The sequence below is a fragment of the Pongo abelii genome, chromosome 5 (genome assembly GCF_028885655.2).
Source record: "Pongo abelii isolate AG06213 chromosome 5, NHGRI_mPonAbe1-v2.0_pri, whole genome shotgun sequence".
Lineage (NCBI taxonomy): Eukaryota > Metazoa > Chordata > Mammalia > Primates > Hominidae > Pongo > Pongo abelii.
In genome coordinates this window covers 135446134-135590312 of record NC_071990.2, presented here as the reverse complement: position 1 = coordinate 135590312, position 144179 = coordinate 135446134, and the positions used below count along the sequence as shown (strand labels likewise).

The following is a 144179-nucleotide window of genomic DNA, read 5'->3' as shown; positions in this document are numbered from 1 at the left end:
AGGCATGAAGTGGGGGCGGTGTTGAGGGACTGGACTCTTAACCTATGAAGTCTGCACCAATTCCAGGAAGATAGGGTCAGAACTGAATTGTAGGACACCCAATTAGTGTCTCTAAAATATTAGAGAATTGCTTGATTTGGGGAAAAAAACCCACACATCTGATGTCAGAAGTGAAGAAAGAGTAGTAGTAGCAGTAGTAGAGGAAAAACAGATTTCCTATTCAGCAATGCATGCCTGAAAATGCCTTTATTTTGCCTTCATGCTGGGGTAATGGTGTGGGTTGTTATATAACTCTAGGTTGTCTTAACTGATGACAGTAAATATCATTAACATATTTACAAGGAAGTCTAGTCAAGGTCAATCATGCCCCCCGGCCAATGTCCCCCCAGGGGAGATAGGCCTCATTCCTGCTGTTAACCTTTCCCTTCTCGGTTATCCTTCTTCATCTTATCATGGATAACCTATCTATGCTGCTATCTATGGCCAACCTTTTCCCTTGGATGCCAGATCCTGTTTCTTCTTATTTATTAAAAGTCATTGCTCCAGCTATTGTCCCCTTTCTCTCCTGTATGACATTATTTTTTGCTCCTTCTCTCCTGGATTATTAATGCCTGCACACAAATGTGCAATGACTTCTCCCATCTTAAAGAATCTCTCTTTTGATCCTGCACCCTTGTCCAACACTGCCCCATTGTCTGTGTTTCTCATAGTAGAAAAACTCCTCCAGAGAGCTCTCCATAGCTTCTGACTCTAGTTGCTCTCCTCTCATTCTCTACAGAACCCCCTCTAAACAGGCTTCTACTGCTAGCATTCCACTGAAACTGTTCTTGCCAAGGTCACAATTATTCCACGTCACTAAATTCAGTGGTGAATGATCAGTCCCTCTCTTTCATGACTCATCAGCAAACTATAGTTTTAACATTGTTTACCACTTCCTCTCCCTTGAAATATGTCCATTACTAGACTTCCAGGATATCACACTACTGTATTGTCATTTTCTCCTTACTTCAAAAAAAGAGGAAATCTTATGGGGCATGGATTAAAGGGGAGAAAAGTTTAAAAATGAAAACCAGGTGCATAGGTTAGGGATGAGGGAGGTGACTGGGAGACATGGGGTACAGTATATACACTCCATGGTGGCCCTTCCATGATTCCTACCTCCTGGTGTTCATACCCTTGTATAATCCCTTCTTCCTGAGTGTGGGCAGAACCTGTGACTTTCTTCTTTGCTGTACTTATTTATAATTGACAAATAAAATTGTATATATTTATCATGTACAACATGATGTTCTGAAATATTTAAACACTGTGGAATGTCCAAGTCAACCTATGTATTACCTCACATACTTAAGTTTTGTGTTGACATTTAAAATGTACTCTCAGTACTTTTTTTTTTTTTTTTTTTTTTTTTTTTTGAGACTGAGTTTTGCTCTTATTGCCCAGGCTGGAGTACAGAGGCACGATCTTGGCTCACTGCAACCTCCACCTCCCGGGTTCAAGCGATTCTCCTGCCTCAGCCTCCTGAGTGTCTGGGATTACAAGTGCCTGCCACCACGCTGGGCTAATTTTTGTATTTTTAGTAGAGACAGGGTTTCACCATGTTGGCCAGGCTTGTCTCGAACTCCTGACCTCAGGTGATCCACGTGCCTCGTCCTCCCAAAGTGCTGGGGTTACAGGCATGAGCCATCATGCCCGGCCCACTCTCAGTAATTTTTAGGAGTATTAACTATAGGAGTATTAACTATTAACTATAGCCACTGTGTCATATGAGAGATCTCTTGAACATGACTTTCTTCTATTTAATAGATTGTGACAAAGATGATAGAATGTCACTTTTGTGATTATATTACATTATACAAGACCCTTTCTCACTAGAAGACTAGAGCTAAGGATTCCCTCTCCTGAGCTGGCTTTGAAGAAGTGGACAGCCATGTTGACAGGCCCATTGGCAGATATCTGGGGGTGGCCTCCAGGAGCTGAGGGCAGCTGCTAGTCAATAATCTACAATGAACTAGGGCCATCTGTCCTGTAGCTGCAGGGAAATAAAATCTGCCAAGCTTGGAAGCAGATTCTTCCCCAGTCAGGCCTTCATATAAAACTGCAGCCCAGGTTATATCTTCATTGCAGCCTTTTGAGACCCTCAGCAGAGGACCCAGCTAACAGAAACTGTGAGACAATAAATGTGTGTGTGTGTGTGTGTGTGTGTGTGTGTGTGTGTGTGTGTGTGTGTGTGTGCATGTTTTTAAGCTGCTAAGTTTGTCATAATTCATTATGCAGCAACAGATAACTAACATATGGAGGATCAACCCAAAATCTGGTCAAGGGGAGTTCCAGAAATAGAAAATAAGAAAATAAAGGAGATAAAATAATAAATTAAATTATACAATAACATTTCTAAAGTGTGAAGAAAAATCTAACAACTCATATTGAAAAGTATTGAGAAAGATTAGTAAATGGGGAAAGATTAATATCAAGATATGAAATTTCAGAATACCATAGATAAATAAAATGGCTTAAGATATTTTGAGAGTCAGAGCAGGGAAGGTATATAGTTTTTCTAAAAGGAATGAAAATCAGATGGGCATCAAATTTCCTGTCCTTATGGCTAGATGCTTGATTTCAAAGTTCTGAGGAAAAGTTATTTTCAACTTAGAGTTATATGCCAACCCACATCATTACTCAAACATGAAGACAATATAAAGGTATTCTCAGAAGTGCATAACTCAGAAGGTCTTCTACCAATCACTCTTCTAAAAAAATATTGAGCATCTACTTCAGCAAAACTTAAAATGAATCCAAAGAAGAAGGTATAAGAACAAGAAAGGGGAGACTAACCCATGATAAAGATTATGCAGCAAATCTAAAAAGCAACCTGCTGAAATTAAACAAGAAGTCAAAGAAGATCAGTGGATTCACCTTGACAAATATCACTAAGAAGCTAAATGACATTAGTGAAAAGGTAAAGCCCTATGCTTCTCCTAGGAAAAAACGAAGGCAATTAGAAACTATAAGAAAAGCAAACTTATCTAAAAGAAAGTCAGCGTTCAAATATAAAGCAATCTATTATAAAATGTGGCATAATTCTGTACAATTGATACAGTATAAGAAAATATATTGTTTTGATTTTAAAATTTGGACATATTTTTTCTTCTAGTGTCACAGCTTTTAGTGACAAGTGAGTACATTTCTTTATTTATCCAACAGCATTACTTCAGTTCTGCAGTGAATCCTAGATTTATAATCATACTATTGTAAATGCTGCATGGTGAATCCCGGTTTTAAAAATAAATATATATACATGACATGAATAAATTAATTAGAGCTAGAGAGACTAAACACATAAAGGCTATAAACATTGAGAGTATAAAAATAAATTTAGTTATAGAAGTCAGGAGGTGGTATAGTGAGAACTGGAGGCATGTTGAAAAATCCCGCAGAAGAATAAAAAATAACTCCAATGAGTTGGGTGGAGAGAAGTTGGCTGATGAGGTTTGTGTAAGTGAAGGATTCAGTGGGAACAGAAATCTAGGCTTCACTCCGCTCACCCAACCCTGCGTGTGAGGGGGCCAGCTTAAGGCGTCCCTTTCTAATTGCTACTAGGACTGGGTGAGGATTGGAGGGGCAGCCATTCTGCATGAACCCGGAATGCAGTCCTCTGTGATTCTGCCATCCTCCATCCCCAAACACTCAAGATATGTTGGGGAAAGTGTTGCTTCTCTAGGTGTGGAAATCACAGAAGCCCCATTCCCTTCTTAGTTCCAGAGGAGAGCTCTTGAAAACCTCCCTTCCCTGCAGCTTCATGGGTCTTTTCAACCCTGAGCACTCACTCATTCTCTGTCCCTCTCAGGCAGCACAATTCCCCTCCAACAGCCCAGGCCTAGGCAAAACAAAAGCCAGGAGGAGGGGTGTCTTCTGGGTGCCTGGCAACGGATACTTCCTGCAGAGCCACACAAAGCGTCCCTCATGCTGGCCGGGAACACAAAGGCCAGGCTATCTTCTGGGAGGGAGGAGAGGAAAACGTACTGTAGCAGCAAGACCTAAACGCAAACTGATATTTTCAAACAGAGATCTCTCATCTTTCCCTCCCACTTCCCAAAGGATCTTTGAGTCTCTGAAAAGAAAATGTATTCCCCACTCTGATGTCCCTCCAAGAGGGCCAGGCCCCGGTTTCCCAGGATGCTCACCCCCGCCACCTGAAGCCTCCTGTTGGTTGGTGAGGGATCTTCCCCAGATGTCCTCAGGACCAGGCATGGGAGACAGGGTCTGCAGCAAGTGAGCCGAGTCCCAGATTGGGGAGGCAACCCCTAAACTCACTGTGCATCTCAGTCTTGGAATCTTCTTAGTCTAGTCAAGTGCCTAAAAAGCCCCAGCTTTTGGGGAGCAGTGTTTGGTTTCAAGGCATCAGGAGAGGAAAAACGTCAATTTTTGACCAAAATAAATCTGGTCCTCTAACTAGGCCAGTGCCCTCTTCCTTTTCACCATTCTCCTCCCCATTTTAGGACTTCTGTAGTTTGGAGTAAAAGGGAAAACTAAAGGAGCCAGCAAAGCCTCATTTGGAGTGTTATTTGGAGTGTTTCCACTCCCTGCCCCTCCCTGATTTTCCAGGATCACCATAAACACACCTCATCTCCCCGATCGAGCTGCCGGTTCATCAGTGGATGCAGTCTACCATCAGAAGAGCAAAAACAAGGCCATTGTGCTTCTGTAAACCTTCAGTGGCTTGCTCTGAATCTTCCTACTAAACTGGGCTCCTGGTCTCCACTGGGACCACTGGAGGCCTCCTCCACGGTGCAGTTGCTTCACTTGGGTTCCAGGCCACTTTTTCAAGGACCAAGTGGGATTCACATCTGGGCCAGACCAGAGGGTACCCAGCCTTAAATGCTCAGCTTCCAGGCCTATGGAAGGGTGTACACATCAAGCTCCCCAAGACCTGCACAAGGGCAGTAAGGGCTTTTTGTTGCTGTGGTAAATTCCCATCTATCACAGCAGGCAAGACATGGACTACTGAAGTTAACCCATCCATGTCTAGCTCCTGTATTCATGGAAGTGAGCAATAGCTTCCTTGCCCCACTCTTCCCACTCTCCTTCACCTGCTTTGGTGGAAAGGAGAGCCATGGGGGTGGAGAGGGAATACATAGAGTTGAGGGAGGGTGAGTGTGCAGTAGAGTGAGACACTCAGTGTTGATGAGCCCATGCCTGCTTTACACAAGCCTGGTCTACAGCTCCTGGGCCAGTTCCTTCTGTACCAAAGACTTGAATCCGAGTGTAAATACAGACCCCATCCTTTCTGAAAACCTTTTAGGTAGATGCTTAGGGAGGTGACCTTAAGTGTCTTCTGGTTTTCAGTTGACCCTAAATCCTCTTCTATTTCTAAAGTTCTCAGAGATTCAGGTGCAGTGTCTGAGAAAGATCGTCCTAAGCAAAGACACTCAAACTGTGTCTCTGCAGAATCCATACATTGAAGTCTGATGCCCAGTACCTCAGAATGTGACCTTATTGGACATAGAATCTATATAGATACAACTAGTTAAGAAGAGGGAATCACTGGATTAGGGTGGGTCTCTCATCCAATATGACTGATGTTCTTAAGTAGAAATGTGGAGATAGACACACGCAGGGAGAATACCATGGGAAGGTTGGAATTATGCTGCCACAAGCCAAGGAACTACCTGAAGATGGGAGAGATCTGGAAGCCTTCCTTAGCACCCTCCAAGGGAGTGTGGCTCTGCTGACACCTGGATCTTGGAAATGTAGCCCTAGAACTGTGAGACAATAAATTTCTATTTTATAAGCTGCTCAGTTTGTAGTGTTTTGTTACAACAGTCCTAAGGAAACTAATCCATCTGAGATATTTCATCAGTTGGCATCATTTCTGGCCTTAATTATCTGTCACTGTGGTACCATCTACTTAATATTCCCACTTCTCCCAGCCTGGAAGCTGCAGTGGCTTATTTTCTGATTGATTTCCACCTTGGGCTTCCCTGACCACAAATTCCTGCTGCTTGGCCTGTAACTTGAACAGCGTGCCCATGTTGGAAGACACTGGGGCTGCCCTTGCATTCCTGGAGAAGCGTTCATTTTTTAAGAGACATTCAGAATCTGAGACAGTGGCCTTAAAGATCGCCCCTGTGTCATTTCCTTTTCATGATGCTCTCCTGGGATAAATAGCAAAATCACTCCAATAAACTCAAGTAAAGTCGTCTTTGGGTTTTCTGACATGTTTGTTAATATCTCACTCAGTGTTTGCCCAGGAGTCCTAAAGCATTTTACAGGTTTTTAAAAAGTGTTGTTTCAAAATCCACTGGTTTGTCCCAACTCAACACTTAAGAAAATCCTAACTCAGCCCTGTCAATCAATTCTCCGAAAGAGTTAAGGCCTTGTCAAAACAATCTATGGCATACAATTTTATGGATTTTGACCAGCCACGAATTGCCCAAGAATGCACATAAATCCTGGAACTATTCCTCTTGTGTAGTTGTTATGAGTTTTGTTCCACATCATGTGGTGTAAGAAATGTCACATTTCTTGAATTCCTATAAATCAACCATATAAACTCTGGTTGACAGAAAATTCCATCTCAGCCATCTGGGGCTCTGTTTCTCCCAGGTTTGGGGAATGATGTGGAGGTTTCACATGGTTCACAATGTTGAGAAGTAGCCTCTGGTCATGGGTCTACAGCGGTCACTGTGGAGCTCACTACATTACATACCTCATGGTCCCTTTATGGGGTGGTTTTGCTTCTTTGGTGCCATACTTCGGCCCAGGGATTTTTGCTGAGGTGGTAGTCATGTGCTTTGTGTCCAACCCCCTCTAGTGCACCAGATAGCCATGGTAACCCAGGCCCTGGCACCTCCACGGCCCCATGGGGGACACGGTTGGAGTCCTTGGAGATTGTGGTACCACAAAACCCTTAGTCTACTTACCTAAATCCTCAAAGCCCCATTTGTCAAGGGGTTGCTTCTGACTCTTTAGCTCTAACACTGGATTGAATCATTGTATTAGTCTGTTCTCATGCTGCTAATAAAGACATACCCGAGACTGTGTAATTTATAAAGGAAAAAGGTTGAATTGACTCACAGTTCAGCATGGCTGGGGAGGCCTCAGGAAACTTACGATCATGATGGAAGGGGAAGCAAACATGTCCTTCTCACATGGCAGCAGCAAGGAGAAGTGCTGAGCAAAAAGGGGAAAAGCCTCTTATAAAACCATCAGATCTCATGAGAACTCACTCACTCTCACAAGAACAGCACGGGAAAAACCCACCCTCATGATTCAATGACCTCTCACTGGGTCCCTCCCATGGCATGTGAGGATTATGAGAGCTACAATTCAAGATGAGATTTGGGTAGGGACACAGCAAAACCATATCAATCATGTCCCCTAGAATTCATGTGTTTCCTAAAATTTCAGAATAAAACCATATTTAGAAATTGGGTCTTTGCAGATGTAATTAGGTAAAATGTCATACTGGAGGCAGGTGGGTTCTACTCCAGTGTGACTGGCATCCTTATGAGAAGAGGAGAAGAAACAGACATAAGGAGAGAAAGCCAAGTGACAACGAAGGTAGCAATTGAAGGGATGTGTCTGCAAGCCAGGAAATGCCAAGGACAGCCAGCAAACACCAGAAGCCGTAAAAGGCAAGGAAGGGGTCTTCCCTGGGATTTTCAGAGAGAGCAGGGCTCTTCTGACACCTTTAATTTATACTTCCAGCCTCTAGAATCATGAGAGAATACATTGCGGTTGTTTTAAGACACCCAGAGTGTGACACTTTGTTATGCAGCCCTTGGAAACTAACACAAACCCAAGCACTGGCCTCTCTTCCCCCTGTCAGTTGGGCAATCCAGAGCAATCCCCCTCCATCAGTCTGGACTTTGGCAAAACAAAAGCCGGGAGGAGACGTGTTTTCTCAGCACCAGGTCACTGCTGCTTCCCATCTGCTTCTCAATGCCCCGAGGCAGGTCACACTAAGCCCTGGTTTCCCCGTGAGTCCGGGAGGGCAACACACTCAATGTCTACATAAACTATCCATGTGGAATTCATACAATATTCGTGAAGTTGATGAGGGAAAAATGTTCTTGGATGAGTCTTTATATTCAAATGTTTCAATCTCCAGATATATTTGAACCCCACATGTCTGGTGCTGTCACCCACTCATGAAAGACCTGAAATCAGAAATTAAGCAAAAAATATTGCTTTGGCCACTGAAAAGTGCAAGTATGGGTCTGTGTGTTTTACTCACCAGGGGAAGGGCTGACACCCTTTCCTCAGGCACAGAGCCTACCTAATTATACAGGTGATTTTGATTTATCTGTCTTTCTTTAAAGGCCTTATGTTCCTACCTAGGTTTCAAGTGGGGACTGGGGAGTAGACAACATGGAGTGTAGGAAAAAGAGGGATGAAAAGCTGCAGTCTGTGGGGCCCTTCTGTGAGTCAGTGGGCTGGCCAGCAGGAATCACTTACAGAGGAGGAGAGAGGGCCTGCCCGGAGGCCCTTCAAGGCAAGGCAGCTGCTCAACTCTCCGAGCTTTTGTCCTGAGGACCTGCACAGACCCTTGCCTTACCTCCATTTGCTTTGGCAAATCTACATCCAGTGTAGACACAGAGAACAACTTACAGCAGCTCTCAGTTCAGAGACCCAGGGCTGGCCTCATGTTACCTTCCCTGCAGCCACTCGCCTGCCTCCACGTCCAGGAGCCAGCTCCTCTCACCGCTGGGCTCCCAGCAGCAGTTCCCTGGGCGAAACCTCGACCCTGATTCTTGAACCCTTCTTCTTTAAAGTCCCAAAGAATGAAACATTTCTCTCCCTTCCCACCCAGTTTCTTCCCACAACCTTGACATTTTCATTTGTGCTGTTCAGATCTGCCCCTTCTCAGGATGATCATGGGAATTGCCACTTGCTGCATGGAGCTGCATCCCCAATCCAGAGGGGTTGGCCTTCTTATTTGGTGTCAGCAAGACGATGGTGTCTACTATGTACAGCAGAATAGAGAGGAGAGTATACTGAGTAGTCTCCTGTGATAGACACCATTGTCTTACTGGCACTATAGTACATTATTGTAGTTCCCCAAGCCAGAGTGATTTACTCTGGTATCACACCACCTGCAAGACATTGATAGACTAGTTCAGATCGAGCCTGGTCAAATCTAGTCCAGTTTTTTTGTTTTTTTAAATACACTTTATTTTTTTGGAGTAGTTTTAGGTTCACAACAAAATTTAGCTAAAAGTACAAAGATTTTCCACATACCACCCACCCCAACTACACATGCACAATCTCTTTTATTAATCTCCCCCACCAGAGAAGTCCTTTTTTTTTTTGAGACGGAGTTTCGCTCTTGTCGCCCAGGCTGGAGTGCAATAGTGCGATCTCGGCTTACCGTAAACTCTGCCTCCCGGGTTCAAGCGATTCTCCTGCCTCAGCCTCCCGAGTAGCTGGAATTACAGGCATGCACCACCATGCCCTGCTAATTTTGTATTTTTTAGTAGAAATGGGGTTTCTCCATGTTGGTCAGGCTGGTCTCGAACTCCCGACCTCAGGTGATCCGCCCACCTCAGCCTCCCAAAGTGCTGGGATTATAGGCATGAGCCACCATGCCCAGTCATCCATTTGTTAACATGAGTGAGCCCACATTGATGCATCATTATCATCCAGAGTCCAGAGTTCATATTAGGGTTCACCCTTGGTGTTGTATATTTTGTGGATTTTGACAAATGTTTAAACACATGTATCCACCATTATAGTATCATCCGGAGTAGTTTCACTGCCCTAAAAATCCCCTGTGATCTGCCTTTCCATCCCACCCTCCTCCCTTGTCCCAGCAACCACTCATCCTTTTAACCTCTCCATAGTTTTACTGGATCCAGAATGTCATCTTTGGAACCATACAGTATGTAGCCTTTCCGGATTTGCTTCTTTCACTTAGCAATATGCACGTAGGGTCTTTCCATGTTTTTCATATATTGATAGCTCTAATTGCTTTTTCACCATTTTTCAGTATAAGTTGAGGATTGGGCCTGCTTGCTCCTCCCGCAAACTTCAGGTCTCAAATTCTAACTCATAGCGAGTCTCCCTCCCTCCCTCCCTCCCTCCCTTCCTCCCTTCCTTCCTTCCTTCCAGCTATAATCAATTTATTTTAGAGTAAGAATTCAAAAATGAGAATACTCTCACAGAAGATGCACATGTATGTTTTTATCTGAACTTAAAAATTTGCTAGTGGAAAATAAGTATTATTTGACATTTGGTTTGACACTGAGGCCAATTAGCATATGTAGCAGATGTTGTCTACAGATTGGATCTGTAGTTCCTTGCTTTGATGCATATAATAAAGGAATATGCATTATACAGTACCTTGGAAAATACAGACTCTGCAACTATTTTAACTTATGGTAAAATATTTAGATGCCATCTTTAAAATGTGTGAAGAGGTGTGGAGTTTTTAAAGAGTTTTTTGGGGCCAGGCGCGGTGGCTCACGCCTGTAATACCAACACTTTGGGAAGCTGAGTCTGGCGGATCATGAGGTCAGGAGATCAAGACCATCCTGGCTAACATGGTGAAACCCCCGTCTCTACTAAAAATACCAAAAAATTAGCCGGGCATGGTGGTGGGGGCCTGTAGTCCCAGCTACTTGGGAGGTTGAGGCAGGAGAATGGCGTGAACCCAGAAGGCTGAGCTTGCAGTGAGCCGAGATCGCGCCACTGCACTCCAGCCTGGGCGACAGAGCAAGACTCCATCTCAAAAAAAAAAAAAAAAAGAGTTTTTTGGCCAGGTGTAGTGACTCACGCTTGTAATCTCAGCATTTTGGGAGGCCGAGGTGGGTGGATCACTTGAGGCCAGGAGTTCGAGAACAACCTGGCCAACATCATGAAACCCTGTGTCTACTAAAAATACAAAAATTAGCTGGGGGTGGTGGTGTGTGCCTGTAATCCCAGCTACTCAGGAGGCTGAGGCAGGAGAATTGCTTGAACCAAGGAGGCGGAGGTTGCTGTGAGCCGAGACTGCACCACTGTTCTCCAGCCTGGGCAACAGAGCGAGACTCCATCTCTAAAAGAAAAAAAAAAAAAAAGAGAGAGAGGAAAAAAAAGAGTTTTTCAAGTTCTTTCATGGTGTAAATGAGCACAATGTTGAGGACTGTATTAGTCAGTGTTCTTTAGAGGGACAGAACTAATGGAATAGATATATATAAAGGGGAGTTTATTAAGTATTAACTCACATGATCACAAGGTCCCACAATAGGCTGTCTGCAGGCTGAGGAGCAAGGAGAGCCAGTCCAAGTTCCAAAACTAAAGACTGGAGTCCAACGTTTGAGGGCAGGAAGCATCCAGCACGGGAGAAAGATGTAGGCTGGGAGGCTAGGCCAGTCTCTCTTTTCACATTTTTCTGCCTGCTTATATTCTTGCTGCATTGGCAGCTGATTAGATTGTGCTCACCCAGATTAAGAGTGGGTCTGCCTTTCCCGGCCCACTGACTCAAATGTTAATCTCCTTTGGCAACACCCTCACAGACACACCCAGGATCAATACTTTGTATCCTTCAATCCAATCAAGTTGACTCGCAGTATTAACCATCACAAGGACCATCAGCCAGAAGCAACTGAGAGAAGGAGCAAAGGTGACTGTGTATTTGACACATCAGTTACTCTTCAGGACATCATTGTATGACAACACAATATACTCACTACCCAGAGTAATCCAGAAGATATTCATTCTGGTTCCTACCATATTGTAACTAGGCATATTAATTAGGATAGTTAAAATAAAATTTCAGAGTGGTCATCAAAAAATTTACTCATTATCTAGTTCGCTGATGGTGACAAATGTGGATATACTATACATTTTTAACTGCCTGCTATGGTGTACAAATGTTTTGCCATGTACAGAAGAAAATGGAAAGTATCATTGAGGATAAGGAATGATAAGATTATATTTTATATTTAGTGGTGTTTGATATTCATCTTTGTCCTTTTTTTTTTTTTTTTTTTTTTTTGAGATGGAATTTCGCTCTGTCTCACCCAGTCTGGAGTGCAGTGGCATGATCTCGGCTCACTTCAGCCTCCGCCTCCCGGGTATAAGCGATTCTCCTGTCTCAGCCCTCCGAGTAGCTGGAACTACAGGTGTGTGTCACCACTCCTGGCTAATTTTGTATTTTTAGTAGAGACAGAGTTTCACCATGTTGGCCAGGTTGGTACGGAACTCCTGACCTCAGGTTATCCGCCCACTTAGGCCTCCGAAAGTGCTGGGATTACAGGCGTGAGCCACCATGCCCGCCCTTTGTCCTATTCTTCACCAACCCCTCGAACTTGGACAAGCAGATTCCCTTGTCAGTCCTTTCTCAGGGTGAGGCAATGTGAGAATCGCATCTGTAGGGCCCAGGCCACAGCAGCACCTGATCAGGTTCTGCAGCACCAGTGATACAGACTTAACTAATGTTTTTTGATAATTTTAAAAATTAAAGATAACACGAAAGTAGTAATTCTACTACCTAATAGTTAGCGGTTCACTTTGTAAACTGAAGCCACTGAGTAAGTCACTATGTGGCCAACCACTTAACCATGGAGGGTGCTCAATTTCTCTACCTGTCAAAAAGGGACACTGCACTAGACGGTCTGTGAGGTCACTTTCAGTCCTTACATGTTGTGATTCTTAGTGACATCATTATAAAGCTGAAGAGAAGAAATGATCAGGAATCATTTTATTTATTCAATTATGACTGCACATCAGAAAAAAAAGATATTTCAAAGCCCTAGGGTGGTTAGGCTGTGGGTAGAAGACTTTAGAAAAATGCAAATCTCCTCTTCCCAGAAATAGTCTTCTGGAATCCAATCAAGAAAGGTATCTGAATGTTGCACTTCTGAAAAGTGCTCACTCTTTGATTAACATGTTTACTAACTCCTTTTTCTTAGGTTTCTTGGACTTACCAACCTTTGAACCCGGGTTTTCTCTTCTTTCACTCTCAAATGTTTAATTAAGGGTAGAAGGATCATTTTGAGAAGAGGAAAGTGCAGTTTGCATGAGATCAAATTATTATCCATTAAGTAGATCTAGAGTTGATTGGGTTGTGGAAGGGCTTAAACTGAATTGTGATGAAGGTGAAGTTTGGGGAGAGGCTAGACTCTGGTTGCTGGTGAGTTTGTTGGTGGAGCACTCAGGACAGGGTCTAGGGGAGGCCACTGCCACTGCCGAACTGTCCAGCATGGTGGATGGGTCCCAGTTCTTCTACCTTTTTCAGAAGGCAGATATAAGGTGTTGCTTACAATAAAAAGAACTGTTTTCATCCAGCCAGTGAGTCCTAGATAGGAGCTCCAACAGTAAGGAATTTAAAAGGCTCACCTGCACATCAGAGCTTCCAGAACCCCAGAATCAGTAAGTTGTTTTGAGAACAGATTGCGAGAATACATTCATTTCCAAGTGCTCAGGATAACAGAATTTTTTTTTTCTTCTACCACTTTACTTCTCATCAGTAAATACCATATATTAATGACGACTGAAGCGGCAAAGTACCTCAGCCTCTCTAGGCCACTCTGTGTTGTTCTGAAGTGGGGCAAGACTCTGGAATTAGGAAAAAGTGCTTAATTGCCACTTACAAGTTGCTGTAAAGTTAGAGCAGCCAGGAAAGGGATGGAAGTGCTAAAAACTGCCTCATGACATTTTCCTTTTTTTCTGCAGAAATTTTTAAGTGTTCCATTTCTTGTGAACCATCACAGGATAATGACAGCTCTAGATATTAAGAATTCCATTAAAATTTCTTCCCCGAGTGAATACCCTTCCATGCCCAGGGTAATCCAGAGTGGTGTATTCTGTGACACAGTCTCTGCCTCCAATGTCAGCACAAAACAGAATAAAATAAGAATTCTGGACATAGTGAAAATATGAACCTGAAGAGGTCATTTATAACAAAAAACACACCAAAAAACAAGTGTCTTTGCTAAACAGAATTTGGGATCTGGGAAGCTGTGAAAAGTTGGTTGTTGGATGTGATGTGATAAGAAGAAAGCAATCTTAGATCAAAGACTTCAGTCTTTAAGATTCACATTTAGAAAGGAAGAATCTTAGAGTCAAAGAAAGGTCAGGCACGAGTGTAATGAATATAGTCAGCCTGGAAGAGGGTCTGGTCCTTCCATAAGAATGCCTCACTTATCTTTCTCTTTGTATCACCCTGCATTGCACCAGGCACATGGTAAGCATCCAATATTTGGGTGGAGGGATAAGTTTCTAAATGAACGCCTGTGCTCCCTTTGCTCTAGGGCCCAAACACATCTGGGCAGGCGTAGATAGAGTACAAACAAGCAGCTAATAGGTCACAGAAACTGCACAGAGCAGTTGACAGGAGCAACTCTGAGGATTCAGGTGACTCTCTCTTTCCCTAATAGACTCTGTTACCGACTTGCAGGCTCCCTCTTCTGTCCATTGCACAGGAAGCCTGCTCTTCCCTCTATCTATCAAAAGGGGGCAGCAGACAAGAGAAAATTCAGGTTCGTGGCCTGCTGTGAGCTGAGCTACCCCACTCCCATGAACGACTTAATGCAGATTTCCCAAACTGTGTTCTTTTAAACGTTAGCAGCTTTTTTTTTTGGGGGGGGGGGAGGGGAGGGCAGGGAAATTGAGAACCCAAAATTTAAAAGTGTGAGGAAATCTACACTAAAACTGTTTACACATGTATACAGCAAAATTTCTTAGACATGAAACTTTTTTTATGTCCTGAGAACAGCATATAACGTGAAGAATTTCTCAAACTTTTTGAATGATGAAACAGCCTCCTCATTTTTTAATTCCACAGAATATCTATTAACATCTCAATGGTCATACAAGCTCTGCAGAAGATGAGTTTGGAAGCTCTGTCCTAGCAAGTCCCGTCCTATTTTCATGCTGAAGTTGATTCTCTCAGCTTTCCGGTATCAGCTCTCTTTCCCAACAGGGAGAGAAGGATCGCGACTTTGACAAATGCCATTTCATGGAGTAGACTCTCTGAAGATGGAGCCTGAAGAATGGAAATATACCTCAATCCTTTACACTTGCCCTTTCTTCTCCTGGTAGCTATCTCACCACTCCTGGGAGGTAAGGGCAGCCCCCAGATTTTCACCTGGGAATTAAAAGATCTCACCAGGGGGCTCCAGTTGTGTATGGGCCTCTATGAAATGCTGAGTCAGGCCATGCTATTGTAACTAGAGATGCCTGGACCTTTCTGGTTTTTCACCACTGTTTCAGTTGCCAGTCTCCTGTCATATGCTGCTTCTATCCTTATTTAGAAAGGGAGAGCATGGTTTGAATGGATAAACAAATGGACTAAGCATTAACTTGATTCTCTTCTACAGTTGCTATTGCTGTTGCCTTGGTGAACAGTTCATATTTATATAGCACCTTAATAGTTTTTAAGATGTTTTCAAATACTTCAACTGATTTTCTCTTAACTAAAATCCTTTGAGAGAGTTTATGTTAGGGAATCTTTGCACTCTGGGTAACACTAGCTAAAAATGAATTTGTTGCTTGGCCTTTGGTTCACAGAACTGAAATAAGAGGAACTGTCTCGGGGGAAAAACAGAATAGCTCAGGAGAAACACGTCATAGAAACACGTCATAGAAAGACCATAGATGGTCTTTTTTGAGTTCTGCCATTGGGAATGGCTGTTCTGTTCAGGTGTAGTCTAATGCTACCTCTCAAGACTCACATTTTGGGGATAGAGTATCTAATTGTCATTGCAGGTAGAGGCTGGTAAACATTAATTGGCAAGTACATCAAATCTGCATGCAATATGCAATCCCCCCCTGCTCCGACCCTGATAAAAAATTACAGGAATATTGCCAAGAGGAGAAAGGTTTGCTTCTGGGCAAGCAGTTGACAGATTTGTATGAGGCAAGTATATGTCTCCCTGTCTTAGAGATGATGGAACTGAACCTAAAAGGATTATAAGACTTGCCCAAAGTCATGGATAATAAAGTTCCAACATTAGAATTGATATTCTCTTACTCCTGAACCAATATTTTTTCTCTTTCTCTCTTTTTTTTTTTTTTTTTTTTTTTTTGACACAGGGTCTCACTCTGTTGACCAGGCTGGAGTGCAGTGGTGCGATCTCGGCTCACTGCAACCTCTGCCTCCCAGGCTCAAGTGATCCTCCCACCTCAGCCTCCGGAGTAGCTGTAACTACAGGCATGCACCACCACAACTGGCTAATTTTTGTATTTTTTTTAGAGATGGGGTTTCACCATGTTGTCCAGGCTGATCTTGAACCCCTGGGCTCAAGTGATCCACTTACCTCAACCTCCCAAAATGCTGGGATTACAGGTGTGAGCCACTGTGCCCTGTCCCAGCATTTTTTCTATTATTACTATATACTTCTGTGGAGTCCCTTGGATGCAGCAACAGCTATCATTTATTGCAGATGACTATGGTCAGATACTGTTCTAAATACTTCCTATATATTAATTCATTTAATCATCACAAGAAGCTTACGAGATGGCCGCTATTGTTGTCCTTATCTATTAGAAAAGAGGAAACTGAGGCATTAAAGAAGTTCTAGAGCTTGTAAGTGGTACAGCCAGAATTAGAACCAAGGCTAGTCCTGGACTAGAACCTGCTTTCAAAAGGATGCTGCAATGAAACAACATAAGGTTGATCGGAAGTTTGATTGTGTATACCCTTTTCTTCCTCCTTTTCTCCTGGATTTCTTTAAATACATATTTAGTGAGCAACTCAAGGTTTCAGACACAGTGCCAAACTATGAAGGAGTATGAACAAGGTGGTCATGACCTTGTGCTCACGGTGTTGACACACGAATAGGGAAAACAGATGAGTGAATTATCACAGCACTGTCTGTTTAATGCTCTGTCTGTGAGAGCAATATGTGCCCTGGGAGCAGAGAGGAGAGCACTTGGCCCAGCTCTGGGAGAGGGAAGGTCAGAGAAGACTGAAGTGCCTTGCAAATGGGGATGCGTAGGGAGTGAGGGGGGATAGAAAAGAGGATATCAGTCAGTCCCTCAGCATAGAAGGGCAAGTGTAAAACACAGCCAGGGCCGGATGTGGTGGCTTACGCCAGTAGTCTTAGCATTCTGGGAGGCCCAGATGGGTGAATCACCTGAGGTCAGGAGTTCGAGACCAGCCTGGCCAACATGGTGAAACCCCGTCTCTATTAGAAATACAAAAAATTAGCCAGGTGTGGATGTGGTGGTGGGCACCTGTAATCCCAGCTACTTGGGAGGCTGAGGCAGAAGAATTGCTTGAATCCCGGAGGCAGGGGTGGCAGTGAGCTGAGATTCCGCCATCGCACTCCAGCCTGGGCAACAAGAGTGAAACTCCGTCAAAAAACAAACAAACAAAAAAAACACCACAGCTAGGCCTCACAGAAAACCCAAAGCCAAGACCCTTGTCATGGGGCCATAGAGTCCTGCTTCTGCTTCATTCTGTGAGTTTCCATTGTCCAGCACTCACCCTTCTTTTATTATGCATGTCCCTTTTGCTCCTGCTATTACAACTTCGGCTTTGGCCTGCTAGGGCCCGGACCTGAAGCCCCAGCTCATATGATCTGTTGACACAAACATTCACTATGATGCCGGATACAGCAGCGTGGCCCTCTCAACTTCCATCCTGCCTTCCCTCCCACTGGAGAGATTGATTAGAAAGCTGCATTTCCCAGGTTTCCTTACAACAGGGGCGTAGATATCAGTTAGATGCACCTGCACAAAGATGAATATGAAGGAAGTGTTTTTGTTTTCTGTTTTCCTCTTTGGGGAGTTTCTGCTATCCTAGGGAATCAGGCAGATACGAGATTTTCCTGAGGTGGCATTCCAGTATCTATAGCTTCCTAGAGAATGCAGGTATGCGAGCAGAAATAGTCTGCTCTCTGGGTTTAAACAATGCATTCCTGAACTCATGGCTCCATTGGGCAGCTTAGATGTAAGAGCCCAGCTGATGAGTCAGCTCTGTATTATTCTGGGAGTCATTCCTGAATGCTTGGAATCTTTCAGGCTTTCCAATGAAAATATAAGCACCCAATTCTCTGTGCTAAATTTCTTCCTACTTGAAGTTCCTGCACTGAACTACGATTGATATAACAAGCCCTAACCTAATCAGAGAGAAAAAGGATCTGAAAGAGAGGACCCTAGCCTGTCCTGTTGGCTCCCTGAGCGTGAGACATCTACTCCTGGTTAATTTAATTTTGCTGGAGGCTGGTGGCGGGCAGGAGCAGGTGGGGAGATGGGAACCTCAATAAAGTGTGAGACAAGACTGTCTAAAAGAATATCAGGTCAAGGAGGCGATGATTGGCATCTCCACCATACAGTTTCATGATGGGACCAGATTGCAGAGGTCGAGTCAGCAAGTGGCAAGAGATGGACCTGGAGGGATCAGCCCATGCAAGACCCTGTGGGGCATTTTAAGCCTCATGAAGAAATTTAGATCAACCCTAAGAACAACTAGAAGTTGGAGAAAAGTTTAAAACAACTGAAAGCCATTTAAGTATTTAGATTTTAGAAAAAAATCTTGGCACCACTCTGGAGAATGGGCTTAGGAAAGCAAGAATGCCCACAGGAAGACCTGTTAGAGGCTATTGCAGCTCTCCCCGCGGGAGATTTTAAGGTGGCCCGGATTTAGAGAGTGTTAGTGGGGATGAGGAGGACTGAATGGAGGTACGAGGTTTTTAGTAAACATGGTCATCTGGAAAGAACTATACTTCTCCAACATATTCATAGGGGCAGATCCAAGTTTTGTGGGGCCTGATGTTTACAAAATTTGGGGGCTCTGTTTTAAAAAATAAGAATACAGGCCAGGCGCACTGGCTCACACCTGTAATCCCAGCACTTTGGGAGGCCGAGGCGGGCGCATCACAAGGTCAGGAGATCGAGACCATCCTGGCTAACATGGTGAAACCCTGTCTCTACTAAAAATACAAAAATTTAGCCAGGCATGGTGGTGGGTGCCTGCAGTCCCAGCTACTTGGGAGGCTGAGGCAGGAAAATGGCGTGAACCCGGGAGCTGGCAGTAAGCCAAGATTGCACCACTGCACTCCAGCCTGGGCGACAGAGCGAGACTCCGTCTCAAAAAAAAAAAAAAAAAAAAGTGAATATTTATTTTGATATATTACAATTTTAAAAAAATTTAGACAGGGTCTATCTAGCTCTGCCACCCAGGCTGAGGTACAGTGGTGTGATCTCAGCTCAGTGGCATGATCTCAGCTCACTGAAACCTCTGCCTCCCACGCTCAGGCAATCCTACTTCAGCCTCCCAAGCAGCTGGGACTACAGACATGTGCCACCATGCCCAGCTAATTTTTGTATTTTTTGTAGAGAAAGAGTTTCACCATATTGTCCAGGCTGGTTTCAAACTCCCGGGCTCAAACGATCTGTCTGTCTTGGTCTCCCAAAGTGCTGGGATTACAGGCATGAGCTACCATGCCTGGCAGTAAATTACAAATGATAAAAAGCTGCCAAGCATTACAAAAATTGCATAATCCAGGAATTACCTGATAAACTTCCATAATACTTTTTTCCCTTCATTTTTTGATTGCACACATTTTGATCTTTTTTTTCATAACACAATTTTTTTGTGACATTACTTTCTATATAGAGAAAATAAAAGAACCCAGTCTGTCCTCTAGCATGGCCCTCTGCCATGGCCCTGGGAGCTGTAGGACAAGTTCACACTGAGAGATAGCCTCTAGCCCTGTGCTTTTCCATCTTTGTGCCACGTGAGTGATAATGTGGGATATGCATGGCATGAGATGGCACAGTGAGGAGCAAGAGAATTCCTGGAAGTCTTTTCTATACCAAGAGAGCTAGTGAGGGCTTAACTGTATATTAGTTAAGTGCTTGTGAGCCATCTGTGAGAAACCAAAACCAGGCCCAGTACAGTGGCTCACGCTTGTAATTCCAGCACTTTGGGAGGCCGAGGCAGGTGGATCACTTGAGGTCAGGAGTTTGAGAATGGCCTGGCCAATATGGTGAAACCCCATCTCTACTAAAAATACAAAAAAAAAAAAAAAATTAGCTGGGCATGGTGGTGTGCACCTGTAATCTCAGCTACTCAGGAGGCTGAGGCAGGAGAACCACTTGAACCCGGGAGGCAGAGATTGCAGAGGCAGAGATTGCAGTGAGCCGAGATTGTGCCACTGCATTCCAGCCTGCGTGACAGAGTAAGACTCTGTCTAAAAAAAAAATACAAAAAAAATTTTTTTTTCTAACTTAACTGATCTTAAGTCAGATCCCAAATATTCTGTGGCCACCCTTATGTCACATGACACAAAGGAAACGAGATGTTGCTGGCCAGGTGCAAAGCATTAGTGGTCTTAACTGATTGCAGTTATTTCATTTCAGCAAATTTTACAAAACATATCATTATATAAATGCATTGCTGGGTGCCTCCCAGGGCCTTGGAAGGGCTGCTGTGAGTGAGGGGCCCTGCAGCTTAAACTTCATTAGCTTCCTGATTAATCTGCCTCTGCACACATGAAAAAGGACTTATCTAGTTGAGTCTGGTGTTATTTCTAGTTCTTGGTTTAAAGCAACAGAAACCAACTACAACTTGGAAACTGTAGTCAAGAATAACTCCCCAAATCCTGCTTTGAGCTAATGTAGCCACCCCTGAGCACATACCTAACAGTGTATATCTAGCAACTCTGACATTAAATATTTTGGCCAGAGCCACTGCCACCATCCTCACTGGAAGGTGGGGCCTGTAGATCCTGCTACTTTGTGCCACAGCTTCTGATGCAAAATCCAGGGTGTATGAACTGCTTGGCAGAGCCTGGTCCTAAGAGAAAAGGGAGTATCAGGCCTTTCCAGCTTCTGTTTAGGAGACAGGTTCGTCCTTGCAGAGGGGGATTCCCAACACAGGAAGGATCTTCTGATCCTGGGCAGCCTAGAAGAAAATAAAAGCCCATGACAAGCTCTAACATGTCCACCTGAGCTGAAATGTAATGAGTTCATCTTAAGAAGCTGAGCACAAGGTTTCACATTTCAGTAAGCTTTCTGCTCCAGATTTTCCCGGAGTTATTCAGATTATTTAAACTTGGAAAGTAGTCATTTTCTGTGCAGTGCCTTCCTTATTGTCTAGCAAACAAGGGACATGTAATGAAAGCAGACCAGAGCTCCTAACCCAATAACTACTGCCTGTTGTCATGTGTGATCAAGCAACTTTTTCTGACTTCATGGTATCAAAGGCAGGTTAATCTCAAGGAAAGGGTTAATCATTGAACAGCTTTTTGTTAATACCCTCCATCCAAGGGTCATGGCAATCGGACTGAGAGAGATTTTTGAGTTAAAAATACTTTATTTGGAAAAATAGCTAATCAAAGGAAGAACAGTGCTCATTCCGTGTAGCTGGGCAGTACAAAGACAGACATAGGCCAAACTAATAGATACGACGTTGATGTGATTTAAAGGGAGATGATAATTTGAACAACCCCATCAGTTGCCCAAATGTACCTTTGAGCAAATTAGAAAAAGCTGCCCTTTCTTCAGGTTAGTATTGTCATATTCTGGAAGATTTGCTTTATAAATAAGCAAACTTCTGCTGTCTGCAAATGAGAATGACCCACTTAGAGTTGTACTGTGTCCAAATTGCACAATGGTATATGGCAGCCCTAAGTATGAAGAAGTTTTCTTCAAATTTATATTTATTATATATACAATCTGATAGAAGCATTAAGCAAACAACTTTTAAGACAGTACTTTTTACACATGATTTACCACCCCAACCTATTAGTTATTTTCAGTTGTTCCAAGTTTCCTTCCAGTCTCTACCAATAGGCGCATATATTTTAAGAAAGTATTGTAATAGTAATGAGTATGCAACTTTCTGTATGCCACTTTGATTCTCCCACTTAAAATAATTGAAAAAACATTTTCTTGCATTGCTACATTGTCTTTCTTTTAATGATTTATCACATGTTATATCAAGCAAACATACCATAATGAATTTAACCACACTTACTTTGTAATTTGAGGAACTTTAATCAACATGTTATGATTGATAATATTGTACACCTAAGGAAAGAAGTCATAATGAAAACTTTGAGATAGAGAAGTTATTTAGATAGTGTAAACAGGTGAAATAATAAACATCCTTCCAAACAATCATACCAAGACGAATATTTTATTGGAATTAGGCTAAACAAGAAGTGAATTTGTATTTGGAATTTTTTTTGTTTGCATAAAGACCATATTTTCCCATTTGTGTTTACACTGTAATGAACCATTGTAGAAGGTGCATTCCACATCAATGTGCACTGCAGGGTGCACTGCAGAGAAACAATAGGGTGAAGTGAAAAGCATTTGGTTTTGGAATCAAATGGACTTGAACTGCTGTGCTCTGAAATGTTATGTTCTGCACAAAAAGACTTGTGCAAGAGTGCTCATAACAGTTTTATGTGTAATAGCAAAAAATAGGAAACAGCCCAGATGTCCATCAATAGGAAAATGGATAAACTGTGGTATATTCACCCATATAACACTATTCAGCAATAAACAAAATGAACTACTAATATGCATAAAAACATGGATGGATATCAAAACTATGCTCAGTGAAAGATGCCTTACACAAGGCGGCATTCTCTGTGGTTCCATCATATGAATTAAGGTTTAGAACAAGCAAAGGTAATCTATGTGGAAAAATATCAGAAAATTGGTTGCTTCTGGAGCTTTTTTGTCTCAAAAAAAAAAGAACCTAGTATTGTACTCTATTTAATAATATGCATTCTGAAGTATTTCAACTTACTTTGATATGTATAAAAACTAATATGGATCGACAGATGGATGGAAGAATTGTTATATAGAGAGGTGAATGAGCAAGCATGGTAAAATGTTGAGTGTAGGTTTTCCTGTGGGATTCAAAATTTTATAATTCAACATTGGAAAATGTTTTGATCTTGGAAATGTTTCATAAACTTCTCAGTTTCAATTTCTGCAAAATAGAAGTAACGGCATTTACTTCACAAGGTTGTTGTGAAGCTTTTAAAAAATTGCCATGAAAATAGGCATGCTCTGTGGTAGATGTTTACGTGCCCTATGAAGCTGCTTGTCTTCTCTTTCATCCCCTCTTCCCTGCTGTGCCAGTTTATAAGTCAGGATAGGTGTTTTTGGATTTGGTAGCATTGCCTGTGAGCAGTGGTCTGAAGTGGTATGTAGCAAAATTATTGGGGTTATGAAGAATGAACTGTCTGCTGTCTGCTGATTATGAATTCCTTGAGCGGAGGAACAGATTTTAATAACGGAAGTGGCTCAAACTCCAGGGAAGAGGGATACCCTGTTGTTATACTTGGTCTAAAGGAATTGGTAGAAACAGAGAGGAAGGACAAAATGTCATAGGCAATCATCATACGGATTTTAACATTTATAAACTAAATAGTTAATTAGTCACTAAAAGCTCTATTTGTGAGCACTCATTTATCTAACAAATATTTATTAAGTGTCTACTGCATGCCTGGCATTGTGCTAGGAGCTGGACGAATGTGCAAGATAGAAAAAGGTGCCTGCCCTCTTGGAGCATACATTCTAGTATTGCTAAAGTTTATTGGATTTACAGGGATCAGTCTGTTAGCCAGCAAATACTTACTGAGTATTTGCTGAGTGCCAGACATGCAGAATACTATAATAAACTAAACAAACATAGTCCATACTCTCATAGAGTTTGCAATCTAGCAGAAAAGACAGATTTAATCGAATCACCGCATTTAACTGTATTAAATACACTATAGTGTGGAAGAGACTGGGAAGGAGAAGTACAGGATTCTTAACAGAATTGAGGCAGAGTTTCCCCCGTCTAGTCTGGGTGAAAAAAATTTTCTCCCCTAAACTTTTCTCTGAGTTAAGAGATTGAGATAAGTACAAACAGAGCTTGAGATAGCCAGTGGCCCAGGTCAGGTCACCAGCAGAATAAAGAACAGAATTAGGAGCACGAGGAGGTGATGTTGTCAGCTGCATTGCTGAGCATTCTTTTTGACTCCTGGTTGGCTTACTATGCCTGTGGATCTCCTATACAGTTTGGCTACACAAAACAGAGTGAGAACTGTTGAACTGCTTTTAACCATAGTAAAGTATTCTGGAATTAGGTTTGTCTTCTGCCTAGTCAAGCACTATAGCAAACACTCTAACACTCCCATGGGGCCAAGAAGCTGCTAGAAACACAGATTGTGGGATCACGAAACAAAGCAATGATGCAACTAACCCATTGCAAGAACATTTTCCCCCTAATGAGGTCATTGGTTCTGAGCAGAAAGAAGTTAGAAGCCAAGAGAATATAGAGAACTTATGGGAAACATATGTGTCTCACAGATAGAAACTGGGACTCCTATATAATTATAATGCACCCTGGGAACAAATAAAATGAGTTGCTTCAAACCATGGTTGCATTACACATTCTTTAGTGGGGACACTGATGTGTGGGATTCTGAACTTCTCACCCTCTTAATCAGAAGGGGTCTGGATTATGCCTGGAGGACTTCCATTTTCCAGCACTATCAGCAGACATACAACAGGTACATAATAAATACTAGTTGAATTATTATAGGTTTGTTTCCATTTGCTACCTGTTTCCCTGAAAGATAAGAAAAATATAGAATTATTTAGTGACAAGCAAAGGAAATGTACAAATAAGTGAATTTAGAGCTTTGCGGTGATTCAGTTAAAATGTTGAAAAGAAGTAACAAAAATTTAGCTTCTGCTTATACAAGTTCAGATTTGTTTTCCTGTCCAGAGAAATGCCTATGACTAAAAGCCATATTTCATGGCATCTTCTTAAAGTCGAGTAGGTGTGAAAGCGTAGGAAGCCAAGAAAATCAGAGAAGGACAAGGCTGGGAAGTTAGAATATAGGAGAGTTACAGCCTTAGACCGCCTGGATTTATAATCTCAGCTCTACCACTGATTAGCTGTGAGACTGTAGTCAAGTTATCCAACCTCCATTTCCTCTTCTATAATGTTGGTACCTGCCTCAAAGTTATCATTTGAATTACTGCGCTTAGCACAATTTCTGGCACATAAGTGCTCCATACATGTTAGTTTTTATTCCAAATGATTTTTAAGGTGAACTCAATTTCCTCTATAAGGTTTTTTTTTTTTTTAAATAAACATGATTTGTTGAATGAATAACTGAGGGTAAAATGTCATAACCCTGCAAGACTTTTTTATAAATATGTTCACAAATCAGAAAAAGATCCTCTCTCATGCCCTGATTTTGTTTGAGATTACATGACCACCACACCCACACAAGGGGCCACTTAGTCTGGCCTCTCTGAGTGAGGAGTGTTCTCCTCCTACCTAGGCAAACATGAAACCTAACAGAGGATTCAGTGTTAATTTGTCTCTTAAAGACAATTCTGCATTAAGAAATGGATTACTTTGCTACAACCTCAGCATATAAAAAGTCTAAAGAATCTGCGCATTCTGAGTTTGTGTCTTTTTGGTCTCGGGCTGCGATTTATCTGACAGGCCTTGGAGAGAAAGATATAGGCCTTTACCTAGATCAAAATCAGGTTGAAACAATAAAGGTATTTTATGCTTTGTGTAAGCTGGTAAATACCATGACTTTTGGAATAACAGTCTTGCTGAAAAATTGACACACTTTTCCTTCTGGTATGTCTTTGCATAAATTGTTCCTCTTTCTGCAAGATTAACTGATACCATCTGTGAGTATTCTATCCCCACTCTCAGCTTGCATTTAAATCTGCATGTTTCCTTTCTCTGCCTCTTTTCAAAGGTGCTGGAATACAAGAGCTACCCTTAGCTAATGGCCAAACACTCCGTCTGAGCTCCCTTTCTTTTAACCCCTTGCTTCCAACTCTGCATCTAAAGGCAAAAACAATCCTCTGACTCACGGCCCTCCCCCTGCCTGTGATAGGCTGCTTGGAATAGCAACAGCCTGTGTCACCGAAAAGGGCAAAGCCTTCGGAAATAGAAACAAAGTTGGTCACAAATCACATTAGCTTTGCCCGAAGTTTTTCCCCACACTCTTCTTTAGCATGCTATTATGGGGAAAGTGACCACTCCTGGGAGCGGGGGTGGTCGGGGCGGTTTGGTTGCGGGGAAGCGGCTGTAACTTCTACGTGACCATGGTACCTGTTGAAAACACGGAGGGCCCCAGTCTGCTGAACCAGAAGGGGACAGCCGTGGAGACGGAGGGCAGCGGCAGCCGGCATCCTCCCTGGGCGAGAGGTAAAGTGAGCCTGCAGTGCTCGGGTGACCGCAGAGAAGCAAGCTGTACTCATCTCCCGAGTGTACTGTCTCTTGAGTCCCGTGTGTGTGTGTGTGTGTGTGTGTGTGTGTGTGTGTGTGTGTGTATGCGCGCGCGCGCATGTGGGCGCGCTGGATGTGTGGAGAGAAGGGGACAGGGTCTGGTGGGACGTGGGATAGCTCGGAGCTGTAATGTTGTGAAGATCGAAGTCTTGGTGGAACCTTATGTGCCAAGAAAATACAGGTTACACATCCACCACTGGTACGATGGGTCCCCTTGATTGTGTTTACATAATACAATGTATGGATGTTTTTCATATTGGAACGGTCCACCGGCAAAGATAGTCTCATTTGTAAACACACACAAGCACACACTTGCCCACACTTTTTCATTTATTGTCACAAATGGACACTGTAATCAGTTGACATTATAACCACTGTTTTAAAAATCAGTATTTTAAACAGGCTTCATAAAATTATTAGTTATGTAATCAATGAGAACACAAACTTCCTTTTTAAATTCCCAGCACGTTTGTGATGAATTTGAGCGTTATTCAGAGCCTGAAATGCTTGCTTTGCTGGGTTCTGCCTTCTTTAAAACTGGCCTTGCAAACTGAGGTTTGTTTGCTATGTTGACCTTCTGAAGGTGAAATTTGGAAAAGTTTTAATTCATTTAATGATCTTTGATAAATCAGAGGCTGGTCTTCACTTCCACATTTACAATTCCCACAAATACATTGTACGCTTTTTGCTGCCTCTTCCTGCTCATTTAGTTTGTGCTGAAAGGAATAGAAAGTAATTGTAATATGAAATGACAACAAACACAAAAAATCTTCTCTTTCCTACTACTTTCCTCAGCTGTGTATTCTTAATCAGATATTACATTCCCAAGCAGCATATAGAAATTTCATGCAAAATCCAATACACTAAATGATACAAAAGACATCTGCCTTTCTCTTGGGAATGGTCCTAATACTGACGTTTGCCTTGTGGGTTTGTCTGATCTTGGGGAATTGAACCTGTGACCCCTAACATCAAGGCATGAAGTGGCCCTCTTCAGGAGTGGAGAAGCCCTCCATCTTCCATGTCCTGATCTCAGCCTTCTCTTGCTTTCACACTTCTCATCAAGAATGAGGCCGGACGTGGTGGCTCATGCCTGTAATCTCAACCCTTTGGGAGGCCAAGGTGGGCAGACCACTTGAGGCCAGAAGTTCGAGACAAGCCTGGCCAACAGAGCGGAAACCCTCTCTCTACTAAAAATACAGAAAAATAAAAAAATTAGCTGGGCATAGTGGCACATGCCTATAATCTCAGCTACTCAGGAGGCTGAGGTACAAGAATCACTTGGAGGTTACAGCGAGCTGAGATCACGACACTGCATTCCAGCCTGGGTGACAGAGTGAAACTGTGTCTAAAATAATAATAATAATAATAACAATGAAAGAATATCTGGGGTCATCTTTCAGTATGGCCTGCCCTCTCCTATGCAGAGGTACCCTTATCCCTAAGCGCTTGGTACTCATTGGCCCACAAGTTCCCTAACAGCAGGCAAGGGAAACTTATATTTGGAGATAAAGGGAAAGAGTTGCAAAGTTCTTTTCTCCAAATTCCTGGGAACATGAGCTTCAGTGTAGACTGTACAGCAAGCTGAGGTGGTGATGTTAACAAAAGGGCTCACTAAATACAGTCAGTGATAATGTCACAAAGAAGATGAAAAGAAACTCTGCCTAGGAAGGGCCTTTGTAGTAACCATTAAAAATGGACTGTTTATTTTGATATGGCTTTGAAGGTACAATGTGCTCTTAATAGCTTATATTGCACAAATTCACAATTATCCAGAAGAAAGATAATGTGTATTTATTTACATTTGCAATAGCTGGTTACGTGCACAAAATTCAACTTAAAGTGCAACTGTTTATGTTGTTGTAAAGAAATAATAAATGAATAAGTACCATAAATTATCTTTCAAATTTAATTTTAAATTAACTTTCATTATGTAGAAGAGAAAGCCTAAATGTTTCCTTAAAATGTCAAATGAATACAACTTTGATTTGTGCTATATATAATATGCATTTAGATGAATGCAAACCTTTTATTTTCTACTTTTGTAAATTTTCTTAACTTATCTTAAACATCTTTTGGCACCCAAAAGCAATTATACATACATATGTATAAATGAATGCATATTGCAGACTTGCTGTATGCTTTTCTTAAGTTACTTAAAGTCTCCATTCATTAATTCTGGGATTGTATCTTCATCTATTTTATGAAGGTGTTGAGATTTAAAGACGTAATATTTGTCAAATACTCCTTTTGGCTTCTTCATATTTTCAACTTCTATAGTTGTTTTCATTTAAGACATTCAGAGTACTTAAATTATGCTCAACAATTATCATAATATGTCTGCATTTGAAGGTAGCAAGCTTTTCTACATTCCTAGATGGAAAAATCAAAGCACAAAGAGGAATGAGTTATATAACTCAGGACAAGGTAATTAAATCATGTGAGATACTGAAAAACAAAACAAAACCAACCCCCTAAGGTCTACAGTTGAACTCCCTTGATGCTGCTGTACACAGTGAAAAATTTTGGCAGGTCTTTCTTGACTAACCCTCTTTAACTGAAAAGAATGCTTTGTTCCAATGACTAGAAGCTAATGAACTTAATTCATTTTCAATAAGCTATGACTCAAAGTGGTTACATTTTTAGTAAATTTTTTCAGCTTTCATGGACATGTTCCAATCCATCTTAATATAGGACAGGATTAAGCTCAGTTTGAAATTCTGGTGCCTAGAGTTGACAACAGATATAAGTGAAGTGAGATACTAGACGGATGGAGCAACTCACACAAGGGAAACCTGAGGTCAGAAGATGTGTGATTGGCCCAAGGTCACACAGAGGATGGTGCAGAACTGACCCTGGTGGCCTCTGGCCCAGGAGATTCAATACTGACTTCTTCAGCTCCCAGGCTTACTTTATTTCATGATCCAAACACTTGGCTGGGAACAGAGTCCTCTTAAGTTTCCCTTCACCCCCATCTGTCCAAAGGTTCAGAAACCAAGAACAATATTTACTGTATGAGTGCAGGTTGTCAGCACGGCAGAACTCTGGCACTGGGACCCAGAACATGAAGAACGGGACTCATGAACTCAGCTGAAAGGACTGTCCTTTATCCCCTCTGAAGATGCCACAGTCTGGAATTTAAGAAATACACACTTCTGCTCAGCAGATGAACATTCTAAGGCAGTTGTTCTCAAACACTTTTAAAGCTGTGAACTCCTTTTTCCTAAATGGAAGCTGGGCAGGTGGTGAGTATGTAAGATGTAACTGTAACTAAGTTCCTACTGAGTGCTGTTTTCCTGAGTTTAGCTTAAACTGGGCCCCCTGGAATTTCGTCAGGCCTGGCTTTCTCAGGCTTCGTCAGTCAGCTCTAGGGGAAGTCAACTTGTAAAAGAGACGGAGACTTGGAAACAAACTCATCCTCAGGGAAGAGAAAGTCAGGCCAACCAGCTTGAGCAGATGTCAGAGCTTTGGTTGTGAGAAGACAGATTCTAGTAAGAGGCCAGTTACCTTGGGCAGACCCAGGCATCTCAGAGTTTTTGATACTGGGCCATTCCCATTTTTCCACACTTTCTATATATTAAAAACAATTAAGCATCAAAACCCGAGACAAAAATTATAGTGCTTTAAAAACATATGTATTTAACAAGTCAACATCTGATAACAATGACTGTGTCTACTGTGATATGTATTTCCAAGGAAATAACAGGTTTTTTTGTTGTTGTTTTGTTTTTTCTGAGATGGAGTCTCGCTCTGTCACCCAGGCTGGAGTAAGATGGCACGAACTTGGCTCACTGCAACCTCTGCCTCCCAGTTTCAAGTGATGCTCGTGCCTCAGCATCCCGAGTAGCTGGCTAATTTTTGTATTTTTAGTAGAGATGGGGTTTTACCATGCTGGCCAGGCTGGTCTCCAGCTCCTAACCTCAGGTGATCCACCTACCTTGGCCTCCCAAAGTGCTGGGATTACAGGTGTGATCCACAGTGCCTGGCTGGAAATGACAGGATTTTTAGACGTGTTCATTTATGGAGGACCACTTGCTCTTCTGTGTGGTCATGAGACCAGATTTAAACATAAACATCTCCCCTTTCAGTCCAGTCAGTGTATCTCTGTGACTGTACATTTAACCTCACTTGGAAATCACATCAAAAGTCTAGATTTGAGGCTTGTCACCACTGTGAGCACTGGGCAAATGGCTCCTCTGGGATCTCTTGGGAAGGGAAAAGGCTGTGAACATGGTGAGAGATGTTTCTCTGCAAACTCTGGGTGCTATGCATCATACGCAGCAGTGGTCTTGCTCCTCTCTAAGGATGTGTCACCCAGAGAGAGCAGAGAGGTTGCCACAGACCCCCTCCCAGGTTCTGAAGCAGCAGCAGACGCATGCTGTAGGAATGCCCTGCCAGGGCCTGGCAGACCCAGACCAAGCCAGCCTGAAAGCAGCCGGCCAAGCGGTTGGGCCCATCTGAGCAGGCTGAGATTAGCTGGTGCACACCAGCATGCCTGAACCAGTTTTTACAGCCATTCTGATAGGTCGGTGCCTCTGTCCTAGTTGTTAAATATTCTCAACATCACCGTTCTCTCTGTCAGATTACCAACAGTTGCTGAGGCAGCTGAAAGCCCAGGAATAGGCCTGGTGGTAGCTGATAGGACCTGAATATGAGCCCAGAGGGTATCTCTTTTGTGAATTCTCAAGAGGGTGGTCTTTAGTGGTCTAGAGCTTACACTAGTTGGTAGAGACAGAACTCAAAATACACTGAATCTACCTTGGAGCAGCCGAAGGAAGCTGAGATTTGCATGTGTATATAAAAGATGAATCTACCAATTTGAAATTGCAATTTTTAATTGCTGTAGGTATGTAGGATTTTATTATTCATTTAAGAATGGTTCATTTTAGAATCATGGTTTCATAGGGAGCATTTTCTTGGTACTATCTAGCCTTTGGGTTAAAAAAGTTCTGAGAGCTCTAAAGGGCCCTCCATTACTATGCAACAGTTGAAACAGCTATTTACTCAGTGTATGAGCAAGAACGGGTTATATAAGATTTTAAAATTGAATAGAGTCAGAGCTCCTTCATTCAGTATTTTTTCTCATGAACAGTCTCCCCCAGAAGGATGAGTTATTGAAAAAAATAATGCAATGGAAGCCACTTAAAAGATACCAAGTTATGGTGATGAGAAAGGAAAAGTTGGAATTGGCTCCTTCCCAAGAGGCTATTTGACCAATTATCAAATGTGGATGATTTTTCATCCCTTCTTCCCTTCAAAAGTACTCAATCTCAGTTAACGTCACTGAATGTGACATCCCCCAAAATACTTCCCAGCTGAAACTGAGTCAAATATATTACCTTTAGAGTAAATCATAAATTCAAATGTTTTTTTCTGTATTATTTTGTTTTGTCTTTGCACACTGGTATCATTTTTCTTCCCATGTTGTAGCACACTTATTTATGCATTTGCTAAATGACTATGCCCCAGTAATATAATGATCATTCTTTTTAAAAATTTAAGACAGAGTTTTGCTCTGTCACCCAGGCTGGAGTGTAGCCTCAGCTCACCGCAACCTCCACCTCCCGGGTTCAAGCAGTTTTTGTGCCTCAGCCACCCAAGAGGCTGGGATTACAGGCACTCACCACCACACCTGGCTAATTTTTGTATTTTTTTTTTTTTTTGTTTTAGTAGAGATGGTTTCACCATGTTGCCCAGGCTGGTCTCGAACTCCTGGCCTCAAGCAATTCACCTGCCTCAGCCTCCCAAAGTGCTGGGATTATAGGGGTGAGGCACCGCTGCCCACCTAATTATTCTAAACAACTTAGTAGAAATAATAATAAGACTAAAATAATTTATTACATCATCCTAGTTTTAGGAGATTTCATTATTTTTGAACAATGATTTATTTTATACTGTTTTGCCAAAATTCCACGGAGAAAAATGCAATTCTTTGTTTGACTTTTAGGAATATATTTTTTAAGTAAAGCAAGTGTAATTTATTTTTAAACTGTTAAATTGTGATTGCCTTGGAAGTAGCTGTTTCTCAGACAACTCATGACTCAGGTCTGCCTGGCATCACTGGGCTCTGGAGCTGTTAGAAGTGCCCATTATTATTTTATACAAAATGTCTTGCTCCCACACACATCTCCACACTTTATGGAAGTTAGAGTTGGGAGTTATGAGTAATGCTAATTAAAAAACCATGACAGCTCAGCTTCAGATGTGCAAAGTTTTTCAAGAATAGGGGAAATGGAAGTTGTAATTAGGGTCAATTTGTGTGGTGAGAGAGCATCCTCACACTAATGAAATGTTTTATTTGTATTGGGAAACTAAGCTGCAGAAACCTTCAGACAAAATCACAAGAGGAATTTTTCATGCTGCAAGCCCAATTATGTAGGTACTGCCAATTTTGAAAGCAAAGGAATTCAAGAATTTATGAAAGACACAATTGTTATGCTGGAAATAAGGTATTATTTTATTTCTGTTGCTATCAGTAAAAGACTGTTTCAAAGCTTTACCTCCATATTATGAAGATTTTACCTTCTAGATTCAGATTAAAGGAGCTTTTGTTGAATGATTCTTGTGGGCCAAGTGGTTCTACTACTGTAATCCCTTCAGATCTTTACAGCAACCCCATGAGGCACCCCAGTTCACAGATAAGGAAACTGAGGCTAAGAACAACAGCTAACATTTACCAATCACTTACTACCAGGTACCAGGGTCTCTTCTGTCTCATTCATTCTTACAACTCTACGAAGGAGGTAATATTATTATCTTTATCTTGTGAATGAGGACACAGAGAGACACAAACCTTAAGGGACTTGTCAAAGTCTAGCCGGTAACTAATTAGGACTCTGATTCCATACAGTCCTTCACCTTTAAGCCCAGGTTCCTCCTGGAAAGAAGCAAAGGGGCTTGTCCTGGGTAGCACAGATATTTAAAGAGGACAGCACAGTGATCTGAACCTTACTTTCCTAAATCCAGTCCAGGTTTGCTCTCTTGACCCACATTACCAGCCAGCAATGATGTTTCTACTTTCCAATCGGTGAATTTGGATTCCAGTTACACTCATTTCAGCACTTGTTTGCATTCTATTTTAGTTAATTCCCTAACTTTTTATGTAACTTGTATTTTTCTATAAGATTATAAGTTTCTGGATAAAATTATATTTCATGCACCTATCAGAGCTCTGAGCTGACTTACAGTGCTTGGAAAGTTCTGTGCAATTCATAATAGGTAGGAATCATGCCTTTTTCTCTGTATTTCCAGCCTACACATGAGGGATCACATCCATGTGGCACAAGTACCACCTTCTAGTGCCATTAAATCCAGATGTAACCTAGGAAACATCTCAACACGATGCTGCCAGCAACCACGAAGGCTGATCGCAATAACCATCAGATGAAACTTGCCTGCCAGACAGTGCTGACACATAGTACATGCTTAATTGTTGAAGGAGTCAATGAGTAAAGAAGCGATTGCTGAACTAAAGAGCATTTTACTTCTGCAAATACATATTGGGCACCTACTACGTGAGAGGCACAGTGCTGGATGCTTCAGGGTTAAAAAAAAATGTATCTAAGACATTATTATTTATTTATTTTTTTTTAAGGCGGAGTTTCACTCTTGTTGTCCAGGCTGGAGTGCAGTGGCGCTATCTCTGCTCACTGCAACCTCCTCCTCCTGGATTCAAGCGATTCTCCTGCCTCAGCCTCCCAAGTAGCTGGGATTACAGATGCCTGCCACCACATCCTGCTAATTTTTGTATTTTTAGTAGAGATGGGGTTTCATCATGTTGGCCAGGCTGGTCTCAAACTCCTGACCTCAAGTGATCCACCCACCTCGGCCTCCCAAAGTGTTGGGATTACAGGCGTGAAGTCACTGTGCCCAGCCGATTATTCTTGTCTATAGGTTTTACCAACTTATCAAAAAAATAAAAATCGAAATAACTGCAAGATAACCATTCAGCAAATACTGAGTGGATAGTAGGAAGCAGATATGATGCCAGGCCCTGGAGTCTGGTGAGAAATGAAAGGTGTCCTCACAGTGCAGGTGCTTATTGCCAATTAGTGGAGAGCGATGAGGGATCAGGAATCCTTTGATGGAGGAGATGGCTTGATATTATACATGTATTATGTGTAATGTCTATGATAGCAAAGGGGGAAGTTCAGCCAGTCCCTGAAGACTCCTGGAAGACAGGATGGCTAAGTTGAGTCGAGCATGTGTAACTGAGGCCAGTAGTTTTACAGAGCATTCTAAGGAGGGAAAATAGCTTGAACATGTTTGGAGAAGAGAGAATGGCACATTCAGGGAGCTTCAAATACTTCGAAATTCTGGGAGCACAGAGTTCAAAGCAGGGAAAGAGGATGACAAAGGAATCTGAAGCTGGCAGCAGGCACAGATTCCTTAGCTTACAAAGGATGTCCCAAAACTTTTGTGAACTAAGTACCATGAAAGCAGGAATTCTTGGGAAGGAGATCATATTAATTTAGAGACATCAAGAAAATTTCTTTTCTTTTTTCTTTTTCTTTTTTTTTTTTTGAGACAGAGTCTCGCTCTGTCACCAGGCTAGAGTGCAGTGGTGTGATCTCGGCTCACTGCAACCTCTGCCTCCCGGCTTCAAGCGATTCTTCTGCCTCAGCCTCCCAAGCAGCTGGGACTACAGGCGCACGCCACCATGCCCAGCTAATTTTTGTATTTTTACTAGAGACGGGGTTTCACCATGTTAGCCAGATGGTCTCGATCTCTTGCCCTGGTGATCTGCCCATCTCGGCCTCCCAAAGTGCTGGGATTGCAGGCGTGAGCCACCGCAACTGGCCTGAGAAATCAAGAAAATTTCTAAAAGTGATGGTAGTGGTGACAGAAGTAGGAAGTTTTAGAAATCCTCATTTACATGTCTCCAAATTCTACAGCTTTATGGGGTCACCATTCTTTTAATATTAAAATAAAAATAGTTGCAGGCCCCATATGGTTAAATCCACATGCCTCCTTCCTCCCCACCAGCCTCCCACCCAAACACACACAGAGCACTTCAGGAGTTTCGTGGTTCTGATCACCTCCTGCACCAACTTCCTGCTTTTTCTGGGTCCTTGCCCTCCACTTCCAGCAACTGGTCTTTTCTCTTATCCCTGCTCCAATCCATTCTTAGATGACAGCAGCCCCCTTTCCTTCATATTCTCGAAACCCATTCATATAAGCTCTTTGTAGATTTTTACTAAGAATTTGAAGAGGGCTGTAGTGCAATTGAATATTAGGTAGGCCCATCCTGAAAATTCTCTTGTCAAATCCACCATAAGGAGTTTCTTTTTTGGGGTGTGTGCGTGTGTTTGGTTTTTGTTTTGTTTTGTTTTGTTTTGAGACAGAGTGTTACTCTGTCGCCCAGGCTGGGGTCTAGTGGCACAATCACAGCTCACTGCAGCCTTGATGTTTTAGGTTCAAGCAATTCTTCTGCCTCAGCCACCCGAGTAGCTGGGATTACAGATGCATGCCACCACACTTAGCTAATTTTTTGTATTTTTAATAGAGACAGAGTCTTACTATGTTGCTCAGGCTGGTCTCAGACTCCTGGGCTCAAGCAGTCCTCCCACCTCAGCCTCCCAAAGTGCTGGGATTACAGGTATGAGCCACCTAACCCAGCCAGGAGTTTCTTGTAAATCAACTTTAAAAAAATCCCACAGGCTTCTTGTCATACTGAGCCTTTGGTGTCTCTCCCTTTCCCCATTCCCCACAACTTGACAACTTGTCCTGACCTTTTCTTCTACTTTTTTTTTTCTATTTCTGGGCTCTCTTAGCCTTTCATTCTCTCTTTCTCTTTCTCTGTCTCACTCTCTTTCTCATCAAAATCCCTCCTTTGTATTCGATAGAGCACTTTAGCCTTTTCTCTCTCCCTCTCCCTCTCTTCCATAGGCCATCTGTCCATTATCAACATGATAATGGTGAACTTAACCCTTAATGTTCAGGTGGCCATTCAGGTATTAATTTTAGTAAATTGCTCTTCCTAAAAGGACCTTCATCCACAGCCTTCACAATATAATTTATGTTCTTCCCATTTCATTTCCCTAATTAAATAATTTAAAAAGCACTACTGGTGATTCTCAACCATTATTGAGTACAGGAACTCCTTTTAAAATATAAAAACAACCTCAAATCCTCACAAAATTGTCTTCACAGTTTTATATTTATTGATTAGAAAATATAGAGTGAGAGAAAGTTGCTATGTACTCACTAGTACATTGAATTTTTTAAAAAACAACTTTCCATCCCATTTATATACATTTGAAATTGAGAAGTACAGATACATCTTTTACTGTTTTTTCAACATTAAATAATCTTCAGTGGCCTGGGGATCCTTTTGGAGATGTCGGTTTTCAAATGTCCATGGCTCACCAAGGCTCACACACATTGAGCATCCCCTTCCTGGAGACGCCAGGGGACTCTAGGAAAGACAGCTGCGGGTTTATTCTCCAGGTTCCCTCCCTCTTTACCATCTAGCATCGAAAATCTCCATAAAAATGCAGACAGAAGTGCAAAATCACCACAGCATTGAAAGCCCGAATATTTGTCAATGAGTTAGGATTTAACAGTAAATAAAATGGGGAGCCTAATGTGTAAGACTGGGCCGTAAAATGTTGGATTCCCATAGACTGCTGCTGTGCATCCTCATTTGACAGAGATGGAACCTTCACCAAGCAAGAAAGGGAAAGAGCTCCTCAGATCCTCAGAGCTGCTTTCTCTGAGGGTCAGAATTTCTTGCCCTAACACTTGATTCTTCCAATCCCATCCCCCATCCTGTCATTATCACTTGCCTTTCTTTCTGTCTCTCTCTCTTTTTTTTTTTTTTTTTGTTTATTTTGGTTTTGTTTGTTTGTTTGTTTGACACAACTTGCTTTGTTGCCCCGGCTGAAGGGCAGAGGTACAATCATAGCTTACCGCAGCCTTTAACTTCTGGCCACAAGTAATCCTCCTGCCTTGCCTCCCAAAGCACTGGGATTACAGGTGTGAGCCACTGTGCCTGGTCATTTCTCTTTCTATGTCTCTTCAGGGACTCCAATTTCCATGATTTCAACAACTCTGGGCTGAATAGGCAAGACAGTGACTCACTGCCTTTTGAAATATGAAACTCGTGTTAAGAAGGGACAAAGCCTATCACAGCCACTGGAGCAATGCACTCTAGAAGTTTGTTTTGCACCCACTGTTTTTGACAAGTAAAGAACTACAGACTGCTTTAAATAATCCAGGAATGATCTCCCTCATTGGTAATCAGGGGACCAAAAAGTGGAAGAAAAAAAATTGAAAAGTTATTTTCTCAGTTCAATGGAACCACACCAGAAAAATAATATACAGACATCAGAAAGTTGGCTAGCAGCTGTGCACATCAATTGCACCTCCAGTGCAAAAGACCTGAGAGGAGTTTCTAACCGCAACCAGGTGGCTAGAATAAGGTGTGTCAGACACTGAATATACCACAGTCATTCCAACTCCCCTCTGATTTTCTACTTTTCCTGCATGGGTAACTAAAAGATTCAGATACACACTTGTCAATCTCTCTCACAGCCAAGTTTGACCAGTCATCCACTGGTTCTGGTCAATGAGATATTAAGTAAGTCTTCCAGGGTGCTTCTTGAAAGTTTTCCTCCTAATAAAAGGAGAGAGCCACAGGAGGATAAACCCTTGTCCCAAGACTCCTTCTATTGTCTCCAGCCTATGGATGTGGTTGTGAGGGAACATAATTCCTGGAGCTGCGGCAGCCACCTTGCACATATGGTGACAAGCCAGGGGACAACAGACAATCCTTTGAGGAAACGGGAACAGGAGGATGGGTACAGTCTGAGTCCTTGGAGACACCAAACCCAACTTGGTCTTTTAGTTAATTAAGCAATAAATGCCACTATGATGTAAGCTTCTGTTTTTCAGGGCTTGGGGTTCTTGCAGTCTGTGTTAGGCTGTTCTTGCATTGCTATAAAAAAATACCTGAGGCCTGGCATGGTGGCTCATACCTGTAATCCCAGCACTTTGGGAGGCTGAGATGGGAGGATCACTTGAGCTCCGAAGTTCGAGACCAGCCTGGGCAACATGATGAAACCCCATCTCTATCAAAAATACAAAAATTGGCCGGGTGTGGTGGCATGCACCTGTAGTCTCAGCTACTCGGGAGGCTGAGGTGGGAGGATCACTTGAGCCTGGGAGGTGTGGAGGTTGCAGTGAGCTGAAATTGCACCACTGCACTCCAGCCTGGGTGACAGAGTGAGACCCTGTCTCAAAAAACAAAACAAAACAAAACAAAAAACAAAAAAAACAACCTGAGATTGGGTAATTTATTTTTTAAAAAGAGGCTTTACTGGCTTACCTTTCTGCAGGTTATTCAGGAAGCATAGTGACATCTGCTTCTGGGGAGGCCTCAAGAAGCCTCCAATCATGGCAGAAGTCAAAGGGGGAGCAGGTACATCACATTGTGAAAACAGGAGTGAGAGAGAGAGCGTGGGGTGGAGGGAGAGGGGCCACACACTTTTAAACCACCAGATCTTATCTGAACTCAGAGTCAGAACTCACTTATCACCAAGCAGATGGCCCAAGCCATTCATAAGGGCCCCCATGACCCAAACACTTCCCACCAGGCCCCACCTCCAACATTCGGGATTAGAATTCAATATGAGAGTTGGTGGGAATATACATTAAAACAATATCACGGTCTTGGAATGGGACATCAATTGTGATGAAAAAAAAACTATATATCATAACTGATTTAGGGGCTAGGTGAAACGATGCTGCAAATCTGGTTATTGGCAAGTATGTTTCAAATACAGAGGAAAAGGATGCATTCTAAGATTTCTATTTACAGGAAACATAAATAAATTATGGAAAGCATCTGATTTCTGTTCTCAATATAATTTTTTAAGATAGACTCTGTGGCAAAAGATGTAAACCACATCTGATGATAAGAATAAACTGAGGTGAAGATAGAGCTTGCTGAGAACTGAGATGCAAATAGATCAATGACGTGTAGAGTGGAAGGGAATGAAACTGCAACAGCAGAATCATCATCTGAAATCTGTGATGTGGAGGATGAATATGAGAAGTTCTTCTAGGATGCAGATAAAAAGGATGAGAAGATAGAGATGAAAGAGGAAATGAATATATTAAACTAACATATAAATAACTGTGTCTAAACAAATAGGACAAAAATACTAGAGGAAATCTTTTCTGAATGGAAAAAGAACTCAACAAGTAGCAGAAAAATTTAGAAGAAAATGCACCAGACTTATCCTGGTGAAAGTTTTGAATGGAAGAAAGGAAGAAAGGAGGCTGGGTGCGATAGCCCAAGCCTGTAATCCCAGCACTTTGGGAGGCCGAGGTGGGTGGATCACCTGAGGTCAGGAGTCCAATACCAGCCTGGCCAACATGGTGAAACCTTGTCTCTACTAAAAGTATAAAAATTAGCCAGGCGTGGTGATAGGCGCCTGTAATCCCAGCTACTCAGAAGGCTGAGGCAGGAGAATCGCTTGAACCCAGGGACAGAGGTTGCAGTGAGCTGAGATTGTGCCACTGCACTCCAGCCCGGGTGAAAGAGCGAGAATCTGTCCAAAAAAAAAAAAAAAAGAAAGAAAGAAAGAAAGGAAGAAAGGATAAAAGGAAGAGCAGAAAGAACCCAGGTGCGGTGGCTCACGTCCCAGCACTTTGGGAGGCTGAAGTGGGTGGATCACTTGAGGCCAGGTGTGCAAGATCAGCCTTGCCAACATGGTGAAGCCCTGTCTCCACTAAAAATACAAAAATAGGGGGCGTGGTGGCCCACACCTGTAATCCCAGATATTCGGGTGGCTGAGAAAGGAGAATCACTTGAACCTGGGAAGCAGAGGTTGCAGTGAGCCGAGATCGCACCACTACACTCCAGCCTGGGCACCAGAGAGAGACTCCATCTCACAAAAAAAAAAAAAAAGCAGAAAGAAAAAGAATGAAAGTAATGCACATAATCAGGCAGAAAAAGTGAACCACAAATCAAAGCACAGGGGAGTACTAACATGCAGATTTAAACAGTGTCTCCTCTTAATACCTCCTCAGCCAATAGGAGTGGAAGAATATTAGTTTCGGGAAAGGATGTCTGTGAAATTGCTACTAAATCAAACCTGGGGTTGGAAAACTAACAAAGAAAGATCGCAACATTTCTATATTTTTTCTGTAGAAAATTCAAATAATAATAGATGTTGAGAGAGGCCAAAGTTCCTTTTTGTCAGAGTTTCACTGTGTGCTGAGGAGAGGATCAGGGTGCGGGGGGTGGGAGATAGTGACTAGATAAGCCTTTTACCCAGTATTTGTCACTACAGGGGTGGCCATGCAGGGTCCAATGCCAAGGAACAGCATGTTGGACATTTGGTGGGCTGGAAACACCACACCAGAACTCTCCCTGGGAAATGCCCTCTGGGAGGTTATAGGAGGTGAGCCTTCTGCTAAGCTCCTGCATCTCCTTCCTGGGGCATCCTGTAACCTCTACTGAGCACTGGCCCCCGTGATACAGACCCTCCTGCTCCCAACATGCTCCCAGTCTAAGGCAGGATACAAACCTAGTGAAATATAATCCAGGGTGCTGTAAAACCTTGGACGTAAAGGCAAGAGACAGAAGGGAGATTAAAGCTAACCTGGGCAGGTGCAGTGGCTCACGCCTGTAATCCCAGCACTTTGGGATGCCGAGACAGGCAGATCACGGGGTCAGGAGATCAACACCATCCAGGCCAACATGGCGAAATCCCATCTCTACTAAAAATACAAAAATTACCCGGGTGTGGTGGTGCACGCCTATAGTCCCAGCTACTCCGGAGGCTGAGGCAGGAGAATTGCTTGAACCTGGGAAGTGGAGAGTGAGCCGAGATCACGCCACTGCACTCCAGCCTGGTGACAGAGCCAGACTCCGTCTAAAAAAAAAAAAAAAAACAAAAGCAAAAAAAGCTAACCCAAGAGGGTAAGCCTATGGAGGAGGGGATATTGGAGCTGGCCCTTTAAAAATGAATAGGGGGAGGCCAAGGCAGGAGAATCGCTTGAACCTGGGAGGCAGAGGTTGCAGTGAGCCAAAATTGCGCCACTACACTCCAGCATGGGTGACAGAGTGACAGACACTTCTTCTCAAAAAAAAAGAAAAAAAATTGAATCGAGTTTCCCTGGGCTGTGAAGGAAGGCGAAGGACCCTGCGATGAGGGGAATAGCCTGAGTCTCAGCACAAACCTGGGAAAGAACACAGAAGATTCTGGAAACAGCTAGTGGTGTAGATGGGCTGGAGAGTTGGTGCCTGGAGAATGTTATGGACCCTGAAGACCTGGTCCACTGAAACGGGGCTGCTAAATACTCTGTCTGAACAACTAGAGAACAATTCCATGCATAGGGCTGAAGTTTAATAAAATATAAATATAGTTGTGACAATAAAACACTTTATGGTCCCTGAAATGGTGCTATATCAGCTAGCTAAACATAGTGCTAAAACCTTCATAGACATGCTAATGGATTGCTATTCAGTTGCTAAATATTTATATGAAGATAAAGTTCTAGATGCTAACCATTATATAACACTACAGATTAACCATAGTCTGTTGATACAATTGTAAGGAGTAGAGGTGTAAGGATCAGTATTCTGGAGGGTTGTTTTCATTCATTCATTCATTCACTCGACAAACATTGAGTATTTACTTTGTGCCAGAAGGCTAGGGGTGAAAGGACAGGTCTCAGAAAGGCAGGGTTCTTGCCTTCAAGGAACTTCCAGTCTAGTAGTGAAGACAAACAGGTCAATCAAAGAGTGCCTTAAAATGAGATGGACTCTGAACACACATTCTGTGCATAGAGGGCCCACATGGGCTGGGGGCAAGATAACACTGAGGACTGAGGAGTGGGCTTCAGAAGTGAGGTGGTACTAGAGATGACTATTGAAAGATGAGTTGGGATCAACGGCGTTCAGGGAGAAAGAGCAGAGGAAGGGCGGGCCATAGCCACAAGGCCATTTTTGGACAATTGCAAGTTTTTCTTGAACAAAATATGAAGTGGAGGTGGGGGAGGGGTCTTTTAAATTTGTGAGGTATTCACAGTTGGTCAAGCTATATAATTACCTGGCAGCCTGCCAAAAAAAGAAAAAAGAAAACACCTGTGTGTGCATGCTTTTCAGCTGGCTGTAGGATTTAGTCAGCTGGCAAGTGTTTATTGCGTGCCCATTATGTCCATATGCAATAAAAGGCGTATGGGGAAGAAAGAGAAGAAGAAAGCAGGCAGAAACTCAAATATTGTGAAAAATGGATTGTTTCGTGTTGAGTGCCAGCTACAGTTGTGGTTTCATCTGACTCACTGTGACCAGCAGACAATGCAGCTATTGTGGTGGTGGCTGGCGCTGCAGTCTCGTGAAGCCCTTGGTGCTCTTGCGCTGCGGGTCTCAGCACCTGTTTGCATAAAGCTGCTTGATTGAATCACAGCTTTGATAGGAACAGTTTTACTTTATCACCTTAATAAAGAATTGTCATTGCATCAAAAGGCAAACTGGAGATCTTCCTCCTACTGCTGCTGCTGCACTTCTAGCAAAGCCATGTGGACAGAGAAAGGTGCGATGCCTTTCCTCCCTCATCAAGGGTCACAGCTAACACTCCTATCACAGGAGACAGAGTGACAAGAGAAAAGCGTAACAATTTAGTTAATCAAAGTTTGATGTGACACTGGAGGCTTTCAAAATGAAGATCTAAAGACTCAGGGAAAAATGTCTGATTTTATGCTTCAGTTTGATGAAGAAAGGATGGGCGTGTAGAAATGTGATTGAACAGAAGGGTATGAGTTAATAGTAATAAACTGAAACAGAAACCCAGCAAGGCCTGTCCAGATTCTTTTGGGCCTCACTGTGTGGCATTTCTTCCTCCTGGGCAGAGGGCAGGACTCCCATGAAATAAGGTTTTCAAGGGAAAAGGGAGAGAGTGACCTTTCCAGGTTTTATGATTTGCTTTGGGGCAGAGTGGTTCTGGTTTGTGTGACCCACCTTGGGGAAAGGAATTCTGTTTTCCATGACTTGCTTCAGGGGAAAATGGGAGAGGGTCAGAAAGACCTTGTTTCTGGCCGAAATCCTACAGCCAGCTGAAAAGCATGCACACACAGGTTTTTTGTGGGTTTTTTTGTGTGTTTTTTTGTTTTTTTGTCAGGCAGCCAGCAGCCTTTCCTATGTTCCTTTGTCTAGTTCAAAGTACTCAGCACACCAATGTGTCATACTTTGGGGTATCTTGTTCCGAGCCCCAACAGCAGGAAGAAGACAGGATAGGCATAACCAAACCGCCTGTGGGTACCACTTACAAGTCTCCAGGTAGTTTCCACTTCTGTGATGTCCACAGAAAGCAATGAATTCCCTATGGCAATTTTTGGGAGAACTGGGGTGTAAAGGAAGGGCCCCTGTGAAGCAAAGCCATGAGTAAAATGGCTGGGAATGCTCTGCTTCATCATTATTAAAGGCAGACTGACTTGAAGGCTGGGTATTTTTTGGAAAAGCGCTAATTGTGAATCTTCATCTTACTCTGTCCTTCAGCACTGGCAACTTCTCAGTCCACGTGGCTGCCCAAACTCTCACCTCTGTGTGTAGACCAACACAAACCCCAGCTTCCTGCCAGTGCTTCAACCCACATTCTGATCTCTTGCTTCCTGTTCACTGCCAGATTTCTTAGAAAAATGTATCTCTACTTTCCAGCATCCAAGGATAGCATCTTGCTCTTGTCATGGCTAACCAACACACAGGAAAAACCCACTCCTTATGCCTCTCTTTTTAAAGTAGCACCAGGAAAACTTCCTGTGATGGAAGTCTTGAAGTATCAGAGCCACAATCTCAGAAGCACTAAGGACTAGCCTTATACAGTGAATTAGAATTCAAAACCCCAAATGGAGAGGCTGAGGATCAAATGGCAGTCCTAAGTATCAGTAGTAAGGGAAGGGGAAAAGCCAGTTTGGGGCAGTATTCCTTAAAGCATATAATAGGGAAGATATTAAAATTCAGACAACTGAGACCACAGCTAAATTCTGTAACATATAACTCCATGTTGGTAAGCCCTCCATGTGGGACTAGGGTTCTAGAATGATCTTGTACAAGGTTTTAATCTCTTAAAGGCAAATTGCCCAGAGACAGGAAGATAGAAAGATGGATAGCAAGAAAGAGATATATGTTATCATATAGAAAATTGTAAAAGGTTTTTATGATTCATATAAAAATAATTCCTTAATGTCTCTGAAGAATTATACTCCAGGGGTTTCAAGGGGAACGTTGACAAACTGGGATGGCTTCCAGACCCTTTGCACATATTCCCGTTTGTCAGTCTGCTATGAGTCCTGGCCCGAGAAACCAGGCAAATGATCTAAGTCCAGAAAGCAGCAGAAGAGGTTGGGTCCCTCTTCTGTCAGGAGCTCTTTCCTCCAGACAGAGAAGCTAGCACTTAGCAAACCACTTCAGGCTCTCTAAGGTAAGATAATGGAGCACAAAAGGAAGGGACTCTTGCATCTCAAGGCATCTTTCTTATTGTAGGGACACAGTATTTTCCATCTCATGAAAGAGGAAAACAAGAAAGGAAGAGGAGAAGTACAGGGTGGCAAGGACAATCTTCTGCTATTAAAGCAGTTACGGCATTGATTTCCCTGTGTCCTTAACTCCGCAGCCCCAGGTCCCCTCTGTCACACCACATGCCCTTCCCAGGTCCTTCACTCAGTCTGGCCTCCCAGGTGGTCCATTCTCCAAATTCACTTATTTCTCCAATCAGAATATCAGAGACCAGTCCTCAACTGCCAAAACACATACACTAATCAACACAGCAAACATAGATAAAATGAACAATGACAAGTAGAGATAAGAATAATACAATATTCTTATCCAAATGTGAAGATTTGACCTAATTCTCCTTGTGGTAGAGGAATTCATTGTTGAGGATTTTAAGATCACATAGGAAAAAGAATATGGAAACTGTGGACATGAATGAACCTACAAGAGAGTACTTTAAAGTCATTTTGCATGCCAGAAAAGTCAAACAGCACATAAAATTAATAAATAATAGGTAATAAAGATATCATCAGAATGTTAAGTTTTTTGGCCCCATTATACTTGGAACACAATGAAAAGTCATCACTGTGACCGACAAGGCCCTACTTGAAGTGCCCCCTCTGTACTTACCCAAATTCACTTTAAGCCCTTTCTTTCCTACCTCTCCAGGCTCACGATGTGCCCCACATGTTATATGCTGGCCATCTGACAGTTCCTAAAACATAATGAGAACTTTCCTGTCCTAAGGCCTTGGAAATTACTTTCTCCTGGGCCTGAAATACTCTTCCCTCTGCTACTTTTTTGTTTTGTTTTGTTTCTATTTTGACAAGTTGCAAACATATAACAAACATCTGTGTTCCTACCACCAAAAATTAAGTTATTAATATATATAATATATGTAACATATTATATAAATATATATTTATATATAAATATAAATTATATAAAAAATATATATATATATAGCAGTGAAACAGAACGAATGTGGTATCAGAGCCACAACCTCAGAAGCACTAAGGACTAGCCTTATACAGTGAATTAGAATTCAAAACCCCGAATGGACAGGCTAAGGATCAAACAGTAGTCCTAAGTATCTGTAGTAAAGGAAGTGGGAAAGCTAGTTTGGGGCAGTGTCCCTTAAAGCATATAATAGGGAAAATATTAAAATTCAGACAACTGAGACCATAGCTAAATTCTGTAGCATATAACTCCATGTTGGTATATATGCTATATATATATATATAGCAGTGAAGCAGAACAAATATATATATATATATATATATATATATATATATATATATATGTGTATTTCTCCCTGTGCCCAGGTAAGTGCCTGCCATGTAACAGTGCCAAATATTCTGTTTTCTGATTAGCTAGATAAATTGCTGATTTAATTTCAATTTACTGGGTTTTGTTCAAAATGCTCATAAATTTGCTTTATTTCTTGTGGATTATTGCACCTTTATTTGCTCCTCCATCTAAATATTCAGTGTTTTTTCCCCTTATTTTTGGGGATGCCAATTCCCATATCCTACCAGGATCCTGGAGATGGAAAATACCTCGAGTATTTGTGATAGAGCTTTGGATCACCTTTATTTGAGCTGCTTATTTCACTAGAGCTGAATAGCATTTTTAACTATACCCTCCCCCAACCCCAAAAAGGCAGCCTTAGCTCAGCCTATGAAAACTGTGTGTGCAATCACATTTCTAACATTTGACTTACACCTCAGTTCTGATTCTTCTCCATCTCCTTTGCCGGCACTACTCTTCTAAATATTGGCATTGCCTAGGTCCCAGTCTTGATCCTGCTTTTCCTTTTCCCCTATTTTATCTTCCTAAGTGATCTCACCCATTCCCGTGGCTTTAAATACCAAATGTGTGCTGCTGGCTTCCAAATACATATGTCCAGGCTTGACCCATCTTTAAGCTCCAAATCTGTATACCGAATCCCCTACTTAACATTTTTACCTGAATGTCTCACAGGTAAAATAAGTAAACCATTTTACTAAGTCCAAAATGAAACTTTTGATTTTTGCCCCTCCTCTTATCACCACTCACAACCAGTTCTATTCCTAATCTTCCCTATGTTGGTATGTTGCACTACACAGTATATAGTACAATGCCCTCTACATCTCTCAGTGGGTGTTGGCCCCATATAGTACTGTATTGAGTATATGGAATATTGTAAAATCACCCACCCACCTGCTCAAGCCACAGAGCCATCCTGGGTTCTGACCCATTTCTTACCCTCCATCTCCAATTCTTGAACAAGTGTAATTTTTTTTTGTTTGTTTTCTGTTTTTTGTTTTTTTGTGAGATGGAGTCTTGCTCTGTTGCCCAGGGTGGAGTGCAGTGGCATGATCTCAGCTCACTGCAACCTCTGCCCCCTGGGTTCAAGTGATTCTCCTGCCTCAGCCTCCTGAGTAGCTGGGACTACAGGCATGCACCATCACGCCCAGCTATTTTTGTACTTTTAATAGAGATGGGGTTTTGCCATGTTGGCCAGGCTGGTCTTGAACACCTGACCTCAGGAGATCCACCCACCTCAGCCTCCCAAAGTGCTGAGATTGCAGGCATGAGCCACCACACCCAGCCCTGAACAAGTGTAGTGGTTTTTAGCTCCAAAATAAGTCTTGAATCTGCCTACTTATCTCCAGTTCCACTCTTAACACCCGAGTCTAAGCTATCATTATCTCTTGTCCAAACCAAGGCAACAAACTCCTCCCTGCTACCAGTCTTGCCAGTCTTGCCTTTTGAAGAACTAATCTCTACATAGCAGCGAAGGTGGACTTTATAAATAAGAAAACGATAGTGTCAATGCCCTCTACACCTCTCAATGGGTGTTGGCTCCATTATACTTGGAACACAAAGAAAAGTCATCATTGTGACCGACAAGGCCCTACTTGAAGTGCCCCCTCTGTACTTACCCAAATTCATTTTAAGCCCTTTCCATCCTACCACTCCAGGCTCACGATGTGCCCCACAAGTTATATGCTGGCCATTTGACAGTTCCTAAAACATAATGAGAACTTTCCTGTCCTAAGGCCTTGGAAATTACTTTCTCCTGGGCCTGAAATACTCTTCCCTCTGTTGCTTTTTTGTTTTGTTTTGTTTCTATTTTGACAAGTTGCAAACACATAACAAACATCTGTGCTCCTACCACCAAAAATTAAGAGTTATTAACTTTTTGACATTTTTCCTTGGATTTGAACATTAACAAAAGAACAATATAAAGGTAAAGTCTCCTTGTTCTGCCTGTGTTCCATCCCCCTTTCTCCTTACTCAGAATGAGTAAGGGGTATTGCTGGTTCCTTACACTACATACATTTCTCCCTTCCTTCTGTTTAGCAAAACCTTGACTTTGTTAAGGCATTCACACACTGCCCACTCCCACCTCCACCCTCTGCCCCAACACCATCATGTGTTCAGCAGAGGCCATTTGCAGCACGATTGTGGCCCAGGAGATAAGAGGGCAAGTTTCCTGGAGGCTGTCTTTCATTTTGACCCAGGCTATCCAGCAAGGAGCCTGTAGCACTTCTAGAGGCTCATATCCTCTCTCTCCTGCCCTCAAAGATTTGCCTTTAGAGAACTGGAATGGAACCAAAGAGTCAGGCTCTTTGAATTTCTGATGCACTGCCAAGGAATGAACCAAATGATATTCTTGTTTGTTCAGTCTTCATCATGTGTCATCTGCTTATCTCAACATCACTGTCTGATCTAAACCAAAAACATGAACATCATAAATAGAAGGAAACTGGACTTCCTACATGTCTCCATGCCTCTCCTCCCAAAAAAGAAAGAAAAATGATTTCTTCTTCTATATCAAATCATTTTTTGGTTAGTGTATTATTTTATCATAATTGTGTGTGTGTTTAAACCCAGTGCTATGAAAGACTTCTACAAGGTTAAATCTCCGCTCAAATACAAAATGTTTAAAATCTCAACTGAGAACTGACCTCCCTGTCTCTTCTCTCTGCTTGCAGGCTGCGGCATGTTTACCTTCCTGTCATCTGTCACTGCCGCTGTCAGTGGCCTCCTGGTGGGTTATGAACTTGGGATCATCTCTGGGGCTCTTCTTCAGATCAAAACCTTATTAGCCCTGAGCTGCCATGAGCAGGAAATGGTTGTGAGCTCCCTCGTCATTGGAGCCCTCCTTGCCTCACTCACCGGAGGGGTCCTGATAGACAGGTATGGAAGAAGGACAGCAATCGTCTTGTCATCCTGCCTGCTTGGACTCGGAAGCTTAGTCTTGATCCTCAGTTTATCCTACACGGTTCTTATAGTGGGACGCATTGCCATAGGGGTCTCCATCTCCCTCTCTTCCATTGCCACTTGTGTTTACATCGCAGAGATTGCTCCTCAACACAGAAGAGGCCTTCTTGTGTCACTGAATGAGCTGATGATTGTCATTGGCATTCTTTCTGCCTATATTTCAAATTACGCATTTGCCAATGTTTTCCATGGCTGGAAGTACATGTTTGGTCTTGTGATTCCCTTGGGAGTTTTGCAAGCAATTGCAATGTATTTTCTTCCTCCAAGCCCTCGGTTTCTGGTGATGAAGGGACAAGAGGGAGCTGCTAGCAAGGTTCTTGGAAGGTTAAGAGCACTCTCAGATACAACTGAGGAACTCACTGTGATCAAATCCTCCCTGAAAGATGAATATCAGTATAGTTTTTGGGATCTGTTTCGTTCAAAAGACAACATGCGGACCCGAATAATGATAGGACTAACACTGGTATTTTTTGTACAAATCACTGGCCAGCCAAACATACTGTTCTATGCATCAACTGTTTTGAAGTCAGTTGGATTTCAAAGCAATGAGGCAGCTAGCCTTGCCTCCACTGGGGTTGGAGTCGTCAAGGTCATTAGCACCATCCCTGCCACTCTTCTTGTAGACCATGTCGGCAGCAAAACATTCCTCTGCATTGGCTCCTCTGTGATGGCAGCTTCGTTGGTGACCATGGGCATCGTAAATCTCAACATCCACATGAACTTCACCAATATCTGCAGAAGCCACAATTCTATCAACCAGTCCTTGGATGAGTCTGTGATTTATGGACCAGGAAACCTGTCAGCCAACAACAATACTCTCAGAGACCACTTTAAAGGGATTTCTTCCCATAGCAGAAGCTCACTCATGCCCCTGAGAAATGATGTGGATAAGAGAGGGGAGACAACCTCAGCATCCTTGCTAAATGCTGGATTAAGCCACACTGAATACCAGATAGTCACAGACCCTGGGGACGTCCCAGCTTTTTTGAAATGGCTGTCCTTAGCCAGCTTGCTTGTTTATGTTGCTGCTTTTTCAATTGGTCTAGGACCAAGTAAGTACTTTATTCTTTAATGTATTGCTTTTGACCAGTCAGAGCATCCTACTGCTATAGTAGCTCAAGCATATAAGTGCTAGAAGGAAGACAAGGATAACATTGGTCATCTGATGTTCCTTCTAATGCAGAAAGTATGCTTGGCTTATATCGTCTTCTGAAAAGTACAGGGCTAGTATTCAACTGAAAGATAAGTTTCCCATTATCTGTCACATGAGGATACTTTAATTCCCATTAATTGAGGATGAACCAGTCCTGGAAAGATATTTATTGCCCAAGGGAATTACATTGCTTTATGAAAGCAAAATTTGCTTTCATAAAATGGGGTAACATTTTCCTCTATATCATCTCTGAGTTTCTTCCTATGTAGAAGGAAAAAAATCAAGGGTTTAGATTTTCTTAAAGACACAATAGTGGATGCATTCCAGTGATAGTAAAGAAGGAGGACATTACGATCTGAGAAGGAGGATGTATTATTATTATTTTTTTTGAGTACATCTTATTCACTAAAATAGCCTCGCGTGGCACTTTACTCTTGTCCATTAAACAGAAGCTTGAAAGTCTAGTTGCTATCATTCAACATAATACAAACAATTTACAAGGACATAGCTATGAGGTTTTATTTTATGTAACTAGTCTGCTCTAATGACAAAGTATAAACACCTGTCTTGGGCAAACTCTTTTAGAGATGGATTTACTAGAATAGGCTGTTTGTTGTAGTTTTCTTGTCTATTAGCCTTACATCTAAAGCCTGAATGTCTCTGTAGGGAGGCTGTGAAGGGTCTTTTGTACACCTCACTAGAAAAAAAAGGAGGACTTAAAAGCTTAAAGGTAGCGTCTATTACCCCACCTCCTACCCCATTCCTCTCTCTCTCTTTCTCTTTTATTCCTCTCCTTCCTTTCTCTTTCTTTCTAAGTCTCTCCCTCTCTATCACAAAGTTCGTTTTGAAACTTGTTGACAAGGATCAAGGAGGCAAGCAAATTGGCCCAAATAACAGGAAGCATTGGAGGTTCAGGCCAATAAGAAGGTATAGGCTATGCTGAAGAAAGAATTTCATGGGGAGATGTAGGGCTCTGGTTCCAGGTACTGGACAGCGTTTCTGGAAAGAAGGCCAGGTAGGGGCTTGCTTTAGTCATCCACTGCTAACTCATTAACTATTCATTCAAGCAATATGTATTGAGTGATGAATTTTTTTCATAACCAAGAACTATGCTAAATATTGGGGAAAGGATAATGAACAAGACAGACACTGTCCCTATCTTCAGGGAAATTGTAGGTGAAGGGACTGAGCTATACTCTCTGTATCTGCCTCCTTCTGGTCAGCAATCATCAGGTTTGACCTGCTTAATCTCAATTAATAACTAGACTTGCACATGGCTGATATGTCCTCTCCTGTTCTAACTCCACCTCCTCATTTTTCAGCTTCTAATTCCACTTCTAAGGGCACTCAGTTTCTAGATATTGATTTATGCAAGTTCCAAAGAGAGAGAGAAGGGTTGGGTGAAATCTGATTGATGCTGCTCTTTGCTGTGCCAAGTCAGAGGTGGAAGTTCAGGTCTAAACAGCTGTGGCAAGATTGGGTCATGGTCCAAGACATGGAAGACCAAGACATGGCCCTTCTTCTGCACTGTGAGTAGACATATTTCCCGCTATAAGACTGCTTGGGCAGATAGAGTAAACATTACAATACCACCAGCCTCTGATGACTCAGACTTGCTCCTGAACCTTAAACCTGCTTTTTAAGACTTAAAAATGATAATTACCATTAATGAACAGTTTCCTGGAAACAGATTTCTACCATTATTTTGGGATTCAATTATCTTGAGTGTGTACCTATGAGATACTTATATGGCTACTATGATACTTTAAGCTAATGAAATTTGAGCTAACATCTTATTTTCATTTTTATTATTTTCTTTATTTTATTTTTATTACATTTTTATTTCAAGAAACTCTTCAAAGCAGAAGGACAAGATATAGGTGCAGTCTTGTACCAAGGAACACCTTAGATTTGGGTATGAAACTTCTCTATGTTAACAAGTACAATAAGCTTTGCTCATTTGATAAACTTCAGGTGGTAGTTATTGTTCCATTGGTTTCTTCTGCTAGCATCTCTTGTTCTTCTTGTATATTCAACATAAAACTAAAAGTATTTCCTTTGTACATCAATTTTCTTGGTCCAATTTTTTGAAATGTCAAGATTAGCTACGAGTCTAAGAAAAAGCCACAAAAAAAGAAAGGGATACCCTCTTCTTTCTAATTCAGAAAACCTCTCAGGTTGAAAGGGTATATGTCATGGCACATATCATAATATGAGAGACATTGATCTTAGGCCTCCTGAACCAACCTACTCATGGCTAGAGTCCTTTCAATCTCATGCTACCCATCTCCCTTTAGTTTTGGGGTAATTTTGAAAAATGCAGCAAATCTTCCAGTCTCTAACACATCATTTGATACCTTATTGTATTAGAGCAAGAGTTCTCCTTTTCAGAAAACCAGATTTGATTTTAGAAAAAAATTACTGGAGGCTGGGAGTAGTGGCTCATGCCTGTAATCCCAACACTTTGGGAGGCCGAGGCTGGTGGATTACTTGAAGTCAGGAGTTCAAGACCAGCCTGGCCAACATGGTGAAAACCCCGTCTCTACTAAAAATACAAAAAAACAGCTAGGCATTGTGGCGCATAGTTGTAATCGCAGCTACCCAGGAGGCTGAGGCAGGAGAATCTCTTGAACCTGGGAGGCAGAGGTTGCAGTGAGCATTGCACTCCAGCCTAGGCGACTGAGTGAGACCCTGTCTCCAAAAAAAGAAAACAAAACAACAAAAAAGAAAACATTCTGGCGGCTGTTTGTCTTTCAATAACATTCTATGCTAGTTCTTTTAAAATGTGGTTTAAGCTTTAGATTCCACTAATATTTATTGACACCTAGTATGTCAAATACTGTGCTAGGCAGTTTTTACATACTTTGGAGTACTTCATTTTACCTTCAAAACAAGCCTGAGAAGAAAGAATATTCACTGCATTTTACAAATGAAGATACTGAGTCTCAGAGAAATTAAGTGACTTGCTGAAATAAATGAAAACATGTTTTATCTTCTGAAATTCAACATTAATCTCAAGTCTAAGACAGGAATAGGCAATCTTGTGTTGGTCTTAAGGGTAAATGTTAATTATTTTTAGTTCATTCTTCTCCTTGAAAGTCCACTAGAAGGAAGAATGAATAAAAATAGTGTACCATTGTCCATCCATCAGGATACTAAAGGACCATTGTGCATTTTTGCAAAATAGAGAAATAGTCTCTGCTTTTCTGAAGCTCTGCTAAGTAAGTGAACATGTACTTTTTATAAGGCTGAGTTATAGGATGAAAGAGAAGAAGGGTAATAACAAGAAGAGCGTTTTTGCTGTGCATTTACTTGCATAACTGAACGTATTAAGAAAATGTTGAATGTAGAATTCAAGCTCAGCAGATGTAACAAGGACCAAAATAACAATGGCTTAAACAAGTTAGAAGTTTCTTTCTCTCTTACTTAATAGCTGGAGTTGGGTAGTTCTGGGTGTTGTGGAGGTGCCCAGGGTCAGACACCTGAAGTCTATAGTTTTTCTCTACATTATTTAATTCTGGTTTCTAGTCTATCATGATGACCATTTATATAAGATACATTTAAAAATCTCACGCATATTAAGATGCATTTAAAAATCTCATCATCATTTACTAAGAACTAATGGTCCCTTGGAAATAAGTAAAAATGCACGAGTGCAGTAAACTAAAGGGAGATTGGGTATAGTAGGGCCTGGGTAATCAGTAGGCAGTCTGAGCAATTGCAGCAGGGAATTAGAACGGCTGTGAGTGATACGGTAAATCATTTCCTATAGGGATTTGGTATCACACAATTGTAGGAGAAGCTGAGAACACAAAGGTCTAGAAGGGGACAATTGGGGAAAAAGGAAATATTTATTAATCAAGGCACAGAGGGAAGCTGGTGAAGAAGCGTGTGGAAGGCTGCGGTCTTGGCATCTGGTGGTGGCCTTCTGAAGCTTCTGCTTGGCAGCAGGGCAGGCCGGAGGAAAAGCTGGACTCAAAGCAGAGGGAAGCAGAGACGACTCACTGAATCCAGTAGACAAACTGGAATCCATGGGAGGAAACTGCAGCACGTATGTCTTTTGCCACATCACTCCAGTGAGGCAGGCAACCTGCAGAAAAACTGCTGCCTTCTCCCAGAGCCCAGTCTAGTGCTTGGAGAAGTTGTAGCAGGAGATCTGGCCAAACTCGCTGGGCCCTCACTCCAACAAGGGGAACCAGTGATCGGCAGCAGGGTGCATGAGCTGCGGTGGTGGCTAGGGCCTGGCACCAATGCCTGAAGCGCAGCACTGTGGGGTCACTTTGGCCTTCCAAATCATGCAGATTTCTCTTCTTTCCAACCCTAATCCAGAGCTACCCAGGGGAAGGGAATTCTGGGAAATGTCCTTCTAGCTTAGCTAAGCAACACAGCACAAAATCATCACAGTAACAGACTCTGGCCTAAGAGAGAATACACGTGACTATGGGGGAAAAATTTCAAAAGGTCAAGGGCCCTAAATTCAGTCCATTGCTGTGATAGACTTAAAAAATCAAAATGTTAATTATTCAAATATATGACTAGCTTCCATTCCATCTAAAACAAGAGGTGAGGTCATTTCATTAAGGTCTCCTGGCCTTCTGTTTCTTTAGCTATAAAACTGAAAAACACATTTGCTAATGCATTATAAAGGCTATCATGCTTGTTTCTCAGGAACGTTAATTATCTCCCTTGAGCTGATGACTCTCTCTTATCTCCAGTTCCATCGTCTCACATGATATCTAGTTCCTTTTTTCCCAATGAGTACTAAACTTTTCCCCCTCGATGCTTTACTGTCAGCCAAACACAACAACCCCAAAGCTGAATTCCTTTTCCTTTTGTACCAGGGTTCTTTACCACTTCCATTCCCTTTCCAGAGGGCAGTCACTCTTCCTGCCACTCGGAGCGATGCTCTGGGGCTTTTTCTCAGTTCAGTCAATCATCACAATGGCTCTTGCTTTTATGGTTTCCTTCCTATATCTGCCATCCTATGCTACCTCTTATCATCTCGTTGTCAGATTACTGGGATACCCTTCCAGAAGTCTTTGTCTATTCCAGGCCCTTCTCACACCCATCCATCCTCCAGACCACTGTCAACCTAAAATGAGTGACCAACTCTCCGAAGCAAAGAGTTTAATAGGGAATAGCACAGGTGTTGCAAACCTGTGATATGCATGCTGTGATGGTTCGTAGACATATCTGGGGGTTGGGGCAAAGGGGGAGCTTTTAAAGACAAAAAGAATTCCACATAGACTGTAACCAAAGGTTACAAAGACCAAAGATAACAGGGGTTTGTTACAGGAGTTGGCATTAGCTTATTGGTTGGTTGAGACAGACTTACTAGGCAAGTGTCCTTGTGTAAACAGATTATTTGGAATACTGCAGTCTTGAGGGATTTCCTTGCAATAAGTCCTGTTACAGGAAAACCATGAGGTACGTGCAGAAATCTCTTGTGATAAGAGCTCCTTCTTTCTTGCCCTCCTGACTCCATTTTGTTTGTGTTTTGACATAAGCGACTCCATTTTGGTATTGGCAACTTTCACACCAGTATTTCTTAAATACCATTTTCCTCATGTCATCAGTGTTTACAAATCTTCAAAGATTTCCTCTTTTCTTCCACGACATACAGGTCAAATGGCTTTCCAGATGAAAAGGAGATTAGAAATGATCTGGTGCAACATTTTTCTTTTCTTTTTTTTTTTTTTTTTTTGAGATGGAGTTTCGCTCTTGTCGCCTAGGCTGGAGTGCAATGGTGTGATCTCGGCTCACTGCAACTTCTGCCTCCTCCCGGGTTCAAGAGATTCTCCTGCCTCAGCCTCCCAAGTAGCTGGGGTTACAGGCTCCCACCACCATGCCTGGCTAATTTTTGTATTTTTAGTAGAGACAGGGTTTCGCCATGTTGGCCAGGCTGATCTCGAACTCCTGAGCTCAAGTGATCTACCCACCTCGGCCTCCCAAAGTGCTGGGATTACAGGCATGAGCCATTCAATAGAAAACAAGTAAAAGAAATTCTGGGAGATTGAGGGCACACAGATTTGGGAATAGAACCCTAGGTACCCGAAAGCTAATCCATGTTCTTTCTGCTTCTATATCACCTATGTTTGAGGCAAAACCTCTGGTTTTTCAAGACCCTCCATTATCTCACCCAGCTCTATCAGGGCATCTGCAGGACCATAGGGCCATGATTTACTTGTAGTCTAAGTCTTGTGCTTCAGGGCCACCATAGACTCCACATAACAGACAAAGTGAATGATGCTCCCTGGGATTGTGCAATGAGGCAATACTTTATCAGTGTGGGTTTATTCCCCACTGCTCCACACCCAAGTCAATACACACAAAGCACTTGTTGTGGCCTCTTCCTTCCCCCTCTACTCTATCCAGATCCTTCCTCTTTTTGAAGTTAAATGAAAGCTTTATCTCCTCTTTGAATCCACTCCATTTTTTTAGAGGTCTTTATTTGTATGAACTACTAGTGTGTTTCTAGAGTAATTCAGTTCTGGGCTACCAAGGGTGTAAATTTAAAATCAGAAAACCTCTGTTCTAATCCCAGCTCTTCTACTTACTGGTGGTGTGACCTTTACATGATTTTTCTTCTCTGAGCTATTTCTAATCTATGTAATGGGCATAGTAATATCTGTCCTATCTCCTAGAGTACAGGTGCACATCAGATGATCTAATGTATATGAGAGTGCTTTAGATGCTATAAAGTATGAGAGTGTGATATAATGTAAGTTACAACATGAGAACACATCTTAGTCCTTAGCAATAGGGTATTACTTCTGTATGTTTATTTTGGTTTATTAACCAGAATGTAGTTATAGACTGTAAGCATTTTGAAGGAAGAAACATCTCATATTTTTTCTTTCTGTCCCTGTAAGTGAGCACAGCATGAGTCTGTTTAAAAATCATGCTGGTTTATTTACCTTTGTGATTTTAAGCGGGAAGGAGGAAAAGGACTTAAAAATACGATGCAGACACAGGAAAGATGTCAAATTGGGCTTTTTTACTTGTGTAAAGATCTGGCTAGTGGGCAGGCTAGGAACAAAGTAAGCTGGAAATACTAGGCTGCCAAAAAAACTCCTGTTCCTGCCAGACACCATCACGAGGCTTTTTGCAGAACAATCCATCACTTGGGCGTGATTTTTAAAAAATCTCTTTCTGATTTTGGCTGTAAGAAAAGATGCAGGAGATTTAGTAGTGTTAAGAAACAATTAGCGGGAGATATTTAGGCATTTCTTTGTTAAGGCATACATAGTTATTCGAGAATTTTGGACACAATATCTAAAAGTTGTTGTGGATGCTTTTTGGATCCTCTGCTTTTTGCTACAACATGGAGGAGAGGGGCTTCGGAGAACTACTTAGACAAAAAGCAATGCCAATGAAATGAAGAATCTCAGGGTTGAAGGAAGTTTGGATCTAGGAAAAGGAAATACTTCTTACATCTCATGGACTGTCCAATTTACAACTGCAGGTGCAAGGACTGGCCTGGGTAATCACACGTGAGGCTTGGAGTCATGCTGTCAGAGGCAGGAATCCAAATCACATCTTCTAAAGAGAACAGTCATTTCACATTCTTATCTTGAGGCTATGGATTCTCCTCATGTTTTTAAAAGAGACCCAAATAATTATCCATTTTTTTCTTGCTAAGAGTCAATCCTTTACATCCATATTCACATTTTAGTTTCTTTTTCTTTTCTAAAGAAAATATACCATAGTAATTTCATTTCAATCCCCAATTGTATTCTAGGGCATTGGTATAAACTATATAAACTAGTTGGAGTTTAAAGAAGATTTTTATTAGGAACAAACTTTTCATACCAGATCTTGAATGTATTACCAAACTTATTAAGCTGATGTGATTAGTGCTCAGGTATTTAGAGAGTTTATTGCTTGTAATACAAACAAATCCTTTGTGTAAATAGAGGTATGAAGGAAAAGTACTTGCTGTTCTAAAGTAACATTGAAAGCAAGATTAAACCATCCTTATTAGACCTTCTTAAATATGGATTGGCTTAGAACAACATTCCTTAATTGTGTTAGATCACAGCATGATTTTCTTCTGCCAGGAAAGTGTTTCTATTCTTAGGTTAAAGTAGATGCCCAACGTCATTTTACTTTCTGGCCCCCTGTTCCCCCAACTGTAAAATAATTGGGTTGCCCCAGAATTTAGAATTCAGGAGGGGGTACTCATGTAATCTTATGTATTTTTTTTTTTTTTTTTTTGAGATGGAATCTCACTCTGTTGCCCAGGCTGGAGTGCAGTGGCTCGATCTTGGCTCACTGCAATCTCTGCCTCCTGAGTCCAAGTGATTCTCCTGCCTCAGCCTCCCGAGTAGCTGGGATTACAGTTGTGCACTACCACCATGCTTGGTTAATTTTTGTAGTTTTAGTAGAGATGGGGTTTTACCATGTTGGCCAGGCTGGTCTTGAACACCTGACCTCAAGTGATCCACCTGCCTTGGCCTCCCAAAGTGCTGGAATTATAGGCATGAGCCATTGCACCCAATATCTTATGTACTTCTAGAATGCATTTAAAATATTATTCTAAGAAGGGGTCCATAGGCTTCACCAGCCTACCGAAGAGGTTCATGGCCCCAGAGAGGCTAAGAGCCCCTCCCTTCCATTTTTCTGTAGCTAATATTAAAACTCTTACGTCAAACACAATCAGGATATATACTTATTAAACACTCTGTTGTCCATATCTTATCTTTCACTTCAAATATGTTCAAAATCTTACCTCGACTCCCCACTGTTTCTGGGGTGCTCTTGATCATCACTTTAGTTCCCTTTAATAACAGAATTTTTCTAACATGGTTCAAGCTTTCACAACATGGAATCACAGATTCTTGACATTGTGAAGACACAGAACAATGTGAAGATTTTTGTATTCATGCTTCACAAGTAAAGTCAAGATGAGCCAAAACCCAAGGCATAATGTTATTATTTCATGAGTTCATCTGAGGTGACACTTGTGTAGAAACCCAGCCCTCCTTAAAACAGCCACTGTAACTCAGAAAAATATGTGTGACTGTTTTTTTTTAATAATAATTATTAGGGCTTTTTATCCAAAAATTCACATGCCCATAAATTAATTAATTAACCTCTTCTTTCATCTCCTGATGAATAACTTTTCACTTTGAGCAGATGGAAGGCATGTTTCCCAAGGTCACATATGAAGTTAGGTGATAAAGCTGCGACTGTCGTCCTTCAGCTACCTTTGTATTCACATATTCAAGTGACAGGTGACACCAAATAACGTCCCCTGATCTCTTCTACCAACTCTGAGGACTCAAATGGGCAGGAATTCCAGCAAGAAAACATCTTGGAGTGAGGAAGAGGAGAAGATAGAGAAAGAAGTGGTAGGGATTCATTGATTCACTCACACATCCAGCACACGTGTCTTGCTCACCCACAACATGGCAGGCACAGTACCAGGTGCTGGAGATCCACATCTTATTTTCACGAACCAGTGATAGGGACAGACGAAAAGAAAAAAAAATGAACACACCTATGATACAGTTTCAGGAGACAGAAGTGTTAAAATTTAGGTGGAGGTAAGAGCGATAAAGAAAAATAAAAGAGAGTAAGTGAAAGGGCATGCTTGGAGGAGGGTTATTTCCGATATGATAGTGACAGAAGACATTTCTGAGGTGGTAACATTTGGTTTGTATGAAGAAAGCAGTGTGACAATCTTGGAGGAGGGGGTCTTGAAGCAGGGCTAATGGCAGATCAGATGGCTTTGAAGACATGAGCTTGAAGGGTGAGGAGAGCTGCAAGAAAGCCATTGTGTTTGAATTTGGACCAGGCTTTGGTATTGGACTGCCTGGCCTTGAATCCAGCACCATCGTGTAGGACTTAGGGCAAGTCCGTTGATCTCTCTAGCTTTCAGTTTTATCTAGAAAACAGGGCAATTGTATCCACGTGATGGACTAACTGTCGAGTTAAATGAAGGAATCTGCATAAAGTGCCCCTAGTTCAGTGCATGGTGTGTGGCATGGACTTAGTACACTTAGTCATTAGTGTTATTAAATGTCTGGCTGTGGTCTAGACATGAGGTGAACAGTTCTGATAATGCCAGCACTGACTTCAACAGGCGTTTTGCTTAAGTCACTCTGGGACACACAGGAAGTGCTTCAAGCCCTTTATTGATTTACGATGATGTGGTCTTCTTTCCCTCCCTCTACACATAAATCCAGCTGAGTCAGGACCACAGAGACCAGACTGTGGCTTTGAGAAGTATAGTTCAATCCTAGGTCACCTGCAGTCCAGAGAGCTTCCTAGGAAACCAGACAGGTTTTACAGAAAATCATGAAGCTTTGGTGAAAGATGAAAGGTTGAGAAACATACAAATGTCCACTCTTTTTTTTTTTTCTTTTGAGACAGAGTCTCGCTCTGTCGCCCAGGCTGGAGTGCAGTGGCGCGATCTCGGCTCACTGCAAGCTCTGCCTTCCGGGTTCACGCCATTCTCCTGCCTCAGCGTTCTGAGTAGCTGGGACTACAGGCGCCCACCACCACGCCCGGCTAATTTTGTTGTATTTTTAGTAGAGACGGGGTTTCATCGTGTTCGCCAGCGTGGTCTCGATCTCCTGACCTTGTGATCCGCCCGCCTCGGCCTCCCAAAGTGCTGGGATTACAGGCGTGAGTCACCGCGCCCGGCCTAAATGTCCACTCTTCTAAGTTGGTGCAACGAATTTAGACTATATGTCCTGTGCAAACATCAACTCTGCCCTGTTCACACTGGCTTCTCCAGGCCTAACATGGCACCTGGCCCACAACTGGGGCTCAATAAGTATTTGTTGGATGAATCAAAAAATTCTTTCTAGAACTCTTTCAGCTTCCATAATTAAGGGGGAGCTCCCTAGTCTGGGGCTGGATATCCTGATCTCCTCTGGTACGACTCTGACCCAATATCCAGGGAATGAGAGGTGAATGTGGCTTGTGTGGAACCTCACACACATTTGGCCAAAAATTATTTCTGAGTAAAGCTACTAAATTGAGGATGCAAGGCCATCTCCAATATTTGGTGACTGAAGAAGTTTCATGTTTTAGAGTCACTAAAATGAAGGCCATTTAAAAAAATGTACAGTGTTTGTTAGACAAAATTTATTTTAAGTTTTTCCATGTTTTTCTCCAAATATGAGACCCAGCTTCCTCTGAGAAAAAGACTGAGAATAGCCCATCCAAGGTAGGATAATTATTCCTACCTTGGTTTCATGTAATTGAATATATTTAAACTTGACTCTTTACCAAAAAGATTGGAGGAAATTCCTTCATGGTTTTCCTAAGAGAAATATGTGACAATCTAAACCTGGAATTTGGGAGGGAAGTGTTTTTGCTTACCTAATTAAACATTAGAGGTTATAGAAATATTTCAATGGATTATCTCAGCCTTAAGAATCACATTAAATCTCTCAGATGTGAATGAGCATTCTAAAGTTGATAATAGTACTAAAAGATCTTTGTAGAAAAATCATACCATAGCCACAAGTAATCAAACTGTCGATAACTATAAGGGGCTGAGATTTTACCCCACTTGCAAGCTAACAAGTTAGCCTGTCACAGTTTAATGATGTTGACAAAAAACACAAGACTCCTTGGTCAGAGACAAAGGGCAGTTTGTTATCCATAGCAAAGCAATAGCTAGAATATCAACAAGTTAGCCTGTCACAGTTTAATGATGTTGACAAAAAACACAAGACTCCTTGGTCAGAGACAAAGGGCAGTTTATTATCTATAGCAAAGCAATAGCCAGAATATGAACACTTGCCCAGGTTCTCCAAGCCCCAGTACAGGTCAACATGAAGGGGCCAGATGACACCTGCACAGAATTTTTTTTTTTGAGGGAACACCCCAGCTTAGCAAACCCACATTTTTCACAATAGAGAGTAAGCTACCCAGATGTCTTCCCTGGATGGAGACATTATCTTATTTATTTATTTATTTATTTATTTATTTTTTCTTTTGTTATTTTTTCTAGGAGATGTTATCTTTAGCAGACAGTCAACAAACTTGCCCTTTGCTCCAGAGGGTGTCACTATCTCTACCTCCAAGACTATTTATTATGCAGCCTACAACAAGGCTATTATACAAACAGCCTTGGAAAGACAGCCTAGAGCAAAGACGGTCAGTGCCTTTTCCCACAAGACATGAGGAAATGTGAGAGACCCACGGAGAACTGGCTCCCAACCCAAATATCCTAAAACTCAAATGTCTTTCTTTCTATTCGAAACAACAAACTAGAATTTCGAAAAACTCAAAGACCATAGAGCCTAGCTTTTTGCTCTGTTTGGTTTTATGGAGCTGAACCAGCCTATTGGAGGGTGGTATCAATGTTGGAAGCATGAGTCATCTGCCATAAAGTTTAAACTTAGATTTAAACAAATAACTCTGGCTCTTAAAATTTTGTTCATTGGATATTTGCACAGCTAAAGATTATGACAGCTCCAAGGATATGGAGCAGCAGGTTCTAATTTGGAAGTTTACTTAGTGGCTTCATTTCAAGACCTACTGGGTTTAAGGCAAAGAGGCTGACATTGCAGAAGCACAGGTGTTTCAAAAAAGATTCTGGTATTCTTCAGATTTCCTCCAAGGCTCCAGGTCCCTAACATGCAGAACCACCACAGTCAAAGGCTTTTTCTCTGCTCATCTTCCTCTTCCACCATTCTTATGGGATAATTACATCTTTAGAGAAAAGGCAATTTCAGACATTGTTATTTTTTGAACAAGAGAGGGTTATTTATTTTTTAAATATATATTTATTTCCAACTTTTATTTTAAGTTCAGGGGTACATGCGCAGGATGTGGAGGTTTGTTACATAGGTAAACGTGTGCCATCACCTAGGTATTAATACCCATCACCTAGGTATTAAGCCCAGCATCCATTTGCTATTCTTCCTGATGCTCTCCCTCCCCGCACACACTCCTTCGACAGGCCCCATTGTGTGTTGGTCCCCACCCCCCACATGTTTCCAACAGTGTAAAAGTGTTAACAGGAGAGTTTTATTATTAAATGTAGCCATTATACAACAATAGTCACATGAGTTTATGTTGTGCATCTACCTTTAAGATCTTTCAAATCTTATTTTTCCCTTTAAATCTTAAATTTCAGTTATCACCAATATTTACACAAACACCGTTCTTTTTTCTCAATTAATTAAGTCAAAGGTCATTTAGAGTGATTGGGATGGTGAATTATTACATGGAAAATAGCATCCATGTGGTTCTGTACTAACTTTGCATCCAAACAACCAGGAAAAACTTAAAGAAATAGGTGCACTTAGCTAATTAAATCCTGTTTTCCCCTTGGAGTTAGATGATGCAGCAGCAGTATCTAATAGAACCAAAGAGTTTAAAACTACATTTTTGTAGCATAAGCACAGCTAGAAGTACAGCAAAATGACACCATCAGTCCTATCACCATGGGCAACTGCTCACATAATACGTCAGTGTTTAACTTATCTCTCAGTCTGATACTCCAATTACAGTTCTATGACCTTGAAAATGATAAATATTGGACTGTAAAAGACGTTGAAGTGTCAGGCTAAGGTTTGAATACTATCTTAATAAACACAAGTATTCATGTGTTACTTTACTGTTTTCCATGACTCAATGTTAAGGATTTTTCAAGGATAATTTGCAACATTTAAAACTATAATACTTCCCTAATTAAAGTATCAATAATGAAAAATGTAAAACATCAAATATGATCTCCGAAGCCATGACATTTAAGTTATAGTGCAAACTAGAAAAGACTAATTTCTTGCAGCTCCTTCCTTTTTGGCTTGGCATTTTGAACTTTTAGTTCAGTGGTCTGCAAATTGGGGTATGCATGCTCCAGGGTAGGGGTTCCCAACTGCTGGACCATGGACTGGACCAGTACAGGTCTGTGGCCTGTTAGGAACCCGGCTGCACAGCAGGAGGTGAGCTGTGCGTGAGCAAGTGAAGCTGAGCTCTACCTCCTGTCTAATTAGCTGCAGCATTAGGGTCTCATAGGAGGGCAAACCCTAGTGTGAACTGCCCATGCGAGGGATGTAGGTTGCACACTCCTTATGAGAATCTAATGATAAACGTCATGTACTTGAATCATCCCGAAACCATCCCCCCGCCCCCCGTCTGTGGAAAAATTGTCTTCCACGAAATCAGTCCCTGGTGCCAAAAAGGTTGGGGACCACTGCTCTAGGGAGTTTACTTTCTGAAGTGTACTCCTTCCATGATAATTCAAAGCAAATCAATTTCCAGAGATTCAGGTTCAAAAAAATCTGTTTCTTGATATTTCTCCTTCCCCATCTCCCCAGTTATAACTGTTCTCCCACTTAAAAGAAAGCACACTTGTTACTACCAGAAATATTATTTTGATACATGTTCAAAATTGTAAAAACCTAAGAATGCTAGTCAAAAAGACAACTGGAAATATTGGTGTAGCTGTTCAAAAATGAGTCTAAAGCCCAGATAATCATCATTTTATAAGTCAAGCTATTTCCAATAATTTGCTTTCAATAAAAAATAAAAGATCATCTAATCAAGTTATCAGCACTATATTATTACATATATCTTCTGTTACTTAAAGAATTAAGTGACATTGCTATTACAAAATTTTTTCAACTCCCCATATTTTAATTAATCTTGAGAACAATAATTTTCTTCCATTTAAAAAGTAGAAATGTATCATGTTATTCTAGAAATAAGTGGCATTCAACCACAGATACAAAATAAAGAAAAAAACTCCCCATCCATCTCATTGAGAGGTATTCCCAATATATTTTCATTTTTCCTGTTTAATAATCATTTCTAAAATATGTAAGATATTTCTATAATTTTGATCCATTTATAGTAATTATTATGCTAATAGCTTAATTCAGACAGATTCTTAGAGGCTCTTAGAGTAAATAAAAAAATTTCAATTTAAAGTCATATTTTAAAACATTATTATTATTAATATTACTGTTTGAGACAGAGTTTCACTCTTGTCACCCAGGCTGTAGTGCAATGATGTAACCTCCACCTCCACCTCCTGGGTTCAAGCAATTCTTGTGCCTCAGCCTCCCAAGTAGCTAGGATTACAGGCATGAGCCACCATGCCCGGCCTGAGGTCATAGTTTTTTTGAGAGATGTATGATGAGATTATCAATAAAAGACTTTCCAGCTTAAAAATGCAGTACAGTAGAGTAAAATACTAAGTTTAAGTGAAAAAGAAACAATGTAAACTTTCTATTAAATACCTTTTTCCTATACTATTTATTTATTTACTTTCTAAGAGACAGGGTCTTGCTCTGTTGCCTGGGCTGGAGTGTAATGGTGTGATTGATCATAGCTCACTGCATCCTCAAACCTCTGGGTTCAAGCCGTCCTTCTGCCTATGTCTCCTGAGTAGCTAGGACTACAGGCATGCACCACCACTCCTGGCTATATTTTTTAAATTTTTTGTAGAGACAGAGTCTAGTTATGTTGCCCAGGTTGTCCCAAACTCCTGGCCTCAAGGGATCCTCCTGCCTCAGCCTCCCAAAGCAGTGGAATTGTAGGAGTGGGCCACTGCGCTGTTCCTAAATTTTTTAAATGGATGACAATGGCTATCAAAAGGTATGGTATTTGAATTCCACAGGAAACATTTAAAAGAGTAATATAACTATTCTACTTTAAACGTTAGAATTTAAATACAATATAAATTGCATCCTTTGCTATTATTTAAATTTATGGTGAAAAAATGTTAGCTGTTGGCTTATAAATTAAAGAAAATAGTTATTAAAATTCCAGGCCACACAAGCAAGAGAGTTTGAAGAACACTGCCATAGTTCTCTCTTATCCCCAATTGGTGCCTGCTCACAAAAGAATTCCATTTTTAACTCTAGCATTCATTATTGAGGGTTATTCCATTTAGTCCAATTTCCCTTGGTATATTTTTTTGAAAAATCATTTCAATTGGTTTTGATTAGAAATCTTTAGGACAGAAAGGTTAGAGAACATTGAGCCTTTATTTAATTGCCTTTTTTAGTTTGTAATTTAAGTAATCCAAGATAATATTCTTGAAAAAGTATTTCTTTTACAAAAGGCCATGAGTGGATATGACTCAGGGACACTGAGAATACAAAAAAGAACAAGAAATTAAAGCAACCACATCACTGCCAATGTTAGGGATGCTATCCTATAGTGGGGTTTATTTATTATTTATTTATTTTGGGGGAGACAGCCTAGCTCTGTCTCCCAGGCTGGAGTGCAGTGGTGTGATCTCGGCTCACTGCAACTTTCACCTCTTGGGCTCAAGCGATTCTCCTGCCTTAGCTTCCCAAGTAGCTGGAACTACAGGCTTGTCAACCACGCTTGTCTAATTTTTTGTATTTTTAGTAGAGATGAGGTTTCACAATGCTGGCCAGGCTGGTCTCAAACTCCTGAGCTTAGGTGATCTGCCCGCCTCGGGCTCCCAAAGTGCTGGAATTACAGGAATGAGCCACTGCCCCGGCCTATTTTTATTTTATTTATTTATTTTTTTGAGACAGGGTCTCACTCTGACGCTTGGGCTGGAGTGCAGTGGCGTGATCATGGCTCACTGCAGCCTCGATCTCCTGTTAATAACTTAATTCAGAAAAACTCTTGGAGGCTCTTAGAGTAAAGAAAAAGAAATTTCAATTTAAGATCATATTTTTAATTTGATTTTAAAATTCAAAGATCACTACTGCAGCCTCAATCTTCCTGCCTCAGCCTCCCGGGTAGCTGAGACTACAGGCACACAACACCACACCTGGCTAATTTTTGTATTTTTTTATAGAGATGGGGTTTCACCACATTACCTAGGCTGGTCTCGAACTCCTGAGCTCAAGCGATCCACCTGCCTCGACCTCCCAAAGTGCTAGGATTACAGGAGTGAACCATCACACCCGGTCGTATACTTATTTTTAAAGAACCCAATTTTTCCACTTAGGCAACTTATGAGGCCAGAATTTGAACATCTGGTTGGAAGGGATGGGCACAGTCCCTCTCAAATTCACATTTGAACTACTCCTTTGCAGTCAGAGAGGTAGGTGTGCCGCTTACAAAGGCAATAAAAACCAAGGATTTTTCACTCCTACAAAGTATAGGGCATGGCTCCTTTGCAAATCAAGTTGTTGAAAACTCTGCAGTCTGAGTGTAGACCTTCCTCCAAATTGTTAGGAGTTCTCTGGCAAGACTTTCAAGACTTGAAAGGCTCTGTGAGCCTTTCAAACCCTGGGCTAGCATGCCAGGTGGTTTAGGAAGGACTCAAGCCAAACAGAAAGTGTGCCTGGAGAGCTGTAGAATTTAAATCTGAAGGCATAGAAGGTTAAATGACAGTTTCTGTGGGAAAAACTGGGGCAGGAACCTGAAATAGGTAGGAGGGGGAAACACACAAGTGTCAGGGCTGCCATTTCTGTTGAATACCCCTATGAATCCAAGTCCATGTCGTCAACCGGAGACAGAGAGACTTCAACAAACTTGCCCTTCCTGATCTTTTTATGACATTCTGTGTAGCCATAAGCACGCTGTCTGTGGATTTCATCTGGATCAGGCAAGTTCTGATAGGCAGCCCTGATGATTTAATACCATGTGAAATATGAGTTTCATATCTATAAACAATCATCACACCTCCGCCCCCCACAAGTCCAAAACTTCCTCCATTATTGCAACATAGACAAGACCTTCAAGATTCATGCAGACCCTGACATTTATAAGAGTACGAATTGCTGAGGCAGTCCTGAAACGATGGGATTGAAAGTGGAGTAATAGGAGTCAAGGAGAATAAATTTAGTGCCTGCTGAACTCCAGTGGCTGCGCTCACTGTAGAAGGGTTCACTGTGTCTCTGTTACGAGTGCTCTGTGGATTCCCGATGCGCAAATAGGACAATGTGCATCCCCTTTTGGCCTGTCATTGGGGTAGGGAATAAAGAAGATGCCCAGAGAGAGCCACTACTTTTTTGCTGTGGTAGTGAAAGGGAGCCTTCCCCTGTGGCAATAATTTAATCTTCCTTGGGGAGAAATTGGGCCATCTCATTGGGAAAAGGAATTAGTAATTTTAAGAAAACTCCCACCTGTTATTATAAACATAAACACATTAAATTCCCATGTAATGATTCATACCTCTTATGAATGAATGAGTTTCAGTCCTTACTTATGAACTGAAACTGAGTTTCTCCACTGCTTCTGCTTTAGGTATTGAAAGCATCTTTCCAGAGAACATCAAGGTTGGTGAGATTCTGGCACTGTCTTGCTTCTAGGTCAACCATGGAAAGACTCTGACCCTTTCAGTGAGTCTATCTTGCTGCACACGATACTTTCAGATTTGTATTTCCCTCTCTCTGGAGCTGAAAACCTGTGATTTTACAATCTGGAATCATTGTTTAAATAATATTCTCTCTTTTTTGGGGTGAGGGACAAGGTCTCACTCTGTTGCTCAGGCTAAAGTGCAGTGGTATGATCATAGCTCAGGGCAGCCTTGATCTCCTGGGCTCATGTGATCCTCCTGCCTCAGCCTCCCAAGTAATTGGGACTACGGGCATGTGCCACCACACCTGGCTTAGTTTATTTTATTTTATTTATTATTTTAAGTAGAGACAAGGTTTCGCCATGTTGCGCAGGCTGGTCTGTAACTACTGAGCTCAAGCAATCCTCTCACCTCAGCCTCCCAAAGTGCTGGGATTACAGGCTCAATATTCTTATTTTTAACTTGACAGGCTCCACATTGGGAGGTTGAGCCATCCTTGTCAAATTGTCAAAACATTTGTCAATTTTTGTGACATCCAGTTTGTCAATATTAGATAAACCAAGCCATCAATTCTTTAATTCCTTCATTCAATCAAAAAAGAAGTAGACTCTTTCAGCAACAATAGAGTTATTTTTGGAAGCATCAGGTGTAGGGCTTGCTTGACAAGTTTCCTTTCAAACAGAGACTGAGGGAAGCCTCTTTTTCAATATTCAACTCACTGCTCGCTGACTGGTGAAACTACTGGAGGACTTGGCTTAGCTGCTATATTGAATGAATATCTAGGACAGGCTTGCAATGTGGATCTCGAGTTTTTCTAGACAAGCCCCCGGCAGTTCAGACTGAGCACATACAGCACATACAGCTGGTGTTTTGTCTAACTGTCCCATCTTCTTGTTGACGAGGTCCACTTTCTATCACAGCAGGATCTACTCATTTTCATTTGAGGCCAAGGTGGTTCTGATGAGCCCAGCAATGATTCTCCCCAAACCTCACTAAATAATCAAGGCCACCATGATGAAAGATGGGGAGGGGAAGAAGGAGGTTTGAAAGGTGATGAGGTGAGGATGGAAGTTGGAACAAGAAACTCTGAGCTATCTCCTCTACTAAAAGAAAATGAGAGTGCCCTTTACCCCACCTCCTCCTCATGGCTGTTAAAGCAAATGGTTGTAGGGACCCTCAGCTTCACCTGACCAGCATCGAATACCCATGCCAGGAAAGGGTATAGGGAGGTTGGTCCGTGGCATATATTATTTAGCTTAAAAATCGAATTTATGTAATTTTATCTTGCATTTGTCCAAGGACAGGTCTTCATTACAAAGGCTTCACCAGAATTACGCAGATATCAGTCTACTCAGAGCTGGATCTTCAGTCTTGCAAAGCTCAAGACAGGGTTACCTGAGCACTAAACTGGTCTCATTAAAAGTAAAGCGATTCCACCAACGATACAATCTGCAAGAATCTAGTGAAGGTCTTTTAGTATGGAGAGGGGCAGGGGAAGAGAGGTGAGGTGAGAGTGTGGCAGACATGAGGTTTCCTAGTTTTGAATTCCCCATTAATAAGAACAACAATAATAATTATACTACTTTTTATTATAATTATCTTCCATGCATGAAAGGTAACCCTGTATAGATTCACTTGGAGAATATAAGAAAAAAATAGATTTTTCCAGTCTTCTGCAATCCAATTTAGTTTTTTCTTCCTTTAAAGCAGCAAATTTACACCCAGCAGATGTTTTTTCTACAGGGCATAATCTTGTCAGGATAGGCAAATTTTAAGTTAGAGGCATGGCTGACTGCTGGATTCTGGCATAGGCAGCCCAGGTGGTTGCTGGCCAGAGTGGCCTCTCCCTGGCTTCTAGTTTCTTCTTCCTATCCCCTCTTCTGGGATAAAATTATGTAGTTGGTTGATAAATCAGAGCTGGTCTTCTGAAACACAGTGAATCAGCCAACAGTGAGCCTGAGCTGGGGCAGAGCCAAAGGCCTTCTTCTCACTGAATCAAAGATGCTTACACTCGACATTTATTTATTAATTAATAAATATTTATTGAGTCACTATCAAGAAAGCACAATGATAAAAAAGCATGAATTCCAGAGACTACTAAGGATAATGCCACGTTTGTCACTTATGTGCTCTGTGACCTTGGCAAGCTAACTCTTCTAAGCCTCAGTTTCCTCTTTGATAAAAGAGGTATTGTAATAGTTCCCACCTTGTAGGGGTTTGTGAGGATCAAATGAGATGAGGGTGTAAAAATGTCTGTAAAAGCCCACAGTAAGAACTCCTGGCTGTTTTTTATTAGGCAAACTGGGTTTGATAGGCTGTGGGCAGAAGACAAGTTAATTTGCTCCTTTATTGCCCCATCTGATCCCATCAGGCAAGCCCCATAATGTTCCCTGTCACTCTCAGATAATAAAAAGTCCTCTGATGAGTTTTGGTGCTAATAAGACTCTCCTTCTAGAAATTCGAATGTTTAGTCTGGTACAATAATCAAATCTTGGAGCTCTATTTAATTTAGAACTTCTCTCCATCCAGCTTGCTTCAGGCCAGGACGCCCAAGTTGGAGAAGGGAGAGTAGCCAGCTTCCTCATGCCCACCTGGCTCCATTTCCTACCCGCTCATTAGCTGTGATTTCTGACTCCTCCAAGGTCAGGGGGAGAGAGTTGAGGAAACAGCCCAGTCCTACAGCAGGTACACCTGGGCTCTGGCACCGAGGCTTCTGTGCATGGCAGATGTCCAGAGCTGGCTGTCTTGTTGCTGCCAGGCAGGTGGCCCCCACCTCTGCCCCTGTGGTTTGCGTTTCTTGGGCCTGTGTCAGATACCAGCACCTCATGCCCCTCACCCTATGCGTGGGGACCATGGTCCAGCTCTCCTAATGTTTCTGTGAATCCTTTCTTCCTTGGCTGGAGGTGAGGAGGCAGCACGTCCTTTTACTCTCCTGTTCTGCTGAGGTAGGAAATGGCCCTGCTTCCCAACCACAAATCCCGGCAGGACGAGGGCAGGGAGAAATCAGGGTGCTGGCACTCAGATTCAATGGGTTTTCGCTAAATGTGCTGTCCGCCACCCACTCTTCCCTTTCTTCTAGTGCCCTGGCTGGTGCTCAGCGAGATCTTTCCTGGTGGGATCAGAGGACGAGCCATGGCTTTAACTTCTAGCATGAACTGGGGCATCAATCTCCTCATCTCGCTGACATTTTTGACTGTAACCGGTAAGAAGTCTTTGTTTTCCTCTAATGTTTTTGGTCCTCATAGGACAAATGTTTGGGAATCACACCCACCTAAAGACCATTTTTTCGTGGAAATTTTCAAACACACTTAGAAGGAGAACGGCCATGACCCTGAAGTACCCATGACCCAATTTACACAGTTTTGAATCTAAATCTATTTATAACCCCACCTGCTCTTCCCTCTACCCAATTATTTTGAGTCACATCCCATATGCAATGTTGTTTTTTCTGTAAAATTTCAGCATAGACCTTTAAAAGACATTCAAAAATATATAACTACAATGTCATTATCACACTTAAAAATATAAATAATCATCCCTTAGTATCAAATACCTAGTCTGTGTTCACGTTCTAATTGTCTTATAATTGTTTTTTATACATGATTTGAATCATGACCCAAATACATAACTTACAAGTCACTGAAATATGTCATAATTTGTAGGTTTTGTCTCTATCTCCTCCATCTCCTCACCCCCACTATACCTTATATTTTTAAAGAAATTAAAAATCTATTAAAAAACAAATGATTTATTTCATAGAATTTTCCAGTCTGAATTTTGTTGATTATAGACATGTCACGTGCCCCTCTCTGTTTCTCTGTTTTTTTTTTTTTTTTTTTTTTTTTTTAGACAGTCTCTCTCTGTTGCCCAGGCTGGAGTGCAGTGGCATGATCTCAGCTCACTGCAACCTCCGGCCCCTGGGTTCAAATGATTCTCTTGCCTCAGCCTCTGGAGCACCTGGGATTACAAGCACACAGCATCACACCCAGCTAATTTTTGTATTTTTAGTAGAGACAGGGATTTCACCATGTTGGCCAGACTGGTCTTAAACTCCTGACCCCAAGTGATCCACCCGCCTCAGCTTCCCAAAGTGCTGGGATTACAGGCATGAGCCACCACGCCTAGCCCTCCTCTCTGTCTTTTATGTTTCTTGTAAATTGCTATTAGATTTAGATAGAAGCTTGAGGAGAAAGAGAAACCAATCCACAATAACAAAAGTCATGTTTAGGTGTCAGGCAGAATTGCTTGTAATAATAACAAACTTTTATTTTCAAAGGGGATCTCATCAAATTTAAGGACAGAGAGCAGCAGAAGGGAGATTCTTTTTTTTTTTTTTTTTAGACAGAGTCTCACTCTCTTGCCCAGGCTGGAGTGCAGTGGTGTGATCTCGGCTCACCACAACCTCCACCTCCCAGGTTCAAGCGATTCTCCTGCCTCAGCCTCCCAAGTAGCTGGGACTACAGGTGCGCACCACCAAGACCGGCTAATTTTTTTGTATTCTTAGTAGAGATGGGGTTTCACTTTGTTGACTCAGGCTGGTCTCGAACTCCTGACCTCGTGATCCACCTGCCTCAGCCTCCCGAAGTGCTGGGATTACAGGCGTAAGCCACTGTGCCTGGCAGGGAGATTCTATAATAAGGTCAGAGTCATTGTTACTTCCACTGAAGCCTGAAATTCAACTGCATTGTATAGAAAACTTGAGGATCCCTATGTCGGAAATAAGACAAGGCATAAAAAAAATGTTACAAGCAAAACAAAAAATGGCTATTTGTGTGTTCCATTCAGCAGCCCTATCTAGAGGAACCACAAATTAGATTTATATATTATAATAAAATAACCCAATATTAGGGATCAAATCAGAAACAGAAGCATTCGCCTTGTTTTCCTAGCTCCAACTTGTAAACATGAACAAAGTAAGAAGGGAAACCCTTTGGGGATTACAAAGAATGATAGAGCTAAAATAAATAAATAAAGCCTAAATTTATTTAAAAAAAAAAAAGAGGCTTGAGGAGATTTACATGTCATTTGTTGGTGAACTCTGTGGCAGCTGCTGCCATGTGAACTGCCAACAGGAGGCACATGAGGTCTGGTTGTCTCGCTGTTTGTCATGTTGGCCTCCTTTGATGATCATTTCCCAGACCTACTCAATATATCATTCCTTCTCCATTTTTATCTGAAATATCTCTCTAAAGAGAAATTTCTTCTCATTAGCTATTTGGCTATCCTGAAGTGTGGATCATATAAGAAAGGTAAAATACGTGCTTGAAACTTTCTCTTTATTTTCTAGTTTTCAAAATAATGTGGCAGTTCCCCAGTATCCACGAAAACTGACCAATGAGTCGGTTTTTCTTTATTTCATATATAGATGAGGAACATGCAGCATGACTACTATCAAGAAAATCCAGACTGTGGGAAATTCTATGAAACAAATAACCCAATTTCTTCATTTCATATATATTGTCTTTATAGATATAATTTTCAAAAGTGGATGTTTGCTGAAAATACGTGCATATATATAAACACGTATATACACATATACACACACATACATACATATATATTTAGTATATCCACTTTTGGAAATTAACCTTTGGGGTTACTATTTAAGCATGGTTTGGGTTTTTATATAAAATTTTCAAATGTTCCTATCCTACCTTTTGAGAAATAGCTCAAGATTAAAGGAAACAAAGAAACTGGTCCTACTCAGATCACACACATAAACACATGCCCTCCACCTTCACATGCGCACACACGTACTCAACACACACACACCCTCCATCTGCTATTTGATGTGGAGAAAGAGAAATATAAAAGAAAAAATGGAATTGATGATGGATGGAAAAGATGACACACATCTCTGGGAGGGCTATAGCTAATACACCGGAGGAGCTAGTGAAGCTTTAGAAGTTCTGTACGGGCTTTTAGAACAAATGTTAGGAAAACAGATCCACTTAAAAACAAAAAGCCTAGAATGATCTAAAACCTTTAGATGACATTTAATTGGAATGCTTGACATTTCCTACTTATTTTCAAAAATAAATTTTCAAAGTATGGGATAGAGGGATCTAAAAGATGTGAGGTTCTACTTGGCAGCAAGCCCTTAAATACCAACATTTTTATGCAATTTCAGCTGTATCAATAAAAGCAGACTGTTCCAGATAGACAAATGTACTCTGCAGTGATCGTGACACAATTGTAGTATTGCATTCAGCTCTGAGTAAAATATCTCAAGAGGGCCATTTAAAAATTGCAGTGTGTTCACTGAAGGAGGGCAACCTGAATGGCGAGGGCAGTAACCTATGCTGTGGGAAGAATGGTTGAAGAGTTCAGGATATTTGACTTGGACAAGGGGATTCTCAGAGAAGGGCTGAGGTGCATTCAAATATTTGAATGGCTGTCATGGAGAAGGGGTGGGGAGAGCTGGTTCAATGTGTGTCCTTCCAGAGGACAAAGCACAGCCTCTGAAAGGCAGATTTAGGATCTAAGCAAGGAATAACTTTCTAGCAGATGCAACTATTTCACAGGGCAGTAAGAGGCTTCATGAAATGGTGAGCTCCCTGTTACTCAAAGTGCTCAAACAAAACTGGGGACAATTTGATGAGACAGCCTTTAGGGTTTTGACAATTTCTATATTCTGGTTTTAAGCTCCAGAGAAGGAAGGAGACCCAATTCTACAAGGACTTTATTAAGCAATCAGTTGGGCAATACCCTGTGCCAGCTAGAAAAGCAGAGACAGGAGTTTAATTAAAGTTGCCAAAAGAACTGCAGTGCGGTTCCTCCTTCCTGCTTCTCCCAACCTCAGCACTCACTGACAAGTAGTTACTATGCTTCGATTCTTTCATGCTGCATTTACAAACACTGCCTCAGTACCCAACTGCTCAGTCAATTTTCCTGCCTGACCAGCTGTGGTTTGTGGCTGCAGCTGTTAAAGGCTATTTGTAAAATCTTGTTGTTCGTAGTTGACTACTCCTTGCCACACTAGACCTTCTGCTGCTGAGTCAGGGGCTGCCACAATGCAAGTGGCAGACTCAAGTGCATTGTGGGGGCCACTGCTCACCACTGAATGTGCCTTGACTTGGTCCATGACTACAAAGGGACTATATCTTTGGCTGGAAGTGGTCAGAGGAAAAATGCTAGGTTTGCAGATGAGAGTCATCAGAATCTTGAGGATCCTGCTTCTTGTGATGCATCTTGGCAAGTTGATGGCTTTTACTGGATCCATGATCACCTTTTTCTCTGAATCCAGGAAGAAACATTACAAACACACTGCAAGCTATTAAAAATGATGAAATATTGCCAGCATGAAATGATTTATTCAAATCAGAGCAAAGAAGGGTGAGCTCATTCCAAGAAAAATCCATCTGTACAAATGTCATTAAAAATGTCCACCATTGGGAATGATAGCAAGAGGGGGAAAAAATTGTCCACCAAACAGAAACTAAACTGCTACCATGGCGATTCCCAAGAAGGGAACTGTGGTGAGGGAGAAGAGAGATTTTACCTTCTACATCATATGTTTCCATGTTATTTGAGGTTCCTTTTTTGCATGTGCTTTTTTATATTAATAAAGACACATTGCCATTTTGAAACAGAAAGACATGCCCACCAAGAAGATGACATTGGGTGTAAATTGTGACAGTTACAAGACTGCTATTTACTTCAACAGAGAAAACTAAGGTAGTCTGTAAAAGTAACACTTTCAGAGCTGGCTACATTTTAAATTTGTGATTCCTATTTTCCTGGATACTGCTGGCATGTTTGAAAATACATAGGGTGTTATATATGCCCTAAGTGGCTGTTCACAAATGGGATCAAAGCTACACAAAACACATTTCTAATCAGTTTCTTTTGTCCTTTATAGATCTTATTGGCCTGCCATGGGTGTGCTTTATATATACAGTCATGAGTCTAGCATCCCTGCTTTTTGTTGTTATGTTTATACCTGAGACAAAGGGATGCTCTTTGGAACAAATATCAATGGAGCTAGCAAAAGTGTAAGTATTACATGCATTGGTTTCTGAACAATACTCTTTGGTCAAAAGCGCAGCTTTTATATACAGCAAAGGAATAGTATCTGAAATTATTAGATATTATTAGATTAGGACATTCCCTTTAATGTAAGACTGTGTCTCAGTGCATAATTCCAGTTTCCCTGCTTTGTCTTTAATTTGGGTGATTCAGCTAAGGAAGAATAACCATTTCTTCCCAATGAGTGAAACTTTTTTTTTTTTTAAAACTACAAAGTGAATGTATTTGATTGGCAAGTGCGAATTTTCACTTATCGATGAAATATTGTACTGAATTTGAATAAAATCTTTACAACTGGAATGTTTTTTAACATGTTAGCCTTTTACAATTATCATCAAACTGTAATGCTATTACTCATTACTGTGACCAACCAATACGTAGGTACAAGGTTACAAGTTTTTTCCTTTTATACGAAACAAAAAAAATACATCATTGTAATTAAAAAGCATTAAACCATATTTTCTTTTTGTAATGTAATAATTTTTACTAGAACAAAGTTTAATATTTTCACTGTCTGTATTTCTTTTCTGAAAAAGAAACTGTTATTATTGTTGTTTTACTAGATTTTTTTCTGAAATTAATTTTGTTGTATAGAGGATGCGAATCTGCTGTGCTGATTAAAACTATCTCATTTTAAAAAAAAAGTTTATTTTCATAGGTTTTTGGGGAACAGGTGATATTTGGTTACAGAGTAAGTTCTTTAGTGGCGATTGTGAGATTTTGGTGCACCCATCACCGGAGCAGTATACACTGAACTCAATTTGTAGTCTTTTATCCCTCACCGCCCCCCAACGCTTCCCCCACCCAGTCCCCAACCAACGGGTGAACGTTTTAAAGCTCTACTCAGTAACCATCTCAGAACTTCTTCCGTCTCTCTAGCTCCCCCCAACAGGTTTTCTTTGTTTGGGGTTTGGGGTGGGTCCTGGAAATGTAGATATACCATGTTCACCCTGGGATAGGACCTTGGGTCTCAGCCTTTCCATCTCTATCAGACTTATAGCTCCTTCTCTGTGCCCTAAACACCTGCTAAGGCTAAGATTAGCAGAAAAACTGTCAGGCTTAACCATCTACCGTTGTTCCAAATATTGCACATTTAAGGTAATTTTAAGAAAGATAAGTTTCTTATATGAATAGGCATTTAGAAAACTGGTTTAAAAAATTTCACAAGGAGAGATTGTTTAAACAATTTAACTTAGAAGTGAAACATTTAATTTAGAAGTGGGTGGCAGAAAATTCCCTTTCCTTTTTTAGTAGCTCTAATTGCCAAAATCATGTCCTGGGGGAAGAGGTGAGACACAGGGGCTAAGAATGAAGCAGAACTTGTTACTCTTCCTAGGATTACATCATTCCATTTAGAAATGCAGGGATACTTATTCTTGGGTTTTAATATAATGGGAGGAAACTACATTTTCACAATTTGTGACTTTCTTTTAAAAATACTTTGAAAACGTAGAGAGAAATGTATGATTACAGATATTGTGGGCATAGCGATTCTTCAGCTTTTACTTGAAGGAAGAATAAACCTGATAGGTGAATTGTTAGTAGGTATATGTGTGCATGTGTATTTATATTGAACCCACCATTAATCCTGGCTTATTGGGGGTATAGTAAGTAGGATTGTGGAAAATTTTCACTTTGTGCTTTATACACTTTTAGATGGTCTAAATTTTAAAATATTTTACTTTAGAAAAAGCAGAAAAAAATTCTCCCAGTTTAAGCTTAAGGTAAATATCAAATTATAAGGCTAATTTTTTTTGATACAGAGATTTTTTAAACCAGTTTTCTAAATGCCTATTCATATAAGAAACTTATCTTTCTTAAAATTACCTTAAATGTGCAATATTTAGAACAACGGTAGACGGTTAAGCCTGACAGTTTTTCTGCTAATCTTAGCCTTAGCAGGTGTTTAGGGCACAGAGAAGGAGCTGTAAGTCTGATAGAGATGGAAAGGCTGAGACCCAAGGTCCTATCCCAGGCCCTGTTTTCAAAAAAATAAAGTGAAAATGATTCATTTACAATGGGAAATAAAATTGTGAGGAAGGCTGGCTATATCCTTGGACTAACTAATGCATTGCCTGGCTCTATCCAAGTGGAGGTCAAAATGATTGGATTTCTTGGTGAGCATTAGACTCTGAATAAGGCTATCAATTACAAATACGATTTAAATCATCAATGGCCTCAGACTTTGATAACTCAATGTATCCACCTGTAAACTGGCAACATTCCTCATGGATTCAGGTTTTTCCATAACTGAGATGCCAGGACACCGATGACTTCCAAATCTATTGGTATTCCTCCATTTCTCATCCTTCCTTATGCCTGTTTCACATCAATTATCCATTGCTGCATAACAAAGCATCCCAAATGTTGCAGCTGAAAACAACTATTTCCCATGATTCTTTGGTTTGGCTGGGTGGTGCCTCTGCTTGTTTTGCCTGTGCTCACTCGCGTGTCTCCCTGGGCAGGAGGGCCCACAATCACACGGGACTTGATCACATAGGTGGCAGTAGGTGCCGGCTGTCAATGGGGAGCTTCAGTCCTCCCTAGTGGCTTCTCATCCTTGAGGAGGCAAAGTGGCTTTCTCACTTGTCAAACTCAGGGCAGCTTTCCAAGGTAGTGAAGGCAGAAAAAGGCTGCAAGTCTCTCTGAGGTTTACATCAGGAAGACACACATCACTTTGACCACTTTCTATTGTCAGCACAAGTCCTGAGGCCAGCCTAGATACAACGGGTGAAGAAAGAGACCTAACCTCTTGAGATGAAGGGCAAAGAATTTCTGACCACATTTAATCTATCACACCTACTCTTTCTTGAAGTTCTTTTAGCTCATGTGAAACAATCTTCTTTCCTGGATGGCCTCCTAGCTCACGGCTCTAATCTCCTGATTTCTCCTTCTTTTCCTACGTTTTAGCTAACTTTGAAGATTCAGCTCTACATCCTTATGCTTTTAGACTCAACTCAGGTACTCATCCTCGAAGCCCTGAGTAGCTCCAGCCCTGGAGAGTAATCCTTTGTCCTAGATTTTCAATATCTTCTAGCCCTCTTTACTTCTATACTGCGTTGGCTAGAACTCTTGTGGTTTCACCTTGTTAATTAATAAAGTTTTAGTTTCCAGGAATGCTCTGTCCATTATCTTTCTTATGTAACTCCTACAATGCCTACCTAGCTTAATATTGATTTCTGGTAGATGATTAAAAAGTATCCACTATTCAATTTTATAACTTGTTTTGTTGGCTTCATGGTAAATCCACTTTGTGTATACGCACCTTTGAACTACTCATCTACTAACTCAGGGAGCAAAATTCCTTTAAACATTTTGTGGCTGGGTGTAGCGGCTCACCTCTGTAATCCCAGCACTCTGGGAGAACAAGGCAGGCAGAATGCTTGAACCCAGGAGTTCGAGACCAGCCTGAAAACATGGCGAAACCCCATCTCTACCAAAAACACAAAATATTAGCTGGGCATGGTGGCTTGTGCCTGTAGTCCCAGCTACTCAGGAAGCTGAGGTAGGAGGATCATCTGAGCCTGGGAAGTCGAGGCTGCAGTGAGCTGTGATTGCACCACTACACTTCAGCCTGGGTAACAGAGTGAGACCCTGTCTCAAAAGAACACACACAAAAAAAGTAAAATTTTGTGAATTATTGTGAACAAAAATAACTAAAAAATTGAGGCAGGGAGAAATAGCAATTAATTAATTGAAGGAAACTATATAGGCCTCCCTTACTATCACAACCCATTGTACTCTCTTAAAAAAGTCAAACTTGAAAGCAGAATGTTCTGTATAAGATTAAGAACTTTCAAATCCTTGTTTTCATATAGGGTTGTCAGATTGTATCAAATTGCAAACCAAATGAAAATTCAATGACAGAACTTAAGAAAATCTAATCTTTCTTTCTAGTAGGCTTCCAGAATAAGATATTCCTTAAGAACATATGATGTGGGTATCTAAAACCCAACAGAACTTATTAATTCAGAATTTGGGGTGGGGAAAGAATCTGTCTAAATTATTAAAATTCTGACTTAGGAAATGTTTTTGAAAGAATCACATTTCTGTTACTTTTGAGTCATGCAATTACTCAAACTTAAATCCAGACCCTCTCCAAGAAAGTTATAAATTGCAAATTAGGAGAGGACCAAAAGCCAAAGGTACTGTTGACCTCTAAACAGACTATAGGAGAACTGCTAGGTTTGTAATGAAGAACAAAAATAAAGGCAATTATGAAAGATGAGATGGCAAAACAATTTTACATTTTAAAGTCATTATAGCAGTAGTAATACCTTCTAGCTATAAACCATGAGGAAGCCCAGTACTGAGGACAAAAAGGAAAAGGTGCTTTTAGAATTTTTTTTTCAACATTTATTTTAGAATCGGGGCTACATGTGCAGGTTTGTTACAAAGGTTTACTGCATGATGCTGAGGTTTGGAGTATGAATGACTCTGTCACTCAGGTAGTGAACATAGGACCCAATAGGTAGTTTTCTAGCCCTTGCCCACCTCCATCTCTCTCCTCTCCAGTCGTCTCAGTGTCTATTTTTGCCTCTTTATGTCCATGAGTACCCAATGTTTAGCTCCCACTTATAAGTGAGAACAAACAGTACTTGCTTTTCTGTTTCTGCATTAGTTCACTTAAGAAAATGGCCTCCAGCTCCATCCATGTTGCTACAAATGATTTCGTTCTTTTTGATGGCTGTGTAGTATTCCATGGTGTATATATACCACATTTTCTTTATCCAATCCACTGCTCATGGACACCTGGGTTGATTCCACGTTTGCTATTGTGAATAGTGATGCAATGAACGTATGGGTTCACATGTCCTTTTGGTAAAATGATTCATTTTCCTTTGGGTATATACTCAGTAATGAGATTGCTGCATCACATGGTAGGTTAACTTTTTTTTTGAGATGGAGTCTCGCTCTGTTGCCCCCAGGCTGGAGTGCAGTGACATGAGCTCAGCTCACCATAAGCTCCGCCTCCCAGGTTAACACCATTCTCCTGCCTCAGCCTCTCAAGTAGCTGGGACTACAGGCACCCACCGCCACGCCCGGCTTCTTTTTTTTTTTGTATTTTTAGTAGAGACGGGGTTTCACCGTGTTAGCCAGGATGGTCTCGATCTCCTGAACTCGTGATCTGCCCACCTTGGCCTCCTGGTTAATTTCTATTCACGCAATACTAGTGAGCCAGAGGCTTTTCTGAGCTGAACCAACAGGTTGGCAAAAGCTTTTAAAATGACAATGTGAGCAGCCTGGCTTATGTAAATTGACCAAAGTATCTAAAGGATATATGTTAAACAAGGTTTCCAAGAGAGAAATGTCAGAGACAAAAAAATACAGTAAGTTATCAAATTAGTTAAGGAAATACGAGGTGGCAGAAAGCCCATGGAACCTGCTTGTGCACAGAAGCTGAGGTGAACTTGAAGAATGAGGAAGGACACTGCTGAGTTAAGAGAGCCTTCATGAATTTACAAGTTAATAAAACAATGAATCAACTTTTGTCACCAAGGTAACAGTCCTGATGTAGAAATCCCAATGTCTATTTCTAAGAAAGGAAACTACAATATCAAGTTAACATCAAACATACTACACATTACTTAGCATTTTCCTCTGTATTTGGAGCTGGGTTCTTCTACCCCTATTTCTAAAAAGCTGAAAAAACAAATATTCTTCCAAGGATGTTAAGTTTCTTATAAAATAAACAGTGACTCAGCTGAGAGGTCAGAAAAGATTTCTGCAATAATGTAATTTGAAAAGATTTTATTTTGAACTTCTGCCTTGCAAGCTACAAACTCAAAATGGGATGTGATGTTTGCCATATTTGCTGTTTCAGCTGTGATTTACTTTTCCCCCAGCTTAAGTGGGCACAAATGGAGAAAGCAAACAAGTTAATGTTTTGTAAATATTTCAGTTCCGAAGCAAACTTATTTTTCACTTTTAGCAGTTAATTTGATGTGGCCATTTCTTCATTCATTCATCCATCCAATTCATTTGTTCAACAAATATTTATCGAGCATCTACTATGTGCCAGGCACTGATCTAGGTTCTACAATAACATTATCAGCAAGTACAATCACCATGAGATTTCCAGTATACTGATTAGACAGTAAGTGACTAAAGGACTACTTTCAATTGGGCAGATCTGAGAAGGCTATTCTGAGAGGTAACATTTAAGATAAAACCTGGGTAATAAAGAGCCAACCTTGGAAGATAGGGGAGAAAATCCAGGCAGAAAAAACAGGTAGTGAAAAGGCTAAGTCAGAAACGCACTTGACCTGTTCCAGAAATGGGAAGAAGGCTGTAATCTTTGACAATGAGTTAGGAAGTAGGTAGAGACTAGTGTGCAGGGCTTTGCAGGCTGAGTGAAGAGTTTGGTTTCATTCTAATTGCAGTGGAAGCTACTGAAGGATTTTAAGGAGGGCAGTGACATGATCGACTTACACTTTAAAGTGTGCCATAGTGAGTGTCTGCAGCCATCCAGCTGAAGGAGGCTGGGAAAGCATGCAATTCTAGTGCTGGGTCTCTTTTTCCATCATGACCACGGACCTTAAGTGGCCTTCAATCACATGTGGCAATCACACATATCCCTAGTCTATGAACTCTGCTTCTCTCCTAGACATATGTTCCAGATCACTTTCTCTCCTGAAACCTCCTCACATCTTCATTCCTCACTGATGGCCTTGCTTCTGACTTCACCGAGAAAATGGACATAATCAGGGGGAAACTTCCACCACCTTCCACATACACGACCACTCCTCCAGGGCCTATGTAGGAATGCAGTCCTTCCTATCAGAGCCCCCTTCACCCCCTCTCTCCTCTCTCCCTTCTCCGGCACATTCTCCAGCAATTCTGCCAGCTCACTGCTGCATCATCTGCATCTTTACCTACTCCTCATCAGCACAGAAACCTGCTGTGATTCTTTCTCCATCTTTTTTTTTTTTTTTTAAAAAAAAAAAAAACAAAGGTCTTTGGTGCCACTTTTCTCTCCAGCTTTTGCCCTATTTCTTGGGTACTATTTATAGCCAAGTTTTTCTAAAGCGTTGTCTATATTCGCTGTCATCACTTGTGCTTTCTGCTCTTCCCATTCTCACGAACCTGCTCCAATGAGACTGTTATGGCCACCCCGCTCCTGAAATTACTTTTTAACATCCCAATTACCTCCATGTTGGTTAACTCTGTGGTCAATTCTCACTCCTCATCTTAGACTATCCCCAGCATTTGACTGGAGATAGTGTGTTTGGCTGGGGATAGTCCTTCCTGAAACGCTTGCCTCACATCCTTCTGCGACCCGTCCCCTGGTTGTCTCTTACCTATGGGTATCTCTTCCTCTGCTTCCTCTGTTAAAGTTGGTGTGCCCTGGGGCTTAGTCTCCTGACCGCTTCTCTATCACCCTCACCGGCCAGTTGATCTCAGTCAATGTTACAGGGTTTTTTTGTTTGTTTTTTTGTTTTGAGACGGAGTCTTGCTCTGTTGCCCAGGTTGGAGTGCAATGGTGCCATCTCGGCTCAATGCAAGCTCCGCCTCCCAGGTTCACGCCATTCTCCTGCCTCAGCCTCCCGAGTAGCTGGGACTACAGGTGCCCGCCACCACACCTGGCTAATTTTTTTGTAGTTTTAGTAGAGATGGGGTTTCGCCATGTTAGCCAGGATGGTCTCGATCTCCTGACCTCGTGATCCGCCCACCTAGGCCTCCCAAAGTGCTGGGATTACAGGCATGAGCCACCGTGTCCAGCCAATTTTACAGTTTTTATCTCATTGATATGCCAGGGTCTGAAATTTATGTCTCTAGCTATCTCTCTAGAATTCAAGGCTTGTTTATTCAACTGCTTACTCTACATGTCTTTCCAAATGTCTAACAGATACCTAATACCTCGCACGCCCTAAATTGAACATGTGATGTTCTCAAACCTATTCCACTCACTGCCTTACCCACCTCAGTGGATGTCACTGTTATCCTACTACTTGCTCTGGCCACAAACTTTGGAGTCTTTCCTGACTCTTTCTCTCATACTCCACATTCAGTCTATCAGGAAGTTGTGTTGGCTCTTACGTCAAAATATATCCAGAGCCTGAACACCTTCATGGCTGCCCTGGTCTGAGTCACCATGATCTCCATCCTGAATTACTGCAATACCCACTTACTGGTCCCCATTTCTGCCTCTGTCCCCTCCCATCAGTTCTCTACACAGTGGCCAGAATGACCCCTTAAAATGCAATCAAGGTATTCTTTTGCTCCAATCCTCCAGTGGCTCTCTAGCAAGAGCAGAAGCCTTCCAATGCCCTTCCAGCCCTGCACAGCCTGCTAATCTCCCCTTCTTCTCTCACAGCCACACAGGCCAGAGGCTGCCTCCCAGACACATCAGGCATGCTCAAGGCTCCAGATCTTGGCACTTGTTTTCTCTGCCTCGAATTCTCTTCCCCTAGATATCCACCTGTCTTGCTGCTTCACCTCCATCAGACTTTTCCTGTCCCTCTATTTCAAATCCCAATTGTGTAGCCAACTCTGCACCCACTTTCCAATCCTTCAGTTTTAACCAAAGCAGAAACACTATATTTTACTTGGTCTACTGTCTATCTCTTCCTGCTATATTTAAATTCCATGAAGCCAGGGAATTTTGTATATTTTGTTCATTGTTGTTTCCCAACACTTGGAACAATTCCTTGGCATATAATCGAAGCTCAGCATTGAATAAATGAAAAAACGAATGAAACGGATACAAGAATAAGGTAATGAAGTAGTCAGGATGACACTGCAAGTTTTAGCTTGAGAAACTGGACAGATGGTGAGATGGGGAAGCCTGAGAGAGGACTAGGTTTCAGGGCTCAGGAGAGAATAGAGCTCGGATTTGGAGATATTGTGAGATGTCCATTAGACATCAAATAGACACATTAGTAGTAGGCAGTTGGGTATGTTAAGTCTGAAATTTGGAGACTCTAGGGGTTAGAGTCAAATGTGGGTGGCCATCAGCTTATAAGTGGTATTTAAGTCCTGAAGCCAGATAAGCTTATCTGGTCAGAGAACAGAGAGAGAAGGGACTAGGCCCAGTTTTGTGCCAACCTTAGAGACCAAGCAAAGAAGAGAGTGTTAAAAGGGACTGAAAAGAAGCCAACAGTGAGGCTGGAGGAAAGCCAGAAGTGTTGTAGGAAGGTGGGACTGGAGAGGCCAAGCACAAAGACAGATGTAACCACAGGCTCAGTGGAATGAGAGGACAGAAGTCGACTGATTTGGTTGGAGGACAAAATGGAAGTGAAGTGCAAGAAGCAACAGTTCACTCCTTGCATCAATTTTGCTGTGAAGGGGAACAGAAAAGCAGGATGGTCATGCCCTAGACTCATTTCCAATCACTGCTTCATTCACAAGCATTCCACTCACCCTCTAACCACTCATCTCTCCAGCCCACTTCCTCAAGTACTGGTACTTCAACAAGTCTTCAGCCCCACCACAACCTGGGGGCCCATGCTCTCCCTTCCTTCCTTACCCTGCTTCCTACTTTCCATGGCCCACCACCAAGGCCACTTCTTTGCATCTCCCCTTCTACCTTTACCCTCCTCTCTCTCCCTCCATCACTCAGGCAAACCTTAACTCTGACCAAGTCAACTCTTACTTTATTTTATCCCTGCATTCAAGGAGCTAAACCTGGCTGAATCAAACACACGACTATGCTCATCAGCCTTGTTTTAACCTTATGAATATAAATCTCAAGTAGCTTTTGAGGAATGCCCTGCAATATACACATTTCCCTGGTGAGTTGACGTTCCTACTTTCGAAGATGATTACTTCACACCAATACTTTTCCGAAGCCTCCAGGACCCCCTCCCACTTCTTCACTCTAATTAATTTTGCTTTTTAGTTCACTGAGAAAATAAATTGAGACCACCTTGTCCTCCTGCCACAAGATCTTCCACCTACATCTATGCCCACACACACTGCCTTGTTGCAAAGGCCAATGCTTCCATTTGTACACTGACTGCATCAACTTCCCCCTCCTATGGGATTATCATCACACACACACGCACAAAGCTGCAGTATTTCCCATCCTGAAAAAATACCTTCCTCAGATTTCCCTCCAGATACCAACCGTTTCCCTGCCCCAACTTCTCAGGTCTCTGGGATTCTCTGCAGGAGTTCCCTCCCTAACTTCACTCCATTTTCTGATCATCACTGCTTTAGAGAGATGCCACCTGTATAATACAGCCTGTCCTCTCCCACCCAACTAAATCCTTTTTTCTCCTTCCCTGTTTATTCCTCATTTGCACTTTTACTACTTCAACTTATAAGCTTGTCTCCCCTCTAAAATCTAAGTAAGCTCCTTAAAAACAGGAGTCTTTATCTACTCAACCCATACTACCTACATATTGTGGCCACTCAAATCACTGGTTAAATTACAGAAAAAGGTATTTGAAAAAGGAGGTTCAAAGGCAGCTCTTCATTTTTAGTAAAGGTAAAATACAGTAGCATCTTTTTATGCTGATGGGAAGAATACTGTAGAAAAATTTGTTAATGCAGGAGTGAGGGATAATGTGGAAGATACAAGAGATATAAACATAGGCACATTGCTGGAGTTTGAGAAATGGAAAAAAATAAGGTCTGGGATGAAACCTCCACTGGTTCTCTGTATGTAATACTATCCTTGGAATCCTTCCCCACAGAGCTGACTGCTGGGATTGTATTCTGAGAAGACACCATTACCCCTTGCATGAGATTGACCAAAGTCTGTGGCATACTGAATTTCATGATGCAGCAGGATTCCTAATAAAAATGTGTATTTATTTTGCATAGCTAAAACATTAAAGCCCCAGGGTGGTTTAAAAAATAATAGCCTACACATTTTTTTTCATGTAAACTAAGAATGACATTTTCATTAGTGCCTCTTTCTCTTTCAGGAACTATGTGAAAAACAACATTTGTTTTATGAGTCATCACCAAGAAGAATTAGTGCCAAAACAGCCTCAAAAAAGAAAACCCCAGGAGTGTAACAAGCTGCGTGGTAGGGGCCAATCCAGGCAGCTTTCTCCAGAGACCTAATGGCCTCAACACCTTCTGAACGTGGATAGCGCCAGAACATTTAGGAGGGTGTCTTTGGACCAATGCATAGTTGCGACTCCTGTGCTTTCTTTTCAGTGTCATGGAACTAGTTTTAAAGAGACACTCTGAAATGATAAAGACAGCCTTTAATCCCCCTCTTCCCCAAAAGGAACCTCAAAAGGTAGATGAGGTACAAGGTCCTAAGTGATCTCTTTCTTATTCTAAGCAGGGTATCAGGTTAAAAAAAAAAGTTACTGGCTGGTTTAATACTTTCTACCTTCTTCACAGAGCAGCCTTTGAATAGACTATGTCCTAGTGAAGACATCAACCTCTGCCTTAAGCTATGTATGTACGGAGGCCAGTCACAGCTTTATTATTCAGACACAGAAGTGGTCTGGACATGAGGGTACAGTTTTTGCCTGCCAAGACACTACTTGCACTGGATCTTACACAAAAAAGAACCAGAACACACAGTGTAGACAACTGCCCATATATTCTATCTAGATTAGGAGAGGGTCCTGGCTAGGATTTTAGTGGTAATTCCTAGTTACATTCAACAAGTATAAAGATTATAGAGCTTATTTTATGAACTATAAACTACAATTTAATGCAAAATATCATCTTATGAATTTCATGTTAATATTATGAAATATTAAAATAATTCCGCAATAGTTGAGAAAAATGAGCATTTTTTTCCATTTTTAAAAAATGCATAGAAAAGACAATTTTAAAATCCTGGGACCATATTTATTTAGAAGTAGCTGTTAGTAAAACATTAGAAAAGGAGTCAGGTCATTAGGTTATTTATCCAAATCTATAAGCAATTAGGTTGACGTTATTAAGTCAAGCCTAGAAAAGCTGCCTCCTTGTAAGGCTTTCATGACAATGTATAGTAATCCACAGTGTCCTGCAATTCTTCACACTCCTCAGGAATATCACTACCTCAGGTTACGGTACACAGGCTATAATTGATGATGACCTTCAGATAACTGAAGACACAATAAATGACATTCAGACATCAGGACAATTCCCTCATGTTCTTTTCTATGATGGCCACCTGTACCAGCAACGTGGGTTTCACCCACACAATGATGAACTGTTCTCTACTTCTCCAGTTTATTTTAAAGACTTGGTAAGAGGTCTTACTAATAAAATTTGGGTATGACAGAAAATCCACAATCAATTCTTGAACCAAATAACATATTAAATTACTAATATTGTAAGTGATGGAAGACACACAAAAAACTTAAAAGCACGAACAACCTAACTTGAAAAAGAATTTTAAAATATGATTAACCTGAAGAAAAGAGAATCCTAAGAGCCAAAGCTCCTTTTTATTTAGCTTGGAATTTTCCTATTGGTTCCTAACAAACTGTCCCAATGTCATATAAGGAAACATGATCTACTACATTCCTTTATAACAATGTGGAGAGACTATAAACTTATGTAAGTAGTAAAACTATATCAGAGACTCAGGAGACTGACTAAAAGGCCTGGATCTGCAGTGTATTATCTGTATAAAAATTGGCAGGGGGAAGCTAAAAGGAAAGGAGATTTGAGATCTCAATTCTATCATGGTGTATTTCATACGCAAATCAGAACATGCATTGTCTTTTGTTTTTGGAAAGAGAAGGGAAGCGTGTTCTGCCCCATGTTTCCTTCCGTGTTTATAGTTCAAACACTATATATACTTCAGGTATTTTTTGTTTAGCCCTTCATTATAAATGGGCAGGAAATTGTTTATCAACCTAGCCAGTTTATTACTAGTGACCTTGACTTCAGTATCTTGAGCATTCTTTTATATTTTTCTTTTATTATCCTGAGTCTGTAACTAAACAATTTTGTCTTCAAATTTTTATCCAATATCCATTGCACCACACCAAATTAAGCTTTTTGATTTTCAAAAATAAAAAGGGGGAAATACTTACAACTTGTACATATATATTCAGTTTTTATTTATTAAAAAAATTTACAGTACTTATGGAGAGCCCGCAGAAGACATCAGAGCACTCACTTCTTCCCATCTTTGTTAAGGTTAGCGAATTACCCATGGAGACTGTTAGGTGAGGCTCACTCGGCAGCCCTGAAAACAAACCCGGTCACACTGTCTTTACCCTCTCCCTTCAGATAAAGCACTTCGATTAGCTATTGATCTGCCCAGTTTTCAAGTCATGCAAATACTAAAAAGGTTACATCATCTGGATATGTACCTTGGCTATATAAGCATGTTTTCCCCCTATTCTATGTTTCTTTTTTTGGTGAACATTGCAAAACAGGAGGTGACTTATTACTGTTAATTAAAACTAAATGAAAAATGTCAAGTCTTTAAAACAGTGAGCTTGTAACTCTTTCATGTAATTTTATTCTCTATGAGTTTGGCTATCCTACTGAATCTTAAAGGAAATAAACACTTTAAAAAAAAAGGAAAAATAAAAGTCTAAAAATCACAATGAAATGTTTCACAAGAAGGAAAAATGTAAGTTAGCCTTTGCTTTCCACTTTGGAATAAGAAGCAGGTTAGGGAAGGCATTGAGAAGAAAAAAGATAAAAACTATGTGTTGTTCAGTGCAGTGCCTAAGCTAAGTTTTCAAGATTTTATAATACAGTAAGGAAAATGTACTATATATGGAGGTTAGGATGTTGCAATTTTTCCACAAAGGTTTAAAAACATTTTGGAAATACGAGTTTTTGTGGAACATTGTGTTGGAATATTGTCTCCATTAAGTTTCTCCTGAGAAGCTAATTGGACTCTCCACTCAGCTTTATTTCTAGGTATAATCACTGTTGGTTACACTAAACTCCTAAACCTAAATGACAGGGCACAACTACAGCTTGATCCTGTATTACCACATCAGGGCTCCTGGGTGAGCCAGAGACACTGTTTCATAAATGCGTATTTATTATAACTTTAAGAGTAGCAATCTCATATACTGAATAGTCACTCTTTAACTCCATTAAATAAGATACAGCAAGGGGAAGGACAGTATCGCACAAAATGGCTTTCAAATTCAAGTGGGGCTATTTGACAATTACATTGTGGCACAGAGGCAGCTTATGGGCACTTCTTGTTAAAACATCTCCATGTTACCAACTTCTGACAAGACTCTTAGTGTAGGCTTGGGCACCAACCCAAGATTAAAGTCAAGAACCTCAATCACTTCTCTACAACTACAGGTGTTGAGTCTTTCCAGAAAAACAAAGGTCCAAATGAGGCACCATTCATCACAGCTTCTTTCTCATTTCCATCTAGTGGGTAAGAGGTTTCTCTTCTTAAAACTACAATTTCTTAACCTTTACAAGTTATTTAACATTTTCTATCATATTAAATTAGCAACATAAAACATTATCCTTTATCTATAAACTTCTAGTCTGGTTCCCTAGAGTTTATATACACGTTTTTATTTCTAATCTGCAAGAAAAAAAATTCCTATTTGTTATTTGGTAACAGAGCATTAAAAGATACTATACACATGTGGCGCATATATATATATACACCCACACACACAAAATACACTTCAAAAAGAAGCCAACACACTTTAGCTGAAGTCTTAAGCTTGCATAGATTTTAAAAAAAAGAAGTATGAATACAATTTTTGTTAAAATAGAAAATGGGGAATAAAAGTTATAGAATGGATATGAAGAGAGATCTTTTCCAAACTTTTATTTGTGCACATTCAATTGAAAAAGATAACTTTTACAGGTTCTTTGGTGCCCATATTCAGCATACAAAAATGTAAAAGACTATTCACAAATAAAACACATTAGCTCAAAATGGAAAAAAATTACAATGACAACAATAAAACAATCTAAGGTAGTGCACACTGTGACAGCTCTGCTTATGGGGACATGAGAATTACTGCGAAAATAAATAGAATGTCCTTTTGTAAAAGCAGCAATGTCATGTCTTGTAAACTTCCTTTTATATTACAGCAAGGTTTGGAATAAAATCCAAAGGGACTGGAGCTTACACTGTAGCCGTGAATGAATAAAAGAGTCTATTTCCTCAATTACTGTTGGTCCAGTTTTCCTTTTGAGTCCAATGTGCAGCAGGTTTAAAAGGTGCTCAGTTAGAGATTCTAACCAATTAAGTGGTGAATGATAAAATTTCTTTCCTGCTTTCAAACACAAATGGGTAAATCTGTTCCACAGCAGTAGCAACAGCCTTTACATTGGGCCCTGTAATAAACACAATGGAGGAAGGAGTGAGAAGAGTTGGAAAAGGGAGCACTAGGAAAAACTGATTTTCCAGAATTAAAAATATTCAAGTGGTATAGAATATCAAGTTAACTGTTAAAAAAAAAAAAACTACACATACAATTATACACATAGCCATAATAAGTAAAAATAATACAGATTTTGTTCTGGGCAATTAAAGGACATATGAAACACAAAATGAGGTTATTCACTTTGTTTTAGGGCACCAGACTGAAAAAAAAACTGCATACAAACTATCATGGACTAATATAAAAAGCACTGTAATATAATACATACATGAAAGGAAGGAGTAACAAATGGGACTAGATAACAGCTATCCTTTAAATCACTATCAGCTGGCTTCTGGTTAGGCTACAACAGAGGCTCAGGAACATGGAGGAACACAGCAGAGTGAAACAAAGCTGCTACCAAAATGTTGGGAAACCAGAATGCTGTTTCAAAATATATGGTTTAAAAATCCCCACAGATTTACCACCACTGGGTATCCACATATTTATTACCAATCTGGTCATTTCACCCTCAGAGCTTATACAAGTCAATAGAAAACAAAAAAAGCACAAGGCTACGAGGTGACCATGCATTATGCTAATTCTTGAACAACTTTATAAAAATGTAATCTTTCATTTAAATTGCTAAAAAGAAACATAAAAAAGACAATGAAAACTATTCTCATAAAATGTTGAATAAAAATGGCTTCACCAATACACACTTACCTCTTTTGAAAGACCCAGGAAACTAACAAATCCACCCACTGTAAACTCTCTGAAAGTCTTAACCACATCCTATCTTGGTCAGGTCCTTCCTGACTCACTTTACCCCCACTCTGCTATGCTTTGCTCATGGGAACCAATTCAGTAGCATTTCATAGGATATTCCTGATCTAAGTAAATAATGCATACTGCTTAACCAGGTCAGTTATCTCCAGTTTGTTATTGTTTTGTTTAATATCTAGTAACTCAGTAAATACAGAGTTTTACATATGCATTGTTTTATTATATACTTAGTAGAGATTGATCAATAGGCTTTGGGGCTTCTCAGACATCCAGGCTCCAAAGTGTAGAAACAGAGAGCTGAAAGAAGGGAACAAACAGACTCGTCTCCTATCATCCCATATTTAAGATGCAGGTGGGATCTTGGGAATACGTTTTGAAAGTCCCCAAGGAAGATGGAAAAACCCATGGGATGAGTCAAAACTAAAGTTTATTTGTTGAGAGACTAAATTATTTTCCTCTACGGATTGAAGAAAGAAAAAACAAAGCTCAAGGACATTAAAGACATTTTCTTTAATTCTTTTTTGCCTAAGGTTGGGCCTGACTCCCAAGCAATGCCTCTGTACAATTTATAATCATAGTACCATTAAAATGTCACACAGCATGCTAATGCTACCCTTTGACATGAATGCTTAGTTTTCTGAAACCACCCTTTCTCCAAATAAAGATTCAAAAGATATAGCAAGACAAACATAACAAACAGGTACCAATGATATTTAATATTTTGCTTATGTAAAACCTCTGTGAAATTTATAAAATGAGTTTCTCATGAGAATTTTAAATGTAAGATATCATGAATTTACAAAAAAAAATCATACTATGGATACATATACCAGAATATATATATATAGATATATATATATTTTTTTGAGACAGTCTCACTCTGTTGCCAGTCTGGAGTGCAGTGGTGTGATCTCGGCTCACTGCAACCTCCGCCTCCCGAGTTCAAATGATTCTCTTGCCTTAGCCTCCCGAGTAGCTGGGACTACAGGCGTTCACCACCACGCCCAGCTAATGTTTTGTATTTTTAGTAGAGACGGGGTTTCACCATGTTGGCCAGGATGGTCTTGATCTCTTGACCTTGTGAGAAGCCCGCCTCAGCCTTCCAAAGTGCTGGGCTTACAGGCATGAACCAATGCACCTGGCCCACCAGAATATTTTTAAAGCTCCACACTGGAAACTACTCAAATGCCCAATATGAATGAATGATCTACATACAACTACATAGAGTATAATATAGATGAAACTCACTAAGATAATGCTGAGTGAAAAAAGACACAAAATAGTATGTGTAACATTTATAAATAGTACAAAAGTAGGTAAAATGCATCTAGTGTTAAAAGTCGGGAGACCCGTTCCTCTTAAAGGGCAGAAGTGACTGAAAGGAACAAATCACACATTATTTCTATCTTGGTATGAGCATCTTGTATCATTCAATCCATAATTGACAAGTTTGGTTTTGATATCATAGAATACCTGTTACTGTGATACTTCCTGTCGAAAAAATCTGTAATGTAGCTCTTAGAGATTTTATCCGATAGCACACAGCAGGATGAAGTTCAGGTTCGTAACTACACAAAATAAGCCACAATTAATATAAATATTTATACCCTGACTAGTAATTTCAAATTTGGTAATTTCTCAAGATAAATTGCTTCAAAGACTTACCTGGCATGAGGTCTATTGTTCTTTGTGAATTCTGGCAAACGGATTTCAAATGGCATGTTACACACTGCCAGAACGTTAACAACCTTAAAATCTGTAAATATTACCTTTAGGAGAGAAGTAAAACTCAATGAATTTATTTTGAAACAAACAAAAAATCTGCTCATCATGGCAATCCTTAAAAACAAGAGGAAACAAGATAAAACAGAAACATTTTAAGTGTATGTTTAGTACTGTAAGTTGTGTAGCATGGAAAGCTTTAATTCAGTTTTTTAAAAAGCTCAAAAACTCCATTAAAAAAATTAAAACCTGAGGTATCTGCATGATCAAAACAGTATGGGTCTTTCTAATCATACGTTTAATTTTTTAGTACTTTAAGTGAAATATTTAAAACTACTGAGAAAGGAGACAGAATAGTGAGGGAAAAAGTTTAAGTCCAGGTCATCCTGCTAGAGTAAAAATGGAAAAGATGTCACTTTAAAGTCAGTAAATACAGAGTATACACTGGGCTCCAAAAGTCAGATGTTTTTCTCATATGCAATAAGGCAAAATGACATTTCTGTGAGATTAGCTAGATGTTCATTTTCTTTCTGGGGATAGAGTGATAAAGTTGTTTCTAACTAATTGGGATTTCTCTCAACACTTCTAATGTTACACTAAGAAAAGAAGTTCCAAGGCTGAAAATAATGCTGTTAACATTAATAACTTTGGCCACTCCTACCAACATCTTCAACGTTTCATCTCATTATCTTTTCAAATATTCCTCCTAAAACCACAATTTTGGGTGAGCGAACTATCCTTCAACTCAGCCTTGCACACAGCAGTTGCGCAAAGCCAGGAAACTGCAGTGGCAGCACTCTCAAATCACAGTACAACTCAAGACTCTCTCTACCGCCACCCTCCTCAAGCACCAACCCCCACTCCCCATCAGCCGTTCAGTCTCTTCCTATCACCCTCTACTTCAGAGAGACTGAGTCATCAGAGGGAAAGGTAACTTCCTATCCCCACTTCTACAAACTTGTCTCAATCCCAAACAGCCTTGCCCTCATCTTCAGGGACCATTCTCATCTTTATCTTTCATTTATTCATCATTTGCAAGTGACCTAGCAAGTCCATAATATGTAATCATTTTATTCAAAGGTATACCTCTATCAAGTTATAGTGATGAGGCTGACATGCCAGTGACAGTCACGTTACAAGTGTGAGAGCCTGCCAGCTGGTGTGTCCATGTCAACGGCCTCTGCCATTCTCTATTCACCATTCTGACCTGGCATTCTTGAGATGAACAAAAACCATTTTGTTTGTGTACGTCAGAGGTGAAAACACTTAAAAGAGTTGAAAAGGCAATTAACTTGTGAGGAAACAAGTCTCTTTATGGGAAAGGAGTTAGGGAAAAAGCTAGGATCCTTTACAAATATCCACATAGCCAAATTTTGCTGCTAATTTTCACACTGAAGGGCAGTATTAAAAAACCTAGAAAAAGTTTAATCATAAGAATAGTACGCATAGTGATTTCTTGAGTCTATTACAATTCTATAAAAATAAATCCTTGAATATTTGTAGTTTAGATACTGTTTGAAAACGTTACCTGAAAACCTAGTTTCTGCAGACTGCGGGCTAAGCGTCTGGCACCAAATTTAGCTTCTTCTTCACTACGGTTTTAAGGAAAGAAAAAGATTATCAGTTACATAGGAAATAAATTTTATACTGAGGAACATAACAAACTTTACATATGATTTTGCTGTTAAGTCTAGGAAAATGTCCTTTCCACGAGGGAAAAAGTAAAAAATAAAAATAAAAAACCCAAGTAGCATTTACCTTGTTGCTCCAGTGCAAATAATTTTTCCTGAGGACCAAATTGTAGCTGTAATTCTGGGTTTTCTAAGCTTCATTAATACTTTCTAAGGGGGGAAAAAAATCTGATTACCTCATAAGCATTATTTTTCACATAAGGTTCTGTTCTATATAGTCATATTAATGTCCAAATACTACTCTCCAAGCTTATCCAAGACTGTAATAACTGCTCTCCAAATCAACCATTCTGAAATCAAGTACAATACTGAACACAAAGAACATATTAATCCAAAAAGACATTTGATTAATTAAAAATACAAGGTGTGTAGAAATCTCTCACTCTATATACTTGAAATCAATGTACTCCAAGTATATAAACAATTCAACTCTCATTCCGCCCCAGTCACATAACTGGAACTTGCATGGTTCCTCACACACACCAAATCTGTTCATGCCTCATAAGCTTTGCAGTAGCTGTTGCTTTCATTTGGAATATTATCCCCTCAATATTCTCACTTCATTCAGGTCTCTTACCAGATGTCAGCTCCTGAAGAGAGGCCTTCCCTAATCATTTCCCTGAAACACCCATCCCTTCATCGCTTTCTAATTCCTAATTCTGCTTTCTGCTGCTTCATGGTACCCATCACTACTTTATATTGCATCCTAGAGTTGAGATGCTTATTACATTCTCAAGTTCAACATCGGCATCTTGAATAAAGGAGAAATGTTGGAGCTGGAGATGTAATTAGAAATTCATTTAAAGCTATGGGTTACAATGAAATAACTACAGAGTTTGTATAAATAGGTCAAGGACTAAGCTCCAAGAAAATATGCAAATTCAAATTTTCATTCCAACTTTTCATTAATGGAAATATTTGTTAGATGCTCATTCTATGTAAGAAAGACATAAATGCTCATTGACTAACATATAAATGAATCAGATGTTTCTGCTTAAAATTTTTGTTACATTTTGTGTTCTTCATTCTCTGTCATATGCCATATTATCAAACTAGAAAGCTATTAAATCTGGGCAGACTCAAAATTTACCAAAGATCAAGATAAAATTTGAACTAAAATACATTATAAAATTTCATATACAAGTGACTGAGAAACACTTGGCTGAGTTTATCCTACATTTAATTGTCTCTCACCACCACCAGCTTGTCTATCAACTCAGATTTTTCAATTAACCTGCCTTAAAAAAACTACTTCCTTTCCATATGTCATGCTGAAGTACCAAAGCAGTGTTAGGCATATTCCTCTCTAAACTTTTGAGCAAACATATTTATTACTTTTCTAAAGGAAAGATGGGATTGCTGACAAACTTGAAAATCTTTGTGAGTCAATGAAATTTTTAGTTGAATTTAATTCATCTTTACTTAGTTTCTAGTACTAAGAATTAATGGCGGCCAGGCACGGTGGCTCATGCCTATAATCCCAGCACTTTGGAAGGCTGAGGTGGGTAGATCACGAGGTCAAGAGATTGAGACCATCCTGGCCAACACGGTGAAACCCCGTTTCTACTAAAAATACAAAAATTAGCTGAGTGTGGTGGTGTGCACCTGTAATCCCAGCTACTCAGGAGGCTGAGACAGGAGATTTGCTTGAACCTGGGAGGCAGAGGTTGCAGTGAGCTGTGATCGTGCCACTGCATTGCACTCCAGCCTGGCGAAAGAGTGAGACTCCGTCTCACAAAAAAAAAAAAAAAAAAAAAGATTTAATGGCAATTTACATAGGTATCCTGGCATCTAATTTTTAAAGCTAAATAGAGCCTTGAGATACATTCTTATTGTTAATTTTCATAACAAATGTATAAAATACATATTCATCTCATCAATCTTTGGTTTATAATGACATCCAATGTCTTTTATAATGTTAATCTCAAAACACTAAGGTTTTATTATTACTTATTAATATTCAGGCTTTAAAATATTACAGGTTTAACGAAAACTAAAATTTAAGATGTCCAGGTTAAGATATAAATCATATTATTTTCAGCAGTTTGTTATGAAAGAAAACCATCTACCTTTGTTAAAGAATATGACAATTAAAATATTATAAAAATTATATATTAAGGCATCATTCAAATATAATTATATTTGAATAGGTACATGTGTGAATATAAAGGTCCCTTTCTTCAGTTAAAATAAATTGACAGAACAATAAAATGTCTCTGTAACCAATGAGTTCTTTGCTGATTCAGGTACCGGCACTCTATGTACAAAAGCTTGCACCTCCATGAGAGGAGGGATTGCTTTTACAGGGCTCACTTCTGTATCCAGGACAACCAGCACATGGTAAGGTGCTCATAAACTATCTGTAGAATGAATACATTTTAGTATCAGTCATAGAACTATAAAATTAGGCTATGTAGTACAAATACGAAAACTCAGATACTTACTCCAACATCACGTTTATAAATTACATTTGCTCCTTCCAAAGCAATCTTCCTTAAGTTTAAATGACATCTTGTTCTAAAAACACAGACTACATTTGTAATTAGAATGTCCAATGCAACATCACTGTCTGCATCCATTGGGGTGGTTTTAAAATTTAGCTTTCCACCACGAAGATCACATCCTGAGAAATAAAACAAAATAAAGTCACTAAACTTAAATGTTCTGTTAATTCACTTTTCACAAACAATTTTGAAATTGAAATGCAAAAAATGAATCTATATTATTTATTTTTCAAATGTTACTAGAATCAAATCATGTCCCTGGCCAGGCACAGTGGCTCACGTCTGTAATCCCAGCACTTTGGGAGGCCAAGGTGGTTGGATCATCTGAGGTCAGGAGTTCGAAACCAGACTGGCCAACATAGTGAAACCTGGTCTCTACTAAAAATACAAAAATTAGCCGGGCATGATGGTGCATGTCTGTAATCCCAGCTACTAGGGAGGCTGAGGTGGGAGAATCACTTGAACCCGGGAGGCGGAGGTTGCAGTGAGCCAAGATCGTACCACTGCATTCCAGTCTGTGAGACAGAGTGAGACTCTGTCAAAACAAACAAACAAACCAAATCATGTCCTTTCTTTTCCCCACTAAAAATGTCATTTTTAAAAAAGCTAACATGACATCTAATATATTTCAAAATCTAGGCCTAACTTTCATTCCTTAAACTAAAAAGTAACTTTTACTTGCCAGGAGCTTGCCAGACTTATCTCCTGCTATTCACCTCTACAAACACTACGTTCCAGGTGTACTACAGTAATGACAAATCCCCAAATGCACCACGTTCAAGGGTTGGACTCTGGTCCCAATGTCTAACCATTAGTGGCATATAACCCTTCTCATGCAACTTGCTGGTACTATAAAACATATGACATACTTCTATTTCAAGCAGAGTAACTGACTTAAGTTTAAAGCAGCAAAAATATGAATAACATTTACTAACAGACTTTTCTCATTACTAACCATTCATTCATTATTTTCTTTCTGAACACCTATATACTGAAGATAATGGAGGCAAAAAAATGATTAAGGCAAAGTCTTTTGTCCTCAAGGAGTTTGCAAACTTGGGTGTATAGGAGGAGCTCTATCAAATAATTTGCATAATACCATTTTTATCAAGATCAGAATCTTCCAACATGTATTTGCCGACACGCCTATGATTTATACAAACAAACAAGCCCCAGTTTTTACTAAGTACGTGACCCATGACCCAGCTAAAAAATTCTCTCTTTGCGTTTTCACACTTCAAAAAACAAACAATGGCAATTTGACTTAACTCACAAAAAGATCAGAAAATGGTAAAAACATACTATAGTTGTCTTTAAAATTCCTTGCAGCCACAATGTAAAAAACTAGTACGCTTTATAATAAGGATTCAAATTATTATATAACTAAAACAGTGAAGGGGCCAAGAGTCTAAATAAAGAAGGTCTTGTTTCTCTGCCTTTCAGTTTCTGATAGAACACAGTGGCAAACCAGACCAAGACTTCTGACACCTCTGTAAGACCATATGGCATTCAATTCTGTGTATCAATTGTACCTCAACTTCATTATATTTTTTCACCCTTATATTCCCATATTCCCTTCAATCTGTGTATCTTTTTGTTTTTCTGTTATTTGTGCATGTTTGAGCTACCTCAAATAATTTTTATGTATGAGGAGTGAGGCAGGGGTGACAATAGGAACTGATGGATTAAAAAGCAGAGGCACAGGGCCAGTTTATTACCACTGGTCTTAAGCACGTGCAACGTCTGACTCACCACTTAATAGCTATCAGAACTTGGGCAAGTTATGTAACCTGTGTCTCAGTGTTCTCATATGTAACATAGAATAGATCATGCCTATCACAGAGCAGTGTTGTGAAAATTATATAATGTATGAAAAGTACTTAGCATATATATCTAGGATATTGTAACAGTAAATGACAATAATTATTGATGAAATAAGTTCAAATCAACAGGCAGAGGATTTCTTAGCACTACTTCTCATGATTACATTAGAGCCCAGTTACTGAGCTATCTGGACAGCAGCAGGTTTTCTGCTAGGCTCCTGGCTGCTTACCCCAACATCCATTCCACCCTGCCTTCATAATGATCAGAGCTCAGATGTTTAGCTGGGTACAATGTGGCAGAAATAAAATACTATAGATGTCAGCCTCCCTGGCAACAACTGGTATAGCCAACTGGCCACCTGAATATGTTCTGGTCAATGAGACATAAAATAAAGTGGTTATGTATCTTCTGGGAAGTCTACTTAGAGCAACCAACTAAGCCAGCAAGGGCTCCTTTGCCTTTCTGCCCTTTTTCATTCTTGCTGTCTAGAGGTTGGATACGAGAGCTAGAGCTCAAGTAGCCAATTTTGCACCACGAGACAATGAGGTTGAGGATGGTAGAACAACAAGATAGAAGCAGCCTGGGCCCCTGACGCTGTGAATCTCCTTATTATCCCTGTTCTTCTTAATTCTAAGACCTCATGAGTATCAGAGAAAAATCAGTTTCCCTCATGTTGGATTTCTGTGATATACAGCCAAACCTAATCATAACTGTTGCACATCCCTTGAGGATAAGCTACCATGAGGCAACTACTGAAGAAGAAACTTCATTCGAATGAACTATCAAATTTACTATTTTACCTGTTTTTATATCAAACAGGAGAAAACAAATTGACTCAGATTTACTACTTTGAGTTCTACTCTACTCTGAATTTACTATTTTGAGTTCTGCCTGAGGGGACAACACTAAGGACAATATAAGTAAAACTAAGTCAAGAAAAAAAAGGGTAAAGCAAATCTGTGTGAATGCAAAAAAGCAGCCTTGAAATTCAAAACTGGTGATTTTTCAGCATTTCAGCAACTTAAATTTTAAAAATAAGGTCATGGGAATAGTTCATCATAAGTTACTAAGTATTTATATTTTATATTATGAGTAACCTGAAAAGCAGGCTCAGAAAAGATCGCTTTAATAAGAAGTTTTCAATTAAAGATGCAATATAAAAAGTCAATACTTTTTTAAAAGAGGCAACCTACATAAAAGACCACATTTTTCGAAGCATGATAAAAGGCCCACTTGCAATCAGTTCATCTGTCTTGTAGAACGAGAGCACAGAACTGGATATTAACAAAGATTTACTTTCTAAAGCTAAACATATTATATCCCTTTTCAATACGATAATTAGAATGACAGTCCAATGAAACAGACAAATCTCAATGTCTTTTTTTTTTTTTTTTTTTTGAGACCAAGTCTCTCTCTCTTGCCCAGGCTGGAGGGCTGTGACGCGATCTTGGCTCACTGCAACCTCTGCCTCCTGGGTTCAAGCAATTTTCTGCCTCAGCCTCAGGCACCCACCACCATGCCCAGCTAATTTTTCTATTTTTAGTAGAGACAGGGTTTCACCATCTTGGCCAGGTTGCTCTTGAACTCTTGACTTTGTGAGCCACTGCCTCGGCCTCCCAAAGTGCTGGGATTACAGGCGTGGGCCACCGCACCAGGCCGACAAATGGCTCAGTTTCTACAAAGCATCTGATTGCCTAACATGTCCCTTGTATTTTTAAGTGTAGTGACATAATTTATCAATGGGTTAAACAGGTCTAACTAAATATTAGTAGTTCAAAGGCTTAGGTTGTTCTTGAAAACACAGACTTACCACTTTGTTTAAATTAAAACAAGAAAAACAATAAAACAGCTAAAGGAAAGATGGAAATTAATTCCCAGAAGGGAATAAATATTCCAAATTGTTTATGACTATGATGGTACCCACACTTAAACATCAGAATCACCTATTTCCCCTACTAAATTCTAAGCTTCTTGAGGTGAAAGACTGTTTTAGGTCTATATATTCCCATGGCTCAACATCGTATCTGAAATATTGTAAATGTTCAATTATTTGGTGTATGAATGCTATGAAGTCCAACATTTCAAACTTCTAACTATATTAAATTTCTCATCTACCTAGAATTCCAAATTATTTCTTTTAATTCTAAGCATGAAAAAAAACTGTTAGCAAGGCTGAAACTATTTCCAAAGCCACCTATTTTCACTGAATGCAAAAGAGTTAACAGTCTTTTTTTCCTACAAGCCCTTTGACACAACATTCATGAAAATGCATATACAGTATACCTCATTATATTTCATGGTGGTTTATACATGTTTTTTAACTGGTTGTATAGATTCCAAGGGGAATGTGTTTAAGCAACTCCACCAAAAATACAGCATTTGAAAGTGACATTTAAACTCACAAGGCTATTAAGCCTGCTAATCATGGCACTACCATATATTTAAGATATACAAAAAGGCAAAAAGAACACAATGACCATCTATGTACCTATCATTCAGCTTAAAAAATAAACACTACAATACAACTGATGCCTCCCCATGCTGTTCTTCCAAATCACACCCTCCTCACCTTTCCCTCCAGAGAAAGCCTCTACTTTTAACTGTGGTCTTATTATTCTCATATATTTCTCTTAAACTTGTTATACATACACAGTGTTATGTTCCTAAATCCAATTAATTCTTGATTTTTAAAAGATTATTGATGAATCTGGTTTGCTAATACTTCAATTAGTTATTGGGTAGAATTAGCCTATACTCTTCCTTTCTTGTATTGTCCTTATCTGGTTTGAGCATCAAGATTATACTAGACTCATTAGACAATTTAAGGTGGCTTATTTCTTTTTTCTTTTTTAATTCTCTGGAAGACAGGTTAGAAGACGTTACCTGAAGATTATCTGGAACTGTTTCTTGTTTGATAAATTTTTAAAGACAATTTCTAATTTTTAAGTTAGATTGAATTTAAACTTTTAAATTCAATTTCTTTAAGAGTTTTAAAATAATTCATGTCTGTTTTCTTCAAGTCTATTTTGCTAAATTAAATTCTCCATTTCTTTTAAATTTTAAAATTTACTGGGCATACAATTCTTCATGGTTGTCTTAACAATCTTTTAAAGTCTCTGTTGTAGCCTACCTACCCTTTTTTCATTGTAGTATCATTTATTCCTGCTTTTTATTGCTCTCGTCAATCTTGCTTTTCCACTTTGGTTTCTTCCCAGAACAAACTATCAGTAGCTGATCCTCTCTAGTGAATTTTTTGCCCATGTCCATTGTTTCCTTCCTTCCACAGATTTAATATATTCTTTTTCTAATTTCTTAAATGAAAGTATTTAAGTTGAATACTTAATACTTTAGTTTTTAACTGTCTTTTCTTGTATAAACATTTAAGACAATTATAACCCAGTGTCTTAGGTGTGACTGAAGTTGGATATGTGTTTTCATTATCCCTTAATTCTAATGATATTAAAATACATTTTTTCTTAGACTAATCATTTATTTAGCAGTTCTTTGCATTTACTAGTAATTGAGGAAATGCTAACTTAAAAGAATAAGATGACACTTACTTATATTGGCAAATATCAAATGATGTTGAAAGTGTGAGTAAATCAGTGTTCTCTTACAGTCTGGTACAAAAACTTTCTATAGGAGATACTCTGGCTGTGTGTATTCAGATAATTTAAAATGTAAATATATGTGGAACTATAGTCAACCAGTAACAATAAGAAATAACTGAACTCGTCTGGGCACGGTGGCTCACGCCTATAATCCTGGCACTTTGGGAGACCGAGGTGAGTGGATCACGAGGTCAGGAGTTTGAGACCAGCCTGACCAACATGGTGAAACCCCGTCTAAAAATACAAAAATCAGCCGGGCGTGGTGGTGCACGCCTGTAATCCCAGCTACTCAGGAGGCTGAGGAAGGAGAATTGCTTGAACCCAGGAGGCGGAGGTTGCAGTGAGCTGAGATCGCGCCACTGCACTCCAACCTGGGTGACAGAGCAAGACTCCATCTCAGAAAAGAAATAACTGAACTGACCAAAGTATAATAAGATGATATATTGCAATTTTATTTATAACAGAAACAACCTGCACATCCAATGGAAAGGAACTAGTTAAATAAAGCATGGTACAGTCTTATATAATAGACTACTAATGGAGTTTATAAATTATAAAGCTAGACAGATGTAGAGATGTAGACAGAGGTCCATAATGTTTGCCAGAGTAGAAAAAATTATATGTCTAATTATGAGTTCATTTTGGCTTATGTATCTACATATGCACTTACATAGTTATATCTGCCAAAATGTTAACAACTGTTCTATTCAGAGAATTGGCACAGCAGGGTGACTTTTTCTTTTTTTTAGTAAAGTCTGGATGTTTTAAAATAAAAAAACAAATATATATATGTTAGGTTTAATATAAGAAAAATAGTTGTTCCCATTCTGATTTAAATACAAATACCAATTATTTGCCCACTGCCCAAGGCCTAATATTAAGACATAGTTTGATCAGGTGTTTTGTCCTGTTTCTCAAGGAAATGGCTTAGTGTGATTTGTCAAATATCTTCTCATAAAAAAAGCAAACTTCAAAACTGTAGCCCTTCAGGAAGTGGCATATTTCTAGCTTTCTATTAAAATGCATCATAGAAGTTAAAGCACATTCTTCCCCACTCAAAGATTTTGTGTACAAGAACACATCATCTGTATTTTTGGTCCTCTTTCTAGTGGTATTCAAAAACATTACTCCAGCAACTACGATGAATTGAAACCTTAACTGGAAAACATCGCCACCTTCTGGCTTTTACGACAAATTGCATCAAAGACTACTGCATTTAAAATTTTCCACACCAGGAAAGATATTTAAACTGAAAGGCCACAATAAACCCTGTCATAAAAACGAAGCAAAAATAAATCTAAAATCTAATTGAAAGCCAAGAGAATAAATAAACCTGAGAATATAGAAAAGAAGAATCTAGCTACTTAAAGTATACTCAAGTTGAAGCTGAGGATACAGAGGAATGGGCCTCAAGGTTCTAACCATAAAATTACCATCTATCATCTGAGAAATGGCAGAAGCAGGGGAGGACTGACAATAGACCAATTTGCAAACACAATAGGAACCCACATGGTCTCCTAGAGATAGCTCTTTTCTAAAAGAAAGACACGCCATACAAAGTAACCTCACGTCCTTTATAAAGCTCCCCAAATAGTAGATTAGGAAAGACATTTTGTGTCCCAATCCCAACACGTTACTTGACAGTTTCTCAACACATGCCTAGAATCAAGATGAAGAAAAGCTAACAGTTGCCTTCTAGAACGATGTTCTTTCATATCTGTTTGATAGTATAAAATAAGCCTTATAAAAGGGGGCTCTGACCTAGTGTTTCCATTTAGCTATGTGACACTGGGCCACTTACCTAACCGCTCTCTAAATCCTCATTTTCTCATCTATAAATCGGTGATAATATCACCTGCACCTCACAGGGTGCTTTTAAGGATTAAATATTATTATCCATGCCAAGTATATAGCATACAGTATGTGTTCATTAAATGGTGGCTATTACTGACAGATGGATTCACCAATAGTTGAATATTAATTGTATTATTTAATGAATTGATGCAAAACTTGAGAACAGTTACAGATGAGGGGAAAAAAACAAACAAACACACACCAAGATCATAATAGGTTAGGCAAGGGTCAGCACACTACAGCCAATGGGCCAGTGCCTGTTTTGCCCTGTTTTGCAAAAGTTTTATTGGAACATAGCCATGCCCGTGTATTTCCATAATGACTACGCAGCACAACTGAGTAGTTGTAACAAGAACCAAATGAACCACAAGCCTAAAATATTGACTCTCTGGCCCTTTAAGAAAAAGTTTGCTGATTACTGGACAAGCCCAAAGAGGCACTACCAAGAAAATAAAATTTATCACTGACAAATGTAAGGACCTTATTTTTAATTAAAATGACAAAATGTCTGTATAACATGGTCCTTGATTGTATCCTGGTTTTAACAAATCAGTATAAAAGATATTTGAGAGAAATTTGAGTGATTTGAGTGGATCTGAATAGATTTGAGTGACATGAAATTATGAAATTACTGTTAATTTTGTTAGAAGAGAAAATAGAGTGGTTATGTAGACAGGCTTTTTTTAGAGATGTAGACTCAAATACTTGGGGGAATGTCTTGTCTGCAATTTAACTTTAAAATCTTTCACTGTTTGAACTCAGTAACAAATACATTGAGATACAATTTCAGATGACTCTTGATGTCTGGAATCTTGCCACCAAACAAATTTGGATAATCTATTCTAACATACAGCACAGACTTGGATAGTAGTTATCACAGTATTTTAGGGCCAAAAAATGCTGTATTACTGCTTCACCTCTTAACGATTATTAGATCAAGATGACAGAGATTACATCCAACTAAAAAGCTTTTGCACAGCCCAGGAAACTATTAACAGGGTGAAAAGCCAACCCACGGAACAGGAGAAAATATGTGCAAATTATATATCTGATAAGAGATTAATATCCAGAATATATATAAGAAATTCAACCAACTCAGCAAAAGAAACAAATAATCTGATTAAAAAATAAGCAAAACACCTTAACAGACATTTCTCAAAAGAAGACATACCAATGGCCAACAGGTATATGAAAAAATGTTCAACATCACTTATCATAAGGAAAATGCAAATCAAAACCACAATGAGATACCACCTCACTCCAGGTAGAATGGCTATTATAAAAAAACAAACAACAACAACAACAAAAACACCTACGTATTGGTGAGGATGTGAAGAAAAGGGAATACTTTACACACTGTTGGTAGGATAGTAAACTCATATAGCCATTATAGAAAACAGTATAGAAGTTCCTCAAAAAATTAAAAATAGAACTACCACATGATCCAGCAATCCCACTGCTGAATATATATCCAAAGAAAATGAAATCAGGATGTTGAAGAGATTTCTGTACTTCGCTATTTACTGCAGCACTATTTATAATAGCCAAGATATGGAATCAATCTAAGCATCCAACAGTGGAAGAATGGATAAAGAAAATGTGAATATTATTCAGCTGTAAGAAATCTTGTCATTTGTGACATTAGTGAACCTGGAGGACATCATGTTAAATAAACCAAGCCAGACACAGAAAGACAAATTCCTCATGATCTCACTCGTATGTGGAATCTTAAAAAAAAAAAAAAAAAAAAGGTGTTATCATCGAAGCAGAAAGTAGAAGAGTGATTAACAGAGACTGAGGAGAAGAGGATGAGAATGAATGGAGGTTGGTCAATGGATTTAAAATTACAATTGGATCGGAGGAATAAGTTATGGTGTTCTATTGCACAGTAGAGTGACTATGGTGAACAGTAAAGTATTGTATATCATAAAATAGCTAGGAGAGGCTTTTGACTGTTCTTGCCACAAAGAAATGATAAATTCATGAGGTGACAGACGTCCTACCCTGATTTGATCACTACACAACAAATCTGTACCTCATAAATATGTACGATATGTACAATCATGTGTCAATTAAAAAATAAAAAACCAGCCTGGGCAACACAGATAGACTCAATTTCTACAACAAATTTTAAAATTAGCCAGGTATGGTGGTGCATGCCTGTGGTTCCAGCTACTTGGGAGGCTGAGGTGCACTGAACCTGGGAGGTTGAGGCTGCAATGAGCTATGATGGCACCACGGCATTCCAGCCTGGGTGACAGAGTGAGACCCTGTCTCAAAAAAATAAAGCAAAAAAAAAAAAAAACAAAAACAAACCTTGGTGACAGATATACGAGTGTTCATTACACTACTCTCTCCACATTTCTGCCTAAAAGTTTCCATAATAATTTCTAACAGCTGTTTAAGATTAGGACTTTATTTAATCATAGGTTATATTAAGACAACATGGGGTTAAAAATGTACTGTATTACTTAAACAAACACATATATACACATAAACTTAGGTTAGATAAGAATGTCCAGACCAAAGAGAGTAATAGCCTTTGCTACTGAAATATCTACAAAATCCAGAATTTATCAAATTATTATTTAAAGATATTAAAGATATTATTTCCAAATATCCAAAGGAAAGTACGATGGTGTGAGATATAAAAACAGTGAGCTGTGTGAAGAAAATCTTAGGACATTTAGCATAAGAATGGAAAAACAGTAGTTGTTCTCAAATAACTGAATAAAAAAGAAAATTGAGTCAATTGAGGTCACACGAAAGATCTCATGAAGCCACACAAAAAACCGCATACTTAACACTGCAAAGTGGTGAGCTCCCCAGAAGATACGTGTCCAAAAAGGGAAGGTAGGGCTAGATAATTAACCAATAGTTAGGAGTGGCACAAAACAAGTCTTCTATTAGGTGAAAGATGAGACTAGACTGATGGTTTTTAAGATTCCCATCTAATTCTAAAATCCCAGGAGCCTAATATATTAGATGAAGATACATTCTAGACAAATGTAGGAATTATACAGTAAATTTCCATTTTAATTCTAGAATTATTCTGTTAGTTTAGATAAATTATCATCAATTCTGAACTCCTCACTTTCCCTTCAGCATGGCATGCATTTGTGTTCAAAGGGGCAGTAATGGGAGAGAGTTAGATGCACTAAGGTCTAACAGTTGAAAACCTTGAACTTGTTTGGCAGGGTGATATTCTATCATGAGGACATTTTTATGTCTGGCCCAAGAGCTTATACTTTAGGAGTCAGTCCACAGGGTTGGCATTTTTATAGTCTAGCCACATGAAGAAAATTTTACCAACAGTTTGCCTGGCCATAAAAAACCTTGTATCTTCCAAAGAAAAAGACTGTATATTTTACCACCCGTAAAACATTTAACAAATGCTTAAGTGAAAGCAAAAGTATTTGATGTATAAAAAGCATCATTACATTCAGTTAAACAGAAAGTTAAACTATCTTCATTACATATGTCTACCTACTATCTATGAGACTCAATCTAGATATTCAGTCTGAAGACTCTTAAGCAGGTAGCATTCATGTGAATAATTTTGTATCAAAGTGAATTATGGTTAAAAAAATCTATATTAAGAAAGCTACAAGGTACTATTTTTTAATGGAAATTAGTCAACAACTCTGAGGTCGCCAGCATCTATCTACTAAAAAAAAAAAAAAAAAAAGAGTGTATTTTATGCTTCAGTCAATGACATTATTTGTAATGGTGTCTAAAAGGTGATGGGGAAAGATTTAAATGATACTGATTTTCTGAATTGCTGCTTAAGAAAAGATAAGTTCAATGGCTTACATTCTCATGCAAAAATTCTGGTTGAAAAAATGAAATATTTTGCAATATAAGAAGATATAATTGAAAACCTGTCTCATCTTAATAATGTTTAAACAGTAACCTAGTTAAGAGTTCCACTGTTTCAACAAATACTAAAATATATCTATAAAGTAAGAAAACTTGGATGCTGGCCAGGAGCGGTGGCTCACGCCTGTAATCTCAGCACTCTGGGAGGCCAAGATGGGTGATCATTTGAGGTCAGGAGTTGGAGACCAGCCTGGTGAAACCTTGCCCCTACCAAAAATACAAAAATTAGCCAGGCACGGCAGTGGGCGCCTATAGTCCCAGCTACTGCGGAGGCTGAGGCAAGAGAACTGCTTGAACCCAAGAGGCAGAGGTTGCAGTGAGCAGAGATTGTGCCACTGCACTCCAGTGTGGGCGACAGAGCGGACTCCGTCTCAAAAGAAACAAAACAAAATAAAACAAAACAAAAAACTTGGATGCTAAGACAGTAGACATGAATTGTAATGGAAGCTACACGACAGTGGACTAGTTCTGAACTGCTCCTGTTCTCATTTGTAAAACACAATACCATTTACCTCTCATGATTGTTTTGAAGAATAAAAAATCTCACAAATTTTGATAAGCTCTATTAAAGCAATGTATTAGTCAATGCTAACAATAATATTAACTAATATACTATTGTGGATAAAGGAAAAAAGTGTATTTTACTGACTACAACCTTACATTTGGAAATTCAAACGCAGAGATGAGAAATTTGGCATATGATTCCTTACTAGATAAAAGCAAGTTTTATTTTGGATAGATTTCTTAATATTTCAGATAAATTGTCTAAGTACACAAGATTTAAGGATGATAGCATGTCATTTTCTGATTATATAAGAAATACCCAAACAGTCACCTGGCCAGGCAGATCACGAGGTCAAGAGATTGAGATCATCCTGGCTAACATGGTGAATCCCCGTCTCTACTAAAAATACAAAAATTAGCTGGGCGTGGTGGCACGCACCTGTTGTCCCAGCTACTCGGGGGAGGCTGAGGCAGGAGAATCACTTGAACCCAGGAGATGCAGGCTGCAGTGAGCCGAGATTGCATCACCGCATTCCAGCCTGGTGACACAGTGAGACTCTGTCTCAAAAAAAAAAAAAGAAAATAGTCACCCATAATCCTAACAGTGATAACTGCTTTTTTCCTGTGCTCATATAAGCACACGGTTCTAGGCTCTAAATCCATATATTTGTCTGTGCATATGAAATAAGATTGGGATCGCACATGCTGTCTTACCTAGTCACCAAAGGATTTTATAAAAATCTTGGACAACCTGAGATATGAAAAGTGGCAATACTGAATTAATTGATTTTCCTTGAATACTAATGAGGGTGAACTTTTCAAACACAGTCGTGTGCTGCCTAACAATGTTTTGGTCCAGGTGTCCATAATATTATAATATCGTACTTCTACTACACCTTTCCTATGTTTAGATACCCAAATACTTACGATTATGTTACAACTGCCTACAGTACTCAATAAAGAAACATGCTGTATAGATTCACTGCCTACAAGCAATAGGCTATAGTACATAGCCTAGGTGTGTAGTAGATTCTACCATCTGGGTTTATATAAGCATACTCTATGATGTTCGCGCAATGACAAACTCACTTCTCAGGACACATCCTTGTCATTAAGCGATGCATGACTCTATTACTAACCATTTGTATTTCTTTAAAGTTAGCTGCCTCCTATCTTCTGTTCATTTTCCTTCTAAGATTTCTTATTGATGTATGGAAGCTCTAATATATAAAGAATATTAACCTTTTGCCCGCTTAATCTAATTCATTCTGCTGAAAATGATTTATGCCCACTTCTACATGTGATCCACTCCCACTTGTTCTACAGCTCAGCATCACCTTCATTCAATCAATTCTATAACAATGAACTGGAAATCTAAGCATTAAGACCCATACTAGGGGATAGGGACCTGGTAGTGAACAGACTCGGTTCAGAAAACAGCAGATGTTCTCAGCTGAGTTAAGAGTAGGAACTGCTTAGGTCTGAAGAAAGAATCAGCATGGCTACGGTGAGAAAAGTGAAAAGGGAAGTGGCATAAGACTAGGCTAGAAATGCAGGGAGGGGTCAAATCATGCCTTCTATGCCACGTTCAGAATTTTCATGTTTATCTCAAAAGTAGTGGTTAGCTAAAAGAGAAGCAAGAACTGACATCACATATTTGCATTATAAAAATGTATCACCACCACTCTGCAATGGGAGGACGGACTGAAAGAGAAGAATGGGTAGCACAGCAGTCCAGGCAAGATGACAGGACGGACCACAGTGGTAGTACTGTTTGAAAATGCAAAGTAGCAGACACAAGACAGACAGTTTTAGGAGACAGAGTGAACAGAATTTTCTGATTGATATGGGGATGGAAAAAAGGGAGATGGAGAATGACTGCAGGTTTGTGGCCTAAGATACTATTTACTAAGATAGGAAACACTGCAGAAAGGGCAGGTTTGCAGGGCAGATGAGAAAAGTAGGAGGGGTTAACAATCCGGTTTTGGACATTTTGAACTGAAGGAACTTGTGAGACATCCAAGAAGAGATACGGAGCAGTTAATCAGCTAAAAGTCCATTGCTCAGGACAGGTCTAGGTTAAGACTGGAAATGAAAATTTGGAAATCCTAGTACAGAAGGTAATTAAAACCATCATGGGTGAAATTTAAAAAATCAAAGGAACTCAGAAATCTGATCCTCAATACTAAGCCAGAGTGTCCCTATTCTGAGTCCCATTTGGTCAATGGTAATGTTACTATACATATTTCTATCACAGCAGTTTTCCACGCTACAAACTATGGTAAAATCTTTCCTATTTATAGTCTCCTTGGTAGACAATAAGCTCCTCAGAAACATGATCAAATCTTCTTTATTTCTGTACCCCAGCCTTGGCATAGTTCACAATGCGCCATACACATTCAATAAAATGTCTGCGGAGTTTAACTGTAAGCTTGAGGTTATTAAAAAGCAATGTTTACTTACACACCCACACGACACACACACAAACGCACACAGGCACATACGCTCTCTCTCTGTTTCTCTTTCTGTCTCTCTCTCTCAAGTTGAAGAGCTCAGCAGAATGCTTGGGTTAAATCTAGACTCTACCACTTATTAGCCAAATGACCGCGGGTAAGTTAACACCTTTGGGCATCAATATCCTCCTCTGTAAAATAAGGCAGATAAACAGAACCCATGATGGTGTTGTGAAAATTAAATTTCATATAAAGCGCTTGGCACAGTACTTGCACATGATAAGCATTCAAATGTAGCTGTTCTTATTGTTACTATTATAATATCTCCTTTCTTCATCTTCTATGGACGGAGAAATGTTCAAAAATGGAAAGGATTTCTAGTTACTCACTGCAGTCCTCAAGCTTTGGCACACAAAAACAAATCATATTCCTTCAAGTTTAAACGTAAGTGGTAAAAATAAAGAATACAACTTTGATGTATCTGTTAAGTGAAATGAGTACTGAAAAAAGCACTAAATTTAACAGTGAATTAAAAAAAAAACCCCACAAAACTCCAACAATAACAAAACCATCAAATCAAAGCAAATAGTTGTTGATCATGGGGTTCTTTTTTGGTGGTGCTGAGGGGAGTGGGGACAGGGAAGGTGGCAAACGAAACAGGAAAAGACTGACCAAATCTACTACACCTTACGAAATAGATATTATGCTAAATTTTACTTCATTAGGTACCTGCAAAAAAACAGGAAAATTAGAAGCATAATGGGTTTGGATATTAAATTGTGATACAAGTTTATGATGTTCATTTCATTTAAATTGTAAGGTATTTGTTTTCTTGAGCAGGTCTTATATGTGTCCCTACTTCCCATATTACGGACTATAATTTTAAAAGCTAAAAAGTTTCATCTCTTTACTGAGAAGTCTGATATTTGTCCTAAGCTACTGTAAGTGACTATGATTTGTAAGACTAATTTAGCCATTAAATTAATGCTAACAAAACACCATAATTTTTAAAAGATTATTATTTTCATTTGCAAGTATAAATGTTAATTCACTAGGGTAGCTAAAAGACTGAATAAATCTTCTCATAAGTTGGTGTCAGAATTGGCATGCATCAAGATCAAGCCTCTCTATATTCTGATTTATTTCAAGGGTGTGAATGCAGGGCTCAAACTTGAAGCACTGATAACTCATCAAGAATTTAATCAAGAGAAAGTACTGCATGGGGAAAATACAACGGGTGAAACTTCCTATTTTCATAGTTTCAACTGTTTTTATAGAGTTACCCCTCATATAAAATGCTCTAGCATAGATAACCTGTTTAAGGTCTATGTCATGCACAAATGCCATTTTAAGAAAAGGAAGGTCAGATTATGAAATTAGCTACTTGGGAAAATAAAACAGAGTTCAGCCGGGCGCGGTGGCTCACGCCTGTAATCCCAGCACTTTGGGAGGCTGAGGAGGGTGGATCACGAGGTCAGGAGATTGAGACCATCCTGGCTAACACGGTAAAACCCCATCTCTACTAAAAATACAAAAAATTAGCCGGGAGTGGTGGCGGGCGCCTGTAGTCCCACCTACTCAGAGGCTGAGGCAGGAGAATGGCGTGAACCCGGGAGACGGAGCTTGCAGTGAGCCAAGATGGTGCCACTGCACTCCAGCCTGGGAGACAGAGTGAGACTCCGTCTCAAAAAAAAAAAAAAAAAAAAAAACAACCAACCAAACAAAACAAAACAAAAAAAACAAACAGAGTTCAAACATTTCTGGTTTAAAAAACAGTACAAAATATACTTAAAACAAACATGATTACATAATGAACACTCTTTCCACATGTAAACACCATTAGGAATTTCTTATTTTATTCAGAGCTTGTCAGATCTGAGTAACTGGTTGAAGGGTGCGTCACTCAAAAAAGATAAACACAGAGACCTTGGCTAGAGATCAGAAGAAAGCTATACATTTTTAAAACCTGAAATTACGGTCTGTGAGAAAGTCAAGAACACTACCACAACAGTAGGGTGAGTAATTTAATGATAATATACAAGTAAAAGAATGGGTTCTTACACAGAACACACAAGAGTGATAAGGAAGTTTTCTGATCAGAACATTGGTTCTTTTTTTTGAGACGGAGTCTTGCTCTGTCGCCCAGGCTGGAGTGCAGTGGCACGATCTCGGCTCATTGCAACCTCCGCCTCCCGGGTTCACACCATTCTCCCGCCTCAGCCTCCTGAGTAGCTGCGACTATAGGCGCCCACCACCACACCTGGCTAATTTTTTTTTTTTTTTTTGTATTTTTAGTAGAGACGGCGTTTCACCATGTTAGCCAGGATGGTCTCGATCTCCTGACCTTGTGATCCGCCCGCCTCAGCCTCCCAAAGTGCTGGGATTACAGGCGTGAGCCACTGCGCCCGGCCGGTTCTTAACTATTAAGAAAAAGACAAGGACAGGCCTGGTGGACTCATGCCTGTAATCCCAGCACTTCGGGAGGCCAAGGTGGGCAGGTTGCTTGAGCCCAGGAGTTAAGAGACCAGACTGAGCAACATGGCAAGACTCTGTCTTGACAAAAAAATACAAAAATTAGCCAGATGTGGTGGTGTGTGCCTATAGGCCCAGCTACTCAGGAGGCTGAGGCAAGAGGATTGAGCCTGGGAGGTCAAGGCTGCAGTGAGTTACGATCACACCACTGCACTCCAGTCTGGGCTATAGAGTGAGACTATGTCTTAAACAAATAAAAAGGCAAAAAGACAAAACAACAGAAACAAGATAATAACTATGAAGATGCTCAAACCCCACAGATACAGATTTAATTGACCTTGATAGGGCCCTAATTTTGAAAATATTTCCAAGATGTTTCTAATGGGTAGTCGGTTGAGAACCACTGGGGTGAAACACCATCATAGCGTAATTAATGCAATTTCCCTCTCCATAAATCCTTGAAAAGGGCTCTATTCTTCTACCAGTACTGTTTATCAGAGAACATTAAGACTTCTACCTCTGTTTACCATCCCTTGTTTCCCAAACTCCATTTCATGCTTTTAAACCGGCATAATCTGTCTTCTGCCTCTACACAGTACAAAATGTTACAAATGAATGGCTCATTGCTGAATTCAACGGCACACTTGAAACTCCCTCCTACTCTAGAGCATAAAGCACTGGGAACTTCTGATTCTCCAACTGCTCCCTTGCCATGTCCTATCCTTGGATTCTGAAGAAGCTTTCCTGAATTCTCTCCCCATCTCAAATACTTCTCTGTCTGTTCCTTAAATCAGAAGTTCTTAACCGAAATCCATGCCAGACCCTGAAAAGCTCAACAATAGGTTCCAGAGGTTAGGAACCCCCTGAAATTGTATACACACTAATCTGTACCTGAGAAGGTCATTGTTTTTTTCATATTACCAATAGGTTTAAGATCCCTAAAGGTTATAAACCACTGCCTGAAATCCTTTTCCTCTTTAAACTTTCCAGGCCTCAGTTGCTATCTATGAGCTTATGGCTGGCTCCTACATCAATCCCGACCTATCAGATATCTGAATCCATATTCCCAATCATCTATTAGGCATATCTATTAAAATCAACACATACAAACAAAACTCATTAAGCACCTCAAGAAATCTTGCTCTATCTCCTTGTAATTTTGTGAATGGAGTGAGTCACAATTAACACTCCTCACTTGAACCAGAAATTTCAGAATCATCCATCTCTCATTCTTCTCCTCTGCTCAGTTAACTTTTAATCTAGCTTCTTTTCTGCATCCAAAGCAACAATGTTTTATTTTAGGCCAGCTCACATGTCATTATGGCTACAGGCTTCTAATGGAACTCTCTGCTTGCATTCTCCATGCTCTAATCCATCTACCAAACAGCTACCAGGATTATCTTCCTAATTGTCTCCCTATCTGAAGAAGCATCTCTTGGCTCTCTTAGAATGAAAAACAGAATCTCATCTGCTTGCCTTGGAATGCAGTGGACTTCCCACCCCCCATCTTCCTCATATAACCTAATCTTCCACTTCCAACACACCTTAACATTCTCAGCTTTACACCATTCCTCTTCCAATAACAGACCGTTTCCTGGTTTTATAGCCGCCTAAATTGTCCTTTCCCTACTCCTTCAACTAGGAAACTTTTACGCATAATTGCATATTTAGTATGCGACTCATGTGAACCAAGCTCTGCGGGTAGACACTGGGAATACAGCTCAGAACAAAATGGTCAGGCAAGGAACTCTCATGGCAGTTGTATTTCAGTGGAAGAAAAAGACAACAAATAGGCTGACAAAATAATCAAGAGAATGTGATCTATGTTATAAAGGAAACAAGATAACGAAAGAGAAACTTCAGGAGGAATGATCCAGGGAAGGTCTTTCAACTTTCTTAAGAGGTAAGAAATAATTCTTGGCCAAGTGCAGTGGGTCACACCTGTAATCCCAGCACTTTGGGAGCCAAGGTGCACGGATCACGAGGTCAGGAATGCAAGACCAGCCCGACCAACATGGTGAAACCCCATCTCTACTAAATACAAAAACTAGTCAGGCATGGTGATGTGCACCTGTAATCCCAGCTACCCAGGAGGCTGAGGCAGGAGAATGCTTGAACTCGGGAGGCGGAGGTTGCAGTGAGCCGAGATTGCACCACTGCACTCTAGCATGGGTGACAGAGCACGACTCCGTCTCAAAAAAAGAAAGAAAGAAAGAAAGAATCTTAAAAAGAGATCTTAAAGGATAAGAAGTAGTCAGCCATATGAAACACTGGGAGAAGAGCAACCTGGCAGAGGGCACAGCAAATGAATGGTACTGTTGGTGTTATAAGTGTCTACTGAACTGCAGACACCAAGCTCCTTGAAGATAACTGTTTAATTTAAATGTGTGTCTTTAGAACTTGGCTGAATTGCTGGCATTTGGTCCTAAACTCAATAAAAAGTTGATGAATTAAATGAATACCTTAAGAACAACTGAGAAAATGGTTTGTGGGGTTGGGGGCAGGTAAGTGTAAAGAGTAGGTATCTTTCATGATAGCAATAAGAATCTGAGTATCCTCAACCAACTCAAGTTCTCCAACAGTATCCAACTCTTCCCTTATTTCACTTTCTGGTATATTATACTTAGTGCTCCTACACCTAACAAGTTACTAATGGTTTTAGGTCAGACCCCCAAATCCTGAAGAGCAACTGTGTTCCAGGAGCTTTTACAAATACAAAAATATATTTCTGACGTAAGAAAAGAATTATTTTAATTAAAACACACCTACTGACCTTCAGCATTTTTTATATTCCCTTTTCTCATCCTCTGAAAGTTACTGTCTCCTTTTCTTCATCCCCAAGGGTTCTAACTCACCCATGTTCTATAGCCTACAGCTAATTCCACTATAGCTGGTCATCAGAGACTGGCCACCCTGTCAGTCACTTCCAAGATATCAACCATTCAGTTAAAGTTAAACAGGGTGTGATGATAAAGCCATTTTTCCTCTATACCCAAAGAGACACCAAAAATATATAACCAAGACAAACAAATTCAGAATATGGCTTCAGGCATTTGAAACTCTTCTAATTTTAATAGACCAAAACCAAAAGCCTAGAAAGAGTAAATCAAGAGGCACGCATTCTAAATGTACAGACAAATTAAATAAGTTGTTTTGTACTGCGCACTGAAGTGGAAGTTTCAAGATTACTGGTCACAGCCAAGGAGTAGTGTTGAATTTCTTAAAATTAAAAAAAAAAAAAAAAAAAAAAAAAGGCTGGTCAGCCAAAGGCTTTCTCTGCTATACTGAGACCTACAGATTTCCATTAGCAATATAGCTTTTTAATCTGTTGAGCCACTCAGCATCCCTTACTGAGGGCCTCCCCCTCCGCCACCTCCCTGCAAAAGAAGAGTAAAGAACAGAGTACCTTTAAGATTAGCATACTAATTTCTGTTGAGGAAGGTCTAATGAATTAGTCATTGTGCCTTCAACATGGTTGTCTGTGATCCCTGCATCCACCCTAATCTGTAACGAGCAAAGATCCTGTAATGTGGTCAACCCACAAGCAATTAAGGTATGCTCATTACAACTTTCCTAGGTTGTACATGCACACAAGTCACTGGAAATGCCCAAGGAACACACTGCAGCCATAAGTAGGTGAGAGGAAAAATGCTTGCGGCTCACCAGAAGCATCAGACAAATTAAAAAGGATGGGGTGGTTCTTGTTCCACAAAAGCTTCAAGTTCATTAACTGAGTTTCAAACAGTAACAGGCCCTATAAATGTTGCTCACAGTCATAAATCAAATCTCCATCTTCATATTTGCACTTTTGGATTACACATTGACTTTATTATGTTCATATCTGAAAGACAGCAACATCTGTCCCTGAAAAAGAGTGTGATAGAAAGAACACTAGGTGGCCAGGTGCAGTGGCTCACGCCTGTAATTCCAACACTTTGGGAGGCTGAGGCAGAGGGACCACCTGAGGTCAGAAGTTCAAGACTAGCCTGGTCAATGTGGTAAAACCCCATCTCTACTAAAAATACAAAAAAATGGCCAGGTGTGGTGGTGGGTGCCTGTAATCCCAGTTACTCGGGAGGCTGAGGCAGGAAAATTGCTTGAACCCAGAAGATGGAGGTTGCAGTGAGCCAAGATTGCGCCACTGCACTCCAGCCTGAGCGACAGAGTGAGATTCCATCTCCAAAACAAAACAACAAAAAAAAGAAAGAACACTAGAGAAACATTAACAATGTGTTAGACAGAACTTTGTCTCAAAACAGGCAAGTTTTATTGTGGACTATAGTACTGATACCATGGCAACCTGTTTTCCTAAAAATTTCCTAACACAGGCCAGGCATGGTGGCTCGTGCCCACTGCCCATAATCCCAGCACTCCGGGAGGCTGAGACAGGCAGATCACTTGAGGCCAGAAGTTCGAGGCTAGCCTGGCCAACATGTGGAAACCCCGCCTCTAGTAAAAATATAAAAATTAGCGAGGCATGGTGGTGCATACCTGTAATCCCAGCTACTTGGGTGTCTGAGGCACAAGAATCACTTGAACCTGGGAAGCCGAAGTTGCAACGAGCTGAGATGCCACCACTGCACTCCAGTCTGGGTGACAGAGTGAGACTCTGTCTCAAACAAAAAAAAATTTCCCAGCACAGTCCTCAGGGTATCTAAAACTAAAGGAAATATATATCTCTATCTATTTGGTGCAACAGTCATGATCATTTCCTTTCTTAAACAGGAAAACAAAGTCACACCTCTAAACACAAGCATATTTGCCGACCTCCTTAGTGTGTGGAAGCTTATAAAAACCAGCTGAAAGAAATAAACAAAACCGGCACAACATGGAAGAAGGAATTATAACACTTTACCCTGTACATTTAAAGCAAAATATGCTTTTAATAATATATTTTATATAAACCTCTATAGTATATATTTTATAAAAATGGATTTCAACTAAAAACCTAGACCTGGATATTAGCCAGAATAGGAAAGAACAGTCTGCAATTCACTTTGTTTAGGCAGAAACATTTATTTTTAGTCAGCAGTTTCCAACGTCCACACAACTAAACTAAAACATTTGGACTTAACTTTTTAAAGTTAGCTATTTCAGCAGCAGCCTAAACAAAACTATAATTATCAAATTATTTTCCTGATTAGGTAGCTTCAGTATTTGTTTTTAGCTTTACCATAAACAAATAATTTTGCTATCCTACAAAGTCATTCTTGAGCCACTTGAATTACTGGGGCAGAGCAGCAATTTTAGCTACTTCTAAAATTACAAAAAAAGCTACTATTAGAACATTTATAGTGGCACAGAAAGCTCACAATACATGGCTTTACACTGATACTAACAAGCTTCAAGTTTACCATCAACTAAGGTTATACAAGTAAAAAATAGTGCCTTCTAACGAAAGCCTAATTCTGTTAAATGAAACCATTGGGGTTTATTGCTTTTATTCAGAAGTATCATACAGCTAAACAAGTCCAGTCCACAGGAAAATAGTATTTCAATAGCTGCAACACAGTGCCAGCCCAGGCTTTGTTGGCCTTCCTTTTCCAAGAAACAGAGATGTCTCTCTTTACTTAGTCCATCTGCCATCAGTGATAACCAGATGCCTGTGTGACAATTCAAAACTTAAAAAAAGTATTTCCCCCTCCTGAAGCCTAACAGCAGAGATGAGTCCAATAGTCAGTGATCAGAAAGAAAGAAAGAAAGAATTTCAATGCTGTAGTAGAAAGCCTCCCAACCAAAGAAACAAAGCATCCAAGTGGTCCAACAGTTCACCTTTAATATAATATCCAGTGCCACTGCTACTAGCACCTGCTAATACTTTTTAAAGCTTTTAACTAAAGTTCTAAGTGCTTTATGCTTAATTCTCACAGCAACCCTGTAATGTAGTAGTAGTATTAACTCCCTAGTACAGATGAGGAAATTGGGGCTCAGGGCAGTGAGAAAGCTATTTAATATTTAAGGCCATGCCATTAATTAAAAGCACAGCCATGATGCTGAACACAGGCTGCCTGCATCCAGAGTCCGCACTCTTTAAGTGTTGTACCAACCCCAATCTCAAGAAAACGTAACTGATTCTAATCAAAACTCTTCTGTCTCACAGTGAAAATACTTGTAATTTATCAGGAGCGGGAACGTTAACACCTGATTCTTTGGAACCATTTTATTAATGGAAACAAATTTTTTTACTGCTTTTAAGTAAGACTTAAGTTCTCACCTAGTGAGTTAAAAAACAAAAACATACCATGGGCCAATGTCTACACACAGATGCCTATCTTGTGCTAAGCACAATTCAATGCTGAAATCATCCACATATGTCCTAAGAAAACTCTGTCTTTAACACACCATCTGGTTTTTCAGTATTTTTTATTAATGGATGGTGAAAGTAACCAACAGCCAAACTTCTGTGCTGTACTTTTTGGTGAAATTTTAAACAGTTTCATTATTGACTCCCACATAAAGGCATATCTCTACTGCCCCAGAAATCACCCTATTGAGTTTTTTTTTTTTTTTTTTTTTAACATTTAATGGGATCCATAGCAGCATGCTTCAACCCACAAAACCAGTCATTTAAACCAAATTCTCAACTTTATCACCCTTTAGTCACAGATGAGTAGAATTTCTGATGTGACCTGATTCCTTTCCACTAAAGACATACTTCCGGAATCTTGCTTTTTCACAACTATACAAATACACAAACTCCATCTGTCTTCTAAAGAAAAGATTGACTGGTTAATAATACAAAAATCAAATTTGTCTATGTAGCCTGGAAAAACCTCAGATATGTATACAGTCTCTCATCCTTTTGAAATTTCCCAAAGTGGTAGTCACGTGACAAAAGCAAATATCGTGTCTACTCAAGTGAAGGTAGTCCACCATTATCTTTATTGTTTGAATTGGTTAGAAGCTCTAATCATGCTTGAGAAAGTGTCACTGCTTGTAATTTGCATGCCCACAGCCAGAATACAAAGTTGAAATTTTAGCCATCAAGAATCAGATTTCAAAAAGGTTTCCTTCATCCACTAGCTAAGCTCTTGAAGTGAAATAAACAAACATGTATCTCCTTCTATTAACAACATAATCTTCAAAATACACACACAGGGCAGGGACATACAATATGATGGCAACTCATACTCCGGATCCTCAAGAAACTTCTAGTTTAGGAGGCATGATGAAGTCCATTCACCAATAGCGACAGTACCAGGCAGTATGTAATAAAGAATTTAAAATTCATATTTGTGTCTGTCATGTTTTGTTACACACATATGTCATTTCTCTGCTACCTACAAGTGCACAAAAAGCACCTGAAGGGAAATACCTCTTTCATCCAGCTTTGCACACCTGACACGGCACCAGGCATACAGAAGGTGCAACAAAATGGATGTAAGTTTCAGGGAATCTTTATTAGTTCGAATGTCACAATACAGCTAAAATTTGAAAACCCCAGAGATTTTAACTCAGAGACAATGTGGAAACATTCTATTATAAATTCTTCTAAAAAGCAACTGCAACGTTCGTATTTTATAGCAATAATTTCATCACATGGTCTATGATGAAACAGAAGGAAATCAATCACCTAGGTTATTACTGGTCTCCCTCATCTAAAAACAGTCCTCATGTTCACTCAACTAGATTATTCAATATTTTCTGATTTTTAAATAATGTGCCATGTCCATGAGAAGAAATAACTCTCCCCAAAAACATTCAGCTATACGTTTCATAAGTATTTGTTCTACTTCATAGCAAATTCTGCATTCTAATGTGTTCATCCACATAAATGTTGATGTGACAATTTTCTATGTTAAGAATAACTTGGGGAAATTACTATAAGTAGTTCCCTCAAATTTGGCAGAATATAATTTCAGTCAAGATTGATTTTAAGAACAATTTTTTTAGAATAAGAATCATGAAAATCTAAGGTTCAATTTAAAACACAGAACAGGCTCTACAATACTTTTTTAAAAAGTGACCGTCTACAATTACAGTATTACCATTTGGACTTCTAACGTCTTTCATTCTGCTAAGTTCAAAAATTTTAATATACCTTATTTTAATATAAGCTCTTGAGTTTCAGCACAGGCTCTTAACCTGTTGTATTCACAACCAACCGTTACTCAGAATGAATACAGAACATCTAACATGACCACTCCAATTTTCCAAATAAAGAGGAGGGGTACAGAAGGAAAATGCAACAGATAAAAAATCACCTTAATGAAATGCATATGCAGGCGAGGGACACATGTTGAAAATGGTGTAAGAAACAGAAATGATACAGCATAAAAAATCATTTTTGATTGGGACATGATTAAGAAAAGACAGTAACTAAACCACCACCAAAGTCGGGAGTATTGGGGTGGAGGAGAGCAGGGAAAGCAGACACTGGATTGTTAATAAAGGTGGAAGCTAGGGCTTGACCCTCACTCAAACAATGAAGAGACAGACAACGGCAAACTAGGTCTAGGTCAAGTGAGTCTGATGGCAGCCCTGAGGTTGAGGGACACTTTGTCAAGTCTCATATGCACAAAGATAATCCCAGGACTCAACATCCACAGCCTCAAGTATGGCTATCCCAGTATATCCTTCACAGAACTGCTACAAAGATTAAGCAACAGTCTTTGATTCATTAATCTATCTTTTTCTTCTTAGTGTCTTAAAATGCAACTTAAGTTTCCCAATGTTCACACTTTCCATCCTGTCCACTTCTTTGCACATGAATGAAATTCCTTTAACAGACACTGGACCTCAATTCCATATTAAAAGCTTAAGATGAAAACGCCTGAGTTAAAGCTATATTCTGGCTAGCCCTCATTCAGGAATAAGCCAACCCAATCAAGGGCACATAGCAGTAGGTCACTACAGTTTCTGATACTGATTTTGAAGGCAGAGGGTATGTAAAGAGGAGGCTGGGGAAAGGATGACACCTTTTTGCTTAGGAGAAGTCAGGTTTAACAAAAGGGGTGGGGAACAAACAAGCTGTGGTTGACCTAATTGCTCCTATGATTTATCAATTTTATTTTCATCTTTAATCTTCAACTTTACATAAAGAACTTTATGTGTATATGTGGCCTTTTCATTGTGCTACAGGAAAATCTCATTCACTCACCTAAAATGATTTTGTAAAGTATAAAACCATTAAGCAGCTTGTGATGTAAGACTAAAGAGGTAACATAAACTGATATTTCACTGGGCATACCAAACTGTGAATAATCCTTTCAACCAGATAGTGCTAACAGTCACTTCTCAATAGGAAGGAACTGCCATTTTCTCAAAGAGACTGCGAAATTATGCCAGGATGGCTGAACCTTCTTATATGTCTCTTTTTATATTTTCCCAGAGAATCCACATTGCTTACACACACACACACGCAAACCTGCTCCCTTTTCTTGAGTCAGTTTTAAGGCACTGTTCTAAACCCTAAATACAGAAGCTCATGCACTTACTGCCAGTGTCGCTTTGGAACTGCAGGTGACAGATGCAGTCAGAGAGCTCACAGATGTGGACTGACTGCAGTTTGAGTCTTCTTGCAATGAGCACATTGACATAGCCTACAGATGCACATCTCGGCAGGAGAGATTTTCTTTTTAAGCCCTCATGCCCTATTAGATTTACTTTTAGGGCTTTTATTGGCTATTTTTATCACTTATCCCGACTCTCATCCCTGCTTAGCCCTACCCACAATTCATTTTCTCTTCTTCAGTTCTAGATCCTTCTCCATCAATCCTAATTTTGGTCAAAAATAATAATAAAATAAAGCGAGGCTGCCGGCATTGCCAGAACCAGAAACCGACGAAGCCGCTTTTTGGGAGCTATTAGAGAGGCCGCTGGAAGTTTTCTCAGAAGCAACGGACCCCTAGCATCTTTGCACGGTCCCTCTTCCCCTGGGTGATGGCTCCGAGACAGATGAGGAATCTCTTTTCCCTGTCCTTCCCAGTGGTGGCTTAAACGAAAGATAACCCTTCTTTTTTTATCCTACACCAGGCTCGATAACGCTCCCAGGTACGGACGCCCCACCCCCAACCCGTTATCCCTAACGAGATCCCCAAATATCGCCCGGTCCTCTTCAGAACTGAGCCCTCCCTCGGCCACCGGACCGGTTTCCCCCACCTCAGCGGCTGCCCTCCAGTCGCCCGCCCCCACACATCCCACCCTAAGTCTGGCCCGGGCTCCGCACATGCCCACCCCGCGCCCAGACGCCCCGCACCCGGTGCTCAGGCCGCTCAGCCGCCCGCGCTCCCCGCGCCCAGGGTCGCCTTGGGGGTTACCGTGGGAAGAGGGAGCGGTGGCTGAGGACGCGGCGGCAGCGCTGCTGCCGGTTGCGTCGGATGCGAAGGAGAAGCTGGAGGACAAGGATGAGGATGAGACGGGCGCGCTCCCCAGTCTCCATGGAACTCCCGCCCCGGCCCGTTGCTAGGAGCCCCCGAGGCTCGGACTCCGTCTTCCTCGCTTTGTTGTTCCGGGTGCGAGGCGGCCCCCGCTTCCCCGCGACAATAAATAGACTAGACGCCGGGGAGCATAGAGACAGTGCGCGTGGGCTAGAGCGCCGCCGGACAGGGCTCTCCTGGGTGCCTCGCTAGCCACTCATTTCCGGCTCTCACTGCTCCCGTCACTTTCCCCGTCCCCCGCCCCCACCCTTCCTTCCTCCTTCCTGGTCCCCAAATCAGGCTCCTCCTGCCCACCCGCTGGGCGCGGTGTGGGGTAAGAGGTGGGATGGGGGCGGCGCTAATGGGCATCGGACTAGACTTTTTTGTTTAAGAACCGCTTGAAAGGGTTCTGAAAACACCGTGTATCCTTTGTATATTTTTAGTTGATAACTAAACATGTGTAGTAATTTCTGGCATACAGCCGAATATTTAGGTGGACTTTTTTTGTCAAAACCGTAGAACTTTCTCATCAGCTCATTAAATTTATACAAAAGGTCCTCCCCACCCCCCATTATATAATTGCTAAAGCTAGTCCTTACCGACCAGACGAGACTTGTTTTCTGCCTGAAAAAAGTCCTTCGCTTTTTCAGTCAAAATGAACCCGTTAATTTATGATGTCGCGATAAATTTCCCTAGTGAGATTCCTCACTAGGCGAATTGGAATCCTGGTCTTAGAGCGACAGGGGATGACAGATGACAGACGGAGGGAAGGAAGGGGCGAGAGATGGAGACACAAGGTGTGGCCAGACGGAGGGATAACGCAGGAGCGTATGCCACTTCTGTCGCCTGTCCCTTCCACATTCCTTACTCTACGTGGGTTTGCGGTCGGGACTGTCCCTCGGGAACCGAGAGGTGGATCCAGGAAGGATGGGAGTGGGAGAGGGCGGATGCTGGCGAGGACTCAGGCCGCCCGAGGTAGGAGGACGTCTAGGAACGGAGACCCTCCGCGGCTCTGCCCCAGGTAGCCCTGCAGGGGCCGGGGGACCCCGGCGGCGCACACTGGCCCGTTTGAACCGTCGCGCTGGGGCCCGAGTGCGTCCTCGGGGTCCCTCGGGGGTGGCCTGAGAGGCGCTGCCCGCGGGAGCGAAAATCGCGTAACGGCCCTGAGAGCGCCACGCCACTCCGCGCGAAAGCCTCCGGCTCCCGGCCCCACGTTTCCCACTCTCAGGCCGGCATCGGCCTCTCTCCACCAGAGCTCGGCTGCAGTCAGAAGCCTCTGGTGTTAGTTGAGGTCAATGGCAGCCCTGATTTAATTATTAAAAGACCACGTCGAGCCGGGTTCATGGGTACCTGGCCTCTGATTGGTGGGAATCAGATGAAAAAATGAAAATGCCACTGCCTTTTTAAAAGAGAGGACGTGGACTGAATTCTTGGGGTTTTGGCAGTAGGCAACCATTTAGGTATTTTATTATTTAGGAGATCTCCAAGGATGCCTCTTGATTTTTTGCTTTCCCCTCTGAGTGTTCAGAAACATATTCGAGCATTTGAAAGCTCTGTAGAATGACAGAGTTTGTTTTCATTTCTGTACTAATTTATTTTTCAAGGGATAGTAATTATAGTTGGGTCAGGTTTAATAAAGAAAATGAACAAGAAGCTGGGTTAGAAAGTAACGTCTGTGTGGTGGTGGGGAGAGGACTTTTAGGAGGTAACATCTCAGCCAATTTCTAAAAGGGATGGGAGTGGGAAGGATGTATGTAGAGTGTTCCAGTCAGAGGGAACAAGATATGCTGAGTACTTGCTGTGCTGGGGTATTAGTGTGGCTAGGGCATCAGGAAACAGTGCAAAGGAAGAATGACAGCCATTGAAATTGGAGGGAAATTAAGTCTTGAACTTTCAGTGCCTTATAGACCACGGAAGGAGTTTGGACTTTCTTCCAAGTGCTAGGGAAAGTGGAGTTTTAGGCTGGAAAGTAACATGATTTGCCAAGGAAACGGCAGGGGAGACTCTCTATTCCAGTGGCTACTGCCACTGCTGAAAAGTCAACGTTACAGCAATGGCGCCAAGTTCTAAGGTCCTTACGAGGCATTCTCCTTCAAGGGGACCAGCCAAATACCTAGAAGCAGGAATGTCAATTACTTTAGACTCCCTTTTGTCATGGATCAGCCAATAGTTTGCTTTCCTACATTAGTTCCACATTCTGGAATCGGATTTGGTTTTGCTGCAAGCACTATTCCCTATTAATTATAGACCTATTATACTATTCGGGTGATGGTTAACACTAAAAGCCCAGATTTCAACCACTATGCAACATATCCATGCATCAAAACTGCACTTGTACTTCCAAATTTATACAAAATAATAACAATAATAATAATAGACCTATCAGATTATCCCATACACCATTCCTCTAACCAAAGGCCATGGGCTTCACTGCTCTTATAATGTGACCCATTATTCAGGTGCCAGCTAGGAGACAATGCATTGTAAAGTTAGAATATGCAGTATATGTTCTTATCCAAGACTATTGATCAGTACAGAAATTGATAACCTAGAAATAGGAATTGTGATTGCTGACCCTTGTATTAGGGTTTTCTAGAAGGACAGAACTAATAGGATATATATATCTATCCTATTAGGATATATATATATCCTGTTATGTATGTATATAACTACTACTTAATAAAATATATATATGGGAGTTTATTAAGTAGTAGTTAACTCACATGATCACAAGGTCCCACAATAGGCTGTCTGCAAGCTGAGGAGCAAGGAAGCCAGTCTGAGACCCAAAGATGAAGAACTTGGGAGTTCGAAGTTCAAGGAAGCATCCAGCATGGGAGAAAGATGTAGGCTGGGAGATGTAGACTGTAAGATAGTATAGCCTTTTCAGGTTTTTCTGCCCGCTTTTTATATCCTGGCCATACTGACAGCTGATTAGATGGTGCCCACTCAAATTAAAGGTGGGTCTACCTTTCCCATCCCACTGACTCAAATGTTAATCTCCTTTGGCAACACCCTCACAGACACACCCGGAATCAATACTTTGCATCCTTCAATCCAATCAAGTTGACACTCAGTATTAACCATCACAATCCTAAAATGTAGAACTGGCCTAGTAAAGGAGGTGGGGACAGTGAGGAGTCATCCATCCCAGGCTTGGAAAGTAGCAAGTTTTATTGGTTTTATCAGTGCTACTAAAAATGTGATGTACAGACCAAAGCCAGTCTGCAAGCTCTACTAGTCAACAATGAAAGAGATATAGAAAGTGAGAGGAGGATTTGGAAACGTTTAATAATTTGATACCACAGGGCTATCTAAGCATGCAGTTTTGTATTTATGAAAATATTTGTCTGCAATGGGCTGGTAATTAAAAATAATCCAAAAATTGATTCTTCACCATAGAGACTTTGAAAGACACTGGTAGATTATTTGTTATGCCCAGTAAGGCTCTAACTTTAGGGAAATTGGCAAAAACAAAACAAAACAAACAAACAAACAGGCTACTGGAATATGTTGGCTACTTCTTGCTTCAGTGCCATAAGAGAGACAAACTAGCTCAGCATGGCCTTTCTGAAAGAAACCAGCAATAGTGAGATGTAAATTACAAAGCATTGTTGAGGAACTCTTTTGCTAGTGGTTTAGTTATCCTATATTCCTAAGGATCAGATAATATCTACTCTGCCAAGTGAAATAACGAAAATTTTTGCCGTCCATAAGTCAATACATTAAGTAGGAATTAGCAGTGGAGTCATGGATGCTTCATTCCTCAGGACTCTTCCCAGATATCTTCTGCTATGCTTCCTTATCAACTGAAAAAGGTAATTCCTCCCATTATACCAGTTGAATGATATACAACTTAAGGGCTGGCATCCAATACGATAACCTAGCTTCATAATCCCAGCCTGTTCTCTTCCTCACCCTTGGAGAGCCTATGACAAAAGCCATTGAACTAAGATATCCAGGGAGATTTCATGGAGCTGCCAGGCTAGTTTTCAAGAGATCAAAACAGGAAGAGTAGGGTCCATATTTGAACCTGAAGTCTTAGTGAGATTTCTGATAACAAGCTAATGGATTTCCCCAAATGACACTGACTGGCAGCCAAGTCAAGTTTTAAGGTATCGCCAGAAATTCCTCCTCAGCCTGGCAAAAGGTACCTACTGTTGTGCTGTCTTAAAGGCAACGTCCCAGTCTCCATTCCTGATAGAAAGATGGCTACCTAATGGCTGCCAGGATTCCTTTCACTACATCTCTAAGGCAGGATCTTTGAGACAAGGAAAGTCTTGACACTTTGCTTGGCTGACAGAGATCTTGATTCTTTGCTGTAGAAGCGAAGTCTTTCTTACTCTTCTTACTCTTGTCCAGCAGGATATGGTATGTGCTCACAACCATTGTATGTTGCTTTTCGTTTTTCTGTTTTCTCATTAGCTTTTGTTATCTAGTGCCCCCCACCCCCTACACCTTTAACATACATTTGTACTCTAGGGATAAATTCATTATTCATTATTTAGCCACATCTGGACCTCATCAAGATTGACATACTCAAAGATCCTGAATTTGAGGCTGGATTCAATATCGGGATGTAACTGAGTTTTCTCCTCTCACTAGGGAGGGACTGGATGTGGAGAAACCAGGGTGTGTGTGTGTGTGTGTGTTCATGCATGCACTGAGCAGTCAAAAGTTGAAGTGTAGGGAACATTTTTGTTTTGTTAGCCCAGAACTCCTCTCTTCTTTTGGGAAAAGTGCTTCTCCCTCTTATTTTGGGAGAACTACTTTTCTTCTCTGCCTATCCCCAGTCTAATGAGAGACCAAATGGGAGCTGCAATAGCCACGGTGATTGACAGAGAGGTAGTTTTTTGACCTAAGCTAGCCAGCTCTATAGTACTTGTGCTGTAATTTATTTATTGCCTCTCAGTTCCAAATTCACTTTTCATGCTTGCTCTGTATAGATGAATCTGACCCCTTAAAATAGGCTTCTACTACTTCTCTCAGCATTCTCTATGTGGTAGGTAGGTCTACCTACCACAATGGTAAGTTCTGTCCATAGAGAATGCTAGAGAGGCATTGAAATAGGAAAGGGTTTACTTTCTGGTTCCAGCGTGCTTCCCTGACAGGCTCCTGCAGCATGGAAGGCCTCTCTAGAATCCATCTTCTGCAGCACAGGTGGCTATCCCAGCCCTAGTCAGGCGCCGGAAGGGCAGTAGTGAAGGCAGCTCCTCCAGGTGGGCATAATTCAAACAGTACATTTGTTTACCCAGCATGTCTGGAGCGAGAGATGACCAGAATGGGCAGTGGCTAATGATTTGTATAGATAGTCTGTGACTTGGAAAAAATGACATTGAAAAATAGGCAACAAGGAAGTGTGGGAAAGAGATATCTGGAAGGACTTACCTGAATGTTTACAAACTATGAAGTGTATCTGCTACATTAAATGTATCCATTGCTGAGGAGACTCCTGGTAATCAGGTGGACACTCTGTGGATATCAGTCAGCATCTTTGCCCAACCAGCCAGTGCTTGCTCAGTGGGCTTATGAACAAAGTGGCCATAGTGGTAGGGATGGAAACTATGCATGTGCTCAACAACCTGGAATTCCCCTTTCCAAAGTTTACCTTGCCAGCACTACTGCCAACTGGTTAATCTTTCAAGAGCAGAGAACAACATTCAGTACCTGATATGGCACCATTCCCAGGGGTAATGAACCAGCCATCTGGTGGCAGGTTGATTACATTGGACTTCTTCCATCAGAGAGGGAGCAAAGACTCATCTTAATTGGAATAATCACATATTTTGGAAATGGGATTTGCCTTTACTGCTTATAATGCTTCTGCCAGCACTACTATCTGTGAACTCACAAAATGCCCTATCTACCATCAGTGCTTTCTACTCAACATTGCATTTGATTAGGGAACTCATTTCACAGCAAAGGAAGTGCAGCAATGGATCATGCCAATAGAATTAACGAGGCTTACCATATATACCATCATTTGGAAGTAGCTGGCATAACTGAATGGTGAAATGGCTTACTGAAGACTCAATTATGATCTTAGCTGGAAGACGATACCCTGGAAAATGAGTTTCTGTCTTAAATGATATGTTTTGAGTCAGAGACCATTACATGTTGCTGTCTTTCTCATAGCCAAGATACATTTGAATCTAGTTATGGCAGTAAGAGTAGCTCTTCTTATAGTACCACCTACTCTCAGAATTTTTTCTTCCTTACCTGGAAACTCTGTCTTCTGCTGGTTTAGAGATCTCAGCCTCCAAGGGAAGAGTGCTTCCATCAGGATATGCAACAGTGGTTTTGCCATAATAGACTATGAGACTACCACTGGCCATTTCCTTACACCACTGAAGCAAAAGGCAAAAACAGGAGGTAATCCACTGGCTGGAGCGATGGATCCTGATAACTAAGAGGAAATTGGCTAGCTTCTAGACAATGGGAGCAAGAAGTACGGTCTAGAACCCAGGGGATCCTCTCAGTACTTCCATGTCCAATATTAAGATAAATGAAAAACACAGCAACTGAAAATAAAAGGTAGGGTGTTTGAGGACTTAGACCTTTTGGAAATGAAGGTTTGGATTAATCCATCAAGAATCCTGACCAGCTGAGTTTCTGGCTGAGGGCAGAGGAAATACAGAATGGGTAGAGGGGGGAGAGCTGTAGATATCAATTATAGCCTTGTGAACAATTATAGAAATGAGGACTTATAGCCTTGTGAACAATTATAGAAACGAGGAATTATAGAAATGCAGTAACTTTACATATTTTCTATTGGCTTATTATATGTATGTGTTGATTTGTATTTACTAACCATTTTTTTTTCACTCCTTCCCCATTTTAATTTTTTATTCAAACTCTTGGCACTTGTGTTATTTTCCTGGGGCTGCTACAATAGAGTTACCAAAAACTCGGTAGCTTAAAACAGAAATCTATTTTCTTACAGTTCTAGAGGCTAGACATCTGAAATCAAGGTGTTAGCAGGGTTGGTTTCTTTCAGAAGCTCCGAGGGAGAATACATTCCAGGCCTTTTTCGTAGTTCCTGGTGGCTGCCTGGCAATCTTTGGCATCCTTGGGATTTACATGCATCACTCTCATCTCTGCCTTATTTTCACATCATTTTCTCCTCTGAGTGTCTCTGTGTCTCATATTCCTCTCTTCTTTCTTTAATAAGGACACCAATATTTGAATTCAGAACCCACCCTAAATCCAGGATAATCTAAAGATTTTTTTTTTTTAAAGACAAAGTCTGGCTCTATCGCCCAGGCTGGAGTGCAGTGGCACAATCTTGGCTCACGGCAACATCCGCCTCCAGAGCTCAAGCTATCTTCCCACCTCAGCCTCCAGAGTAGCTGAGACCACAGGTGCACACCACCATGCCTGTCTGATTTTTGTATTTTTTGTAGAGATGGGAGTCTCACTATATTGCCCAGGCTGGTCTCGAACTAGTGAGCTCAAGTGAGCCACGCATTGCCTCAGCCTTCCAAAGTTCCGGGATTACAGACATGAGCCACTGTGCCTGGCTGATCTCAAGATTTAATAACATCTTCCAAGACTGTTTCCAAATAAAGTTCCAGTCCCAGGTATTGGGGTTTAGGACTTAGATCTTTTTGAGGCCACAGTGCAACTTTCCACAGAAGTTAACTTCACAATTTGTCTTTAGGTAACAATATTTGGTGGAATTGATTATGAGGATTAATAATATAGCCAGTGATGGATACAATTACTCCCAGGACTGCCTTTCCTCATTTTGGGGAAAGCATAAACTTCACTTATAAGATAGCTGTATCTTATTACATAGAAAGATAGCATTGTTTGTTGCAGAAAGGTGCATATGGAAGCTGAGTAGTCAGGCGGGTTCCTGAAGTGCGCGTGGCTGCTGCAATGTGAGCAGCTTCTCTGGCATCTGATTCTTGCAACACATGCAGCTCCTCCAGTGCCCAATTCCTGCAACAACACCCCCACCTCTGCCCTGTCAGGTGCCTCCAGTGAACTGCTTCCCCAGCACCTAGAGGGTGGATTTCCAGTCTGTGAAGCATCATAGATTCCAAGGCATTCAGTGAGCCCTGGCCATGCCCTCTCCAATAAGGGCTGGAACTCAGCCATGATGAGGGGGAGCAGCGGTGGGGGGAAGGTTGAGAGGGTGGGGGGAAGGTTGAGAGGGTGGGAGGACATGAAGGGAAGCTCTTTGGGTGCCCCATCTCAGCCCTAGGAGTAGTACCTGCACCTTATACATACTATTTATGTATTTAGAGTTTTCTTGCCTTCTTCCTAGATATTTGCTCAATACTCCAATCCCCTGCTATAGTTTAAAATTCTTTATATTATTGTCTCTATTCAAATTACTGTATGGTTTATCTGCCCTGACTGGACTTATTACCCCACCTTCCTGGCCACTGTGATTGGTGGGAAGAAGGTATATGAGCAATCCAGACCAAAGAGTATGCTACCCAGGATTAACTGAAGTGCAGCTAGGAAAAAGAGCAATTTCCTTTTCTGGTAGTAAAACTGGGAGGATGTGAACTGAAAGCAATAGGCTGACATATCTTCTGTGAATATGAAGATGATATGCTCTAGCAGATAACAAAGCTGACATGCAGAGAGCAGCAGAGACAAAAGGTGGAGAGAAAAGAAAAGCAAGTGTAATACTACTTGCACCAAGCTTGTCCAACTTGAGGCCTGCAGTTCACATGTGGCCCAGGACAGCTTTGAATGTGGCCCAACAATAATTTGTAAACTTTCTTAAAACACTATGAGACTTTTTTGTGAATTTTTTTTTGCTCATCAGCTATCATTAGTGGTAGTGTATTTTACGTGTGGCCCAAAACAATTCTTCCAATGTGGCCCAGGAAAGCCAAAAGATTGGACACCTCCTGACTTAATGAAAAGCTCAGTAGTATGAAGATATCAATTCTCCTCAAATGTGCTACAAATTTAGTGTTATCCCAATCCACAGCCAATGATAATTTTTATAAAATTAATCAGATTCTAAATTTCACCTGGAAAAGAAAATGCAAGAGCACAACAGAAAGTTTTGGAAAAAAAAAAAATACATTAAGACTGCCAGGGACCAGGCACAGTGGCTCATGCCTGTAATCCCAGCACTTTGGGAGGTCAACATGGTAGAATCACTTGAGGCCAGAAGTTTGAGATCAGCCTGGGCAACATAGCAAGACCTCGTCTCTATAAAATATGAGTAGTCCTAGCTACTGGGAGACTGAGGCAGGAAGATTCCTTGACCCCAGGAATTCAAGGCTGCAGTGAACTCTGTTCATGCCACTGCACTGCAGCCTGGGTGACAGAGTAAGACCTTGTCGCAAAAAAAAAAAAAAAGAAAAAGAAAAAAAAATTTTTTTTTTTTAAACCTGCCAGCCGGATGTGGTGGCTCATGCATGTAATCGCAGCACTTTGGGAGGCCAAGGTGGGTGGATCACTTGAGCCTAGAAGTTTGAGACAAGCCTAGGAAACTTGGCAAAATCCCGTCTCTACAAAAAATACAAAAATTAGCCAGGCATGGTGGTATGCACCTGTAATCCTAGCTACTGGGGAGGCTGAGGTGGGAAGATCGATTGAACCCAAGAGGTTGAGGCTGCAGTGAGCCGTGATGGTGCCACTGCACTCCAGCCTGCATGAGACCCTGTCTTAAAAAAAAAAAAAGCCTGCTAGATACAAAAACACACTGAAAGGCAATAATAATTAATATAGTGTAGTATTGGGACAGGGATGGACAAAAATATGAGTGGAAAATAATAGAAAATACAGATCCATGTATTTAAGGAATCTAGTAAATAATAAAGGTGGCATTTCAACTCTGTTGGAAAAGGATAAACTACTAATAAATGTTACTATGTCAATTGGTTATTTTAAAAAATATATATGATAAGACCTTTATTTCATAACAAAAATAAATTCCACATGGGTTCCCACTATCTCTGATCTTAGGCCACTTTTGGAGGTGTTTTTAATGAGATGTGCCAAATGTATAGGTTTTAAAGATCCTCAGCTCTGTTAGGTTTTATTGTCAAATCCGGATCCAGTATCCATACAGTTTATTTATAAGTGATTATACATAAATACATTTTCTTTGTAGAAATTCAGTACACACACACACACACACACACACACACACACACACACAGATTCCTTTAGTCTTCTTACTCCTGCCATTCTACTTTCCTCCTCAGAATTAACACTTGATATGATATCTACTTTAAATAATTCAGAAGTTATCCATTGTGCCAGTCTTCTGGTTTTTAGTGCTGCTATGAATTAATTTTTATGTTTCTATTTCTTGTTAATTTAATTAAATTTTGAAAGAGTATGGAGATAAATATGTATTTCTAGTTTTGAAAGTAAAATATGGAGTTTTGAAAGAGTATGGAGATAAATATGTACTTTTTAAATTGACAATAATTGTACATATCACGGAGTACATAGTCATGTTTTGATACATCATATGTATCAAATTACATTGTATAGTAATTAAATCAGGGCACTTAGCAAATCTATCATCCTTTATCATTTAAGTAACCTTCTTGAAACAAAAGTTCAGTTGGTTATTTCAAAACTAATTCATTTTACAACTAATATAAAACTAATAAATATTAACACTATTTTGAAATACATAAAATCAAAAGTTATTTTGAAAATGCATTTCAGGCCAGGCACGGTGGCTCACGCCTGTAATCCCAGCACTTTAGGAGGCTGAGGCGGGTGGATCACCTGAGGTCAGGAGTTCGAGACCAGCCTGGACAACATGGCAAAACCCTATCTCTACTAAAAATACAAAAAGTTAGACAGGTGTGGTGGCATATGCCTGTAATCCTAGCTATTCTGGAGGCTGAGGCAGGAGAATCACTTGAACCCTGGAGGCAGAAGTTGCAGTGAGCTGAGATTGTGCCACTGCACTCCAGCGTGGGCAACAAAGGCGAAACTCCATCTCAAAAAAAAAAAAGGAAAGAAAAGGAAGTGCATTTCAGCTGGGTCCAGTGGCTCATACCTGTAACCACAGCACTTTGGCAGACTGAGGTGGGAAGATCGCTTAAGCCCAGAAGTTCAAGACCAGCCTGGGCAACATAGTGAAACCCCGTCTCTACAAAAAAATTACAAAAAAATATTAGCTGGGTGTGGTGGCACTTGCCTGTAAATCACATCTATCCAGGAGGGTGAGGTGGGAGAATCACTTGAGCACCCAGGAGGTTCAGGCTGCAGTGAGCTGCGATTGTGCCACTGCACTGTCCAACCTGGGGGACAGAGTGAGACGCTGTCTCAAAAAATAAAATAAAACAAAATAAAATGCATTCCACTATGTAGTGGTGAGAAAGTTACTCACCTTATTTCCACTCTAGAAACTTCATCATGCATACTTAACTCTATTAAGTTGGGGGAAGAAAGTGGAGGTCAATGTAAGAGGAATGTCCTTAAAACTTGTATTGTTTGAAAGGGGAGTTAAGATATGATTAAATTTCAGATCTTGGTGTTAAGTAAGAGTACTAAGACTATTACTATCACAAGAGAATCAAAATAGAGCATAAAAATAGAGTATATAAGTTTTCATCTAGTAAAAGGCAAAAATGAAATAAGAAAACAAGTGATTAAACAAATAATGTGTAAAGAAAATCAAGAGAGGAGAAAAAAGAAACAGAAAAAGTAGAACAAATAGAAAGCACAAAGAAAGAGAGTAGAAGCAAGCAAGTTCTAAGCGTAGTAACCATAATATGTGTAAATAGATTAAATTCACCCTTAACAATACAGAAATATAATAACAATGGAACAATATAGTAATGGATGAAAATAATTCAAGAATTTTTTTGTACAAATATATTGAGCTAAAATAAAGACAGAGATTGTTCTGGTGGACTAAAAAAGTAAACAAAAAAACCCCTCTATTGTCTCCACAAGATTCTTTAAAGAATGGAAAGCTAAAAACTAAAAAGGATTCCAGAAAAATACTAACCAGAAAATCTAGTAGCCATGTTAATATCAGACAAATGTTTTGCTGATATTTTGCTTACACAAAAATCACATCTACCCAGGAGATAAGCAAAAATTAATAATACACAATTGTTACCAAAACGCCAAGGGGTTCATTTCGGTCCTGCTGCTTACTGCATGGAAAGCCAATCACTGAGAGGGCAAGTATTGCCAAGGAAGAAGGCTTTAATTGGGTGATGCAGCCAAGAAGATGGGAGCCCCATCTCAAATCCATCTCCCTGACAGACTAAAATTAGGGATTAATATAGCAGGGAAGAAATGTAACAATGCATGGAAAAACAGGAACTCAGGAAGCCTAAGGAATCAAACATGATGATTGAGGGGCCTGGTGTGTCATTGTCTGGATGCAAACAATTGCTGAGTTTCAGTTCTTTGATACTTTTTGAGAGGCCTGAGGGTCCTTTCTAGAGGAAGGAACTCAGATAAAACAAATTTAAGTTTCAAGCTTTAAGAAGATCAGGAGGATCAATTTCTATGTTTATATAAACATATAAACACAAAAACAAAAAATCTATCTATGTGACTATTGGGTTGATTTCACAATAAGAAATTGACAAATTTATATTGCAATGAATATGCCAATAATAAGCCTTTCTGAATAAGGCAGATAAAAGTAGAGATATAGAAGATTTAACTAACACAATGAATAAGCTTGTTATTTGCTTTAAGGAAGAAAGCCTGAAAGTTATCAACTTAAGAGTCTAGAAAGAAAGGCAGAAGAAACTGCAAGAAAGAAAAAATTAACGATGAAGATAAAGACAGAAACTCATGAAATAGAAAAAGAGAAAACGGAGATGATTCTATTGATTAAAAAAAAATGTAAAATAAACATTGGGTGAGTCTGGCCAAGAAGAATGAGATAAAGCCCAAATAAAAACAATTAAGAATGAAAAAGGGAGTCCTAACTTCAGATATAGTGAAGCCTAAAACAATAAAAGGGAGAACACTATGAACAACTTTGTACCAATAAATTGAACATTTTGAAGAAATGGATAACTTCTTAAAAATAAAAAAAAAGGTTAGCAAATATAACTCAGGAAGAAAGAAATGAACCTCTGGATTTTGGTAATTGACCAACCATCCTGAAGAAAACTATTAAAAATGCTGGGGAAAAAAATCTAAAAGCCTTTTTAAAAGTAAATACTGAACAGAGAATAAGATACTATAAGATGAAAATTAGGAACAAAAAAGAACCAAGAGAGATACATAAGCAGTAGAAGGTGTTTATGCTTTGTAGGGGTAATGACAACTTGAACTTTCGTTTTGATGTCCCCACTGAGTGAAAGGTATGGCAATTGCCCAGGGATTGCACAAAGCAGGAAGCTGAACAGGAAGGAGATCCTCCTGACAGTGAGGTAGGAAATGAAAGGGCTGTGTCCTGAGGGCAAGAATATACCTGAAATAAACAAATCCTTTTGTGGTTGTTTCCATCATGGTGACGGTCCGGGGAATTTCAAGCTTTGAACTTAGATTAAGGTAGTCTCAGACTGATGGTGTCCTTAGGTGCCTAGCAGAAACAAAGAGATCTCTCTACAGGAAGGTAGATTCCTGTTAGGCTAGGATAGTTCCCACAAATACATTTTAAAGTACTATTACCAGAACATGTGTAGTCAAGTTTAAACAGACACATGAGGAAAGAAGACAACATAAGCAAGAACAAACAGAAATAACAAAGGCCATAGAATCACAAATACTTAATATTTGGATTTAGCAGGTTATAAAATAGGTAATAAAACTATAGTTATTATTTAATGAAATAAAAGATAAATTTGAAATAACTTTGGGAAAAATTACATTGCAGATATTTAAAAAAGGACCAAAGAATAAAATAAATTTATATGGTTCAGAAACTCTCCACTGTTTTAGTCTTCTGGTGGCACTCCATACTGGTTTTTAGTGCTGCTATGAATTAATTTTTCTTTGAGACGGAGTCTCACTGTGTCACCAGGCTGGAGTGCAATGGCAAAATCTTGGCTCTCTGCAACCTCCACCTCCTGGGTTCAAGCGATTCTCCTGCCTCAGCCTCCCAAGTAGCTGGGATTACAGGCATGCGCCACCACACCCGGCTAATTATTATTATTATTATTTTTTGTATTTTTAGTAGAGATGGGGTTTCACCATGTTGGCTAGGCTGGTCTCAAACTCCTGACCTCAGGTAATCCACCCACCTCAGCCTCCCAAAGTGCTGGGACTCTAGGTGTAAGCCACCACGCCTGGCCTGAATTAATTTTTATGTTTACGTTTTTACATAATTTTTATTTTTACATTTCTTCAATTTAATTGCATTTTGAAAGGGCAAGGAGGTAAATATGCGTTTTAGGTCACCTTGAAAGCTGGTTGATGACTTTAATAGCAGACTAAATACAGTTGAAAAGAGAATTGGTGAACTAGGAGCTAGGTCAGAAAAACAATAATTTAAAAGTGAAACAGAGAGACAAAAAGAAAACACAGAATAAGAATTAAGAGAAATAAACAACAGAGGAGAATGGATTAATATACATCTCATCAGAATCTAGGAAGGAGAGGAGAGAGAAATGGGGCAAAGGTAATATCTGAAGAGATAATGGCTGAGAATTTTACGGAAGTGATGAAAGACACTAATGTACAGATTAAGACAACCCAGTGAGTCTCAAGCAAAATAAATAAGAAGAAACCTATATCTAAAATTGTCATAATGAAATAGCTGAAGAGCAAAGCTAAAAAAAATAGAAAAAGAAAAGAAAATAGTGAAAACAATCAGAGAAAAGTGATGAATTGCTTTCAAAGGAGTAAATGTGAAATTGACATGAATGCTCAGCAGCGGCAAGAGACATCAGAAGACAATGGAAGGGGATCTTCCACTTACTGAGAGAAAATTATTATCTAGTCTTAATGTCTAGTGAAAAATATTTTAATAATGAGGCTGAAATAAAGACATTTTCAGGCTAATGAAGACTGAGTAGTTTTTCCTAAGCAGAATCATACTAAAGAAAGTTATAAAAAAAGTGCGTTAGACAGATATAAAAATGTAAGCTATAAAAAGGAATAAAGAGCAAAGAAAGTGGTGAATAAATAAGTTAATATACACTGAAAGAGTAAAAGAACAACAATATAGCATCTAAAAAATAGAAAAAAAATGCAATTACAAGTATCACATATGTTGAAGAGGGTCAAATGGACTCAAATATCCTAAGCAGCTTGTATGAAGGGTAAAGGTTAAGTATGCATGTTGTAATTCTAGAATAATTACTAAAAGAATAGAAACAAATTACACAATCTCCCAGCAGTAAAGGGAAAAAAATTGATGATAAGAAACAATTTGTTGAAAGAAGCAAGAAAAAAGAGAAAAGTATATATACTGAATAGGTAGAACAAATAGCAAACCATAAGATGGTAAATTAAAACCCAAATATGTAGACAATTACATTAAATGTATATGAACTAAATACTCCAGTTAAAAGTCAAGCTTATCAAAACTGATTAAGAAAAACAAAACGGGACAGGCACAGTGGCTCAGGCCTGTAATCCCAGCACTTTGGGAGGCTGAGGTGGGTGGATCACTTGAGGTCAGGAGTTCAAGACCAGCTTGGCCAACATGGTGAAACCCCATCTCTACTAGAAATACAAAAATTAGCCAGGCGTGATGGCGCATATCTGTAATCCCAGCTACTTGGGAGGCTGAGGCAGCAGAATCACTTGAACCTGGGAGGTGGAGGTTGCAGTGAACCCAGGTTGCAGCGGAGCCACAGCACTCCAGCTTGGGTGACAGAGTGAGATTCCATTTCAGAAAAAGAAAAACAAACAAACAAACAAAAAACAAAATCTAACTATATGCAGCTTACAAGAGAGACCCATCTAGGGCATTTTGGGATCATGGCGGACACAAGGCAGGACTAGATTGCAGCTCTGGTCAGGGCAGCATGCGGAGGCTTGCATTATGAATTTTAGCTCCAGACTGACTGCAAGAACAAACCAGCAATCCTGAGAGGACCCACAGACCGTCTGAAAGAAGCAGACTGCTCCTGCAGGACCCAGGAGATACCCCAAATACTGTGAGTGCCTCAACTGCAGAAGTGGGAAAGGGAGACCCTCCTCTCCTAGACACACACCCCTACTGGAGAAGCTGACAGTCTGTTTGCGGGAGAAGTTTCCAACTTTACCTGGAGCTGATGCAAGTTACAGAGCTGAGTGGAGCGAAATACAGGGGTAGAGGTAGCAGCAGAAAGGCCCTGGGAGCTCGCTGGGTCCCCAGGCAGCCCATTCCTGCCTGGCACCACAGGGATCCATCAGGAGGGTGGCCAGAGGAGCAGGCGGTAAAACTCCAGAGGGAAAAGGAATTCTCTAGCTGAACTTTGTAACCATTTGAACTAGGTGAGAAGCCACCTGGCCAGAACTCGAGAGAGCAAAAATCCGGCTTGTAGACTTCACAGGTGGGGAAAGAACTAAAGCCCTTTGTTTCCTTTTTTTTTAAAAAAAATTATTATTATACTTTTAATTTTGAGATACATGTGCAGAACATGCAGGTTTGTTGCATATATACACGTGCCATGGTGGTTTGCTGCACCCATCAACCCATCATCTATTTCTCCTAATGCTATCCTTCCCCTAGCCCCACACTCCCTGACAGGCCCTGGTGTGTGATGATCCCCTCCCTGTGTCCATGTGTTCTCATTGTTCAACTCCCACTTATGAGTGAGAACATGCAGTGCTTGGTTTTCTATTCCTGTGCTAGTTTGCTGAGAATGATGGTTTCCAGCTTCATCCATGTCAATGCAAAGGACATGAACTCACCCTTTTTTGTGGCTGCATAGTATTCCATGGTGTATATGTGCCACATTTTCTTTATCCAGTCTAACATTGATGGGCATTTGGGTGGGTTCCAAGTCTTTGCTATTGTGAACAGTGCTGCAATAAACATATGTGTGCATGTGTCTTTATAGTAGAATGATTTATAACCCTTTGGGTATATACCCAGTAATGGGATTGCTGGGTCAAATGGTATTTCTGGTTCTAGATCCTTAAGGAGTTGCCACACTGTCTTCTACAATGGTTGAACTAATTTACACTCTCACCAACAGTGCAAAAGCGTTCGTATTTCTCCACATCCTCTCCAACATCGGTTGTTTCCTGACTTTTTAATGATGGCCATTCTAACTGGCGTGAGATGGTATCTCATTGTGGTTTTGATTTGCATTTCTCTAATGACCAGTGATGATGAGTTTTTTTTCATGTGTGTGTTAGCCACATAAATGTCTTCTTTTGAGACGTGTCTGTTTATATCCTTTGCCCACTTTTTGATGGGGTTGTTTTTTTTCTTGTAGATTTGTTTAAGTTCTTTGTAGATTCTAGATATTAGCCCCTTGTCAGATGGATAGATTTTCTCCCATTCTGTAGGTTGCCTGTTCATGCAGATGATGGTTTCTTTTGCTGTGCAGAGGCTGTTTTGTTCAATGAGGTCCCATTTTAGTTCCATTTTAGGTCCATTTAGTTCAATTAGGTCAATTTTGGCTTTTGTTGCCATTGCTTTTGGCATTTTAGTCATGAAGTCTTTGCCCATGCCTACATCCTGAATGGTATTGCTTAGGTTTTCCTCTAGGGTTTTTATGGCTTAAGTTTTACGTTTAAGTCTTTAATCCATCTTGAGTTAATTTTTATATAAGGTGTAAGGAAGGGGTCCACTTTCAGTTTTCTGCATATGGCTTGCCAGTCTTCCCAACACCATTTATTAAATAGGGAATCCTTTCCCCATTGCTTGTTTTTGTCAGGTTTGTCAAAGGTCAGATGGTTGTAGATGTGTGGTGTTATTTCTGAGGCCTCTGTTCTGTTTCATTGGTCTATATACCTGTTTTGGTACCAGTACCATGCTGTTTTAGTTACTGTAGCCTGGTAGTATAGTTTGAAGTCAGGTAGCATGATGCCTCCAGCTTTGTTCTTTTTGCTTAGGATTGTCTTGGCTATATGGGCTCTTTTCTGGTTCCATATGAAATTTAAAGTAGTTTTTTCTAATTCTGTGAAGAAAGTCAATGGTAGCTTGGTGGGGATAGCATTGAATCTATAAATTACTTTGGGCAGTATGGCCATTTTCATGATATTCATTCTCCCTATCCATGAGGATGGCATGTTTATCCATTTGTTTGTGTCCTCTCTTATTTCCTTGAGCAGTGGTTTGTAGTTCTCCTTGAAGAGGTCCTTTACATTCCTTGTAAGTTGTATTCCTAGGTATTTTATTCTCTTTGTGGCAATTGTGAATGGGAGTTCACTCATGATTTGGCTTTCTGTTTGTCTATTATTGGTGTATAGGAACACTTGTGATTTGTGCACATTGATTTTTGTATCCTGAGACTGCTGAAGTTGCTTATCAGGTTAAAGAGATTTGGGGCTGAGATGATGGGGATTTCTAAATACATGTCATCTGCAAACAGAGACAGTTTGACTTCCTCTCCTCCTATTTGAATACCCTTTATTTCTTTTTCTTGCCTGATTGCCCTGGCCAGAACTTCCAATATTATGTTGAAAAGGAGTGGTGAGAGACGGCATCCTTGTCTTGTGCTGGTTTTCAAAGGGAATGCTTCCAGGTTTTGCTCATTTAGTATGATATTGGCCGCCAGTTTGTCATAAATAGCTCTTATTATTTTGAGATACGTTCCATCAATACCTAGTTTATTGAGAGTTTTTATCCTGAAGGGGTGTTGAATTTTATTGAAGGCCTTTTCTGCATCTATTGAGATAATCATGTGGTTTTTGTCGTTGGTTCTGTTTATGTGAATTACATTTATTGATTTGCATATGTTGAACCAGCCTTGCATCCAAGGGATGAAGCCAACTTGATCATGGTTGATAAGCTTTTTGATGTGCTGCTGGATTCGGTTTTCCAGTATTTTATTGAAGATTTTCAGATCGATGTTCATCAGGAATATTGGCCTGAAATTTTCTTTTTTTGTTGTGTCTCTGCCAGGTTTTGGCATCA

General features: G+C 40.3%; 2 protein-coding genes across 3 annotated transcripts; one reads left to right on the top strand and one right to left on the bottom strand.

Moving 5' to 3' along the window:
- Window positions 1-25825: 25825 nt before the first annotated feature.
- SLC2A12 (solute carrier family 2 member 12) lies at window positions 25826-89817 on the top strand. The gene is made up of 5 exons (XM_024248706.3): window positions 25826-26128; window positions 48695-50035; window positions 71418-71540; window positions 76200-76332; window positions 87241-89817. The coding sequence occupies exons 1-5, from the start codon at window positions 26026-26028 to the stop codon at window positions 87380-87382; spliced, it is 1842 nt and encodes a 613-aa protein (XP_024104474.1). The 5' UTR covers window positions 25826-26025; the 3' UTR covers window positions 87383-89817.
- On the bottom strand, window positions 89317-126868 carry TBPL1 (TATA-box binding protein like 1). Of its 2 annotated transcripts, none has more exon segments than NM_001132795.1 (7): window positions 89317-91558; window positions 93844-93938; window positions 94036-94139; window positions 95621-95684; window positions 95851-95933; window positions 98228-98406; window positions 125144-125341. In NM_001132795.1, coding segments are annotated over 6 exon segments (573 nt in total). In that variant the 5' UTR covers window positions 98363-98406; window positions 125144-125341; the 3' UTR covers window positions 89317-91466.
- Between the last annotated feature and the right edge of the window lie 17311 nt (window positions 126869-144179).

Bases quoted from the DNA above. Each gene is read 5' to 3' on its own strand.
- SLC2A12 (XM_024248706.3), top strand. From the start codon at position 26,026: ATGGTACCTGTTGAAAACACGGAGGGCCCCAGTCTGCTGAACCAGAAG. The intron at 26,129-48,694 runs GTAAAGTGAGCC...CTCTGCTTGCAG, and splicing joins GCATCCTCCCTGGGCGAGAG to GCTGCGGCATGTTTACCTTC. The intron at 50,036-71,417 runs GTAAGTACTTTA...CCTTTCTTCTAG, and splicing joins TTCAATTGGTCTAGGACCAA to TGCCCTGGCTGGTGCTCAGC.
- TBPL1 (XM_024247911.3), bottom strand. From the start codon at position 98,362: ATGGATGCAGACAGTGATGTTGCATTGGACATTCTAATTACAAATGTA. The intron at 95,934-98,227 runs GTAAGTATCTGA...TTCCCCCCTTAG, and splicing joins TTTATAAACGTGATGTTGGA to AAAGTATTAATGAAGCTTAG. The intron at 93,939-94,035 runs GTAAGTCTTTGA...TATTTTGTGTAG, and splicing joins AACAATAGACCTCATGCCAG to TTACGAACCTGAACTTCATC.